We start from the raw sequence: 144179 nt of genomic DNA on the forward strand, positions 1-144179 counted from the left end.
TGTAGAAGTTTGCTAAGTGTCTTTGGTGACGTCCTCAAACTGCAAATGAAGTAGAGGCACTGGTGTGTTCTTGTGATTGCATTAATGTGATAGGCCCAAGGAGGCCTTGTACAGGAGGTTCATTCAAGAGTCTGACAACAGCGGGATGGAAGCTGTGCTTAAGCCTGGTGGTATGTGCCTCCAGGCTTTTGTATCTCCTGCCTGATGGGACAGAGTGTCTGGGGTGGGTGGGGTCGCCGATTGAATCCATAGAGGGGAAGGTGGTTCCTATAATGTGCTGAGGTGTATGTAAAACTACCCCCAATTTCTTGTGGTCACTGGTGCTAATCAGGCAGCCACTTGAAAAATCTGGCTTAATTTTAAACTGAGAGTTCAAGGAGCTTCAGGAAAGTTGCAACAGAACCAGAATCTGCTCTGCCTGCGTTGACGTTAGTGCATGATCTTCAAATGGGAGGCGAAAAGCTGCTTCTCAAAGACCAAAGCCCAGCTGGAGGAATGGAAGGCCAAAAAAAAAAGGAGTCAATGTGTGGTGAACTACATATACCTGTCTGGACTGCTCCTGTGGCTCCTTCCACAGACCCCTGCTGACTGCTCCTGTGGCTCCTCCCACAGACCCCTGTATAAAGGCGATTGAGGCCTGGGTCCAGCCTCATTTCTCCAGGATGTAGTGTTGTTCATTCTTCCAGTCAATAAAAGCCGATATCTCGCTTCTTACGTCTCAGAGTGAGTTATTGATGGTGCATCACAATGTACAAAACAGAGGATTCATCAGATGATGTTGTGGATGAGGAAACCAAGAGGAGAGACCCGATTGTAAAGGGAGCAGGAGGAGGATTAATAATAGAATGACCTAAATGCATCTTCCCAAGATCAAGATGCACAAACTAAAAGTCGGCAAAAGAAGAAGAAAGAGGCGACTGCTGTCAGAACCACTTCCTGCAGTCTCAGAGTCAACTCCTACAACCACCACGGAGGAGGCCCCAGAACCTGAGATTGTTCCACAGCCCCAAGTCTCACCTGCAGAGTGATTCCCCTGTCCGGAAAGATGTTGTCCCACAAAAGTAAGAAATCCTCCACAGATATTAAATCTTTAGGCCCCAGTGGACAATTTAAAATTTACTATGCTGTGCATATCTATATATAATAGTTGTACACTGTATTATATGGCATTCTGTGTATGTAATTGAAATGCATTCTCTCTTAAGTTGGAGTTTATAGCTGAGCAGAGAGGGGTGTTGTGTATTTAATATTTAATAATAATTGAATAATATTGTATATACAGTACATTGGCAGATTAAGCATTCTTATTTGTTTAAATAATTAATTACGAGTTAAATGTAAAAGAACGTAAATTGTGTACGTCATCATGCTCCCTTGCATTTTGGACTCCCACGTCGTTGTTTGAATGAGTTTAATGTTTTAAGATTACAAGCCATAACAGTCACATACAGAGCAATTGCCATGTCAAGCTGTTATGCATTCAGACTAAAGGCTTTCCTTGGTGCATCAATAAAAATAAGTAAGATTAACACTTAAAGATTAACTTCGGAACACAGGCTACAGATTCTTCTATGGTCCAATGATTTAATGTACCAGGCAAAAGAATTTAATTAAACACAGTGAGATGCTTCCAATTCTCTGATTAAAATGCATGTTTGGGTATCCTAGTGCAGGATTCCCTAAAGGTTAAATTGACAGTTGAGTCGGTGGTGAAGAAGGCAAATGCAATGTTAGCATTCATTTTGGGAGGATTAGAATATAAAAGCAAGGATTGAATGTTGAGGCTTTATAAGCCATTGGTCAGACCTCGCCTGAAGTATTGTCAGCAGTTCTGAGTCACTTATTTAAGAAAAGATGTGCTGAAATTGGAGAGAATCCAGAGATTTACGAGGACGATCCCGGGAATGAAAGGTTTGGCTTATGAGCTGAGTCTTATGGCTCTGGGCCTTTACTCACTTGAGTTTAGAAGAATGAGGGGGTTCTCATTGAAATCTATTGAATATTGAAAGGTCAAATAGAGTGGGGAGAGGATGTTTCCAGTAGTGTGGGAGTATTGGACTAGAGGGCACAGCCTCAGAAAAGAACAATGTCTCTTTAGAAGAGAGAGGAATTTCTAAAGTATTTATTGCCACAGACAGCTGTGAAGGCTAAGTCACTGGGTATAAATAGTTTATTGATTAGTAAGGGCTTCTGGGAAGAAGACAGGAGAATGGAATTGAGAGGGAAACAAATCAGTTGTGATGGAATGGTGGGGTGGATTCGATCGGCCAAATAGCCGAACTCTGCTCCGATGTCATATGGTCTTAAGGTTTACACAGAGGTAGCCAGGCATGTTAAATACGTTCTGCGTGGGTTTGGATGTCTGGTTAGTCAGTGCAACTGTGACCTGTGGGCTGTTGATCCAAGAGTGGAGCAGAGACCTGTTGTGGGGCATTGTGGAGGGACCTGCCTGATCAGCTCTGTGACCATGGAGAATGGAGCGTGAACTGTCTTGTCAGTTTTCTGACTCTCGTTGTGAATGGCTTCTCAAGAGACTGCAGATGCTGGAGTCTGGCGCAACAAACGGAAGCAATTGTTGACATTTTTGGTCAAAGCTCCGCCTCGGGCCTGAGTGTGGGGAGGGGAGATGGCCGGTATAAAGAGGAGGATCGGAGTGCTGAGAGAGGTCAGAGGAGAATGGAAGGACGGAGGGGAAGGTTGTGCCAGGTGGAGGAGCTGAATGTGAGTGTGACACAATGGCAGGTGGGTGGTAGACAGATGCAAGCGAGGAGAGAGAATAAATGAACTGAGAAGCAGATGGAGTGAGGAGGGGTGGTGAAGGTGAATATGGAGGGAGATAAGCAGGAACATGAGGAGTAACATCTTATATTCTATCTGGGTAGCCTCCAACCTGATTGATTTCTCCTTCCAGTTAAAAAAAGTTCCCTCCCCCTCCCCTCTTCTTCTATTCCCCACACTGGTCTCTTAACTCATTTCACTGGGCTATGACCTCCCCCTGAGTCCCCTCCTCCTACCCTTTCTCCTATCCCATCAGATTCCTTCCTCGCCAACCCTTTACCTTTCCCACCCACTGGGCTTCACCTGTCACCTTCTGACAAACGTTCTCAGTCTGATGAAGAGTCCACGACTGAAAGGTCAGCTGTTTATTCCTTTCCACAGATGCTGAGTTCCTCCAGAAGAGCAAGAGATGGGCCAACTTTTCCACTGCTGAAGCAGTGTGGGGTTGTCCAGGTCAGTTCAAGTTCCTGATGGTTGAAAGGAATTAGCTGTTCTCGAACCTGGTGGGTTGGGACTTCAGGCTTTTGTACCTCTTGCTCAACAGTAGCACAAGAAGAAGAGGACGTATGGGCGCCATCAGCGGGTTTGGAGTTGCAGACTTGGCATTCAGTGATCAGAGGGTCAGGTGGACGCTGAGGACTGAGGCAAGAGCATTGAATTGGAAGTCAAAGATCATTGTCCACAGCTCCAGGTCCGCAAATCTCTGCAAGCCCACTGGGATAGTCACAGGGTCAATGTCGGATGCCCACATCCAAATCCAGGTTCACTGGAGGCTGACGACTGTGGACTTCTTGGGGTTCAGAATCGGCGTATGTGCTGAGGCGGGAGGGAGGAACGGCCTGTGCCGCTGCTGTTGTTTTGTTGCCTGTGTTACTTTGCCGAACTCTGTGGGCCTGCCTACGCTGGTGCCAGATTGTTTGGCCACACTTGCAGGCTGCCCCCAGCACTCCCTTGGGCATGTTTCTGGTTAATGCAAATGATGCGTTTCATTGTATGCTCCAAGGTGCGCGTGATAAATCAACTTCAGTCTTGACCCAGATGGTGGGGAGCTGTGAAATTGGTAAAAGCCATCACTAACATCAATAAAGAATTACGGTAACTTCCACTCTACACCCAACACCTGAGCTCCTATCTGCAAAGAGAGAACAACTGACGATGTCGTTCAGATGATAATTTGCATTGCAAATTGAATGCATAATAACTGGTCACTAAGTTCCTGTAGCTTAATTGTCGATAAGGAAGTGACATCACCTACTTGTCAATGCGGGGTGCCAGTGTCTGGAATATAGGTGGAAACATTAAGGTCCAAGGGAAAATTTTCTGCTTTCTCCAGATATGACAGCCAAGAGCTCAGTGTTCATTCCAGCGTAGTTCCAGTGTTTTTTCTACCCTCCACTTCAATTGTACAGTCCCCACTACCAATGTGCTGGGTGCAGAACAGGGTGGGTCTCATCTGAGTGTGGCCTGCTCTCACACGATGACTTTGACGTCCGGTGAAGCCCTACCCGCAGGTTTCCCCAGCCCTCACAACTGTCACTGCGACCGAGCCCATTAACATCCGTAAGTACAAAGTTACAAACTATCACCATCATGGTGTCGCCTCCATTGAGGACATTTTCAGAAGGCAAAGCCTTAAAAGGCAGCATCCCCCATTAAGGACCCCCATCATGTGCTCTCTTCTCAGACCTACCGTTAGAGTGAAGGTACAGGAGCATGAAGACACACACTCGACAATTTAGGAACAACTCCTTCCCTTCTGCCATCAGAGTTCTGAACGATCAATTAAACCATGAACTCTCCCTCACTAGATTTGCTCTTCTTATTTAATTTAAATATACCATAACACACAATAAGTTTCTTACAGTAACCTATAATATCTTACGTATTGCAGTGTACTGCTGCTGCAAAACGGCAAATTTCATGACATACATCAGTGATAATAAACCTGATTCTGATTCTGTTCAAAGTAAAAACATTAATATTTAAATCATCCACACATTAAAAACTAACATGTTTATACACAAGTAAGTCTTCCCCCCAGGAGCCAGCACCTCTAGTTGTTTGACTGGACAGAGTGAAATTTCCCAGAGTTTGACCCAGGACAGGCTCAGGCAGAGCTGAGTAGGTGGAGATGTCCCCATTTTCCCATTAGATCTCACATGGAGGCCACCAGACCAGCTTAAGGTTCAGATTGAAAAATGCCACCCGAGCAATGGACTAATTCAAGGACAGGAAATGTATCGATAAGTCCCATCAATAGCTCCATAACTGGGGCAAAAGAAACAATTTGACAAAACTGTTGTTTTGTCAAAAAGTGGCAACTGGAAATTAACATAGACATAAGTGATCCCATAACTATGTAAAGAGTTTGGAAGAATGTGGGTGTGGGGGAGGGGGGAAATGGCATTGAAACCTATGGAGTACTGAAAGGCCTACATAGAGTGGAGATGGAGAGAATGCTTCCAATTGCAGGAGAGTTTAGGACAGTCTCAGAATAGAAAAATGTCCCTGTAGAAAAGAGATGAGGGTAAATTCTTTAGCCAGAGGATGGTGAATTTGTGGAATTTATTGCCATAGTCAGCTGGGAAGCCCAGGTCATTGGTTTATTTAAGGTGGGAGTTGATAAGTTCTTCATTAGAAAGGGCATTAAATGAAGACAGGAGAAGACAGGAGAATGGGCCTGAGAGGAAAATAAATCAGCCATGATTCAAAGGCAGAGAAAACTCGTTGGGCCAAACGCTTCATACTGCTCCTGGTCTAAGGCTCTCCAGAATGTTGCCTAGATTAGAGAGTATTAGTTAGAAGGAGATGATGGATAAACTTAGATTTTTTTCTCTGGACTATTGGAATTTGAGGGAGGAATATAAAATTATGAAGCATAGATATGGGTAGATAGTGAGGGTACTTTCCTCAGGGTGGAAATGTCGGAAGCTAGAGGGGATAGCTTTAAGATGAGAGGGGTAAATTTAAAAGGAGATTTACCGGTGCAATTTTATGCAGAGAGTGGTAGGTGCCGGGAATGAGCTGGCTGGGGAAGTGGTCGAAACAGACGCGATGACAACACTTAAGAGATTCTTAGACAGGTGTACGAATGTGGAGAGATACGGACCATATGCAGCCAGGTGGGCTTGGTTCAGATTAACATCTTGAGTCATCACAGACATCGTGGGCCGAAGGGTCTGTTCCTGTGCTGTACTGACCCACTTTCTATGTTCTATGTTCTAAATGCTGCAGAGATCCTGGAATCCTTGGGTCTCTTTTCCCAGAGAGAACAGATGGACATTTACAGACAGACGGTTATCAGGGAGTCAGGTGAAAAAGGGAACATGGGCAAGTGAAGAGTTGATACCAAGATCAGATTGGCCTTTGTCTGATTTAGTGGCAGAACTGGTATGGGTAATCCTGCCTTATTTCTTAATTAGGAGTTTGAGGAGATTTGGCATGTCACCAAGGACACTAACAAATTTCCAGATGTACCTCACTGGTTCCATCTCTGTCTGGTATGGAAGGGCTTCTGCACAGGATCAGGAAGAAGCTGCAGAGGCCTGCAAACCTCAGCCAGCTCCATCAGGGACCCTCCTCAGATTGAAGGCAGCCTCAAAACGCAATGTCTCAAAAAGGCAGCATTCATCATTAGACACCTCCATCACCCAAGATGCACTCTCTTCTCGTTACTACCATCAGAGTGGAGGTACAGGAGCCTGACGACATGCACTCTATGCTTTAAGAACTACTTCTTCCCCTCCACCATCAGATTTCTGAATGGAAAATGAATCAACCCATGAACACAACCTCACTATCTTTCTTCTCTTTTTGCACTACTTTAATATCTATCTTACTGCAACTTGTAGTTTTTTAATATATTGTACAGTACTGCTGCTGCAAAACAAATTTTCGGACATATGTGGAGTGATATTAGGCCGTAAGACCATGAGGTATAGGAGAAGACTTAGCCCATTTGGCCCATCAAGTCTGCTCCACCATTTCTACATGGCTGATCCATTTCCCTCACAGCCCCGGTCTCTTGCCTTCTCCCTGTATCCCTTCTTGCCCTGACCAATCAAGAATCTCATCGAACTCTGTCTTAAATATACCCAATAACCTGGCCTCCACAGCTGCCTATGGCAATAAATTCCACAGATTCACCACTTTCTGGCTAAAGAAATTCGTCCTCATCTCCATTCCACATGGATATCCCTCTATTCAGAGGCTGTGTCCTTAGACCTTCTCACCATAAGAAACATCCTCTCCACATCCTCTCCATTCAGGCCTTTCAACATTTGACTGGTTTCAATGAGATACTCAGCCTCATGCTTTTGAATTCCAGTGTATACAGGCACAGAGCCATCAAATGCCCCTCATATAATAAGCCTTTCAACCCCAGAACCATTTTTGTGAGCCTCCTTTGAGCCCTCTCAATATCAGCATGTCCATTCTTAGATTAGGGACTCAAAACTGCTCACAATATTCCAAGTGAGGCCTCACCAGTGCCTTATAAAGCCTCAACATTACATCTTTGCTTTTATATTCTAGTCCTCTCAAATGCCAACATTGCATTTGCCTTCCTCACCACAGGCTCAACCTGCAAATCAACCTTTAGGGAATCCTGCACAAATGGTTTTTGAAATTTCTCTCCATTTAGAAAAAAGTCTATGCTTTTATTTCTTCTACCAAAGTGCATGACCACACACTTCCCAACACAGTATTCCATCTGCCGCTTATTTGCCCATTCTCCTAATCCATCTAAGTCCTTCAGCAGCCTCTCTGCTTCCTCAACACTACCTGTCTCTCCACCTATCTTTGGATCGTCTGCAAACTTGGCCCCAAATCCATCAATTCCGCCATGTAGAGCACTGACAAATAATGTAACAAGAACCGGTTCCAACATACACCAGTCTGGAACACCACTAGCCATTGGCAGCCAGCCAAAAAAAGGCTCCCTTCATTCCCACTCTTTGCCTCCTGCCAGTCAGCCAATCCCCTCTCCAGACTGGTATCTTTCCCGTAATACCGTAATTCTGATTCTGCCTCTGAAAAAGAGTGGTTAAGGTGAATCTATTGTAGTTTCATGCACTTAGAGGGAGGTAAACACAGCAGTGAGGGAAATGAACCTGGGATAAGATGAATTCTTTATTATGAAACTGAAGAGGCTATTTGGTCCATCGTAGTATTGGGATAGAGGACCGAATTTCATGTTTCCCCTCTTACTGGAGTCTATCATTCCTCCTGCTACATGGGAAATGTGTAGGCAGTTGCTGTCTCAAGAAGGCAAGAGTCAAAGGAATCTCCCCCCCCCCCCCCCGCAAACCACGTTAAGCCCCCTTCTTGTTACTACCTTCAGGCTGGAGGTACAGGAGGCCAAAGTCCCAGGTTGGAGAACAGCTACTTCCCTTCAACCCTTCAGTTCATGAACCAGCTGGCAAACTCCTAATCACCACAGCTTAACAACACTGTGATCGCTTTGCACTAAATCGACTTTTTTTTTGTTCTAATCGTGTTCTTTCTTGTAAAAAGTTGTGTTTTTTTTTACAAGAGTAATCCCATCTGCCCGCACATGGTGAAACACTCCTTCTACAAGTTACGCTTTTCTTGTGAACGCTGCACACGTGCCAGTCGTGCTGTTGCAAGTTTTCCATTGCACATGGGCATGACCATGAACGGCTCCCCATGGGTTACCCCGGGGTGGTCCGGCTTCCTGCCACGTTGCAAAGGTGTACAACTTGTGGGCGTGCTATGTTGGCACTGAAGCATGGGGACACTTGCGGGCTGCCCCCAGCATCCTTGTATTGTGTTTGTTGTTGGAACAAAGTTATATTACTGTGTGTTTCAATGTTTTAATGTACCTGCGACAAATGAAGTGAACCATATTTTTTTTTAAACTTGACTCTGAAGTTGGCATTGATATTGGGTTATTATTGGCATGTGTTCCAAGACGCCAAGAAAAGCTTTATTTTGCATTTCTTCCAGACAGATCGGGCCATTGTAATTACACCGAGATAGTGAAGAGCAGAGAGAATGCAGAATATGGTCTGAAAGTGCAAGGGGGCAGACAAAATAAAATTTCTTGTCGTTCTGAGACAAGGGCCTTGATAGAGTCCATCCTTTTGCTAAGGTTCATCTGTCTGATAACAATGGGATAGAAGCTGTCCTGTCTGGAGGTTTGAATTCTCCGTCTTGTCTGACAGGAGAGGGGACGAGAGAGAATACCTGAGGTGGGAGGGCTTGATTATGTTGGCCGCTTTCCTGAGGCAGCGGGAGTCAATGGAGGGGAAACTGGTTTGTCTCGTTGACAGCTCTCTGGTCTGGTGCAGAGCAGCTGCCACACCAAGTGGGATGTGTTCTAGGATGCATCCTTTAAAATGGGGCAGTTTCAGCAAAATGTCAGGAAGCACAGGGAGTTACAGTGACATAGCTCACAGTGGCCTCCGGTGCTGTTTGTGTGGAGTTTTCACCTTCTCTTTGGAGTCCTGAGGTTTCCTCCTAAAGACGTGTATTTGTGTGGGGGGGGGGGGGGGCGGGAGGAGGGGGTTAATTCCTCCCCGGTGGCGGAATTATAGGGAACGTGTCTGAAGAATACACGGAAAATTAGTGGGAGTAGGGATGGCTCTGCGAGCCAGCATAGACTCGATGGGCCGAAATGGCGTCCTTCAATCGCCTAAGGCAATACGTAAAACCTCTGTTTTCATCGGAACTGTATCAAAACAATTGGCTTTAAGGAAGCTCTCGGGGAGTGGATTCCGGGAAGGTTGACAGGGGGCATTGTATTTGTTCTTGCGAGTCAGAGCGATCTCCCACGAGTGGAGCTGTTGTAATTTATTGACGAGACTGAAGGCGGCTGATGTGTGTGTCCGCGTGTATTGTGTGTTTGGTTGGATGAGCTGGGTGGTTGATTGCTGAGGACTGCTGTTCGGTCAGGAGGACACACCTTTAGCCAGTCCCCGTGTGCAGATCCGGGTGGGGACGGGAGTTACGTTTGCAGATCGCGGACGCCAGCTCCCAGCCGAAGAGGTAGGCGACCCATTTTGTCTAAAATATGCAATAATGACTGAAGTTCTGCACTCAGTTTTAATAATGGTTCGTTTTTGCGATACGGTGTAGCCTTTCTCAAGGAAAAATCGAGATAAATACCCCACAGAATTAGAGTTAATTTATGCACCTGAAGCTGGATACTTTGAAATAGTTCGGAAATATTTTATTTGAAACAACTTGCGTTGTAACTCGATGTAGTTACAATCTATCACTTGCCACTGATTTTCGAAGGCATTTTATGAATTAAATTGCGACAGGTTAAAAAAGGAAAACCTTTCCTCAACAAGACGGATTTAATGGAAGAAACAAGCCACTTGTGTTTAGAAGCATTTAATCACGTAGCCCACAATGTCAACACTGTTAACAGCTGTTACTCTGAGCTGGCGTGGCTTTTACTGTCAGACCAAAGTATTAATGGAAGAATCAAATCCCGAGAACCGGTTAAATGCAGATGTTTCGCCCGGGTTACCAGACCAGAGATAGTGTTCATCTGATCCGGTTATACCTGGTGATTTTTCTTTAATAGAGAAAGCGGAAATAAAAGCAGACTCTAGCTGGGAAACTGTCCTTAGGTAAGGCGGCTCGGGCGCCGGGAGTGGAGAGATCCTGTTAAATGGGGAACGGAGTGTAAGGATTAGGGCGGGGGCGGGGGTGGGGGTGCGAACGAAAGCAGAGACTTGACAGAAGCGTTAAAAAAAAAACGCACGGCAGGCTGAAAATCTGCCTCTCTCTCATCTATTTACCCTTTCTGTTGCCTCTGCACTCTTCTCGTGAAGTGCAATTCTCCCAGGGTTCTGGACGCCTGTAATAATTAGCCCGGGTCTTACTGTCTTCCATTAGGTGACCAGATCTCCAGACACCCCCTCCACCTTGGTTTCCGCGCCCTCTTAGAGTCATCGTGGGAATAGCGCCTTTGCCCGATCCACGCTGAACGAGTTGCCCAATCTGCCACTTTGACAGCTCGTTCCATACGCAGACCAGCACACTTTCTGTGGGGGGAAAGTTGCCCCTCGGCATCCCTTTAGATTCCACCCCCGCCCCACTTCAGTTTGCGCCTGTGTGCCCTCAGGCACCCGGTTCAACGCGGGCTCCCCGGGCCGACTGTGCGAAGCTAACCGCCCACTGGGTGAGCCCCAACTCCCGTGACTTTCTTTTCCAGTCAATGGATGAGCAAATCTTTAGGCCTCCAGTCACGGGTGTGGCTCCCGCCTGTGATTTGCTGCGTTGCCCCTCTGGCCTCCTCCAGGAGCCCTACTGCGTGACGCCCTGTTCTCTGATAAAATGTCCCCCTCCCGCAGCTCTGCTCCGCCATGCCCTGTCCCCCAACATATGGCCTTTCGGATCCGAGAAGCTTTCCATTATTACTTTAATATTATCGTTCCCCCATCGTGCTCCTGAACCAGTGTGGATTAGTTCGCCCACCTCAACTCTGAACACCGTCAATGGACTCATTTTCAAGGTCTCTACAAATCAGCATTACTTATTTATTATTTGCTTTATTTTGTATCTGCACCGTTTGTCTTCCTTTGCACATTAGTTGCTTGTCAGTCTTTGTGGTTTTTCCTGGATTCGAATGTATTATTTCTGTGCTCTACTGTGAATGCCTGCAAGAAAATGAATCTCTGGGTGACAGATACATATTCTGATATTCACTCTGCACTATGACTTCTGGAAGCTCTGGTGAAGTTGTCCCGGGAGATTATGGGGTAGTGGGACAGAAGGGGTAGGTGATCTGAGGTGCAAAGCACTCCCCAGACTTTGGTGTGGGGTGGGGTGTAAGGTGTCAGTCATGTATTGCAAGCTCCCACAAGCAGCAGTGCCCTAACACAGCTGGAGTTTAGAAGGGTGAAAGAGGGTGGTTAATCTCATTGAAACCTATCGCATATTGAAAGGTCTAGGTGGTGTGCAAGTGGAGAAGACATAGGGGATTTTAGGACCAGAGGGCACAAAAACGGCCCTTTAGAACAGATGAGGAGGGAATTTCTTTTGCCAGCGGGTGACAAATCTTCAGAATTTATTGCCACGGACAGCTGAGGAGGCCAAGCCATCGTCTATGTTTAAAGTGGAAGCCTATAGGTTCTCGATTAGTAAGGGCGTCAAAGGCGAGGGGGAGAAGGAGGGCTAATGGGTTGAGAGGGATAATAAATCAGCCAGGTTGGAATGGTGGAGTGGAATCAATGGGCCAAATAGAATAATTCTGATCCTATGGCTTCTGGTCTAAAGGCAGGCGTTCCCAGCCTGGTAGGGGTCCATGGCATAAGAGAGGATGGGAACCCCTGTCTCCTGGTCTAAACCATTGGCGCAGTGTACAGCCCTTCTTATACTGTCTCTCTCAAAAATCTTCAGAATTTGGGGAATAGTGGGGTGGACTTTGTCTCAGCATCTCATCCTCGGGGTGAGCTCTCCACAGGACAGTGCCACACTGGAGGGGGTCAGCTAGATTCAGTCCCCTTGAAGCAAGCCGCCCTGCCACTTTTCACAGGGGGGGGGGAATGACTGAGCTTATCTCGAGAGCGTACTGACAGGCTGGAAGGGGTAAAAAAGTTTGGCTCAAGTTTCATCTCATGATTCCCTGCCGCCTCGAGCTCCCACTTCCACCCGTCCTCCTCACCCCACAGCTAAAGCTTATTTCCTGTGACACAGAAGGTGGCTGTTCAGCCCTTTGAGTCTCTGCTAGCTCTCACACTATCCCACCTGTGCCAATCCCCTTATCAGAATCACGTTTATTATCACTGACATATGTCGTGAATTTTGTAGTTTTGCAGCACCAGTACTGAAAAATACTATGATTACAATAAGTAATATATACACAAAACTTAAGTACCGTAGTGCAGAAGAACAAAAATAGTGAAATCTGTTCATGGGTTCATTGTCTGTTCAAATCTGATGGCGGAGGGGAAGAAGCTGTTCCCTATAATCGACTCTGTCTCGTTCGTCTACCTACACAAGGATTATTTGTAGTCACTAATTGCTCATCGTTGGGATGTGGGAGGAAACCAGCGTGCCTGGGTGTGAAACCAGTGCACTCGTGGCGTGCAAGCCCTTCCTCATGTTCAACAGGAGGTCAGGATTGAACTTGTTTCACAGGAACATCCCTGAGTCGACTAGCAGAGGGTAAGGATGGGACCCACACCCACCTCTTGTCATGGGACATCACTAATGTCAAAACCTGCTTTACTTCCAACACCTGCAGTTACTGTAACGGGGGAGACATTAAGCTGAGGATCCCATCCCATCTCAATCAAAGATCCCCGTGCACTGTTTAAGAAGAGAGGATTTTCCTTGGTCCTGGCTGAAGTTGGTCACCGAGTCTCATCGCAGTTTCATGCCCTGCATTTTCCTCTTAATCCCTCTTTATTGCCCCATGGGTTGCAGCATTCTGGAGGTGGCAGGTGCTACAGAAATGCAGGTTTTAACATTTATTTGCCATCACTTTTAGAACATTGTGGGTGTGCTGCACACTGATGACACATTGCCACATCACAATGTCACAGTTAATTATAAAATAGTGCTTAATGTTTCTCCTCAAAGGTTCACTAACAATATATGCCTGTGTTTGAAAGGCACTAGCCAAGTTTTATTAACTAAAGAGGTAGCAGGTTTGGGACAGGGACTTAATTTACATCCACTCCTTAGCCTAAAGGCAGTGGAGCTAATTTGAGTGTTACAATGTTAACCAGAGCAGTTGTATCATGGGTGAGTATTGAGCACCATTCCAAAGCAGACCACTGGAGAGGTATTTTCCTGTCATCCTAATAGGTGCCATTTGATTGAAAGTCCTACCACCAAACACATCTTTACCCTCAGCAACCCCCTCCCCCAAATCTCCTCTTTCCGCAGGGGTAGCTCACTCCATGATTTCCTTGTCTATTCATCCCTCCCCACTAACCACTGTCCTGGCACTTATCCCTGCAAACGGCCAAAGTGTTACACCTGCCCATTCACCTCCATTCGGGACCCTAAGCAGTCCTTCCAGGTGAGACAACACCTCACCTGTGCATCTGCTGGGGTCGTCCATTCCGTCCGGTGCTCTCAGTGCAGCCTCCTCTACGTTGGTGAGTCCCATCGTAAGTTGTGAGACTGCTTTGTTGAGCACTTCTGCTCCGGCTGCCAAAAGTGGAACTTCCCGGTGGCCCAACTTTGTAATTCCCATTCCGACAGGTCAGTCCACGGCCTCCTCTTGTGCCACAATGAGGCCACCCTCAGAGTGGGGGAGCAACACCTTATATTCTGCTTGGGGAGCCTCCAACCTGATGGCATGGATATCGATGTCTCCTTCTGGTTAAGAAAAACTATTTGCTTCCCCTCCCCTCTTCTTTGATTCCCCACTGTGATCTCTTACCTTTTCTTGCCTGTCTACCACCTCCCCCTTCTCCTTTCCTTTCTCCTATGGTCCACTTTCCTCTCATCTTAGATTCCTTCATCTCCAGCCCTTTACCTTCCCCACCCAGCTGGCTTCACCTATCACGTTCTAGCTATCCTCCTTCCTCTCCCACCCCACACCTTTTCATTCCATCATCTTCCTTCTTCCTTTTCAGTCCTGAAGAAGGGTTTCGGCCTGAAATGTAGACTGTTTGTTCTTTTCCATAGATGCTGCCTGACCTGCCGAGTTCCTCCAGCATTTTGTGTGTGTTGCTCTGGATTTCCAGCATCGGCAGAATTTCTTGTGCTTATCTCTTTAGCAATGGTGCGAGACCTGCTCAGTCAAGATCAAGTTCAAGTTTATTGACATTCTACCATGCACATGTATACAGCTAACTGACACATCGTTCCTCTGGGGCCAAGGTGCAAAACACAGAAGATATGGTCACAAAATAATGTTCGTACAAGTTCCTGATTCGAATGTCCTGACGATTAATGCTGCATGGGATGATATCTGCAGGGGTTCCCAACCTGGGGTCCATGGACCCCTTGGTTAATGGTATTGGTCCATAGCATAAAAATAGGTAGGGATCCCCAGTCCTAGGGTCACATTTCTGTAGGAATAGTTCTGCAAAGAAAACTTCTTTCCATGAAGGAATTTTAACATGCTGTATCTTGGCTCTAAATGGCAGAACGCCTGTTCTGATTCCCAACTTCCAGCCTTCAAGGACCAGAAGACTCATTACTCTTCCTTTGTGATGACCATCTATAACGAAGAATGCAACAGCACAATAACAAGAATAGGATGATAGTGTTCAGCAGTGTCAACCTGGCCCTTTAAAAAAAAGTTTAATTAATCTGCTAGGTTTCTTTGGGATGTACTGTAACTGGCAGAGTAGATTCTCAGAACTTCCACAGATTAGGGAACCTTGTCAAATGATAGACAATTGATAAAGTCCTGCACAGGAGGTTTCTTGACACAGTTATACCTGCACATCTGCTGGTTAATGCAAATATCTAATCAGCCAATTATGTGGCAGCAAATTAATTCATAAAAGTATGCAGATGTCGTCAAGAGCTTCAGTTGGTGTTCAGAGCAGACATCAGATTCGGGGAAGAAATGCAATCCAAGTGACTTTGACTTGCCCAAGCGGTAGAATGATTGTTGGTGTCTGATACGGTGGTTTCAGTATCTCAGAAACTGCTGATCTCTTGGGATTTTCATGCACAATATTCTCTAGAGTTTGCAGAAAATGGGGTGCAAAACAAACAGAAAGAATCCTGTGAGTGGGAAAATGCCTTGTTAATGAGAGAGATCAGAGGAGGATGGTCAGACTGGTTCAAGCTGACAGGAAGGCGACGGGAACACGTGGCCATGTGTTACGACAGTGGTGTGCAGAAGAGCATCTCTGATGCACAATATGTCGAACTTTGAAGCGGATGACCTACAGCGGCACAAGGCCATAAACTTACACTCAGTGGCCACTTTATTACATGCAGGAGGTACCATTGAGTGTACTAATCCCTTGGCAGAGAAAACCAAACGTTATTTTTCCAAATTTGCTCTTTGATACCAAACTAGGTGGTATTGTAATTCGAGAGAAGCATATAAGGAGGCTTCAAAGGATATGTGTGAGTGGATGAGAATATGACAGATGGAATTATGTGGGAAAAATCCCACATTGGTACACAATACAGAAATGCAGAGTATCTATTAAATAGTGAGAGTGTGGGTAGTGTTGTAGTTGAAAGGTACCCAAGTATGTTTACTCACACGTTACTAAATGTAAATTGGTTTATATTTGTCCCATGTACCGTGAAAAATTAGTATGTGATTTGTACTTCTTTCCACCTTTTCTCAGCAACTTTTCCACAACCTATTACTTTGTAACATCAGAAAAGAGAGAAAATTGGTTTATTAATGCCATATGTATAATTATTATAGTGTGAAAACAGAGGAAGATAGTTTTGCATTCCATCAATGCAGATAATTTTGTTACATCAGTACAAGAGAAAACATAAGGATGCAGAAGAAAGTGTTACAGTTACAGAGAAAGTGCAGTGCAGGTGGCCGGTAAAGTGTAATACAGGTGTGCGCCGCTTAACGTCCATTTGGACAACGTCCAATCGCATATACTGTACATCCGTAGTCCCGAACGGAGAACGTGACGTAGCGGACGTATCCAATCTTGTGTACCGTGTGTCTTTTGGGTGTAGTAGCATTACCTCTCTGTTTAATTTTCTTTCAAAAATATTACTGTAAAGTGCATCACAGCTTCCAAACGCAGCAAGACCACTCCTAGTGATAGCAGCAGCAAGAGGCAAAGCATATAATATGGTGTTCACACAACTTCCAAATCACATAACGTCCGATTTCACAGAACGTATCGTGGACGTTAAGCGACGCATACCTGTAATGAGGTCGAGAGTCCACCCAGTTGGACTGGGGACCATTCTATAGTATTATAACAGTGGGATAGAAACTTTCCTTGAACCTTTTAAGGCTTTTAGATCTTCATGGCAACTGTCTGAAAATTTTAGTCTCATTAATTGTAAAACGTTCTCAGAAGCTTGACGGTGGATGTTGAGAAACTGTTTTCCCCAGTGGATCATTCAAGAACTATAAGCACACTGCTGTTTGTTTAGGACTGAAATTTGGAGAAATTGATGAACCAAGTGGGTTTGAATCCTTGGAATTCTGAACATCTCAAAGGACTGTTATTCAGTGCTGACCTTGACAGATTTTTGGGCATTAAGGGAATCAGGCATTAAAGGCAGGAAAACTAATAAGTGAGAGTCAAAACATCACCATTGAATGGTGGAGCAGATTTCCAAAACCAGATGGTCTCTCCGTGTTTCCTTCCAAGTGATTACCGTAGGCTGTACAAAAACCAGGACTTCCCTGGGCATGGCTCCGCAGCTGTACAGGAAAACTCTGATAATCCGCTGTCGGATGGCATGGTGTCTGGTTCTCTGTGTGCTGATTTCTGCACTTCCCTTCAATCTGCCCGGGCTGCAGTTCCTCTATTCCCCTTGAACTTGCTGGGTCCCCACTTCTAGCACTCTTTAGGCTTGCTAGCTTCACCATAAAAATATTATGCCGCCGCGTAATTCTGTTTAAAGCGAATTAGAATTTGTTGGGTATTAGTAAAAAGTAATATCACACTATTACAGTGCCAATAATCACCAGACAGGATTTAATTCCTGCCGCTGTCTGTAAGGAATTTGTTAGCTGTGTGGGATTCCTCCGGGTGTTCCGATTTCCTTCCACATTCCAAAGGTGTACAGTTAGGGTTAATGAGTTGTGGGCATGCTGTGTTGGCACTGGAAGCACGGCGACTCCTATAGGCAGCTGCCAGCGCATGTGGCTGCCAGGCTCAGTCCTCTCTGATCTGATGCAAACAGTGCATCTCACGGACAAGAGGAAATCTGCAGATGCTGGAAGTCCGAGCAACCCACGCAAAATGCGGGAGGAACTCAGCAGGCCAGGCAGCATCTAGGAAAAGAGTCCAGTCGACGTTTCGGGCCGAGGCCCTTCATCTTAACTGGAAAGGACGGGGCAGAAGCCAGAATGAGTTAGTGGGAAGAGGGGAAGCGAAGCTTTGAAGTGTGTTGCTCAGGAGTTCCAGCATCTAGAGAACCTCTTGTGCTTCTAAAGAACTGAAGGTGCTGTATTATTATCTCGGAAATGAGCTATGCATATTCATTAGGTGACTTAATTGCCTTTAGAGCAGTTGACTGAAGTTTTGATGTTAAAAATCGATCTTAGAGGTTCCCAACCTGGGGTCCACAGACCCCTTGCTTAATGGTATTGGTCCATGTCATAAAAAAGGTTGGGAACCCCTGGTGTGCCTGAAGCTCGTGACAATTGGTCCCTCAAGCTGGAAGGTTGGCCAATTCTTTATTCATTGCTCTGAAATTTAGTTCCACAGACTGACCCGTAGCAACCTTCCCCACCGCGTTTTTGACTGTTTCAATGCTGTTTGGCTTTGGAGCAGAGCTTTCTGAGTCCATTTCTCTTGAAAGGTTTTGAAAAATGAATGTTCTTAAGTGGTCAGCATGAATGAGTTGGGCCAAAGGGACGGCTTCTGTGTTGTATTATTCGATGGCTCGATAATTATAAAATGCTGGCGTGTAATTGTGGAAGGAGCCTGCATTAAAACACAAATTGATGTAATAACTGTGTAGTAACGAAGACTGGCGCAAGTGGACAGAGACAGCACACTGAGGCCCCAGCCACAACCTTTTGATTTGCTCCTCAAGAGGTAAAAATGAGGGCCACTGTTTGCACACATGAAGCCTGTGCACGTTGATGTTATTATGACACTATGGGAACATCGTCTGCTTTGGGGTGAATCCCAGATCACCCAATGCTCTTATAATTTTACTACACAGTGTTTACTTCAATGCGTGGTTTAATGTAGGCTCCTTCCTTAATTATAAGCCAGCACGTTCATCGAGTAATACAACATAGAAGCAGGCCCTTCTGCCCAACACATCATGCTGACCAAGGTGCCCACTTGGGCTAATCCATATCCTCCTAAACCTTCCCTATCAATATACCTTATAGTCATGGTGGCCATTTTGTGAAACGGGACTCAGTACGGAGACATGGCAGGGTCTGGATAACACGGTCTGGAGAACAGGCGACACCTCCATTGGGATGGTCACCATCATGTTGCAACTTGTTGAAGATGGAGTTACGTGCTTCAGTTCTGAGGTGTTCCTCTTTTACCAGGTTTCAGCCTGTCCTGATATCTTGGTTCAGTGTTAACTTCCATTTAATAATGTTGTGCCCTAGTTATTTTTACCTAATGAAGGACAAAATATTTATAAGGTTCACCTTGTCAATGCAAATATCTAATCAACCAATCATGTGACAGCAACCCAATGCATAAAAGCATGCAGACATGGTCAAGAGGCTCAGGTCAAACATCAGAATGGGGAAGAAATGTGATTGAAGTGACTTTGGCCATTGAATGATTGTTGTTGCCAGACAGAATGATTTGAGTTTCTGGGTATCTCGGAGACTGCTGATCTCCTGGGATTGTTGTGCACAAAACCTCAAGAGTTTATAGAGAAGCAATATCGAGTGAGCAGTAGCTCAGTGGGTGAAAACACCTTGTTAGAGAATGGCCAGACTGGCTCAAGCTGACAGTAACTCAAATAACCAGACATTACAACTGTGGTGTGCAGAGAGCATTTCAGAATATATAACATGTCACACCTTGAACTGGATGGACTAGAGCAACAGAAGGCTACAAACATACACTCAGTGGCCACTTTATTAGGTAAGGGAGGTGTATGCATGGTATGGGCTGGGAGGGAGGGAGGAAAATAAGATAGAGGCACATAAGAGGTTCTTAAATAGGTGCATGAATATGAAGAGAATAGAGGGATGTGGACATTGTGTAGTCAGAAGGGATTAGTTTAGATGGGTGTTTAATTGCTTATTTAGTTAGTTCAGCATGACATTATGGGCTGAAGGGCCTTTTCCTATGTTGTACACTCTATGCCCGTTCAGTTCTGAGGCATGGTGATTGTTGTTTTGTAGGAAACGTAGTGGCTACTTTACACAGCAAGGTCCCATGATAAATCGTGTCAGCAATGCTGCTTGATGGATGTCATTGCTGTTGCTGTTTGTGTTATTATGCCGTGTGTGGAGGGCATGCTATGCTCCTGCCAACTTGTGGGGTGACATTTGCGGGCTGCGCCCAGCACGTTCTTGGGTGTGTTGGTTGCTAACACAAATGAAGCTTTTCACCGTATGGTTTGATGAGCCTCCTGTACGTAATAACGTGGCCACTGAGTGTATGTTTGTGGTTTCCTGCTGCCTCACTTCAGGTCTGACGTGTTGTGCATTTAGAGGTGCTTTTTTGCACACCACTGTTGTAACGTAATTATTTGAGTTACCGTTGCTTGAAACCTGTCAGCTTGAAACAGTCTGGCCACCTCACTCATTGACAAGGTGTTTGCGCCCACAGAACTGCCGCACAGTAGATTTTTTTTTTGTTTTTTGCACATTCTCTATAAACTTTAGAGACCGTTGTGTGTGAAAATCCCAGAAGATCAGCAATTGCTGAGATACTCAAACCTCCCTGTCTGGCACCAACAATCACTCCACGGTCAAAGTCACTCAGATCATATTTCTTCGCCATCTGATGTTTGGTCTGAACAACAACTGAACCTCTGGACCATGCCTGCTTGCTTTTATGCATTGAGTTGCTGCAACGTGACTGGCTGATTGGAATAGTTGCGTTAACAAGCATGCGTATCTAGTAAAGTAGCCAGTGAGTGCACATAAGGTGTGCAGCTCTGAGTGACCACACCCCTCGCTGCTGCATGGGCCGAGCGTAGACTGCACCACCGCTCGCAGGATCTCAGCATTTCCTGAAAGCAACAGAGTGTTCTCACCTCTTTAGAATTAATCAGCAGTGCTAAGCAAGTGCGGATGGAGATGTTGGCTGTTGCTTCTGCCTGTGTTTTGTGTGGTGTATCTGCTGTTGCCAGCAAACTTCTGCCAGTGATCCTCCCTGTGAATTATGTCAGGAAGCAGACTCTCCCACATACATGGCAACATGTTCTCTCGGTGGAAGTTTGTGAACTCCATGGTGCACTGACACAAAATAAACCCAGAGTAACACACACAAAATGCTGGAGGAACTCAGCAGGCCAGGCAGCATCCATGGAGAGGACGCAACTTGGGCCAAGGCCTATCCTCGTGATGGGAAAGAAAGGAGAAGAAGCCAGAACAAGATGGTGGAGGAGGGGAAGGAGTTCATGGTGGCAGGTGATAGGTGAAACCAGGTGAGGGAGAAGGACATGGGGGGGAGGGGGAATGAATTGAGAAGCTGGGTGGTGATAGGTGGAAGAGGTCAAGAGCTGAAGAAGGAAGAATCTGATAGGAGAGGACAGAGGATCATGGGAGAATGGGAAGGAGCAGGGCACCAGAGGGAGGTGATAGGCAGGTAAGGAGAGATGGGGTAAGGGCAGAGTCAGAATGGGGAATGGAAAAAGAGGGAAAAATGACCAAAATTAGAGAAATTGATGTTCATGCTATCAGGTTGGAGGCCACACAGGCTGAATATGAGCTGTTCCTCACAAGAAGCAATGTAGGATAGTTTTTATTTTAATTCTGAACACTTCTTCTTTGTTCATTTTGTTGAACTGTGGGGTAGGGAGGCTGACTGGGTTGTGAATAATCCGGTCTGGAAGTGATGTGTCTGTCTGTGGTACAAAATATGCATGGGACAGAAGTGGTCACTGTAGCCCCTTGAGATCACTATCACGACTGGTAGGGTCAAGCCTGATTGTGCATCATCTGATTTGTCCAGGGTTCTGAAGATCATTCAGCCTCTCCCTTTGATATCGCTCTGAGGTAAAACAAAATTCTAAAGATTTACAATGCACGATCAAATTTCTCCTCATCCCAATTCTAAATGTTCGGCCCATTATCCTGAGAGCGAAAGCCTACAGATTCTTGACTGTCCACCTCTGAATCTTCTGTGCGAATGGAATCATTATTTTGCTAAACTTCCCGGTTAGAATATGCCACTTGATTTTCCCCACGTCCCGCAACACCACAGCACCAGTCCCTGAGAATCTGGGCGACACCACCTCTAAGTCTTCTGATTGGCTGGAGGCTAAGCTGCACAGAGGGAAGATGTGCTGCCAACTAGTGGTAGGAATGGGTAGCTGACACGGGTGTTGTTTGTCCCGTGAAGAAATCCCTAGGATGATGTAGGGTTGGATTGGGCAGGTGGTCTACCGGACTTCAGCACAGACAATATGCTGGCAGTACTCAGCACTGCCGAGTTCCTCCACTGTGTTCTGTTTCCCTCACCCAGCACGTTATGTGTGTTGCTCTGGATTTCCAGCATCTTGTGTTTATGATCCACACCAACATTTGATGTGGACCATCAGGATTAGGCTAGGGTTAAATTGGGGTCTGCTGGCTGGAGGGGCGAGAAGGGCCGATTCCGCACTGTATCTCAGGAAGTAATTGAGCATTCTCTCACTATTTTGCTCTTTTTGTTATGCATTGAACTATACCGCTGCTGCCACAAATCAACAAATTTATGACTGTGTCACTGATAATATATCTGATTCTGACTCTGAAATGTAAATCTTGGATTTTTTGGGGGGGGGGGGTGTGGTTGGGGTAGCAATGTGGAATACCAGCTAGACATCCACATAGGAAGTCGGGCAAATCCCCTTCAGTCAGTGTGTGTGCAAATCTTTTTGACAAAGTGTGCACAAATTGGTGACAATGTTTTTTTTAAAAAAAAACTCCTGCATGCCTTTGTAATTTTCAACAGAGATTATCATTGGTTAATTAATTAGTAACATGATGAAATGGCAGAGCAGAGTCGATGGGCCAAATGGCCTAATTCTACTCCTGCATCTTACGGTCTACTACAAAAATGGTGGGTGCATGTGGATACTAGGCTTGAAGGGACAGCAGGGACCCTGAGGGGTCTGGAGGGGACTTCAGGAATGGAATTGGGAAAAGAAAACAAGGTGGGGTATCAAACCAAAATGGGAAGAGGTCCTCCTCTTCAGTTAACTTATCCAGGCCTCTTCACATGGATGTTTGTGAGGTTGTGCCATTGACGTATCCCAGGATTCCTAGAGTCATGCCCTTGGCATCAGAAAAGAGGATGTCAAGCATCTTCTTCTTTTGCCTTGCGGTTTTCTTGGAGCCATCAGGTGATCTGATCATTAATTGAGGTGGCAGGAAGTGAAAGTAAATAAAATGTATTGTACAGTGCAAATATTGCGTCAGCACAGCAAACACAGCACTGCCTTAGAGAAACAATGCACTGAAATTGCATTTCCACAGCAGTCTGCTTTTTCAACTTTTGGGATTTGTCCAAGGACCATTCATCAAATTTAAAATGCTTTTTAAAGATAGAAGAAGCACGCTGAGCCGCAGTTGATGGGTCAGTGAGAAACATTCTTGTCTCTGAGAGACTGTGGCTGAAACACACTCGGCCTCCAAAGCAGTACTGGGAAGAGCTGCACACTGCTTTACGTGGGGTGTTCAGCTGAGGTCCCTGACCACTTGGAGGGACTTAATCCCCCTATAGGCCTTGCTCTTCCATTGCTGGTCTCGGGAGAGTTGGCTGTCTTGTTTCCCACTTTGCAATAGCACCTACACTTTAAAGAATATTAAATCATTGGCCACCAGGCATTGAATGGGATGTGAAAGGTGCCAGAGAGATGGCAAGAGTGAGACATGAGAGACTGCAGATGCAGGAATCTGGAACAACAAACAAAATACTGGAGGAACTCAGCAGCATCTGTGGGTGGGGGGAATGGAACACAGCACAGAATCAGGTTTAACATTGTTACGAACCCCGTAACTGGGTATCTTACCAGCAAAGATAGGAGTATCCGTTGAAGTCTGATGATACTATTTTTAACAGTATTTATTAGTAAAAATACACAAAAATAATATCAATGCAAATATACAGATAATATACTTCATCAATACTAAACCTAAAAGTACAGGTATAATAATAATCAATAAGAAATAAGCTCTATCGTTGTCTAGGGGATAATGAATTGTCCGATGGAAATATAAAGTTCAGTTCAGTTCACACAGGCTGCAGTGGTTGTTGATCACTGTGTTGCAATTGTTGGAGAGAGAGAGAGAGTAACTTGCCGACTTTCCTTTTACGATCTTGATCCGTATCCGTCCTTTAGCTAGACCGTTCCGTGGCGGACTCATCACCCAGGCAAGGGTGGACACACACACAAGCCCCCACCGGTCTCGTAGCGTCTCTCCTGGTGCGTCTGAGGGGTGTTCCCCAGACCCTACTTTTATCCCCACTCAGGGGGTCTCAGGTGTCAATCAGGTTGGGATGATGCAATCCCTCAACCAGACCACTCTGGTTGCCCCCTGAGGGGTTTCAATGAATAGAACAGTACTCAATACACGATTCCTTCTCCAAGAGACAATAGCAGTAATCTCTCTCTTTGTCAATAGGAGACATTCCAACCTGTGCTGTGCCCCTCTCTCATAAATTTGTATGAGCTGTTTATCTCTCTCATTTCCTTTGATAACAGCATCGGAATAGTAGCGATTTGCGATTCTCCGGGGGGGGGGGGCATTGGCGATTCTGTACCCTTCTGCCCATCAGAGTTGCTCCTCATTTGTAACAACATCACCGGCATGTATCGTGAAAGTTGTTAATTTAGCAGCAGCAGTACGAAGCAATAGATGATAATATAGAAAAAAAACCATGAATTACAGTGTGCAGGTAAAATAGTATGTAAAATATTTAAAATAATTAAATAACTAGTGCAAAAACAGAAATAAAAGAAGTAGTGAGGTCGTGTTCATGGGTTCAATGTCTGTTCAGAAATCGGATGGTAGAGGGGAAGAAGCTGTTCCTGAATCACTGAGTGTGTGCCTTCAGGCTTCTGTACCTCCTTCCTGAGGGTAACAATAAGAAGAGGATATGTTCTGGGTGGTGGGGGTCCTTAATGGTGGACACCCACCACCCAGGACATGCCCTCTGAGGCACCGCTCCTTGAAGATGTCTTGGATCCTTCATTCCATGATATTGTGATGACCTTTTAACTTACCCTACATTCAATCTAACCCTTCTCTCCCACATAGCCTTCCATTTTTCTTTCGTCCATGTGCCCCTGCGTCACACACCAGCCGTCATTGAGGGGGTTGGAAGCAGAAAGGGTGAGCAGCTTCAAGTTCCTTGGCATCAACAATTTAGAGGATCTGTCCTGGGCCCAGCACATTGATGCAGTCACGACAAGGACGTGCTAGCAATTCCTTTCCCACAACAGATGCTACTTGACCTCCTGAGCTCTAACAGGAGATTTTTTTTTTGATATAGAAATGCAAAAATTTTGTCTGATAGATATTGCCTGGTTTGCTAAATGGTATGGCTAGTTGTGAAGGTCAGGATGGATGGGTTGGGCAGAAGGGCCTGTTTTTGTGACTGTAATCTGACAAGCCTCGACTTGTAGGGTCCGGAAACAGATTATTAACCAAATCCATACCAAACTATTGCATCTATCTGTATTAATCCTATCTTCCACCATCTGGTCCACAGACTTCTACGTCTAGACAATTCAAGTATTTGTCTAGACATTTCTTAAAAGCCTGTCAATGGCTCTGCCTCTCTCTCAGGCAGTCTGTTCTCGGTACTCACCACTCTGGGTGATAGAGATTCCCCTCAGACCCCCTCTAAATCTCTCACCCCTTCCCCTAACTCCCTGCCTTCAAGTTTCATCTACTTTGATGAATGGTTGGTGCTGAATTGCCCATCCCAATAACGGATCAAGTTTTCTGCCAATCACAAACGTAGCATTCGAAAATAATTTCAAGTGCCGGTAATTGGAATGAAGCTTTTAGAAAGTTTACATCCTCAGTCGGCATGTTCCCTCTTGGGGGCATAGTTGAGGGGTCTGTGACAGAGTTGGCATCAGTGGCAGGAGGATGGACTTTACTTCTAGTGTTGGCCACTGTGACTGCGACTGCAGTGATGCAGTGTGGCTTTTGCCAAAAAAACTCTTGAATCAGGCTTTCTCTAGACTCTGCAGATGGTGAAGTGAGCCAGCTGGCTGGCAGCCTGTGCTACTGCAGGGTATCAAACCAGTTCTCTATCAGCAACTGCAGCCTACATGATCAATGGCCTCAGAGATCTCTCCAGGTAAAACCCATGCGTTATTCCAAGCGACTTAGTCCTGGGTGAGTGTCTGGGTCAGTAGTCGAAAGAGACTGCAGATGCCTGCAGTCTGGTGCGACACATAAAATGCTGGAGGAACTCAACAGGTCAGGAAGCAACTATGGAGAGAAGGGAACAAAGTTCAAAATAAATGTATTATCTAATTAAATATAGTTCACCACATAGTACCTTGAGATTTATTTTCTTGCAGTAGAAAAGAAAATTACAATGGAATCAAAGAAAATCTACACACCAAGACGGACAAAGAACCAATGTGCAAAAGATGACAAACTGTACAAATACAAAAAATAAAAAATACTGAGAAAATGAGTTGTATAGTCCTTGAAATCGGAATCCATAGGTTGTGGAATCAGTTCAGAGTTGAGGTGAGTGAAGTTATCCTCACTGTTTTAGGAGCCTGATTGAAGAGTGGTAACTGTTCCTGATCCTGGTGGTGTGCACTCCAAGGTTCCTGTTCCTCCTTCCCAATGGTCATAGTGAGAGAAGAGGGCATGTCCTGGATGGTGGGCATTCTTGATGGATGTTGGTTTCTTGTGGCAGCACTCGTTGTAGATTGCTCAAATGGTGGGGAGGGCATTTCCTGTGATGCACTGGGCTGTATCAAGTAAAGTACTTTTTGAAAGCTTTTCCATTCTTGGTGTTTCCGTACCAGAGAATGATGCAACCAGTCGGCATACTCTCCACTCTGCATCCATAGATTTGGATGACATGGCAAATCTGTGCAAACTTCTAAGAAAGTAGAGGTGCTTCTTTGTAACGTTACGTGTGCTGGTCCCAGGACAGATCCTCGGATATGATAAAGCCAAGGTATTTATAGTTACTGGCCCTCTCTGCCTCCAATACCCTAATGAGGACTGGCTCATGGACTTACAGTATCCTCCTTCAAAAGTTGATAATCAGCTTTTTGGTTTTGCTGACTTTGAGACAGGTGTAACAGGGTAGGTAGGAGGCTGGGGAAGGAGAAACGAATGAATCCAGGTAAGAGGGAAAGGTCTCCTACCTTCCCTCTCTCATCTGGATTCACCTATCCCCTGTCAGCTCATGCTTTTCCCCCTTCCCCTATCCTTTTGTTCTGGCTTATGCCCCCTTCTTTTCCAGTTCTGATGAAGAGTCTCGGATCAAAACATTGACTGTTCCTTTTCCCCCACTGGGACTGCTGAGTTCCTGTGGCTTTTTGGTGTTAGTTCAATATTCTAGTGGGCTGCTTGAATCAGGAATTCATTCCTCTTTTCTGAAAGCAGGAGAAAGTGAGGCTGCTTTTTCCTTCCTGGAGAGAGAGCAAATTTATACTTACAACAAAGGGTTTTCATGAGGTGTAGGGGTGTTGAGGCATTGATCAGACCACATTGAGTACTGTGAGCAGTTTAGGGCCACAGTACTCAGAAAGGATGTGGTGCTTATGGAGAGGGTCCAAGGAGGTTCACAAGAAGAATTCTAGGAATGAAAGGGTTAACAAATGAGTTAACTTCGTTGGCTCTGGGCCTGTATTCACTGGAGTTTAAATGAATGAGGGGGAATCTCATTGAAACCTGTTTGAATATTGAAAGACATGGATAGATTATACCTGGACAGGTTGTTTCCTATATGGCCAGAGGGCACCGCCTCAGATTACAAAGATATCCCTTTAGAAGAGAGAGGAGGAAGAATTTCTTTAGCTAGAGGGTGGTGAATCTGCAGAATTTATTGTCGCAGACGGCTGTGGGGACAAAATCATTGGGTAAGTTTAAAGTGGAGGTTGATGAGCTCTTGATTAGTAAGGGTGTCAAAGGTTATGGGGAGAAGGCAGGCAAACGGGGTTGAGAAGGATAATAAATCGGCCATGATGGAATGGCAGAGCAGACGTAATGGGTTGAATGGTCTAATCCTGCTCCTACGTCTTATGGTTTTATACGATAAAGGGACAATGTTTGGACATTCAGCTCGTCACGTCTGCTGTTCCATTCAGTCATGATAAAATTTTTCCCCAACCCCATTCTCCCCATAACCTTACCACCCTGAGGCTCTGTGTTTGTGAGTGGGATGTTAGAGTGCTGTGAGCTCAGAGTGGGAACAGTAATGGAGTCTTGGAACCAGGTGGCACAAGAGGCCACGTGGTACATTGTGTTCACGCTAGGTCTGTCATCCCAGAGCCTCTGGAAGTCTTCGCTCTTGTGTTATTCTTTCAGTTGGAGGTTCCTTCAGAAATGCAAGATAGGTAAACATCTGGGACTGCAGTTGCTGGAATCTGGAGTCCTGGAGGGGCTCAGGGAACCGAGCAGCATCTGTGAGAGGAATTTCAGTGAGAGATGTTTCAGCCTGAAACCCTGAATCAGAACCCCAGCAGAGCTGACACGGACATAAGTCTTTTTACTGTATTTGGTGCTCCCAGGGCAGCTTCCTCTACATCAGATCTGATGTAGACTGGGGGACAGCTTCATCAAGCACCTTCACCCTATCCATGGGCGGGACTTTGCTGAACCATCCATTTTAATTCTGCTTCTCATTCCCAGTCCAGTGTGTTGGTCCATAGCTTCTATGACGAGGCTACTCTCAGGCTGGAGGAGAAACACCTCATATCCTGTATAGGTAGACTCCAACTTAATGACACGAACAGTGATTTCTCTAACTTCTGGTAACTCCTCCCCTACTTTCTCTTTTTCCATTCCCCATTCTGGCTCCCCTCTTACCCCTTCTCTTCTTTGTTACCCACCACCTCCCTCTGGTGCCCCTCTTCCCTTTCTTCCTTGGCCAACTGTCCTCTCCTATCTGATTCATCTTCTTCAGCTTTTTACCTCTTCCACTATGTTGGCGCGTGGCCAAGTGGTTAAGACATTCGTCTAGTGATCTGAAGGTCGCTAGTTCAAGCCTTGGCTGAGGCAGCGTGTGTGTCCTTGAGCAATGCACTTAACCAAGCTGTATGGCTCCTAATGCCCTTCCCTTGGATTACATCGGTGGTGTGGAGGGGGGAGACTTGCAGCTTGGGCAACTGCCGGTCTTCCATAAAAAAAACCTTGCCCAGGCTTGCGCCCTGGAAACTTTCGAAGGCGCAAATCCATGGTCTATCGAGACTAATGGAGGCCAACACCTCTTCCACCTATCATCTCCCAGCTTCTCACTTCATCCACCCCCTCCCAACACCCACATACCTTCCCCCTCACCTGGTCTCGCCTATCACCTGCCAGCTTCTCACTTCATCCACCCCCTCCCAACACCCACATACCTTCCCCCTCACCTGGTCTCGCCTATCACCTGCCAGCTTCTCACTTCATCCACCCCCCCCACCTGGTCTCACCTATCACCTGCCAGCTTCTCACTTCATCCACCCCCTCCCAACACCCACATACCTTCCCCCTCACCTGGTCTCGCCTATCACCTGCCAGCTTCTCACTTCATCCACCCCCTCCCAACACCCACATACCTTCCCCCTCACCTGGTCTCGCCTATCACCTGCCAGCTTCTCACTTCATCCACCCCCCCCCACCTGGTCTCACCTATCACCTGCCAGCTTCTCACTTCATCCACCCCCTCCCAACACCCACATACCTTCCCCCTCACCTGGTCTCGCCTATCACCTGCCAGCTTCTCACTTCATCCACCCCCTCCCAACACCCACATACCTTCCCCCTCACCTGGTCTCGCCTATCACCTGCCAGCTTCTCACTTCATCCACCCCCTCCCAACACCCACATACCTTCCCCCTCACCTGGTCTCGCCTATCACCTGCCAGCTCGTACTCCTCCCCCCACCAACCCCCCACTTTCTTTCTATTCTGGCTTTTTACCCCTTCCTTTCCAATTCTAATGAAAGGTCTCAGCCCAAGACTGCAACAGTTTACAGACAGACAGACAGACATACTTTATTGATCCCGAGGGAAATTGGGTTTCATTGCAGCCGCACCAACCAAGAATAGTGTAGAAATATAGCAATATAAAACCATAAATAATTAAATAACAATAGGTAAATTAAACAATAGGTAAATTATGCCAAGTGGAAATAAGTCCAGGACCAGCCTATTGGCTCAGGGTGTCTGACACTCCGAGGGAGGAGTTGTAAAGTTTGACGGCCACAGACAAGAATGGCTTCCTATGACGCTCAGTGTTACATCTCGGTGGAATGAGTCTCTGGCTGAATGTACTCCTGTGCCTAACCAGTACATTATGGAGTGGATGGGAGTCATTGTCCAATATGGCATGCAACTTGGACAGCATCCTCTTTTCAGACACCACCGTCAGAGAGTCCAGTTCCACCCCCACAACATCACTGGCCTTACGAATGAGTTTGTTGATTCTGTTGGTGTTTGCTACCCTCAGCCTGCTGTCCCAGCACACAACAGCAAACATGATAGCGCTGGCCACCACAGACTCGTAGAACATCCTCAGCATCGTCCGGCAGATGTTAAAGGACCTCAGTCTCCTCAGGAAATAGAGATGGCTCTGACCCTTCTTGTAGACAGCCTCAGTGTTCTTTGACCAGTCCAGTTTATTGTCAATTCGTATCCCCAGGTATTTGTAATCCTCCACCATGTCCACACTGACCCCTTGGATGGAAACAGGGGTCACCAGTGCCTTACCCCTCCTCAGGTCCACCACCAGCTCCTTAGTCTTTTTCATATTAAGCTGCAGATGATTCTGCTCACACCAAGTGACAAAGTTTCCCACCGTAGCCCTGTACTCTGTCTCATCTCCCTTGCTGATATATCCAACTATGGCAGAGTCATCAGAAAACTTCTGAAGATAGCAAGACTCTGTGCTGTAGTTGAAGTCCGAGGTGTAGATGGTGAAGAGAAAGGGAGACAGGACAGTCCCCTGTGGAGCCCCTTCCATAGATGCTGCCTGATCTGCCGAGTTCCTCTAGCTTTTTGTGTGTATTGCTCTGGATTTCCAACATCTGCTAAATCGTTTGTGTTTTATGACATGTCCTTTTTTCTGGTAGATTTTGTCTGCTAGATGGTGCAGAGGGGTTGATGGCTAGCATGGAAAGGGTGGGCAGAATGGTCTGTTTCTCTGTCTTCTGTTCACCGTCTGTTCAACTGATAATTTGTCGGTTACAGTAGCCCACTGCTTTTTAATTATTCTCTAGGCCTGATAGTATTTCCTACAGTCACTCAAATCTGCATCCACGGGGTGACCGGTCTCTCCTGTTTCATGGCAAGGCTTTGAGCGCCTTCACTACATCTCCCCATAACCTTCTCAACTCCGAGACTCGAGGGCAGGGCTTCCCAACCTGATGTAGGGTAGGGGTCCTTTGCCTAATGATGGTTGGGAACCCCTGCCCTCAGGTGACACGGGGACATAGCTCCTCACCTGTCCGGTGACTGAGGTTCAATGCCGACTACCGTAGGGCACAGCTGCAAGAGACTGCCAGGTGCCTTTCCAACGGGGCAAAGATTTCCATCTCTTTACCCCTTCAGATGGTGAGTTCCAGTTTCCCATCACTCATTTAGTGAAATAACTCTTTCCTGAACTCTAATTCTTAAGTTTATCCCCCTGAATCACTGATCTTTCAATTAAGGTCAGTATCCCCTGTCTTATCCTTTGGTAATTTTATGCATCTCAGTTAAATCTCCTTTTAGCTACATTCTAATTTTGTTTAGAGATACAATAGAAGGCTCTTCTGATCCAACGAGCCCACACCATCGAATTACACCCATGTGACCAAATAATCTACTCACCCGTAGGCCTTTGGGATGTGGGAGGGAACTAGAGCACCCGGAGGTGGTCACGGGGAGAACGTACAAACTCCTTACAGGCAGCAGTGGAATTGAACCCAGGTCACTGGTGCTGTAATGGCGTCATGCTAACCGCTGTGCTAGTGTACTTTGTTCCAAAGAAAACTACCTGAGCCCAGAGTAGATCTGACCGTTTAAGAAACACACACAAAGTACCGGAGGAACTCAGCAGGCCAGGCAGCATCTATGGAAAAGAGTACAGTCGGCGTTTCGGGCCGACGCTCTTCAGCAGGAAGACAGGTGACAGGTGAAACCAGGAGGGGGAGGGATAAGTGAAGAGCTGGGAGGTTGATCGGTGAGAGAGACACAGGTCTGCAGAAGGGAGAGTCTAATTGTAGAGGGCTGAAGGTCATGGAAGAAAGAAAGGCGGGAGGGTGGTCTTGTGCCTGCTCTGGATCTTCAGCCCTCCTCCTCTTCCTGGACATCCCGCTCTGGTCTTCTGCCTGCTAACCTCCCATCGTCCCCTCCCCCAGCCCTGTATCTCTTCCACCAATCAACTTCTCAGCTCTTCACTTCACCCCTCCCCCTCCTGGTTTCACCTGTTACTTTGTGCTTCTCCCTCCCCTCCCCTCACCTTTTAAATCTACTCCTCATCTCTTTCTCCTCTAGTCCTGCTGAAGGGTCTCGGCCCGAAACGTTGACTGTACTCTCCAGAGGTGCTGCCTGGATCTGCTGAGTTCCTCCAGCATTTTGTGTGTGTTGCGTGGATTTCCAGCATCTGCAGATTTTCTTTTGTTTGTGAACATTTAAGAAGTCGGTTCAATAGTCTTCCAATGGCGGGAGGGAAGCTGTCCTTGAGCCCGGCAGCACGCGCTCCCTATCATATCTTCTGCCTGATTGGTGGAGGTTGGGGGATGGGGTGGGGGGGGGGAAGGAAGAGAGAATTTTGCTTTCATTGTACTGTCAAAGCCGTATGTTCTCTTGCAAAGTGTCAATGCCACTCACATTTCCTCTTTCAGCAATGCCCTCATGAAATCTTTGTAAAGTTATTATATAGGATTCAGACCCTTAGACCGCAGACCATCAGTCTCAAGGACAACATCCATCCCATTGTTATAATGCTATTGAATGGTTCCCTAGGGTGGGAAGATGGACTCCTGACCTCGCACCCTACCTTGTTATGAACTCGCACCTTATTGTCCATCTTCGCTGCACTTTCTCTGAAGTTTTTGCACTTTGCTCTGCATTTGTTAATTTTTTTAAAGTTGCTCTGCCTCAATGCACCGTGTAATGATTCGATCTGTATGAACAGTACGTAAGACAAGCTTGTCACTGTACCTCGGTACACCTGACTAACTCCAGTTGGGAACGGGGCAGCTCGGCAGTGTAACGCTATAACAGTGCCAGCGACTCGGGTTCAACTCTCCCCCACTGGCCATAGGAAGTTTGTATGTTCTTCCTGTGACCGCAAGGGTTTCCTCCGGGTGTTCCGGTTTCCTCCCACATTCCAAAGGTATCCAGGTTAGTAGGTTAATTGGTTACGTGGGTGCATTTGGGTGGTGCGGACTCTTTGAGCCTGTGCTCTATCTCTAAATAAAAATTCCAGTTCCTTTCCTCCCAAATCCCTCGTGGTAGTTTCACGACAACTCTCAGCTGGTTTTGGTGTCTTGCAGCCATATACTTTGAGTGATTACAGCTTGGCAGAGAGCGTGGCCCCTTTCGCAGTCCAGGCCTACTGCCTGATGGCGTGCTCTGAGCCGTTTCCTTTTCCCGTTGCAGATGGCCTCGGCGAACGACACCAGACAGGTGCAGAAGGATGCGGCAGACCAGAACTTCGACTACATGTTCAAGCTGCTGATCATCGGGAACAGCAGCGTGGGCAAGACCTCGTTTCTCTTCCGGTATGCGGACGACTCCTTCACGTCTGCCTTCGTCAGCACCGTCGGCATCGACTTCAAGGTGAAGACAGTGTACCGAAACGAGAAGAGGGTAAAACTTCAGATATGGGTACGTGCTCTTCACGCTCGATCCTTTTCGCCTTTTCTTTCTGTCTCTGAAAGGAGGAGTTGAGCATGAATTGGGAAGGGGCTGCCATTGTTCGGAGGTAGTGGCAGAGAGAGGACGGTAGGTGGGTGGGAGGCATAGGAGAGACGATGGCCATTTGAGAGGGAATGGAAGTAAGTAAATGGGGCCTCCTTTTAATTCTTCTCTGAAAGACATTACTTAGAGTGGCTCGGCAAATCTTCTGTGTTGCATGTGGAGGTCAGGATGGGGAGATCATTCTGATGTGTCTTAAAGTGCAGAGCTCTGGACCCTGGAGTGAGTGTGGAGGGGGAACTGGAGGAAAGAGTGTGAAAATAGGAGACGGTGGTTGCAGGATATATCTTGTGGTCAGGTGCTCATATTTCCTTACAACATGGAAAGGAGTTGTCTGGCCCCTCGGGGCAATGTTGACCCCTACACCATGCTCTCTCACAATGCCCTTCCATCCCTAATCCTCCTTTCTCAGCGATTCACAGCAGCTGATTAACCCAACATCCCGGGATGTGGGAGGAAACGAGTGCACTCGGGGTGGGAGAACTTACCTGATCACGGAGCGTCTGCGCTCTGTCAGGGTCAGGGTCGAGCCCAGGTCACTCCGCCACCACAAACATCCGAATAGCTTTCCAATTTTAGGTTTCTCGTCTATAGTGGACCTTGCCGACTAGAGTAAAAGTACCGTATTGTAGGCGCAGACGTTTCAGTAATCCTGTCACTCTACCCTGTGTTTCATTCTCCCCCAGGACGTCGTATTAACTGGTAGAGAGAGTGTCACCTGATCCCTGCAGCCTGGCCCCACCATTCTGCTGAAGTTCTTGGGTGGTGAATGCTGTGTTTAATGGTTGCTATGAGCCCAGAGCTTTCACTGCACACAGGCCACTATGAGAGGCATTTGAAATGTTTTGGATAATAATAATGTTGGTGCAATTCGGTAAAATCAATGGAGCCCCACAGATACACCCAGAAAGCAAACTGTTCACTGCCCGTATTGAATTATTGGCTGTGTGTGAATCTGGGGCTGAGTCACTTTTAGACACACAAAGGGAGGGTGGAGGCGTAGTGGAGGAACTTGCTTCCTGTACGGGGGAGGATTCCACTCCCGGGGAGGCACAGCAGTGCCGTGGGTAGAGCCGCAGCCTCGCAGCCCCAGAGGCCCCGCTTCCAGCCTGACGCCTGTGGAGTTTGCACGCTCTTCCTGTGACTGCGCTGGTTTCCGTCCTCCCTCCTCCCAAAGGTGTGCAGGCTGAGTAGATCAATTAGCCACTGTAAATTACTCATAGTTCAAGTGGGTAGGACAATTTAAATTTAATTATTTAGAGAAACAGCACCGTAACAGCTCACAAGCTCGCTCCGCCCAGTGACACCCCCGTGGCCAATAACCCACTCACACATACATCTCTGGAATGTGGGAGAGAACTGGAGCACCTGGAAGAAACCCACACGGTCAGGGGAGAATGTACAAACTCCTCCCAGACAGCGGCAGAACTGAACCCAGGTTTCTGGCACTGTAGCAGCATTACGCTAACTGCTGTGTTGAGCAGATTGGGGAGAGCAGGTTACTGGGAAAATTGGTGGGGAATAGGACTGAACCGGCATAAATTTGATGGATCAAATGGCCTCTTCTTTGTTGTAAGGAAGAAAATAGAAATAGATCAGGTGGCAAGAAGGTCAAAATTTAAATGAAGCCGTTCCATTTTCCCGATTCAGGACTTGCTGTGAAGCCAGTAGCGTTGGCACTGTGCCTGAGTTGGCAAGAGTGCTCTGCATTGAAGGGCTTGGTTCCAGCAAGATGTGGCTTGTACACTAATCACAGCGCTGATGCAGCAAAGGAACTGGGGTGGCGGTGCCTGAACAGGGCAGTCTGTTGGATCAGTGAGAAAGCTGGGAGTTGCCAATCCACCACCCAGGTGTCCCTGTTCAAATTCACATTCGAGTGTGTGTGTGTGTGTGTGTGTGTGTGTGTGTGTGTGTGTGTGTGTGTGTGTGTGTGTGTGTGTGTGTGTGTGTGTGTGTGTGTGTGTGTGTGTGTGTGTCTATATATATATATAGATAGAGGCCATGATCACCCAGCGTCAGCTGCAGTGGCTGGGGCACGTGATAAGGATGCCCCCTTGTCGGCTACCCCGCCGAGTGTTATACGGCCAGCTACATCATGGTCGACGCTCAGCTGGAGGGCTGAAGAAGCGCTATAAGGATCAGATGAAGAATGCTTTAAGGAAGTGCAAGATCAGACCCGAGGACCTGGAGGATGTTGCTGCTGACTGTAACACTTAGTGACAGCTGTGTAGGGATGGGGTTCGTATTCTGGAGATGGAAAGAACAACCAGAAGACAGCAGAAGAGAGCCAGGAGAAATGCAGCCGTGGTTGCCACCACTACCACATATACATGTCCCACCTGCAATAGAGCTTGTGGGTCCAGGATAGGACTGTATAGTCATCAAAGATCTCACCGTTAACGGAGTGGACATTGTCATCATCTGCTTTCGATGGGTAACTGAAGAAGAAGTGTGTATGTGTGTGTGTGTATAGAGCTGGAGATAGATATAGGTAAATAGGTACAGATATAACCAAATGAGACAATGTTTCTCTGGACCACAGTGCACCCACAATACATAGGTCACACACCATATATAAAATATTACCATAACGGAGTTAAATATAATTCAAAATAGGTGTGAAATGTGCAGCATTGGTAAACAGTATAGCAAGCTGTTCATTGTCCTAGTGACAAGACGTTGGTGCTGGCAGGGTATTTGTTAGTCTTGCAGCCTGAGGGAAGAGGCTCTTAGCCAGTCTGGCAGTCCTGATTCTGATGCTCCTGTCCCTCATCGTGAGTGGAAGAGATTGTGGGATGGGTGGTAAGGATCCTCAGTAATAGTTCAGGCCCTTTGTGTACAAACACCATTCCTGGTAAACGTCACACAAGGATGATCCTCTCGGAGGCTTTTACTATCCTTCGCTGGTGGTTGTTGCTGAGTCTCTGCAGGGCCCTGTACGTGCAGAAAGACACTCCTCTACATGTATCCTTATGTTAAAAAGGATAATATATCACCTTTCTTCCTGTTCACAGCAACAATTGTACATTGGCCTTCACCGACTGCGTGTATGCACGCACGTCAGTTGTTTGAGGTAGTGGAGGAGTTTGGCTATTGTAACCTCCCCTGTGCTATCTTTTCATGTTAGAAACCAGAAAATCAATAATAGGTTAGTTTTCATCCAAGAAAACTCGGACAGCAGCACTCTCTTGTTAATGGCATGAAATTTATCTGATCAGATTTTGAAAATGTAGCCACACAGAGTGAAGCCTACTTCCATTTCCCTTTCAATTTTTAATGCAGCAAGACCAAGGTATTTTCCTGGATGCAATTAGTCCACTGAGTTGCAGCTTAGATTTAGTTGTCTTTCAATTTTTTTTTTGTTTCTCAGTTGGTAAGAATGGGAGTTAGGAGTCAGATTAGGGTTTAGGAACAGTAATGTGGGGGAGTTAGAGGTCAGGCCGGGCTATAAAACTCCACTCCGCATTTGGAGGCCAGCGACATGAACATGGGGCATCGGTGGTTGGATGTTGGACCAGCAGAGAGTGGATGAGGGATTCCCCAGGTCAGTGAGTTGTCGATGGGGGGGGGGTTGGAGGAATGAGGTCCGAGGTCTGGGTTTGTGAATTGATGAGTCTGGAGTTTGAGGCCTAGTGTTCAGAGTCCTGTCATCAGCCAGTCTGGAGTTTGAGACCGAGTGATTACCGAGTCCTAGGATGTACACCTGGAAGGTCACAGCCCAGAGTCTGTAGGCCTGGGTCCACTGGAGGTCTGTCCTGGGGTTAAATGACTGCATCTGTGCGTGAGCGGGAGGACAGAATCGGGCTTGTTTTGCTGTTGTTTTGTCATTTCTTCTGTTCTGCTGAGCATTGTGGGCATCCAGTGTTGGCGCAGGAATGTGTGGTGACACAAGCTCCCCCAGCGCATCCTCAGGTGAGTCGGTTGTTAATGCAAAAGACGTACGTATTACTGTATGTTTCGATGTATAGGTGATAAACAAAATTAAATCATGAGTATTGGAAAATCTTAATCCAGTAATCCTCAGATCTTTATGCTGGCTGTCTCCCCTCCTACACTCCTCATGCAGGGTCTTGACCTGAAACGCCGACTGTCCCTTTGCCTCCTCAGATGCTGCCTGACATACTGAGTTCCTTCAGCAGTTACCTCACATTATCAATGCATTGGTTTGAGAATTTTTTAAATATAATCACCGCATGTCATTACCCAAACACTGATCGACAGTATTCCTGGCATTAACAATTGGATGTGATCCCGAATTGGAAAATACTGGAATAAATTGTTCTCACTAATCTTTTGATGTGTTGATAGCTTCTTTTTGCTCCAGATCCCAGCATCTGCAGATTCTTGTCGCCATGGCGATGTTCATGCTGCATGAAAGTGCTATTGCCAGTATTAGGACAGTAACTAGGACAATTATAATAACTCGAGTCTGATCTTAATCTGCCCAGGCTTTCCACTCTGGGCACGTTTTGAGTTTTTGTTGCGTAAACCTACCCCACTGGTCATTCCACCATTACCCATGTCCATGCTTCACAGCTCTGCCTTTCAAAGCCAATTGTTCAGTGATAACATTCTGTGATTATTGAAAAAGCCTTAATCCCTCACGTAATATTCTTGAAAACTAAAGCAATAACTTGCAAGGAAAATACCAAAAGAATTCTTTCAACGCCTTGTTTAACTTTTTGTGGCAGTTGGTAAAATTCCCGCTTGTACGGGTGCAATTCTGCACTGCCACCATCGAGAGCATCCTCACGTCAGCCATTACTGTCTGGTTTGGTGCAGTGTGTGGAAACGGCAGCGAACTGTCAGGTCTGCAGGAAAGGTCACCGTCTGCAGTCTACCACCACTGCAGGACTCGTATGAATCCAGGATGAGGAAGCAGTCTCATTACAGACTCTACCCAGCCAGCAAACTACCCCACCGGAAAGCACTACACCACTATTAAAACAAAATCTTCGCGCCATCCTAGAAGTTTCTTACCCGAGCAGTTAATCTGATCAACCATTCTAGGATGACCTCATACATGGAAATGTATTTGCTGAATATTTCCCCGAAGAAGGGTCTTGGCCCAAAAAGGCTGACTGTTTGCTCTTGTCCATAGGTGCTGCTTGACCTGCTGAATTCCTCCACCATTTTGTGTGTGTGCGTTGCTTTGGGTTTCCAGCATCTGCAGGTTTTTGCTTAATCCTGATACAGGTGCCCCCCGTTTTTCGAACCTTTGCTTTACGACGACTCGCTGTTACAAAAGACCTAAATTAGTACCTGTTTTCGCTAACCAAAGAGGATTTTCACTTCTACAAAAAAAGACGCCTGCTTTATACGTGTGTTTACCCCGAGAAGGACTACAATGACTGTGAAGCCTTGTGCGGGCAGTTGTTTGCGCATGTGTGTACGTGCGTAAGCATGTGTGTACGTATGCGTGTACGTGCACATGCGTGTACATGGCGATTTTTTTTTTCTCCGAATCGATTTTGGCTCGCTGTCTTTCCGATTTTGATAAGTTGAAACTCCACCGTACCTGCAATTTTTCTACTTTATATAGGGTGTATATTTATCATATAATTCCTGCTTTTACTATATGTTGGTGTTATTTTAGGTTTTATGTGTTATTTGGTATGATTTGGTAGGTTATTTTTTGGGTCTGGGAACACTCAAAAAATTTTTCCCATATAAATTGATGCTAATTGCTTCTTCGCTTTACGATATTTCAGTTTACAAACGGTTTCACAGGAACGCTCTACCTTCGGATTGTGGGGGAAACCTGTAGTTTCTTTTCCCTAAGGATTTAGTCCCAGCAGTATCTTGATGATACAGGGAACTGCAGATGCTGGAACCCGAGGTAGAAAACAAACTACTGGAGGAACACAGCAGGTTGAGGAGCATCTGTAGAGGGAAGTAGACAGTCAATGTTTCGGGCTGAGATGAAGAGTCTTGAAGGTTTATTTGTTCTTGGAGAGTGTTTATCAGTTGTTGAAGTTCCAGGGAGAGTTCAAAGTCAAAGTAAATACATTATTATCAAAGTGTGTCTATGCCTATGTCACCGTATGCCACAGAACCCTGAGATTCGTTTTCTTGCAGACATTTACAGGAAAATAAAGAAGTATAATAAATTTATGGAAAAACTACACATAACAAAGACTGATGAACATCCAATGTGCAAAAACTGACACATTGTTTGAGTAATAGATTTTAAAAAGTAAGTAAAACTGAGAGCATCAGTTGTAAGTAAGCTAAAGGTTGTGGAGTCGGTCCTGCGTCGAGGTGGGGGACGCTATCCACGCCGGTTCTAGAGCCTGAAGTGAAAGTAAGTTCATTTGAAGCTTGGCATGGCTGAGGACAACGAGATTGCGGTGATGTCCACTCTGTGCAAAACAACACACTGGCAGTTCAATTACTAAAAACACAATGGCTGCATTTGAAATAACCGGACTTATTTAGAGTGACATGTAAGTCAGAGCTGAATTATAAACAGCTCTAAAATTAAAAGAAACAGTACCTGCCCCATTCAAGTGCTGCACATGCCCATTTATAAAATACAATGATTCATATTGAATAGCATCAAGAATTATGCCCATGTGTTTTACTTGGAGATTGTCCATATTCCCTATGGTCTATGGGTGGGGGGCATATTTCAGTTGCATGCAGCCTTGGGGAGAAAGCTGTTTCTCAGTCTGGATGTCCGTACAGAGATGTTTCTGTATCTCCTGCTGGATGCTAGGAGGTCGAATAGGTGATTACTGGGGTGGGACGAGTTCTTCATGAATTTGTGAGCCTGCCATAGACTTTGTGAGTTGTGGATGGTTTCCATATCTGGTAGTTTGTCTCAGTGATGTTCTGTGCAGTCCTGATCCCTCGTTGAGGTGCTTTTTGGTCGATTTCTCGCCACTAGTGTACCACACTGTCATGTAGATGGTTAGTATGGCCCCATATCCTTAATGATGGGTTAATTTTGAAGTGACATTTGGCACCCATCTTACTTACACCTTTAATTATTTTGCACACTACAATCATATTTCCTCTCATTCTAGGTACACTCAGGCTAAAAATATTTATTTCTTTTTCAATCTTTCTTCATAGCTCATACCTTGCAGACCTGGAATGAGTCTAGTCGCCCTTCTCTGAACTCTCTCCAATGTCTTCATATCCGTCACACAATATGGGGACCTGTATTGTACAGAGTACACAAGGTGTGGCCTCACAAGAGCATTATAGAACTTAAGGAGAACGTCTCTAGACTTGAACTCCACTGAACACATTATATAGCCCAACATTCTGTTAGCCTCCCTAAATGCTTCTGTGCATTATCTAGATGTTGACAGTGAGAAGTCTACCAGGATGCCCAAATTCCACTTTCTCACTCAAGACTCCCATTGTACATTTATATCTAATATTTCTCCTTCCTATATGTAATATTTTACATTTACGTACATTAAATTTCACCTGCCATTTATCTGCCCACATCTGGACTTTGATTAGATGTAATTGAATTGATTCTGCTACCTGAATGCTATCAGCCCTTCCCCATGATTTTCTGTCATTGGCAAACTTTACAAGTTCATTTGTTACGTGCTTATCCAAGTCATTAATGTAAATTAAAAACAGCAACAGGCATAAAACTGATCCCTGCGGAACCCCACTTTGATCATCTTCTACCCGTGACAATGATCCACTCACCGTAACTCACTGAGATTCTGTTTCTGTGACAATTCTGCACTCATTCGAGCACCTTATGCTGAAACTTCCTCCTGTAATTTGATTGTTAACCTCTCGTGGGGTTTCTTGTCAAAAGCCTTCCACATCTGACAGAGATCTTTCCTTTAGAGTCAGTGGTGGACCTAACGTTTTTCCACACACGTTGGGGGGTTGGTGGCTTTTTTTAAAGTGGGTCTCTATCTGCCGTTTGTATCTGTACTTGGCACTTTTAATTCTTCTTTTAAGAATTAAACCTGGCTTCGCTTTGTGCTGCAGTGTCACCGGATCTGGAAGCAGCATCCTGAGCCCTGAATAGGTCCTGGACTCTGCTCTTCATCCATGGCTTCCGATTCGGGAGTACCTGGATGTTTTATTGTTGGTGACACAGTACTTGACATAGTGCACGACTGTGGTGGTGTATTCCTCCAGGTCAGTTCCCAAATCATACATTGCTTGGCGTGCCAACAGATTCCAGTCTGTTTAATCGAAGCAGTCCTGCAGCTGTGAGAAAGCTCCCTGAGGCCATCCTATCACTGATTGGTAAGTAGATACGAGCTGGGCGGAGTGAGACACCTTTACAAAGAACACGAGAATATCTGCGGATGTTGGAAATCCAAAGCAACACACACAAAATGCCGGAGGAACTCAGCAGGCCAGGCAGCATCTATGGAAAAAAGTACAGTCGACGTTTCGGGCCGAGACTCTTCAGCACTGCAAAACCAGACAGAGAACGCATCAGAATAAAAATGTGGCGGGAAGGGAAGGAGGATAGCTAGCAGGTGATTGGTGAAGCCAGGTGGGTTGGAAAGATGAAGGGCCGGAGATTCTTGCTGTCAGGTTGGAGGCTCCCCAGATGGAATATTTGGTGTTGCTCCTCCACCCTCAGGGTGGCCTCATTGTGGCACAAGCTTTACGCTCCACTCCCTTCGTCTTGTGCCAATGGGGTAGGACAGATTTTAGGTTCACTGTGTGCTTGCTAACTTGGAAGACTTTGCTGCAGTTAAATAAAATCCAGGTGTGAGCGGAGTAATTTGGATAACTTTGCTTAGTGGTCTGGTGAAAGGACACTGTGACAATCGTATCTCTTTCCAAAGCTATTTGGATAGTGAACAAACTCAAGAGAAATTTACATAGATCCAATGTAGAAAGAGGTCATTCAAACCATCAGATCTGTGCTGGCTCATAGAGCAATCCCATTATGCCAGTTATATCCCATGTAATCTGTCCTCCCCACGTTCTGATCTTCCCCACCCCCCCCCCCCCCAACACACACACGCACTTACCACTCATCTGCACACCAGGGACAATACACAGTGGCCATTTCTTCTACCAGTGTTGGGATGTGGGTCTCTTTCGGATATGGAAAGAGGCTAGTACTTGGGAAGAGAAGCAAAGTTAGCATTTAGGCCATTGGCCCACCAGAATCTCGTTCCACGGATGTTGCCCAACCTGCTAAATATTTCCATCTCAGAAGTTTAAAATAAACCAAACTGCAGATGTTTGAAAGCTGAAGTCATTTTGGAAGGTCAAATTTGAAGCCAGAATACAGGGTTAGTGGCAGGATTCTCAGCAGTGTGGAGGAACAGAGGGATTTTGGGGTCCAGGTCCAAGTTGTGCAAGTTGATAGAGTTTTAAATTGGCCTTCAGTAGTTGGGGGATTGAGTTCAAGAGCAGTGAGGTATAATGTTGCAGCTCTGGTTAGACCACACTTGGAATGTTGTGTCATTGCTGGTCGCCTCATTATAGGAAGGCTGTGGAGGGTTTAGAGATGGTAAAGGGATTTACCAGGATGCTGTCTGGATCAGAGAGCATGTCTTATGAGGATAGGGTGAGTGAGCTTCACTTTGGAGTGAAGAAACATGAGGGGTGACTTGATAGAGGTGTACAAGATGATAGGAGATATAGAATGAGTGGATAACCAGATACTTTTGCCCAGGGTGGAAATGGTTAATACAAGGAGGCTTAATTTTAAGGTGATTGGAGGAAAGTAGAGGGGGATGTTAGAGGTAAGTTTTTTTTGCACAGAGAGTGGTAGGTGCATGGAATGCACTGCCAGGGGTGGTGGTAGAGGCAGATACATAAGGGGCATTTCAGAAACTCTTAGATAGTCACATAGATGATAGAAAAATGGAGAACTGTGTGGGAGGGAAGGGTTAGATTGATCTTAGAGTAAGTTATAAGGTTGGCACAACATTGTGGGCTGAAGGACCTGTACCGGACTGTAATGTTCCATGAAATAATAACAGAATTCTCCGCAGGTCATCCAGCATCTGTGGTAAAAGAAGCAGTGTTAATAGTTAGGATTGAATATCTATTATCATTTAATTGCTGCTCTTTCCACAGAGGCTGCCTGATCCACCATCGGAATTCCTTTAATTTAGCAAACCCATCTGCCTAAGGGACAGTCAGGATGCAGAATAAATTCCAGAAATAAAACCACAAAATGCTGGAAAATCTCAGCAGGTCAGAGCTTTTATGGAAAGGAAAGCACTTCTTAGTGATTCGAAGATTGAAAGTCTATTTATTATCAAAGAATGTGTAAATTATACAACCTTCAGATTCGTTTGCTTACTGGCAGTCACAAAGCAAGGCACCAAAAAGAACATAATTAAGAAAAATACGACCAACTCCCAGTGCCACCAGAAAAAGAAAAGAAAAACACAAAACAAGACATGCAAACAATCGAAGCGAGCAACAACAACAGCATTTCGAACCAAATTGAGTCTGTAGATCCAAACGGAGTAGGCCCAAAGCCTCGTTATTCAGTTCATCATATTAGTGATGCAAATCTCTGGAAAGTTTGCAGACATGAAACACAGCAGCCGGGGACAGTCTCACAGCCTGAACATCACAGAGAGAGGTGCCCCCAGACTATCTAGGCCGGTGTTTAAATTGTCTGAACCTCACACTAGGATCCTGTCCCACTACGGCAAATTGCTCCGGGCGTAGATTTTGCTGCTGGAGAAGTTGTTCTTAACCTCTCCAAACTGGCTCAACACCCAGAGCGATCCAACCTCGTCTTACACTTTGACTTCCAGTCTACCTTGGCCGGCCCTTCGATTGTCCAAACGGCATATTGTACCTCTCATCAGGGCCCAGGCCTCGCTGCAGTGAATCTCTCTGGGCCTAGAAAACGCTGCCCAGCAATTCGCTTTGGAACTAGATTTTGCTGTCGAAGGAGCTGTTCCTGACTTCTCCAAATCAGCTTGGCACTTAGAACGATCCACCCTCACACCTGGGCCGGCCGTACGGGCATCAGAATGCCTCTGTCCCGTCTTCTCCCCTCTGAGTTGTCCACTCCAACCAGGATGGCTCCAACTCCAAGTGGGTCGATTTTGCAGTGCTCCAGCAGGGCTCATCTTGCGCATTTGCTTTGTGTTCACTGGCATCTTCATTGTTTGTGGTGATAGTTTACCATAATTTACTTGTTAAAGAGGTGTCATTAATAATGTTTTTAATTGAATTCCTTTGCTTTTGAACTACCAGTAAGCTGTCACATGTCTTTGGTAGCACCATCTTGAACTGGAACCGGAAATTCCTACTTTGATTTCCGATTTCTCAGCTTTTTTTCTGATGAAATACCACCCTTGCCAGAGATTCCCACCACCCCTGAACAAATATTAGGTATGAAATCATACTGTATGAAAAAAGGCCCTTTCCATATCTCTGCTGACCATTTAGATTGATCTTGCATTAATTTAATTCACTTTATTCTTACAAAATTAATGTCTTTAAGTATTGAATAAGAGACTGACCGTGTGCTGGGTTAATGTGACTTTATTCCAATGGTGGAAGCTGTCAGCAGTTGTGATTTCTCCCCCAGGAATGTAAGTGATCACCTCTTTAAGAATGCTGACACACACACATATGCTCACACACCGATGAGGGGGAAGGTTTTGCCCAAAACAGGTATGCATCAGCTCTGAATGGAGATAAACTGGTTTGGTTGCTAGGCGAGATTCAGTTTGGGATTTGCCTTGTTTCAGCAGTCTGAAGCACTCTGTTATGCCTCAGTGCAGACCGTCGGCCTTTACGAAGCAGGAAGAAGGTAAAGGTAGCAGAGTGGGATCTTGCACTCTTCCTCGGAACACTTATCCGTCAGTTCTCCTGGAATAAGAACAGTTTTTTGTCATGACAAGGACAGAAGATGCAGACAAACTCTGAGGGAAGAGAAGAAGTTTAACTTTTCAGTTCCAAGATCCTTCATTAGAACTATTCCTGTATTTTCAGTTTTTATTTCAGATTTCCAGTACCTGTAGTTTTCTGATTTTCTTTTCACATGACTTGTATGCCTTAGCATAGGCTGGCAGGACTCATGGTAGTATCTATCATGAAGGACTCCTATCATTATGCCCTCTTTCCATAACTACCGCCAGGGTTGAGGTACAGGAGCCTGCAAACCACACTCAGTGTTTTGGGACAGCGCCTTCACATCCGCCATCATTTTTCTGAACCAACCCATGAAGATTACCTCATTATTTTTGCTCACTTTTTGCACTACAGTCGACCTTCACTAATCCGACCACCTGTAATCCAGTTCCTTCGATAATTCGGCACTGATTTCAAATTTTCCGCGCAACTGTAATTTCAAATTCCCCGTGCCACCGTACCAATCTGCTGCGCATTGTTTTGGTTGCGCTAGATCTGTTCACGTGTTGGCGTGCTCGTGTAAGCACAAACAGGTGATTCCGGCTTGTTTTCCTGCATTTATTAATATCATTTGCATGAAACACGGCCACCCGGCACTCACCCGCCAGCAGCAGGGTCGGTCTGCCTTTTTGCCCGCCAGCAGGCAGTCGTGCACTGCCCTCCGGCGCTGCCCGGCCGGCGCTCCATTCTCTTCTGCCTACGACCTCAGATCAGATGTGGCCACCTGCTGAATTTAAGCATATTGCTAAGTGGAGGAAAAGAAACTAATGAAGATTCCCTCAGTAACCGCGAGTGAAGAAGGAAGAGCCCAGCACCGAATCCTCGGCCGCTTGGTGGTCACGTGAAATGTGATATATGGAAGACCTCCTTTCTCCGATTTCTGCTTCTGCTCACCCAGATGTGCTGCCACCAACATCAACAGTTTTTGAAGAAACTGTTGTGCCAGTTTCAGCACCAGTTCCTGATGCTTCACTCATTTTTCAAGATGAAGATGTTGATGATCCTGACAACCCCACACTTGCAGACGTGTAACTTTGTCTGAAGGTATATTTAACGTCTCACTTTAGAAGCGGAAGTGCTCAGCTGTTCTGTATAACTTCATTCCTGTATGTTTACCTGTACCCTTTATTTTATCTGTGCCTGTACAGTGTGTTACTTTATTAAAATTTCACTTGGTACTCATTTAATATTTCTGTTTCATTATCATCTAACTTGTACTGATTTACATGATATTTTAAAGGTATGATGAGGCAGTTAGCCATTGCTTAATGTGATCCTTCTGTAATCCGGCATTTTCACTAATCCGGCACTCCACAGGTCCCAATGATCCAGGATTAGTGAAGGTTGACCTGGTACTTACTTAATTTAATATTTTATGTATTTCTTAGTTTTAGTTTTCTTTATGTATTACATTGTACAGCTGCCGCAAAACAACGAATTTCCCAATGTACACTCCGTGGCTGCTTTGTTAGGTACCCCTGCGTGTTAATGTAAATATCTAATCAGCCAATCATATGGCAGGAACTTAATGCAGAAAAGCATGCAGACATGGCCAAGAGGTTCAGTTGTTGTTCAGACCAAACATCAGAATGGGGAAGAAATGTGATCTAAGTGACTTTGACTGTGGAATGATTGTTGGTGCCAGATGGGGTGGTTTGAGTAAAACCTGGGATTTTCATGTGCAACAGTCTCTGGAGTTTACAGAGAATAGTGTGAAAAGCAAAAAAAAAACAATCCAAAGAGTAGCGGTTCTGTGGGGTGAAAATGCCTTGTTAATGAGAGGGGTCAGAGTGGTTCTACCTATTAAAGTGACCACTGAAGGCATGTCAGTGAAATTAAACTGGACTTTGCCAAGAAGACAGGATGACTGACGACCTCACTTCCTGTGTGACTTGTACGCAGCTGCTGCTGTGCTGTACGTTTGTACAACAAGCACTTCCATTAAAGGAGGGGATATTCAGGGAATGATTGGATTGCAAATCACTAACTCTGAGATTTGGTCAAGACTTTTGTGGGGTTTGCACCAGAGGAAGAGGGTGATACTAGTTAAATGGTGGATGTAGAGCTTTAAACATATCCTCCATCCCATTGTCACTCACACTCCACCTGCATATTATCTCCTGCACTAATACACTCAGTGACCACTTCATTCGGGTCCTCCTGTACCTAATAAAGTGGCCACTGTCTACGTTCATGGTCTTTTGCTGGTGTAGTCCATCCACTTCAAGGTTCAATGTGTTGTGTGTTCAGAGACGCTGTTCTGCACACCTGGTTATTTGAGTTACCGTTGCCTTCCTGTCAGCTTGAACCAGTCTGGCCGTTCTCCTCTGAGCTCCCTCATTAACAAGGTGCTTTCACTCACAGAGCTGCCACTCACTGGATATTTTTTGTTTCCTGCACCATTCTCTGTAAGTTCTAGAGACTGTTGTGTGTGGAAATTCCAGGGAGTCAGCAGTTTCTGAGGTACTCAAACCGCCCTCTCTGGCACCAACAATCATTCTACGGTCAAAGTGACTTAGATCACATTTCTTCCCCATTCTGATGTTTGGTCTCAATAATAACTGAGCCTCTAGACCATATCTGCATGCTTTTATGCATTTTCTTTGCTGTCACATGATTGGCTGTTTAGATATTTACATTAATATCTAATCTAATGTGCTGGAAATCTGAAATAAAAACCTGCAGGTGCTGGAGATTTGAAATAAAAACCTGCAGCTGCTAGAAATCTGAAATAAAAACCTGCAGGCGCTGGAGATCCGAAATGAAAACCTGCAGGGGCTGGAAATCTGAAATAAAAACCTAGACTAATGAACATAGAGCATAGAACAGTACAACACAGGAACATGCCCTTCTCTCTGCAGTGAACATGATTCCAGATTAAACTGTCTTATTTGGCTTGCACATGTAAAATATCCTGCCATTCTATCTATCGGAAAATCTCTTAAATGTACCACCAGTCTTCCATTACCACCCCTAGTAGCCCTTTCCAGATACCTACTACTCACTGTGTTTGTAGAGAAAAAATAATCTTACCTCACATCAAACTTGCCCCCTTTCACAGTAAATGTATGTTATCTGGTATTGGCATTTCTACTGTGAGGGAGGGGAATATTCTGTCTAACCTATCTGTGCCTCTCATAATTTTATAAACTTCTATCAGGGCTCCTCTCCGCTCTGACACTCCGGAGAGAAAAAAAGTAAGTTTGTTCAATGTCTCCTTCTGCCCTCTCTGCCCCTTTTGCCTCATTTCCACAGTTTCTGCCTGGCCTGTGCTTGCCAGCAATTTTTCTTTTCATGCCACATTAGCAGCTTGTCCTCTCCGCGACCCTGGCCCTGATCCATCACAGACATTCCCCTTGGCCATATCTATCCTTCTTCTCTTCTCATTGCAACTGAAAACTTCTCTCTTTCCCGTTTCCGATCAAAAGTTACGTCTCTGATTCGAAACATTAAGTCTATCTTTCTTCTCGCCTATGCTGCCTGACCTGCCAAATACTTCCATCACTTCGTTTTTGCCTCTTTCCGAATTCCATTATCTGCAGTTCTCCTAAGCCTTCCCTTTCTGCTGTAGGCAAACAAGAAGATTCCGAACTAGGTGCCCCCTTTACTGCGAGTTTCACTAACTAGGATTTGATAATAGTTTCCAGTAAGACGTTTTATCTTGCTGTGATTGTATTAATATTTTCCCGCATTGTCTCAGCAATCTCATAAATGAGTTCACTTATCTGAATTTAGCCCATTTGTAAACGTAGGCAAGGTAAAAGTGACTGTACATTGGAACACTTAAGTGGCCACTAAGCTCTCTGTGATATCTGGGGGATAAAATGTGCAGAAGAACGTCCATGGAGCATGTGGGGATCTTCCGATATCATATATAACCATATAACAATCACAGCATGGAAACAGGCCATCTCGGCCCTCCTAGTCCGTGCCAAACTCTTAATCTCACCTAGTCCCACCTACCCGCACTCAGCCCATAACCCTCCACTCCTTTCCTGTCCATATACCTATCCAATTTTACCTTAAATGACACAACTGAACTGGCCTCTACTACTTCTACAGGAAGCTCATTCCACACAGCTATCACGCTCTGAGTAAAGAAATACCCCCTCGTGTTTCCCTTAAACTTTTGCCCCCTAACTCTCAAATCATGTCCTCTCGTTTGAATCTCCCCTACTCTCAATGGAAACAGCCTATTCACGTCAACTCTATCTATCCCTCTCAAAATTTTAAATACCTCGATCAAATCCCCCCTCAACCTTCTACGCTCCAATGAATAGAGACCTAACTTGTTCAACCTTTCTCTGTAACTTAAGTGCTGAAACCCAGGTAACATCCTAGTAAATTGTCTCTGCACTCTCTCTAATTTATTGATATCTTTCCTATAATTCGGTGACCAGAACTGTACACAATATTCCAAATTTGGCCTTACCAATGCCTTGTACAATTTTAACATTACATCCCAACTTCTGGCACTCCAGGCACACTTTCTTTTTTCTTTCTTTCTTTCTTTCTTTTTTCTATAGGGGTGTTAGGGGGGAGGGGTTAAGGGGAGGGGGGAAGGGTATATATTTTTTTTTCATATATTTTCTTTTATTTCTGTAATTATTTGAAAACTCAATAAAAAAAGTTTATTAAAAAAAAGAATGCAAATTTTAATTTCACTTATCTTTATAATCCTTAAACAGAAACATATAAGTGCTACTTAACTTCAGCCTTGGGGCTGTTGTGGATTCTATGGAAGTGTTTTGGCTGGGGCCACTAGTGTAGATGGTTACCCTGAGTGACTGGCCCAAGTGTGAGGGGGAGTAGAGTATTGTCACTTCTATCCACCTCCTGTCCACCTGTACTGTACTGTAATCGTTGATGATGTCCTGGGGCCTCTGTAGTATCCAGGACATGTTCAAGGAGCTGTGCTTCTAAAAGGTGGCGTAAATCACTGAAGGACCCCCATCACCCAGGACATGCCCTCTTCTACCGTCAGGAAGGAGGTACAGAGTGTTAAGGCACATGCTCAGTGATTCAGGAACAGCTTCTTCCCTTTGCCATCCAATGTCTGAATGGACATTGAACCCATGAACACAATCTCACTACTTTTTTTATTATTTCTTTTTTTTGCACTATTTATTTAACTGTTCGATATACTTACTGTAATTCAGTTTTGTTTTCTCCATTATTATGTATGGCATTGTACTGCAGCAACAAAGTAAACAAATTTCACAACAGATGGCAGTGACATTAAATCTGATTCTGATTCTGATTTGTGCTGTATTCTGCTCACATTGAAGAATGAGGAACTGCAACCGGTCCTTAATAAGATAACACCACCATTAGCAACTGCTGACGTGGTTTATTTCCGCTATCCTAGCCAACATTATTCCATTAACACTGATTCACACTCTTATTGATTATCGTCAAATTGCTGAGAGTGAATATTCATCTATCTTTCTGACTATGCCTCAAAAGAGTACTTTAATTGACTTTGGTGCATTGTGAGGCTTTAAGAAATGGTATATAAAAGCACGTCTTTCTTTTACTGGAGCATTGTTATGCTTTATCAGTATTGATAAGAAATGTCTGTACTACCTCCAAGCAAACATCTGCAATACAGTGATAATTAATAAAGTAAAGGGACAGCTATGAACTTTTGAGGGTTTATACTGCGTAGTAATCAGAATCAGGTTTATTAGCACTGACATATGTCGTGAAATTAGTTGTTGAATCTAGTTTATTGGACCTTGCTCTGTGCATTTTGGCTATTGCATTATACTGCCACATTTCAAAAACAGTTTTTGCTCTGAAAGCTTTTTCGTCCTGAGGTTGCACAAAACGCTGGGGATATTCCTGCTCTCCAACGTCCGAAGTAAATCCCTTTAAAGTGTACGCAGTCATTTTCTTGCAGGCATTCACGGTAGAACAAAGAAATACAATGGAATCAGTTGGAAACTATAATACAAATATTGACAAACAACCAGTGTATATGAGAAGACAAAATGCACAAAGATAAAAAAACTAATAATAACTGATAATGATACTGAGAACATGAGCTGTAAAGCCCTTAAAAGTGTGTCCATAGGTTGCGGAATCGAGGTGAGTGAAGTTAGCCACTCTGGTTCAGGAACCTGATGGTTGAAGGGTTACAACTTTTCCTGAACTTTTTGATTTGGGATCTAAGGGTCTGGACCTCCTTCCTGGTGGCTGTGGAGAGGAGAGAACACGGCCTGGGTGGTGACGGTCCTTGATGATGGAGCTGCGTTCTTGTGGCGGTACTCCTTGTAATTAATGAAGTAAAGGGACAGCTATGATTTTTTGAGGGTTTATACTGCATAGTAATCATAACATGTTTATGTCTTGTGAGAACAATTCGGGAATCTGAAATAACACACAAATGCTGGAGGAACTCAGCAGATCTACGGAGAGGATTGAGCATTTGCTGATTTGGGCTGAGACCCATCCTCAGGACTGCAATGTTGCTGTTTATTCTCCTCCATAGATGCTGCCTGACCTGCTGAGTTCCTCCAGCATTTTGTGTGTGTTACTCTGGATTTTGAGCACCTGCAGAATCCCTTGTGCTTGTAATAATAGCTTAAGCTGGAAACACTCAAATGGTCAGGTGGTGACTGTGGAGAAAGAGTTAACACTTCGCTGTGAACTTTCATCTGAATACGTAGCATTGACATGCAAGGATTTAGTAAATGCAAGATGTCGTATAAAGGTGCTCAAGAATGACTACGTTCCCCCTCCCCCTTCCCAGTGCTTGTAGTCCTGGTGATTCAGTTTCCTTTTATAAATTCTGTTCTAAAGCACGTGGCGTTTCCAACAGGAAGGCTGATTCAGTTGACTGCGCACAGAGTGGACATCTTTGCGTCAATCCACCTCGATAAATCCTATAGCAACTGAACATTTTTCAATGGGCCTGACGCCGGTGTGCTATTTTCTGCACCTAGTCCAGAGATTGTTGCTAGGATATCAGGCACAGCTCGGCTGCAGAGCAGTGAAGGCTGCTCCCACCGTACAGTGTGAGGGGCTTGCTTCCATAGCTGGATGTCGTAGCCTTTCCAGGATGCTTCTGGAAAAGCAAATACACCTGGAATAGAGCTAAAAATAACTAAAAACGCAAATGCTAAGATTTAAAAAAAACAGAAAAAGCTGGAAACACTTAGCAGGTCAATATCTGTGAAGAGAGAAACAGAACTAATTCTCCAAAGTTGATGAAGGGTCAGAACTCTCCATTCATTAACTAGTCTCCCTTTCCATGGGCCTGCTGAGTGTTTCCAGCACTTTATGCTGTTCTATCCATTTTTTACATCATGCTGGACAGTTTAACCAGGGAACTGTATGTTTTATTCAAGACTTTAACCAAATTTGGCAGGTCATTTTACCATTTGAAGCCCTTTGCTGGATAGTCGCTGTCTACGGAGCGTGAAATTGTAGATTCAAGATTCAGATTTCTTTATCTCATGTACATCAAAACATAGAGTGAAATGTGTCATTTGTGTTAACAACCAACACACCCAAAGGTGTTCCGGGGGCAGTCCGCAAGAGTTGCTGCGCATTCCAGCGCCAACATAGCACGCTCAGCAGAGCAACACAGAACACAACAGCAAGCAACACCATAAACAAGCCCCGTTCCTCCCTCCCGCCCAGGCACAAACGCAGTCCTCTAACCCCAGGACAGGACTCCAACCCCGGCCACCAGCAGACACCAGACTTTGACCTCTGCAGCAGACTCTCAGATATTCGCCTTGCCTTTTGGACCTCCAGTTCTTCCTCGGGCCTCGATCTTCGGCATCCATCCCAGGACACGCCAACCACTGGACACCAGACCTCAAAATCTGGAATCGCCGCTGGCAGGACCTTGAACACTGGGCCCTGAACTCTGATCTCACCGATTTGTGAACCCAAGGAAATGGTGAAAATTTTGATTGTGAATCATTTGCAATTCCAGTGATTAAGTCTGCAACTGGTCTCTGAACTATTGATGTCCTCGCAGATGGGTTTACTGAATTTTCCAGCATCTATGGGATCTTCAGCTTACCTTATGTGATACACAGGAACAGGACAGTGGCACAGCTAGTTGCTGGAGATCCAGGTTTGGTCCTGGGTTCAGATGTTGTCTTCATTTCTCCCTGTTACTGTGTGAGATTCCTCAAGGTGTCCTGGTTTCCTCTCATAACTATTGTGCCTGAAGGCGGGAGTGAGCTGACACCCCGTAACCTCTGTAATATTTTCATTGTGCTGTTGGGTAGTGAGTTCCCTGATACTGTATGCCCTAATAGTGTTGATGCGTGGCCAAGTGGTTAAGGCATCCATCTAGTGATCTGAAGGTTGCTAGTTCGAGTGTTGGCTGAGGCTACATGTGTGTCCTTGAACAAGGCACTCAACCACACATTGCCCTGCGATGACACTGGTGCCGAGCTGTATGGGTCCTAATGCCCTTCCCTTGGACAACATTGGTGGTGTGGGGAGGGGAGACTTGCAGCTTGGGCAACTGTCAGTCTTCCATAAAGAAAACCCTGCCCAGGCTTGCGCCCTGGAAACTTTCCAAGGCACAAATCCATGGTCTATCGAGACTAACAGAGGCCTACACTACTACATTCCCTAATAATGAAGGAGTGGAATTGTTGTGAGTCAAAGTTGTGATAATGTTGGACTTGAGCAGATGTTTCCCTCCTGCTGCTTCGACCCTTGACCTTCCAGATAATACAATGATGGATTTAGCAGGTACTGGTAAATAACTGTGTGTGTGTGTGTGAGTGTGTTGGGTAGCTGGAGTGGTGAGTGGAAGTGAGGAAGGAAGGATTTGCAGGTAGTGTCTAAGGTGAAGCCGGAATGTGGAAGCTGTGAAGACCATTCTGATATTGGAGAGGTTTTCACGAAGAATACAGAAGTTCCAGGTGTCAGGATATGGCAGTGCTGGAGGAACCAGGGGGCTTAAGGTGAACAAGTCACTGGTTCCGAATGAACTGCACAATGAGGTTTTAACGGAAGTTAAGTGGAAGTTGAAAATTTTCATAGAAACATATAGACATTGAAATCTACAGCACACTACAGGCCCTTCAGCCCACAATGTTGTGCCAACTATGTAACCTACTCTAGAAACTGTCTAGAATTTTCTTACTGCATAGCCCTCTAATTATCTAAGTTCCATGTACCTATCTAAGAATCTCTCAAAACATTGCTTGAATTTCCAGCATCTGCAGATTTCCTCATGTTTCCTGTCTTAGAAAACCCTATTATATCCAACTCAACCAACTCAGTGATCATTAATGGAGAATGTGTGGAGCAGGTTAAGACCTACAAGTATCTGGGAGTACAGTTAGACGAGAAGCTAGACTGGACTGCCAACACAGATGCCTTGTGCAGGAAGGCACAGAGTCGACTGTACTTCCTTAGAAGGTTGGCGTCATTCAATGTCTGTAGTGAGATGCTGAAGATGTTCTATAGGTCAGTTGTGGAGAGCGCCCTCTTCTTTGTGGTGGCGTGTTGGGGAGGAAGCATTAAGAAGAGGGACGCCTCACGTCTTAATAAGCTGGTACGGAAGGCGGGCTCTGTCGTGGGCAAAGTACTGGAGAGTTTAACATCGGTAGCTGAGCGAAGGGCGCTGAGTAGGCTACGGTCAATTATGGATAACTCTGAACATCCTCTACATAGCACCATCCTGAGACAGAGAAGCAGTTTCAGCGACAGGTTACTATCGATGCAATGCTCCTCAGACAGGATGAAGAGGTCAATACTCCCCAATGCCATTAGGCTTTACAATTCTACCGCCAGGACTTAAGAACTTTTTAAAAGCTATTATTAATGCTTTTTGAGAGAGTGATTTAGGTGCATATCATATTTTTTACTGAGTTAAGCATTGTATGTAATTAGTTTTGCTACAACAAGTGTATGGGACATTGGAAAAAAGTTGAATTTCCCCATGGGGATGAATAAAGTATCTATCTATCTATCTTTGCTGGCAGTGCATTTCACACACCCACCACCCTCTGTGTGAAAAAAATTCATTAAATTCCTGCAGGGTGTGAGACTGGAAAACAACCAAATTTCGAAAAGAGAGGAAGACCGAAGGTGGGGAACTACAGGCCAGTTTGTTTAACAGCTATTACTGGCAAGCTCTTGAGTCAATAATCAAAGAGGGAATTGCTAACCATTTTGGAAAGCAGAGAGTAATCAAAACTACGTAATCAGCATGATTTGTGAAAGGTAAATCATTAAATTTGCTCAAATTTGAGAATGAATTGGGAGTATTGACAGAGGGGATCCTGCAGTGGTGAATTGAGAAATTCTTTGAGGTAATAACAGGGAGCTTTGATAGAGGGGATCCTGCAGATGTTGTATATTTAGAAATACTTTGAGGATGAAACAAAGAGTGTTAATAGAGGAGAAACTGGAGATATAATATATTTAGAAATTCCTTGAGAGTACAACAATGAATGTAGATAGAGGGGAGTCTGCTGATGTAGTGTATTTAGATTTCCAAAATGTGTTTGAACAGGTCCCTCATGAGAGGCTGGTACATAAATCACAAGGCTTTTGTATCAGTGGAAATATGTTAGAATAGGGTAAAAACAACTAGCGGCTGCAGAGAAAATAGGAATAAAAGGGTCTTTTTCATGCTTGGAGAAGGTGACTAATGGAGTGCCACGGGGATTAGTTCTGGGCCCACATGGTTCATCATTTACCCTACTGACCTGGAGGAACAAGCAGAATGCAGGTTTCCAAATTGGTCAATAATACCATGTTAAATGGAAAGGCGTGTCGTGATAAGGATATTATGATTCTGCAACAGTTTATAGATTAACTGTCTGAAGTCTGGCAAATAGAGTCTTGTGAGATCATCCACTTCAATAAGAGAAATCAAAAAGGTGGATTATTGTTTAAATGGAGGGAGAGCGGGGGAGAGAGACATCTATTGCAAAAGGGATTTCAGTGTTCTAGTGCATGAATCCCAAAATGTTGGCTGGCAGGTCCAACAAGAATTGAAGAAGGGAAGTACCATTTTTAACTTTATTGCAGACTGTTGGAGCATAAAAACAGGGAGATTTTGTTGGAATTGAATGGGGTTATTCTGAGGACACACCTGGAGTATTGTATACACTTAAGATGCCTCACCTAAAAAAATCATGATAACATTCGAGGCAGTGCTGTGGAACTTCTCCAAGATAATTCTGGGATTGAGAGGGTTTTCCCACCTAGAAAACTAAACAGTTAAGGCATATATTCCTCTTGGAATAAGGGATACAGCTCCCAGATGTGGAAATGTGGAAGATACATGAAAGTTTCCTCTCACATAAGAAGAACTGCTCTGAGTCCTTAATAATCACTATTACTGTTCTCCTTAATAATCACTATTACTGCTCTCCTTTATAATCAATGAGTATTACTGCTCTCCTTTATAATCAGTATTACTGCTCTCCTTAATAATCAGTGACTATTACTGCTCTCCTTTATAATCAGTGACTATTACTGCTCTCCTTAATAATCACTATTACTGCTCTCCTTTATAATCAGTATTACTGCTCTCCTTTATAATCTGTGACTATTACTGCTCTCCTTTATAATCTGTGACTATTACTGCTCTCCTTAATAATCAGTGACTATTACTGCTCTCCTTAATAATCAATGAGTATTACTGTTCTCCTTTATAATCAGTATTACTGCTCTCCTTAATAATCAGTGACTATTACTGCTCTCCTTAATAATCAATGAGTATTACTGCTCTCCTTAATAATCACTATTACTGCTCTCCTTAATAATCACTATTACTGTTCTCCTTTATAATCAGTATTACTGCTCTCCTTTATAATCTGTGAGTATTACTGCTCTCCTTAATAATCAGTGACTATTACTGCTCTCCTTTATAATCTGTGACTATTACTGCTCTCCTTAATAATCAGTGAGTATTACTGCTCTCCTTTATAATCTGTGACTATTACTGCTCTCCTTTATAATCTGTGACTATTACTGCTCTCCTTAATAATCACTGACTATTACTGCTCTCCTTAATAATCAGTGACTATTACTGCTCTCCTTAATAATCACTATTACTGCTCTCCTTTATAATCTGTGACTATTACTGCTCTCCTTAATAATCAGTGACTATTACTACTCCGATGTTACTCTGCGACGACACCGGTGCCAAGCTGTATGGGTCCTAATGCCCTTCCCTTGGACAACATCGGTGGTGTGGAGAGGGGAGACTTGCAGCTTGGGCGACTGTCAGTCTTCCATAAAGAAAACCCTGCCCAGGCTTGCGCCCTGGAAACTTTCCAAGGCTCAAATCCATGGTCTAGCGAGACTAACGGAGGCCAACCTACTGCTGTCCTTTATAATCAGTGACTGTTACTGCTCCGAGTCCTTTATAAGCAGTAAATATTACTGCCCTCCTTTATAGTCAGTAACTATTTCTGCTCTGAGTCCTTTATAATCAGTGATTATTACTGCTCTGTCATTTATAATCAGTGACTATTCTGCTCTCCTTTACAATGACTATTATTGCTTTGTCCTTTATAATCAGCGACTTTTACTGCTCTAAGTTCTTTATAATCAGTGAATTTTACTGCTCTGGGTGTTTTATAATCAGCGACTGTTACTGCTCGAGCAAGATACAGAAAGAAAATGCGATGGCCCATTGGATGTGGAGCCAAATTGTAGCTTCTCCTAATTGCCTCAGAACCATTAAATCTACCCAACGTGATGGATTGCAGAAGGCGGAGGACTGAAGCCTAATGATTTAATCTGGTTTATTGCATTCCGTGGTGAGTGTACTTGTGTTTCGCTTCCTGTATGAATCTTCAAGCTAAGATGCTGAAGAGTGCGCAGATTCCAGAGTATGGGACGAGGTGACTGCCAGTAAAATCGTAGATATGACCTTACTTAATTAGTGTCAATGACCTGTGGAAGAGCAAGGTATCATCGGAGTTCCAACCAGCTGAGGCAACACAGAGGACTGGCAAGGTTTCCTGCATACACAGGGTGGGAATATCTCTATGTGTGTGTTAAATCCATTGCCATCCAGAGCATAAAATGAAGTTGAGATATCATGAAGAATTATAAAATGGAGTGACTGCAATGGAAATTTGACTAGTTTATCTCCAGTAAGAGTGACAAAGTCAGCATTCAGGGGGCGGGGTGTGTGTGTGTGTGTGTGTGTGTGTGTGTGTGTGTGTGTGTGTGTGTGTGTGTGTGTGTGTGTGTGTGTGTGTGTGTGTGAGTGTGTGTGTGTGTGTGTGTGTGTGTGTGAGTGTGAGTGTGTGTGTGTGTGTGTGTGTGTGTGTGTGAGTGTGTGTGTGTGTGTGTGTGTGAGTGTGTGTGTGTGTGTGTGTGTGAGTGTGTGTGTGTGTGTGTGTGTGTGTGTGTGTGTGTGTGTGTGTGTGTGTGTGTGTTTTGTTTGCGTGCATGCACCTGGCACGGTCCTGGGTGTGTTTCTGGCATTGCTCTGTACTCGCCAGCTTGCACGTGTGGGTCTCCTATGGTTCTGTGTGTTCCTGTTTGTCGGCGTGTGTCTGGCACGACTCTGTGCATGTGCGTGCGCATTTGAGTGAGAGTGTCTGGCATGGCTCTGTGTGCGCGTGCGTGTGCGTTTGTGAGTGTGTGTGTCTGGTGTGGTTCTGTGAGTGTGAATGTTTGTTTGGCTGCACACACAAATATGTACACTTTCCTACAAGCGATGTGCTACGCGTATGTAAATTACTGCTGTACAATTGATTTAATTCCTCCTCCCGGTCAGAAATCCTCGGAGCCGGCCCTTCATGCTGGACTAATTGACCGTGAGACTCATTTTCCAGCTGATTACTGGGTGGGTGAACTCACTCACTCAGTGTTGTGCAACCAAACAGTTTGTATCAGAGGAATGAACAGGGTTGGTGAGAATGGGTGGGTGGGGGAGTGGGAAAGGGAGACTCTTGGTTGTTTCGGGCTCTGATTGGTTCTAATGGAATACCTGAACTTATTTTCCTCACAGGACACAGCAGGCCAGGAACGGTACCGCACCATCACCACGGCCTATTACAGGGGCGCCATGGGATTCCTGCTAATGTACGACATCACCAACCAGGACTCCTTTGGGGCGGTACATGACTGGTAAGTGTACTGTGCCTGTAAAACGTGGGTCAAGCCCACATATAAACAGCACATCATGGAACAGGCCCTTTGGCACGCACACAAAGCCAAATTACAAGGCGGTATGGTGGTGTGGCGCTATTGCAGAATCAGCTGTGAGATCGGAATTCGGTTCCCGCCGCTGTCTGTAAGGAGTTTGCACACCCTTCCCGTGACTGCAGGGGTTTCCTCCCACATTCTGAAGATGTACTGTCCGGTTAATGTTAGTGAGCTCTGGGCACGCTACGCTGGTCCCAGAAGCGTGTCGACACTTGCTGATCAGCCTGATTGTGATTTGACGTAAGCAACGCATTTTCAGTCCACCGTGGGTAAAGCCCTTCCTGCCGCTGAGCACATTCACATGAAGCATTGCAGGAAAGTAGGGTCCCTCATCGGAGACCCCTACCGCCCAGGACATGCTCTCTTCCCTCTGCTGCCACCAGGAAGAAGGCGCAGGATCCGCAGGGCCCACATCACCAGGTTCAGGAACAGTTGTTACCCCTCAGCCATCAGGCTCTTGAACCAACTTCACTCAACTGCACTTGCCCCATCACTGAGAAGTTCCCACGACCTATGAACTCACTTTCAAGGACTCTTCATCTCATGTTTTTGATATTTTTATTGCTTATTTATTTCTTATTACTTATTGACCACAAGAAAATGTATTCTCGGGGTTGTCTATGGTGATACATATGTACTTTGATAATAAATTTGCTTTGAACTTTGAACATTTCATAATATGGTTCGTGGTGTGTGTGATAAATAAAGCAGATCTTTCTAAGATAAATTCACCTCTTTCTGCCTGCACACAATCCATATCCCTCCCTCATGTGCTTGTCTATAAGCCTCTTGGGTACTACTACCTTATCCACTTCCACCACTACGCCAGTACATCCCAGGCACTTCCCACCCTCCGTATAAAACATAAACTTATCCCACGCACCTCCCTTAAACCTTCCCCTCTCACCTTAAACCCAGTGTAATCCATCCAGTTCAGGTTGTCCGTATATTTATTACCTCCAGCTCCTTTGCAGAACCCCCTCTCTTCTCTCTACCTGGCCACTCTCATCTCCACCCAGTCTCGATGCAGGGTTTTAACCCATCAGATTCAGAAACAGTTATAACCCCCTCAAACATCGGGCTTCTGAACCAGGGTGCACCACGTGACTCACACTGAGCTGTTTCCACAACTGATGAACTCACTTTCAAGGACTCTACACATCGTATTCTCTCTATCGTCTGTCTGTCTGTGCACAGTTTGTTTTTTGCACCTTGGTTGTTTGTCTTTGTGTGTAGTTCTTCATTGATTCTGTTGTAGTTCTTTGTATTTACTGTGAATGACCACAAGAAAACGTGCACACATATATGCACATATTTGTTTATTAATTTGATAATAAGTATACTTTGAAGTTTGAACTTTGAACTCCCCCTGCCAGCAGTGCTGTTCGACTCGCTGAGCTCATTGGATCCGCGTAGGATTCCAGGCTGTGAAATCTGGAGCGACACACAGGGTGCTGGAGGAATTCAACACGTTCGGCAGCAACTGTGGAGGGAAGTGGAAGGTCGACATTCAGAGTCTAGATGTCGGGTCTCAGCCGGGATTGTTGACTGGCCCCTTTCACTCCACGGCTGCTGCCTAACTCGAAGTGTTCCTCCAGCATCTTGTCTTTTCTTCCAGTAGATTGTGTGTTGCTCTGGATGCCGGCATCTTGGGTCTCCCGTGTCCCCGGTTTCAAAGTTCGAAATATTACAAAGTACATATATGTCACCATATGTTACCCCGAGATTCACTTTCTTGTAGAACAAAGACTTTCAATAGAGTCACTGGAAAAACTACACATAAAGACTGGCAAACAGCCAGAGAGGCAAAGTTATTTCCCCTGGTAGGGGAGTCTAGGACAAGAGGGCACGACTTCAGTATTAAAGGACGTTCATTTAGAACAGAGATGCTGAGAATTTACTTTAGTCAGAGGATGGTAAATCTGTGGAATTTGTTGCCACAAGCGGCTGTGGAGACCAAGTCACTGGGTGCATTTAAGGCAGAGATAGATAGATAGGTTTTGATTAGCCAGGGCATCAAAAGGTATGGGGTGAAGGCAGGGGAGTGGGGATGACTGGAAGAATTGGATCAGCCCATGATTGAATGGCGGAGAAGACTTGATGGGCCGAATGGCCTACTTCTGCTCCTATATCTTATGGTCTTATGGAGAAAAACAAGACAAATTGTGCAAATACAAATAAATAATAAATGATAAGTAAGTAATACCGAGAACATGAGTTTTAAAGTGAGTCCAGAGGTTGTGTTCAGTGATCTGGTCAGTGTCAAGTTATCCACGCTGGCTCAGGAGGCTGATGGTTGTAGGGTTATAACCGTTCCTGAACCTGGTGGTGTGGGACCTAAGGCTCCTGTACCTCCTGCCTGATGGCAGCAGTGAGAAGAGAGCATGGACAGGATGATGGATGCTACTTTCCTGTGGCAGCTCTCCCTGTAGACCTGCTCAGTGGCTCACGCACCAATCATACCCCTCTTCCTCATGTCGCAGATTCCATAGTGAGGGCCCCTTCATTCCTCGTTCAGTGGTAGGGACTGGTGATGGCTTCACGAGTGCCATACATGTGTGGGATACATGGGCCTGTAGCTTTCTTGGAGACTGCAGCATAGAGTAGCAGATTCCATCGGTCCAGGAAGGAGCAGACATGAGGACAAGATGTAACAGGCATTATTGAGCAAGCTCTGTGAACTCAGACTGTCACACAGGTTACCCTCAGGTATACCTCCTGTACCTAATAAAGTGAACAGAGAGTCTACGTTCACGGTGGTCTGCTGTTGTAGCCCTTCCACTTCAAGGTTTGACGTGTTATGCATTTAGGGGTACTCTTCTGCACGTCACTGTTGTAACGCGTGCTTATTTGAATTAATGTCGCCTTCCTGTCAGCTTGAACCAGTCTGGCCATTCTCCTCTGACCTCTCTCATTAACGAGACATTTTCGCCCACAGAACTGCCACTACCTGGATTTTTTGTTGTTTCGTTCCGTTCTCTGTAAACTCTAGAGACTGCTGTGTGTGAAAATCTCAGGAGATTAGCTGTTTCTGAGACACTGAAACCACCCCATCTGGCACCAACAAATTCCACTGTCAAAGTCACTTAGATCACATTCCTTCTCCATTCTGATGTTTGGTCTGAACAACAACTGAATCATTAGACCGAATCTACATGCTTTTATGCACTAGATTGCTGCCACATGATTGGCTGATTAGACATTTGCAGGTGTACCAAGTTAGTTGTCATCGAGGTTGTGCCTGATCTTGCTGTTGTCACTGTGCTCTATTCCTATTCATAAGCTTGCTGTTACACCTTCAGGGTTAAGAAATATCTGGCCACAACCAGGCACACCTACTCATGACTCCAGATACGTTAAAGTTTACGTTAAAGTCTACGTTTTCTACGTTAAAGGCCTGCAGATGGTCAGTAAATGCTACTGACATCCGTGTAGCTGTGAGAGAAAAGGGAAACAAGTGGCCTTTGCATCATAATCCTTCAAGCCTTTGTTCCAGTTGACTCGTTTTGCAGATTTCTCTGTTGTGTGAACATGGGAGGAGTGAATCACTGGAATATGGCATGGAACTGTGCAGTTTCAGAATTAAGATGATGTAGTCATACAGCGAGGAAACAGGCCTTTTGGCCCATCAAGTCTGTGTTGACCATCAGGCACCCATTTACACTAATCCTACACTAATCCCATTGTCCCTAATCCTCTTAGGTCCTACCACTTGCACACACAAGGGATGATTTATAGTGACTGATTAATTAGGCCAGACGTCGTTGGAGTGTGGGAACCCACGGTGTGCAGCACCCACGGTCAGGATTAGGATTCTCGACCTCTATCCACAGTTCCACTATGAATCCCACTAACTCATCCGGCTGAGGGTTCATGCCATCGACCAGATCTAATGGTGAACAGGAAAAAATGCAACTTGGATCTGCTCTCCCCTTTAATTCACTGAGGCCGGCCCTGATCGGTACTTGGGTGGGATATGATGGTATGAGCTCGATCCTTATACAACTAGCTTGGCCTCAGCTGACCCTCATGTCCAATTTTGGGCACTATGTTTGAGGAGGAATGGGAAGTGCTGTGGGGATTTACTTGAATAAAGGAATGGGAGAAATTTGTGTTGTACAGGCATTCAGTGATCAGGGACATTGGTTAACTACAGAAAGAGCAAATAATCCATTTCCTGTACTGAAACATCACCAGAGGATGCCATAACTAGTGGGGAAATAACCTGTTGGCAACACAACTTAAAAAAGGATGGTGAACTGATTCAAACAGATCTGCCACAAAGGTCAAAACTCTGGTGCTTAGAGACGTCTTGGGGAGGGGAATCAGGCATGGGCAGGGTCAGCTGTGTAGTCTTCTCTTATGTTTTAAGAATTCAAATTTCAAAGAAAATTTATTATCAAAGTACATATATGCTCATTAGCACTTCCTGGACCTAATAAAGTGGTTGGTGAGTTCATGTTCATGGTCTTCTGCTGCTTCCCCTGATTTCTGATTGGGCATTGAACCCACTATTTCTTTGCTTTCTTTTTGTACCATTAATTTAATTAAATATTTTTAATATAGACTCGCTGTAATTTATAGGTTAATTATTATGTATTGCGATATACTGCTGTCGCAAAGCAACAAATTTCACAACATATGCCAGTGATATTAAACCTGGTTCTGAAGCCCATCCACTTCAAGGTCCAACATCTTGTGTAAAGTTGCTCTTCTGCACACCATTATTGCAACGTGTCATTATTTGACCTACTGTCTCCTCCTCCTTCAGCCTGAACCACTTCTGGCCATTTCTATCCGACCTCTCTCATCAGCAAGGCATTTTTTGCCCACAGAACTGTCGCTCACTAATTTTGCTCCATTCTCTGAAAACTCTAGAGATTGTTGTGCATGAAAATTCTCGGAGATCAGCAGTCTCAAACCACCCCATCTGGTACCAACAATCTTCCACGGTCAAAGCCACTTAGATCACATTTCTTCCCCATTCTGATTTTTGGGCTGAACAACAACTGAACCTCTTAACCATGTCTGTATGCTTTAATGCATTAACTTGCTGACTGGCTGATTAGATGTATTAACGAGCAGGTGTACAGCTGACACCTGAGTCTATGTTAATGCTTACTCTCTGGAAATTCATTTTATTGCGGGCATTTACAGGAAAAAAAGAAATACAATGGAAAAAAAACTCGACATAAACAGACAGTAAACTAACCGATGTTCAAAAGAAAGCAAGTTGTGCAAGGATAAATAATACTGAAAACTTTGTTGTAAATAGTCTTTGTAAGTGAGTCTATAGATTGTGGAATCAGTTTGGAATTTGTGGTGAACGGAGTTATCCAGGCCAGTTCAGCAGCCTGATGGTTGTAGGGTAGTAACTGTTTCTGAACCCGAGCCTGGTGGCGTTCTGAGCCTCCTGTTCAATAGCAGTGGGGATCTTTGATGATGGATGTTCCTTTTCGCGGCAGCGCTCCACGTAAATATACTCAGCCGTGACGAGGGTGCTGCCTGCGATGGACTGAGCTGTCTGTATATAAGCACGTATGTATTAAATAAAAGCACGCACGCAGGAGGTGGCCTTAACTGGTACATTCACATGCAGAGAGAGAGAACCACGTGCACAGGTAGACAACAGATCAAAACGCACGCGTCGACGACAGATCAATACTTAGTGCTAAGGGGAGTCATTGCTCTAAAAGCAACAGATCCATCCGTTACAGTACCCACCACTCTTGGGCATTGGCTGTCCACGTCGGGCTGTGATGCAGCCGCTCAGGATACTCTGCACTGTGCATCCTTAAAAGTTTGCCAAACTTTTTGGTCCTCCGAATCTCTACAATCTTCTAAGAAACTAGAAACACTCTCCTGTCCTCCTTGTGATGACACTTACAGTACAAACTAGTTCCAGAACAGATCCTCTGATAGGTTAATGCCAAGGAATTTAAAGCTACTGACCCTGTACACCTCTGTCACCCTATTGAAGTCTGCATCATGGACTCTGGCTTCTTCCTCTCATTGTTGATAATCAGCTCTTCGGTTTTGCTGACATTGAGCGAGAGGTTGTTGTGCCACCACTCAGTCGGATTTTCTTTCTGCTTCCATATGTTGAAAGGCCTAGACATGGTGGATGAGGAAAGGATGTTTCCCATGGTGGTGGAGTCTAGGACAAGAGGGTACAGCCTCAGGATAGAAGGGCGCCCACTTAAAACAGAGATGTGGAGAAATTTCTTTAGCCGGAGGGTGGTGAGCTTGTGGAATTTATTACCAGAGGTGGCTGTGGAGACCAGGTCATTGGGTATGTTTAAGGCAGAGTTCCTTGACTGGACATGGCATCAAAGGTTATAGGGAGAAGGCTGGGCAGGGAATAAAAAGGATCAGTCATGATTGAATGGCGGAGCAGATTCAATGGGCCAAATGGCCTAATTCTGCTCTTATGTCTTATGGTCACGTGCTGAGTAATCACCGTCTTTTGATTTGGCCAACAACAGTGGTGTCATCAAACTCAGAATTGGAGCCAACCTACTCTTAGCCTGCATCAGGGCCAAGTAATGTTGCTTAATGGGCTCTTTGCTGCTCTCTCTACAGGGCCACACAGATCAAAACCTACTCCTGGGACAACGCTCAAGTGATCCTGGTTGGCAATAAATCTGATCTGGAAGACGACCGCGTTGTACCGACGGAAGAAGGAAAGCGATTGGCTGATGAGTTAGGTATGCAAAACAGTCTCAACCATTCACTATTTTACGTGTTCTTTGTTAGATTGTGAGATGTTTGGCAGATGCACTCACTCCAAACTCCCCCCCCTCACAGACAAAAATACCGGAGTCCGTTCATGTTTTGTCTCCCATTGGTGAACCCTAGGCAAGCTGCTCGAGACAGCTCCTCAGTAGGGAGAGATTTGGTCTGGCTGAGCCTCTGGGGAGCTATTTCTGCTGTGGGATGTGATTCAGAAGTGGTATTTCCATCCCTGAGTCAGAAGTTATCAGTTCATTTACACCACATAAAGTATGTGACTGCAAGTACCATTCTTGTGATCTTTCTTGAAATACTTTAAGACATTGAAGACGCTATATAAGTGCAAATTATTCTTTGTCTATTGCATAATGAAGCCACTTCCATTGGAGTCAAACAGCCCTTTGGCCCAACATCTATGCTGCCCATTAAGTATCTGTCCACACTAATCCCATTTCCCAGCACTTGTTCTGTAGTCTTCTATGTTGTGGCAGATCGAGTGCGTGTCTTGGCTCTTCATTCTCTGGCTCCATCCCCCACTCATGCGGTGTGTTCCAAACTCCAAGCTGTATCCAGGGTCAAAGTCGAAGTATGTATATATCACCATATACTAGCTTGAGAGTGATTTTTTTTGTAGGCATTGTCAAGAAAATAAAGAAATACAATAGAATTTATGAGGAACTATGCATAAAGACTGACAAACAACCAACCAACATGCAAAACAAGACAAATAGTGCAAATAAAAGGAAAATAAACAATACAGGGAACATGAATTATGGAATCCTTGAAAGTGATCCATAGATTGTGGAATCGGTTCAGACTTGAGATGAGTAAGGTTACCAGTGCTGGTTCAAGAGCTAAATGGTTGTAGGGATTACAATTGTTCCTGAACCTGCTGGTACAGAACCTAAAGCTCAACCTCCTGCCTGACAGAAGAGAACGTGGCCTTAAGCACACCCTCTAAACCTGTGGTATTCATTATATTCTCTCACTCTCACTCATTTGACCAAATAACCTTGCTTTCATGTTATGCCCATGGCCACTCTGATTTTACAATTATCAGAAACATTCCCCAGCCCCCACCTTCCCTGAGGCTTAACGGATGCAGGATCTCCAATCTGAAGTATCAACTTTGTTTCTCTTCCCACGGATGTGGTCTGACCTGCTGTGTATTTCGGGTTCGTTGCTCTGGTCTTGCATCATCTGCGGAACCTCAAGTGTTTCTGGCTATTTTGGCACGGTGTTTTAACTTGCACTTGCAATTGTTCCTTGATCCGCAGATAGTTAATTTCGGAATTTTCACTCTAATAAGGCCATTGTCCTTCTTTCTGAGATACATCTCCCCATTTCTCAAAGCTTTTTTTTCTAGTTAGCCCTCAGGAAACAGAGTATGAAAATAGTTAAAAATCCGTATTGTGCACCCAGAGCAACAAGCACAAACTGATGGGAACACTGACCCCAGGTCAGGCAGCTTCTATGGAGAGGAATAGACATTTGAGACGTACAAAGAACCTGGATGAACTCAGCAGGTCGGGCAGCATCGGTTGAAAGAAGCAGTCAACGTTTCGGGTCGAGACCCTTCATCTTGATTCGACCACAGCATCTGCAGTGTACTTTGTGATAGACATTCGAGACCCTTTATCAGGACTGGAAAGGAAAGAGGGAAAAAGCCAGAATAAGAAGGTGGTGTGGGGAGGGGAAGGAACGCAGGCTGGCATGTGATAGGTGAGTGAGAAGGTGGGGGGGGGGTGTTTGAGGGGAGGGGGGAAGTGAGAAGCGAGGAGGTGATAGGTGGAAGAGGTAAAGGGCTGGAAAAGAAGTTATAGGAGAGGAAGGTGGACCATGGGAGAAAAGGAAGGAGGAGGGGCACCAGAGGGAGGTAAACACAAAGTACACTGCAGATGCTGTGGTCAAATCAACACGTACAAACAAGCTGGATGAACAATTAGTCCTGACGAAGGGTCTCGGCCTGAAACGTTGACTGCTCATTTCAACGGATGCTACCCGACCTGCTGAGTTCAACCAGAGGGAGGTGATAGGCAGGAGTGAAATGGTTCTATATATAAAGAAGTACACAGCTCAATGCATTTCAATGGAATTATTTTCAAATTGAGAGAGGCCATGTATTATAAATAGTGACCATAAACTTACTCAAAGGAGCTTTTATGGGGATATTGGGTGGGGGGGGGGTGAGATGGAAATTTAGGGTCTCAGTAACAAGGTAAAGTTGCCAATGACAGAGCAAAAGAAAAGTGAGTTTGAGGAAATGCTAAAGTAGAGGATCTACCTCTCATAATGGCACCACTCACTTTAGGCAAGCATCGAGTGACAAGACTCACCTGTCCTCTTTGCAAAGCCATTTTATCTTTCATCCATCCACTAGAAGGAGTTGAATAGAATCACACCAATTGTAAGTCTTGTAAGCACTGGAGATTCTGCAAATGTTGAAAAACTTAAAGCAACACAGACAAAGTGCTGGAGGAACTCAGCATCTATGGAGGAGAATAGACAGTTGATGTTTTGGGCTGAGAGCCTTCAACGGGACTGGAGAAGAAGGGGAGATAGCTGGTAAGACATGTGGGGGCGGGGGGAGCAAGAGCTGGCAGGTGATAGGAGGATCCAAGGTGAAGAGAGGAAGGTAATCAGATGAGAGAGGGGAAGTTTGGCTGTCCACTTCCCTCTACCAGTGCTGCCTGACTCACTACGTTTCTCCAGTTGTCCACCATGGGTAGTCCTCTTTGTGTCTTCACTGCCCTCTGGTGGCTGGATGAAAAGCACAAAAATTAAACAGCTTTGTAGTGATGGGATTTAGTGTGAAATAGGAAATGGGAAATAAGGTCTTGGCTGATCTCATGAGGTCATTGGAATAAGTTCTCTGCAGAGAGGTGAACTACTCTAAACTCTTGATGAGACACTAGCTCTGTGTCCGGACTGGGGAGCATATATCAATCAGTTGGTAGGAGATTGGAGGGGTGAGGTTGACACTCTCAGTTTAATCTCTGATTTTTTTAATGCAGGATTTGAGTTTTTCGAGGCAAGTGCAAAAGAAAACATTAACGTGAAGCAGGCTTTTGAACGCCTTGTCGACATAATCTGTGTGAAGATGTCTGAAAGCCTTGAAGCTGATCCCACGATGCTCAGCAACAAGAACTCCTCTCTTGCTGAGAACCCGCGGCCACAGGAAGGCGGCTGTGCATGCTAGGATCCCTGACCTCTGACCTGAATCACCCACCACAGATGCCACAAAGTTAAGAATGGATTTAGGGAGGGGATGAAATTTGACTTCGAAATATGTTTAAGGTTCAGGATTAAAACTTGGCTTTCATTTTTATTAATTACTTGGCCAATCATTTTTATGTAATGGTGAGGTGCTAAACTCCATTGACCAAACCAGTTAAGAAATACCTTCCAACGCTCACCTATTCAAGTCTGAAGCACCCATTGTAAAGTCACCAAGTGAACACTAGGAAGAACCAATTGACTTGACAAAATTCTGGTCTACAGTAGTGAGTGATTGATATCTGTACCAATCACGTACTGCCTTCCCTTCTTGGAAGGGATATCACCAAATTTGAAATTGAGAACTTGGTTTTGAATTAGGACTGAAAACCTAAAAATCAGATGGGCCACGTGTTTGGAACTTTATCGTTGTTCTGTTGGAGGGATGAATCAGTGCAGGATTTAAGTACCACGGTTGTCTATAACCTGGAAGGAGACCTGTGCTCCTTACTGGCTGGGGAGAGCTGAGACGTATAATCAGGGATTGGAGATGGAAGTAACATCTGCTGGGGCCTCATAAACTGTATCCCCCGCCCACCCCCAACACCCCCGCCCATCCTCGGCCATGACTGCAGACGCGAATTTGCAGCGTTGATCCCAAATCCGGAGCAATGTTATGATTCCACGGTAATGCTGCAATGGAGCTGAGAAATTGTGCTTGGACTTGCTGAATCAGTGTTTTATGTGTCCGTGCTTCTGATTTCCGTCCAGGAATTTTACTCCTTGTGCCATGGCGCCCACTCTGCACGTGCGCTATTAATGTGACTCTCTGCTGTTACGGGCGCGTGCCTTTCTCTCACTGGTTTTCACTGCTGTTCCTCCACCGAGGTGTGCAGCTTGCTGACAGGCCCTTCGGCCTGACTCATCCGTGCTGACCAACATGACCGCGTATGCTAATCCGATTTGCCGCCGTTAGGCTCATATCCTTATAAACCTTCCCAATCCAAATATCTTCTGCATGTCGTAATTGTACCTCATCCCATATACCTATCACCGTCTGTCTGGAACAGCTTGCCCTGGGATCCTCTTTAAAATGTTCTCTCTCACCTTAAACCTATCCCTTCTAGTTTTAGACTCCCCTACCCTGGGGAGTAATGGTGATTATTTGCCTCCTTTGTGCTCCTCATAATGAACCTCAACAATATCATCCCTCAGGCAAATCAGTCCCAGATAATTCATTTGTATCTCAAGCCCGGCAGTCCATGCCCGTGTTGATGAGGTAGGACAGTCCGCAGGTGCTGGAAGTCTTGAGCAACATGCACAAATGCGGACTATTTATTTCTCTCCATAGACGCTGACTGACCTGCCGAGTTCCTCCAGCATTTTGTGTGTGTTGCTGATGCTCGTGTTTTAAGTTGTCCTGGCAGTTATAACGAATCAGTGCAGTTTTTGGGTGGGGTGCGTCACCTTGTATAAGAGCAACACATCCTTCTGTGTCACTTTGTGGATGTCAGACCTGTAACACCGAATCAGAATCAGGTTTAATATCCCCGACGGCACAGGCCATTCAGCCTAACTGCCTGGCTCTAGACCCTACCTGATCTATCTGAATGTTCCATACCTGATCTATCTGAATGTTCCATACCTGATCTATCTGTATGTTCCATACCTGATCTATCTGTATGTTCCATACCTGATCTATCTGAATGTTCCATACCTGATCTATCTGAATGTTCCATACCTGATCTATCTGTATGTTCCATACCTGATCTATCTGTATGTTCCATACCTGATCTATCTGAATGTTCCATACCTGATCTATCTGTATGTTCCATACCTGATCTATCTGTATGTTCCATACCTGATCTATCTGAATGTTCCATACCTGATCTATCTGTATGTTCCATACCTGATCTATCTGAATGTTCCATACCTGATCTATCTGTATGTTCCATACCTGATCTATCTGAATGTTCCATACCTGATCTATCTGTATATTCCATACCTGATCTATCTGAATGTTCCATACCTGATCTATCTGTATGTTCCATACCTGATCTATCTGAATGTTCCATACCTGATCTATCTGAATGTTCCATACCTGATCTATCTGTATGTTCCATACCTGATCTATCTGAATGTTCCATACCTGATCTATCTGTATGTTCCATACCTGATCTATCTGAATGTTCCATACCTGATCTATCTGTATGTTCCATACCTGATCTATCTGAATGTTCCATACCTGATCTATCTGAATGTTCCATACCTGATCTATCTGTATGTTCCATACCTGATCTATCTGAATGTTCCATACCTGATCTATCTGTATGTTCCATACCTGATCTATCTGTATGTTCCATACCTGATCTATCTGAATGTTCCATACCTGATCTATCTGTATGTTCCATACCTGATCTATCTGAATGTTCCATACCTGATCTATCTGAATGTTCCATACCTGATCTATCTGTATGTTCCATACCTGATCTATCTGAATGTTCCATACCTGATCTATCTGAATGTTCCATACCTGATCTATCTGTATGTTCCATACCTGATCTATCTGAATGTTCCATACCTGATCTATCTGTATGTTCCATACCTGATCTATCTGAATGTTCCATACCTGATCTATCTGTATGTTCCATACCTGATCTATCTGAATGTTCCATACCTGATCTATCTGAATGTTCCATACCTGATCTATCTGTATGTCTTCTATTCCTCCCTCTTGCTTCTCCTTCAAGGTATCTCTGCTTTTCTCTTTGACCACTCCCAGAGGGAGTGTCACACTTCCTAGGATTGGGAGGTTTTCCTGAGTTTCCCCCGGAGCCGTAAGTGCTCATATCTCAATAGTACCAAGTGGAAAGGTACTTATCTGCATCTACCCTAACACTTTCTACCATCTCAATCACCTGATCCTAGCTTAGCCTTCTCTTCTAGAGGTATAAGCCTTGCCAGACCCTTCTCCTCATCTAGTCCATCTTCTTGGTCTTGAGAACATCCTTGCCTTTTGCACGGAACCAAAGGAAAGTCACCAGTTGTAAACCTCTATTTTTCCCTCTCCTCCCCAGTGTTGTTGTACGGACAGAGGCCAGACCTGCACACGTTGCTCTGAATAATCAAACAAAGCAGTGTGGGAGTGTGGCTTCCTCAGCCTTAAAGGACATAAGCATGCAGAGGAAGTGGGTGCAATTTCACGCAAAGTTTCAGGCCGGCCCTATGACTAAGGTGCTATCTCTCCTTCTCGAGGGAACCTCTCTGTGCAAGGTTGTGATCCCTGTGGTTCAGTGTGAAGAGTAACAGTATTCAGCTGTCATCAACTATTGAGTGGCTATCTCTGCTGCTAACAGCTACTTGTACATAACCATAGATAATCCATTTTGTCCAGGGACCAACCAGTGCCAGTATTATGACATTCAGTTCAGCCGCTGTGGCCTTGAGGGTTGACTGATGCTGAAAGAAAGACATGCATTTTCGTTGCACCCTTCATACCCTCTTGTCAAGCCAAAGGACTTTACAGCTGTTTTCCATTGGCCATGCTGTTGAATGGCAGATGAGTAGGGGCCTGTGATGGGTGCCCTTTCTCCAGCCTTGTGCCAAGTATCATTCCGGCTTCAAACTGGGTGATAATCACACTGGCTTAGAAGAAAAGCCATTGGTCTGGGGTGTCACACTCAACCGATTAGCATGTAGTGATCTGTTTGGGATGGTTGGGTTTGATGATGTCCATGACAGATGAACTTACTAATTATCTCATGACACAGACCATTCGGCCCATCAGGTCCATTCCCATTTCAAGGGATATTCCCGTTTGTCTTATTTCCTCATGCCCTCCAACTTATTCTCTCCCACACACACACACACACATGTCCATCAACTTCCTTTTCAGTCTTCTTGCCTTTAACCTACACTGGTGTCTAACGTACAGGAGATAAATAAGCTAACAGCACATTTTTGGGATGCAGGAGGAACCCGGAGCAACTGGGGTTAACCCAATGCGGAGACGGGAAAGTTCATACTGGGCACAGACAGTATCAGAGGTCAGGATCCAACAGGGACACCAACAGTGAGGGAATGGCTCTAACTAGGCAAAGGGGAGGGGAGGAGGGAAGCGTGGGGAAGAGAGAGGCAGAGGAGGAGAGGAAGGGGACAAGGGGAGGGAAGAGAATGATGCGGAGAAGATGGGAAGGGACAGGGGACACGGAAGGCAGCTGAGATTCCAACGGTCTTATGCAAAGTAAAACTGATATTTGGGGCAGCTGTTTCCCAATTTCCCTCGGGATCAATAAAGTATGTCTGTCTGTCTGTTAGAGTGGAGGACGTGCTGCCTTGCAAGAGAGCAGAAACTCATTCGGAAATAACTTGCAAAGAGAAACAAATAAGAATGCTTAAAATCTTCAGGGCGAAAGGGAAGGAGTAGATGGAATTGGTTAGTTTCTTCGAATGGCCAGTATTGGAGGACGAATGGTCCTTTGGTGTGCCAGTGAGCAGGAAGAACATTCACAAATGATTGGCTCTCTCCCTGCTCATAGCTTTGACTGTCATCAGTGGAAGGTGCAAGGAGTTGGGGAGCACAGCAAGAGGGTGGACAGGCAGAATGGAATTAAATGTGAATCCATTTATTCCAGACAGAGTTTTGGGTGCCGGAAACGGACTCACGCACAGCAGCCTTCCAACGGCAGCAGAGGCAATTACAGACCTGCAGGCCGCAGTATCTCTTAAGGAAGACAAGAGCTTAGTTTTCGAGCCAACACTGTGCTGTCTGTGGAGGTGGTAAATCAGTTGTTCTTGAACAGTAGGGAGGTCTAGACCCCTATGCAGTGCATCTGTCTTCCTCTCGATGGGATTGTACGACTCCGATTACTGGAAGGCCCCCACCTATTCTGCACTTTCCTTGTGTATTTCCTTTCTTCACCAGATCTTTCAGGTGGAGAATTCAAGTTCCCCATTTCTCTCTCACTGTCCACTTACTCCAGCCTGCTACTGTCTGTCCAGCATGGGCTCCAACTGCCTTTAATTTGTGCTGCATTGCTTATTTTCCCCATTGAGTAATGGCTCTCGCTTCTGGTTTCCTTCCATACTCTGTACCAAGTGCTGATCCGCTGTGAATGTATCTGTACTGTATGTATAGAGTTTTAAATTATTCCACAAGGAATGTTTTCCTGTGTTGCCTGTGACCAGTTTTGTTAATTTAATGCCAGATTTGGGAGAAGGAAGTCTGTAAAGGGAAGAGGGAAAATACGTAGTGAATTTGGACCATTGTATCTTGTAAATGAATATTTCGTTGAGACCTTGGCTTGCGTCTGACCGATTTCTGTGTGTTTAACTTCCAGGGCAAAAAAAAACTCTGAAAGAAATAAAAGCTGATATTCAAAAAACAACACTGTTTCTCTGTTATACTTACATTCAGAGGCCACTTTACTATGTACACCTAGGTAATGCAAATATCTAATCAGCCAATCATGTGGCAGCAACTCAATGCACAAAAGCATGCAGACATGGTCAAGAGGCTCAGTTCTTGTTCAAACCAAACTCAGAATGGGGATGAAATGTGATCTGAGTTGCCCGTTTGCGACCCATTTGTGACTTTCATTTACTTCTGTGCCCCCACCCTCCAATCTTTGTTCATTGCTGAAGTTTTTATTTGGTCAACTGTACTAACTATTCTAATGTACAGTCAATATTTATATTTTAACAGGTTATAGGTATTATATGCTAAATACAATGTTACAAGTGTATGTGAAAAATAAAACTATTTCAAAGCTCTGAATAGGATACTTTATTTTTAATATATATATAATCTTCCAACCAGCAACGAAAAAGCGCTTAATATTGTTAAATTGGGTATTTAGTGAGATCCTTGTGGCTGAAGCAAATTAGCAGGTTTTTTGAATATCTGGTTGCATAAACAAGTATTACTATTGAATATACATGTAAAATAAAACTTGCTTTTTAGGCAGTTTAAAAATAATTTTAGTCCACTTTTAAAACTATTATGTATGGAAATTGTACGTGGCAATAAAGTGTGTGTACTCGCCAAGGAAAATGAATTGAACTTCCTTTCAAAGTATGATGCCTATTTGGGATTTATCGCAAGCTGTAGTGGTAGATGGTGCTGCAGTAGTAGACTTCATGCGTTCTCACCTTTCTGCAGCTTAGCCCAATGTATTAACTGCAGCCTCCATGCCACGTTTTTTAAATACTACAACACACACGGGACAGTGGGACCAGGCTCCTGCTGCATACTCACTGAATGGCCTTGTTGCAGACAGTCCACAGTCTGTGATTCGAGGGTGGACGTGGAGCGGGGCTCAGCAGGATGTGCGTGGTGAAACAGGAGCAGTCCTCCAGGAGGACCACGACCGTGTCGTGGGGTTTGGGGGCTTGCGTGCCTCAACGACCCGGAGAGCTATGCGGGCTGGAGTCAGGGCCTTGTGCTTTTCCTCTTGGTCGGGTCACCCATGCCAATCAAGTCAAAGGGTAGAGGCCGGACGAAGAGTGGCCCGCTGGTCCTCCAGGCTCAGGGATTGAGCTCGGGGTAAACAACCCTGACTGATCAAAAAGAAAATAATCGTCATGGAAACGGCAATGAAGGTAGAGGAGCTTCATTGCTGCCCAAGCACCAGTGGCATAATGGGCAGTAAGTAGGCAGGAGGAGAGATAATGATTGACATGCTGCACCCCCTCCACCCCCCCACCCTCACCACAAACACCAGCTAAGCCATTTTACTGCTCCATTTGCATCATCTAGCGTATTTCCCATTCCTTTCATTCAGGGTTCCAATTAAATTACATACCTTCATTTACTTCTCATTTCAGTAATATTTCATTAAAACAGTAAACTTATCATAGTAGATTCAGAAAATCCTATGGCCCCAGTTTCTTGATTTTTTTACTTGTGGCCTATAAAATCCAGCACGGCTCCCTGGGGAGGATGTGTAATATAATAATAATAACAACAATAATAATAACAATAATAATAACTTTATTGATACAGAGTTGGAAATTCTTTTATTCCAGCAGCAACTTTTATAAACACACTTAGCAGTGTGCAGACTTACCTAATAAGGTACAGAATAATAATATACATAATAATAGTGTGCAAAAATAATGTATGAAATAATAAATTGTACTATGATGTGTGTTTTCCTGTCTCACAGAGATGAACTTTTGTACATGTTTATTGCGTTTGGAGCTGAATGAGCCTGTTTGAAGGGTGCTCTGCTGTTTATTCAGTAGGTCACGGAGAGGATGTGCCAGATTGTCCAGATTGTTTAGTGACCTCCTCTCCACCACAAACCCAGAAGAGACCAGGTTGTGGCCAAGGACGGATCCAGCCATCTTGATGAGTTTATTTAGTCTTTTTGCGTCACCAGCTCCGATGCTGCTCCCCCAACATAAAGCCACAAAGGAGGCTGCACTCGCTACAACAGGCTGGTAAAAGATCTCCAACATCCTGCTGCACACATTAAAGGATTTCAGATTCCTTAGAAAATAGAGTCCACCCATCCCTTTCTTGTAAACAGCCCTGGTATTGATTTTCCAGTCGAGTCTGTTGTCGGGTTGAACACCCAAGTATTTGTACTGCTCCACTTCCGCAACCTCTTTCCCCAGAATGTATACAGGACTCGTCACAGTCCTCTTCCTCTTAAAATCAGTCACCATCTCCCTGGGCTTGGCAACATTCAGGAGCAGGTGACCCTCCTGCACCACTCCACAAACTTGTCCACCAGTCCTCTGCACTCCGACGCCTGCCCATCTCTGATATGCCCGACCACCGCAGAGTCATCAGAGAACCTCTGCAAGTGACAAGACTCAGATTTGTACTGAAAGTCTGAAATGTATGGTGAGAACAGAAACGGAGACGGGACAGTCCCTTGTGGCATTCCAGTGCCACCCAGCTCCACCTCGGACAGAGAACTAGCCAGCCATACAAACGGGGGTCTATGTATCAGGTAGTCAGTAATCCAGGAGAAAGTGGATTTGTTTATGCCCATCCTTTGCAGCTTCTCGCTCAGAAGAAGTGGCTGGATTGTACTGAAGACACCAGAGAAATCAAAATGTGTGATTCTCACAACGCGGCCAGCATCATCCCGGTGGGTAACAGGTAGATGACAGCATCATCCACTCCCACATGAGGCTGGTAGGCAAACTGTGGAGGGTCCAATGAAGATCTCACCTATGGTTCAAGGTAAGTCAGGACCAGCCTCTCCAGCAGCTTCGTCTCATGAGATGGGAGGGCAATTTGGCCAACGATGAAAACCACTGATTTAATTGACCTTAGAAATAGGCCGTTCGGCCATCGAGCCTGCGCCGAACCATTTAAATTGCCTAGGTCCATCGACCTGCACCTGGAGGAGACCTCCATACCTTCCCCATCCAAACTTCTGTTGAACATTGAAATCAAAATGGCATCCACCACTTGTGCTGGCAGCTCGTTCCACACTCTCACCTCCCTCTGAGTGAAGAGGTTTCCCCTCATGTCCCCTTAAACATTTCACCTTTACCCTTAACCCATGACCTCTATTTGTAGTCTCAGTGGAAAAAGCCTGCTTTGCATTTACCCTGTCTATACCCCTCATAATTTTGTATACCTCTATCAATCTTCAACATTCTAGGGAATAAAGTCCTAACCCATTTAATCTTTCCTTATAACTCAGGTCCCCAAATCCTGGCAACATCCTTGTAAATTTTCTCTGTCTTATTTACATCTTTCTTGTAGGTAGATGGCCAAAACTGCACACAATACTCCAAATTAGGCTTCACTAATATCTAGAACAATTTCAACATAACATCTCAGCTTCAGTATATTCAATATTTGATTTATTAAGGCCAATGTGCTGAAAGCTTTTTCTTTACAACCCTATCTACCTGTGACATCACTTTCAATGAATTAAGAACTTGTATTTCCAGATCTCATTGCTCTACCCCGCTCCTCAATGCCCTACCACTCACTGTGTAAGACCTAACCTGCTTTATCCTCCCAAAGTGCAACACTTCACCTCACTCTTGCCTGCATTAAATTCCACCTGCCATTTTTAGCCCATTTTTCCACCTGGTCTAGATCTCGCTGCAAGCTTTGAAAATCTTCCTCGCTGTTCACTGCACCCCCAGTCTGGGTGTCATCTGCAGATTTGCTGATCCAGTCAATCACATCATCATCCAGATTGTTGATATAGATGGCAAACAACAACGGAACCAGTACCGATCCCTGTGGCACTCCACTAGTCACAGTTCTCCAGTCAGAGAAGCAACTCTCTCCTACCACTGTCTGGCCAATGTCCAATCCAATTTGCTACCTCATCTTGAATGTCAATCGACTGAACCTTCTTGACCAACCTCCTAATGCAGGACCTTGTCAAAAGCTTTGCTGAAGTCCATTTTGACAACAACCACTGCCTTGCCTTCACCAACTTTCCTGGCAACTTCCTCGAAACTCTCTGTAAGATTGGTTAGACACAACCTACCACGCACAAAGCTATGATGACAATCACGAATCAGTCCCTGTCTATCCACATACTCAGGTATCCAGTTTCTTACAGTACCTTCCAATAACTTTCCTACTTCTGATGTCAGGCTCACTGGCCTATAATTCCCTGGTTTATTTTTAGAGCTTAAACAGCAGAACAACATTAGCTATTCTCCAATCCTCCGATACCTCACCTGTCACTAAGGATGGTTTAAATATCTCTGCTAGGGCCCTACAATGTTTGCACTAGCCTCCCACAGGGTCTGAGGGAACGCTTTGTCAAGCCCTGGAGATCTGTCCACCCTAACTTGCCTCAAGACAGCAAAATCCTCCTCCTCTATAATCTGTACACTGTTGCTTTGCCTCACTTCTGTAGACTCTGTGTCCATCTCCCGAGTAAGTACAGATGCAAAAAACTCCATTTAAGATTTCCCGCACATGGATTACAGTTCCAATCTTCCAGAGGACCAGTTTTGTCCCTCACAATCATCTTAACATATCTGTAGAAGCCAGTAGGATTACAGACAGATGATTGTATTGTTCAAACCTGTAAGCGAGTATAAAATGTTAAATTACAAGAAAAATGACAATTAATAGCAATTTGGAACATAATCCAGCAGCTCGTTGATGTACTGGGGTGGGACAGTTGACACACTGTAAATCAGAGAGTACTGAATGATTCAGCACAGGAACGGTGTCACAGTAGGTTCTTTAACATTGCCACTTTACTTACCCTTGGTGGGGGAGGCAGGGATCTGGCAGCAGCGACCTGAAACAGACCAGGACAACTGATCAACAGCTGTGTTTCCAACAGTGCTGACGGATCCTCGTGAGTTTCATGAGGCTTGGGTGGAGCGGATCCACCTAGGAGGAATGGCATGTGTGCGTTTTCTTGACTCTGCACTGGCAGTCCACAGCTTGGGAGGAGGTTTCATTCTGAGAACTGTTCCGGTACTAGCATCAATACGGTAGAGTAGTGGTTAGTTAACACTATTGCAGCACCAGTGACCCAGCTTCAGTTCTGCCGTTGTTTGCAGGTTCTCCCCGTTAACCTGCGTGCGTTTTCTCCCAGTGCTCCGGTTTACGGGCCTGCCAGTTTAGTTGGTCACGTGGATCTAACATGCTCATTGGGGTGGAAGTGCCTGTTACTCTGCTGTACCTCTAAATCTTCTCTGAGGATCATCACCTTGTCGTGGAGGAGAAGCTTCTGAGTTTCTGAGATCATAGAACGTAGAAACTTACAGCACGTTACGGGCCCTTACGTTGTGCCGACCACGTAGCCTACTCTGGAGACTGCCTAGAAGTACCCGAGCACACAGCTCTCTGTTTTCCTGAGGATCCCCGGAGAGACGCGGCTGGAGTTTAGCTCCTGTGAGGGTCGCCCTTGGCAGTCAGATCGAAGGGGAGAATGCAGACAAAGAGCGATCCAGCCACAGTCTCAGTGGTGGAGACGGAGGAAGATGATGACACATCACAATGGCCGTGGAGACGGAGGAAGATGATGACACATCACAATGGCCGTGGAGACGGAGGAAGATGATGACACATCACAATGGCCGTGGAGATGGAGGAAGATGATGACACATCACAATGGCCGTGGAGACGGTGATGACACATCACAATGGCCGTGGAGACGGAGGAAGATGATGACACATCACAATGGCCGTGGAGACGGAGGAAGATGATGACACATCACAATGGCCGTGGAGATGGAGGAAGATGATGACACATCACAATGGCCGTGGAGACGGTGATGACACATCACAATGGCCGTGGAGACGGAGGAAGATGATGACACATCACAATGGCCGTGGAGACGGTGATGACACATCACAATGGCCGTGGAGACGGAGGAAGATGATGACACATCACAATGGCCGTGGAGACGGTGATGACACATCACAATGGCCGTGGAGACGGAGGAAGATGATGACACATCACAATGGCCGTAGAGACAGAGGAAGATGATGACACATCACAATGGCCGTGGAGACGGTGATGACACATCACAATGGCCGTGGAGACGGAGGAAGATGATGACACATCACAATGGCCGTGGAGACGGAGGAAGATGATGACACATCACAATGGCCGTGGAGACGGTGATGACACATCACAATGGCCGTGGAGACGGAGGAAGATGATGACACATCACAATGGCCGTGGAGACGGTGATAACACATCACAATGGCCGTGGAGACGGAGGAAGATGATGACACATCACAATGGCCGTGGAGACGGTGGAAGGCGATGACACATCACAATGGCCGTGGAGACGGTGATGACTCATCACAATGGCCGTGGAGACAGAGGAAGATGATGACACATCACAATGGCCGTGGAGACGGTGGAAGGCGATGACACATCACAATGGCCATGGAGACAGAGGAAGATGATGACACATCACAATGGCCGTGGAGACGAAGGAAGATGATGACACATCACAATGGCCGTGGAGACGGAGGAAGATGATGACACATCACAATGGCCGTGGAGACGGTGATGACACATCACAATGGCCATGGAGACGGAGGAAGATGATGACACATCACAATGGCCGTGGAGACGGTGGAAGGCGATGACACATCACAATGGCCGTGGAGACGGTGATGACACATCACAATGGCCGTGGAGATGGTGGAAGGTGACCGCAGTGAAGAGACCCCAGTTGTCCTGCATTCTCTGCCACGGGACCCGGAGCCTGATCTTCCGAGGGCCATGGAGTGGGCGCTGGTGCATCAGCCTCGCCCAGGCATCCTCCACTAAGTGAATCCACACTAATATCGCTTAGTTAAATAAATAATGTGGGAGTGGATTGGAGATAGAGGAGTGAGCAGGTGAGGGAACTGTGGCCGACAGCCGACCTCGCTGACTCCATGTCTGCTTCGCGCTCCCAGCCTCTGATTGCTCATTTGTACAGAGTGTCCGTAAGTCAGGCACTCCAGGCGCGGGAAAGACCTGCACTACAGAAACGTGCATTGCCTGAAGTTGTCCATTGATCATATCCGCCCTGCGGTTCAGGAGTTCAAACCCTTCAAACAATCTGGTCGTGCCCCATTTAGCCGGGGGGAAATGATAAAGGTGAGACTTAAGCTGATTGTCACCTTCAGAAGTTTGGGAACTCTAAAGTCATGAGTTGGTGTCGATGTAGGAAAAGATGGGGGGGAGGTGGGGAAGCCAATTGCACACAGCAAGATCCCACAAGCAGCACAGAGGTGAATGCTCACGTGATCCGTTCCAGTGACACCGCTTGAGGGGATCTCTCAGAAATCTGCCAGGAAAACAGGGCCACATCTGCCTAGTCACGCAGCACAGAAACAGACCTGTTGCCACATCGAGTCCGTGCTAACCATTAAAGACACATTTACTGCACATTTCTAACAACTCTCCCTGCCTCACCCCACAGGGGTCTAGTAACGCACACGCGTCTGGAATGCGTGGGGAAACCACCGCGCATACAGCGGGGTTGAACTTGAGTCGCTGGAGCTGTGAGACCGTGACTCTCCGTGACCCGCTGCACCATGGACTCGTTCTTCTTCTATTTCCGGCAGTTTAGACGCATTACTGCCCTCCGCAAGATGTACAATTACAGAATCTCAAGAAACTCAAATATAAACTAGTCGCACATAGAAACAGAATAATAAACTTTTCAATCATATGGTGGTTCTCTTGGCGGCCAAATATATTTAAGTCAGACAGCCTCTTGAACAACATTCTTCTTTCAAATTTATATCGATTACAACTCAGCAAAACTTGCTGAACTGTCTCTGGACTACCACAGTCACATAACCCAGTTGGATGTCTTCCTATTATCTTCATGTATTTTTTTTAAACAAAGTATACTTTATTCAAAAATAAAATTATATACAATAACCATTCAAAGACTTTCAATTCTTTACAGTTGGTACCATTACTGTCTTTACATTTTCAAAGTAATAGTTTAGCCCACAATGCCCCAACCTAAGTCTTGTTAATTTCTCCATATCTCTATGATTTAAAGAGTAACAGTCTGAGACCTTTTTAACTAGAGGGTGACTAGAAAAGAAATGCCTTCCCTTTAATTCATTTTTTCAATCCTCCTGCTATTTCTTCTCTATGCCTTTTTTTAATCCTACTTCTCAATTCTGCTCTGCCTAGGGGTATTCTAATTCCTAGATGCCCGCTCTGTAGGGAAGGCTTTGCAATGCCATCCACAATTTCATTTCCCTCCACCCCAGCATGCCCAGGTATCCATGTAAATCTGACTTCACAACCCATCTTCCCTACTCTAAACAAAGCTAAGAGAATCTCCATAACTATGTCAGGATGAGCTTTTGGTTTATTAACCTTTTATATCCTCTAAGGCAGCAGCAGAATCCGAACAGACACTGACTCTTTCAGAAGGCACCGTCTCCGTTAGGACGGTCTGCGGAGGACGTTGTGCGCGTGCGTCCCGAGCCCATTCACTTCACGTTACGAGATTTACAAAGAGGTTTCAAGGACTGTAGAATTGTCACCCTGGGGAGGATCCGGCTGGCTTGGGTTTTAACTGTGCTGCGGGGGTTAATTGGGGTGTGTACAGCTGAGAAGCCAAGTTAAGATAAACAGTGAAGAACTCTTCCCTCCGCAGGGAGGTATTCAGGTGACATAGATTAAAGTTAATTGGTAGAAGGATAAGAGAAGAGTTGAAGCAATGAGTTGTGGGTATTTGGAACTTACTGGCCAAAAATAGATGGGCCGAATGCTCCCGGTCTTTTCCCTAGTTGTGTTGGGGAATCAGGAACTAGAGGGAAGGTGAGAGGAGGGAAACTAAACTGGAACTTGAGGGAAGCTTTATTTACAGAAAGGGTGGAATGAGCTGCCAGAGGAAGTAGTTGAGGCAGGTGCATCAGCAACTGTTAAAGACAGTTGGACAGGTGGACAGGTACCTGGATGGGAAAGGTTTAGAAGCTTATGGGCCAATAGCTGACAAGTGAATCTTGGTTAGCATAGATCATCTGGGCTGAATGGTCTCTTTCTGTGTGGTATTACTATAAAAGACCAGTGGAAGCAGACATCATCCTCACATTTGAAGGGTGTGTATGGAGCTGCAACCTGCAGGGATGGAGGAATTGGGAATTAACCTGGTTAGCATCTGGCTAGCATGGAGACGATGGGTGGAATGGTCTCCTACTGTGCTGCAAACTGCAGTGATTCTGAGTACTACAGTCTCAGTCACACCCAGTACGAGTGTTTGCTGAGTAGAATCTTGCTGGGTGATGGAGGTCCGGTCATCGCTCGGCCATTACAGTTGGCGAACCTGGACTTCAAACACACTGTATCGAAGGCAGGAATTCGAGTCTCATCCAGTAAGAGGTGGTGGGTCACTGTGTGTCAGATGAACTCCTGCAGCAAGGCCTGGTCAAGGACAGTCCTGCATTCCATCGGGAAGCTGCCTCTCCAAACCTTTGGAGGCACAAGAGGCCGCAGATACTGAAATCTTGAGCAACAACTACATGCAGCTACAGGAATCAGCTGGTCAGGCAGCATCCGTGGAGAGAAGTGTACAGTCGATGTTTCAGGTCAAAACCCTTTATCCCCAAATCCTCGCCTGGACTAGGAGGCAAAAAGGAAGGAAATTTTATTAAGTAATTTATTTTAATATTTTATTTATTTCTCTGATCAAAGCTCCACCTTCTGTGAAAGAACTCCCAGTGTTGGGGTCTCCACACCAGGACCCCTGCAGCCCAGTTGCCACTGAGACCTCAGCGCTGTGCCTGAGGAGGTGGGAACAGCCCTCTGCGTCTGAGCTAGGCTGCATTCAGACCCGCAGGCAGCGGGATGGTCATGTTGTAAAATTTGCCCCGGTATCTTCACTGGTCAGAACTTTGCTCAGGTTTCCTCCGCTCTTCTTCACTACAGAGCCAATTAATGCTTCACCGTCTGGTGATGTGACACTCCCTCGTGAGTAACCATGTGGGAGCTGTGGTTTGGAACTGCCGTCCTGTTTCAGTAGCTGGTGAGGTTAGGGATAAGGTACTGTCAGCAGGGCTGAGAGAGGACAGAGACCGTGGAATACTCCGTCAATGCCGCTGCTGGAGGCAGGTGACAACATACTGGCGGCTCTCAGAGCAGGAAATACAACTGAATATTAATAACACTTGTTCTGTAAAAAAATATTATGGTAAATGATCACCGCAAACAATAAAGAGACGAGCAAAGGCGAGGCTGACTCAAAGGTTGAGGCATGTTTGAGGAAAGGTGGTCAGAGCGAGGCGAGGCATGTTGGAAATGGAGTCGGGACGCGCGAAGCAGATAGAAGTCTGAGCAGAGGAGTTTTCAGCCCGTCCAGCTAAACCGAGAGTGAGGTGTCTGATTGGTCTAAGCGCTGGGCCGATTTGGAAAGATTGGCTACGGGTCAGAACGTGGTGGCGGTGTCCAGGCCCAGAATGTATCGATGGGATGGAGCCCAGGTTTTAGAGTGAGGAACGACCCGTTGTCTGGCCTATTTAAATGCCGAGGGTCGGGCTGCTTCACTCTCCACTGCGCTGAGGCTGTGGGCCTGCTCCAGGCTTCGTGTCTGTGGTCTTATTTTAATTCTGAATGCTGGTCGCTTGTTTTGATTGATTGCACAATTTGTTTTTTTTCCGCTCTCTCTGCACATTGGGTGCTTGTTGAATTTTTAAAAATAGGTTCACTTTGGATTTCTTGCTTTGTGACTGCCCGTGAGGACACAAATCTTAAGGTTGTATATTGTATACATACTTTGATAATGAATATACTTCAAATACTCTGTTAATCTGGAGCGCTCGGGTCTCTGATCGGGCCAGATTCGTAGGTTTTCCAGAATATTGGATATTACGACATAACTTTTTTTTCCGAAGTTACACTGTAGAATAAAACATCTTCCAAGGAGCCCGGTGAGTTTCAAATGGAATCTAACAAATATAATGGGAGCCCAGAAACTGTGGCCCTGGTGAGTGAATGAGGTCATGGGAACCGGGACACGGTGAGTGAATGGGAGAGTGTGGCGAAGGAGATCTGAACCGTCAGGATTTCCAAATTGTCAGGTCGCAGGTTATTGAATTGCCCAGGTGATCCTCAGCTTTAGCGCCACCAGGTGGTCATACCATGTAACATCGAGATCAGGCAACTCAGTCACGTCACATCCTCTGCTGTACTGTGAGGTGTGACTATAGCAAGTGGATGCAGATATACAGAATATTTCTTAAATGATGAGCATCAGTTTAAGATAAACAACAGCTCTCAACTCTTGGATCAGACTAAATATTCTCATGCCAATTTATTCAGAGCATTTTTGTTTGGACAAGTCAACAGGGTTTCATTTTATTTTGCCTACAACCTGAGGGTTGATTTAAACATGCTTTGAATGTCTACAAATCTGCCCACTAAGGTAGGGGACAGCAGTGTGGCGGTGATGCACCATCAATAACTCACTCTGAGACGTAAAAGCGCGGTATCGGCTTTTATTGGCTGGAAGAAGGAACAAGCAGTGAGTGACCACCATACTACATCCTGGAGACTGAGAGGCTGGGTTCAGACCTCCATCACCTTTATACAGGGGTCTGTGGGAGGAGACACAGGAGCAGTCATCAGGGGGCATGTCCAGACAGGCATATGTAGTTCACCACAGGGGGGTGTCACCATCAGAAGGGGTTCAGCAGTTTGAGGAAGTGTCTCGACACCACCTTCTCAAGAGTGATTCAGCTCGGCTGATAAACACTCGTTTCCCCAGCAATTTCCACGTCACATTAAAAAAATGGGAACAAAAATCCTTTTACGACAGATGGTGCAATCTGCAATTCTTCTACTGTTGCCTATATACACTGACATCTATGGTTTATTTTGTATGAGTTTTTTAAGCTGGTTTTGAATAAAGGGGTTCTTAATGCTGTTTTAGTGTTTTAAGCTACATAAAAATTGCTTTTAATGTTGTTGACTCATGGAGTCCTAGAGCCAGTGTTTACCACCTACCCCTAATCACTCAAGAGGAGTGGTGGTGTGTCACTGAGCCCCTTCCAGCGATATCACTCCCACACTGCAGATCTCTAATGCATAGTGGTCAATTGTGCATCGAAAAATACAGCACTGGAATCGGATTATTGCTATCACATGTGTCGTGGTACACTGAAAAGCTGGTCTTGCATATGGTTTATACAGATTAAATCATTACACCGTGTATGGAGCTGGAATGTGCTTGTCAGTGCCTGTCAGAAGGTAAAGATATCAGGTTTAGGGAACCTTGGTCTTCAAGTGATATTGAGGCCCAGGTAAATAAACAGAAAGAGGTGCATAGCAGGTACAGGCAGGTAAGAACAAATGAGGTACTTAAAGAGATTAAGAAATGCAAAAGAACATTTAAAAAATAAATCAGGAGGGCTAAAAGAAGGTATTGAGTTGCCATAGCAGACAAGGTGAAAAAGAATACTAAGGGATTCTGCAGATACGTTATAGTCATAGAAAATTATAGCACAGTAACAGGCCCTTCAGCCCATCTAGTTCATGCCAAATAGCTTGAACTGCCTATTCCCATCAACCTACACTGAGACCATAGCCCTCCATATCCTTACCACTCATGTGCCCAACCAAACTTCTCTTCAATATTGAAATCAAACTCGCGTGCAATACTTGTGCTGGCAGCTCATCCCTCACTCTCATGTCCCTCTGAGTGAAGAAGTTTCCCCTCATGTTCCCCTTAGACATTTCACCTTTCATCCTTAACCTACGACCTCTACCTGTAGCCCCACCCAACCTCAGTGGAAAAAGCCTGTCCTCCAGTTCTCTGAAAAGTGGCAGATGCCATTTAATGCCAACAAGTGTGAGGTGCTGCACTTCAGTGGGACCAACCAGTGTAGGACTTGATGGTAGGGCACTGGGGAGTGCTGGAGAACAAAGGGATCGGGGAATACAGGCCTATAATTCATTGAAAGTGACTTCGCAGGTAGATGGGGTCATAAAGAAAGCTTTTGGCACATTGGCCTTCATAAATCAATGCACTGAGTACAGGAGATGGCATGTGTCCTGTGGGGGCGTGGCTTGTTCTGATTGTCAAAAGTAACTTCGGTTGTGATTGGTTAGTTTAGAAGCAGCAGCTGCTTTTCCCATTGGATATTGCCTGGTGTCCAGTTTCAGATATCCTGGGTGTATAAAGCTGCATGTGAAAGGGACTTTCTCTCTTCTTCCTTTGTTTTAGGCAAAGGTGCACATGATGATTAAGAAGGTATCTTCTACGTGAACATTGAGTTAAGTATGTTTGTTGATTATTCAGCTTTGTACTATCTGTAACTTAGGGAACATGAATGTTTCTTTGAATTTTTACCGTTTAATGATTAATAAACCTGTTTGAGGTCAGTGCATTTCGTGTCTCACTTGCTGGACCCACAAACATGATTCAACGTTACAGGATGTTGTGTTGAAGCTGTGTAAGACATTGGTGAGGCCTAATTAAGAGTACTGTGTGTAGTTCTGGCCACTTACCTACAGGAAAGATGTAAATAAGATTGAAAAATGTATGAAGAAAATTTATAAGGATGTTGCAGGGACTCGAGGACCTGAGTTGTAAGGACAGATTGAATAGGTTCGGACTTTATTCCCTGGAACAGAGAAAATTGAGGGGAGATTTGATCGAGGTATGCAAAATTATGAGGGGTATAGATAGGCTGTCCTCCAATCCTCTGGCACCTCACCTGTCACTAAGGATGAGTTAAATATCTCTGCTACGGCCCCAGCCGTTTCTGCACTTGCCTCCTGCAGGGTCCAAGGGAGTGCCTTGTCAGGCCCTGGGGATTCATTTACCCTAGTTTGCCTCAAGACAGCAAACAGCAACTCCTCTGTAATCTGTATAGGGTCTGCTTGTGGACGCTGCTTTGCCTTACTCTAAAGACTTTGTGTCCATCGCCCGAGGAAATACAGATGCTAAAGAATATCTCCCCCATCCCTTTTGGCTCTGTTAATGGATTACCATTCCGATCTTTCAGAAGGCCAATTTAGTCCCTTGCAAACTTTTTGCTAACATATCTTTAGAATCACTTGGGATTCTCCTTCGCCTTGTCTGCTAGGGCAACCCCATGCCTTCTTTTATCGCTTCTGATTTCTTTCTTAAGCTTTCTCTTGCATCTGTTATACTCTACAAGCACCTCATTTGTTCCTACCTGCCTATACCTACTATGAACCTCCTCCTTTTTCTTAATCAGGCCTCAATGTAACATCTATTGAAAAACAAGCTTCCCTACATCTGTTATCTTTACCTTTTATTGTAGCAGGCATATACACACTTTGTACTCTCAAAATTTCACTTTTGAAGGCCTCACAATTACCGACACACCTTTGCCAGAAAACAGCCTGTCCCAATCCACACTTGCCTGATCCTTTCTGGTCCCATTAAAATTGGCCTTTCTTCAATCTAGTATCTCAACCCACAGACCAGACATGTTTTTGAATATTTCCTTTGAAACTAATGGAATTGTGATCACCAGATGCAAAGTATTTCCCGACACAAACTTTTGTCACCTGCCCTGACTCATTCCCTAACAGCAGGTCAAGTCTTGCACCCTCTCTCATTGGGATCTCTATGTACTGAAAACATTTGACAAAGTCTTTGGCATCCAGTCTTTTTACAGTATGTGAGTCCCAGTCAATATGAGGAAAATTAAAATCACTACTGTAACAACCTGATGTTTCTTGCAAGTCACTGATCTCTCTACAAATTTGTTCCTCTAAATCAGAATCAGGTTTATTATCACCGGCATGTGTCATGAAATTTGTTAACTTAGCAGCAGCAGTTCAATGCAATACATAATCTAGCAGAGAGAGAAAAATAATAATAAATAAATTACAGTATGTGTATATTGACTAGATTAAAATCATGTAAAAACAGAAATACTATATATTAAAAAAAACAAGGTAGTGTCCAAGGGTTCAATGTCCATTTAGGAATCGGATGGCAGAGGGGAAGAAGCTGTTCCTGAATCACTGAGTATGTGCCTTCAGGCTTCTGTACCTCCTACCTGATGATAACAGTGAGAAAAGGGCATGCCCTGGGTGCTGGAGGTCCTTAATAATGGATGCTGCCTTTCTGAGACTCTGTTCCTTGAAGATGTCCTGGGTACTTTGTAGGTTAGTACCTAAGATGGAGCTGACTAAATTTATAACCCTCTGCAGCTTATTTTGGTCCTGTGCAGTAGCCCCTCCATACCAGACAGTGATGGAGCCTGTCAGAATGCTCTCCACGGTACAACTATAGAAGCTTTTCAGCGTATTTGTTGACATGCCAAATCTCTCAAACTCCTAGTATAGTCGCTGTCTTGTCCTCTTTATAACTACATCGATGTGTTATATCCCTCAGACTGCTGGGTGTACTATAATATAGTACTTTAACGTAGTCATACCTTTCTTATTACTCAGTCCACCTGTAACGCCTCACTAAACGAGTTCTCCAGTCTGTCCTGACTGAGCACTAGCATGATATTTTCCTTGATTAGTAAGGCCAACCCTTCTCCTTTAATCCCTCCCGCTCAGTCACATCTAAAACAACAGAACCCTGGAATACTGAGCTGCCAGTCCTGTCCCTCCTGCACCCACGTCTCACTGATTGCTACAATATCATAATTCCAGGTGCTGATCCAAGCCCTGAGCTCATCCGCCTTTCCTACAATACTTCTTGCGTTGAAGTATAGACAGCTCAGGATACAATTTGCACCCTGCTCAAACTTCTGCTGTCTGGGGTCTGTCTCCACAACCACTGTTCTGGCACCCTGGTTGTCATCCTCCTGCAACCCTAGTTTAACCTCCCTCTCCCAGCAGCACCAGCTGGAATACCAGGGGCAAAATTGGTCCTTTGGAAGATCAGAATGGTAGCCTATGCCTGGAGCCGGAGATGGATGGGTCCATAGAAGTGAAGCAAAGCAGCACTGAGGTCATAGATCCCATACAGATTGCAGAGGAGGGGGTGTTTACTGTCTTGAGGCAAATTAGGGTGGATAAATCTCCAGGACCTGACAAAGTGTTCACTCAGACCCTACGGGAGGCAAGGGCAGAAATTGCAGGGGCCCTAGCAGAGATATTTAACCCATCCTTTGTGGCAGTTGAGGTGTCAGAGTACTGATGGTTTGCTGATGTTGTTCTGCTGTTTAAGAAAGACTCTAAAAATAAACCAGGAAATTATAGGTCACAGTGCCTGACATCGGTAGTGAGAAGGTTATTCTAAGGGACCAGTATTGACAGAGAATGGACTGATTAGGGATAGTCACCATGGCTTCATGAATGAAAGGTCAAACCTAACCAATCTGATCGAGGAAGTTACCAGGAAAGTTGATGAAGGCAAGGCATGGACATTTGGTAAGGCTTTTGACAAGGTCCTGCATAGCGGGTTGGTCAAGAAGGTTCAATCGCTCTGCATCCAAGATGAGGTATTATATTCAATTAGACATTGGCTTTGTGAAGCCAGGGAGTGGCAGTAGGTGGTTGCAGCTCTGACAGGAGGCCTGTGACTAGTGGTGCACCATAGGGATTAGTGCTGGGTCTATTGTCATCTATATTATTGATCTGGATGATAATGCGGTCAACTGGATCAGCAAATTTGCAGATTTTACCAAGACTGGGGATGCAATGGATAGTGAGGAAGCCTATCAAGCTTGCAGTGGGATCTGAACCAGCTGGAAAAACGGGGAGAAAACTGTCAGATGGGATTTAATGCAGACGAGTGTGAGGGTAGGTCATCCAGGGTGGGTCCTACACAGTGAACACCAGGGCACGGAGGAGTGTGGTGGAACAAAGGGATCCGGGAATACAGGTACACAATTTGTGGAAAGTGATGTCACAGGCAGAGAAGCATGCATAGAAAGCTTTTGGCACATTGGTCTTCATAAATCATAGTGTTGAGTACAGGAGATGGGATGTTATGTTGAAATTGTATAAGATGTTGATGAGGCCTAATGCGGAGTATTGTGTGCAGTTTTGGTTACCTACCTTAAGGAAAGATGTAAATAAGATAAATATGATGGCAGAATATAGTATTAATGGTAAGACTCTTGGCAGTGTGGAGGATCAAAGGGACCTTGGGGTCCGAGTCCATAGGATGCTCAAAGCAGCAGCGCAGATTTACTCTGTGGTTAAGAAGACATACGATGTATTGGCCTTCATCAACCATGGAATTGAATTTAGGAGCCGAGAGGTAATGTTGCAGCTATATAGGACCCTAGTCAGACCCCACTTGGAGTACTGTACCCAGTTCTGGTCACCTTACTACAGAAAGGATGTGGAAGCCATTGAAAGGGTGCAGAGGAGATTTACAAGGATGTTACCTGGATTGGGGAGCGTGCCTTATGAGAATAGGTCGAGTGAACTTGGCCTTTTCTCCTTGGAGCGACGGCAGATGAGAGGTGACCTGATAGAGATGTATAAGATGAAGAGAGGCATTGATCATGTGGATAATCAAAGGCTTTTTCCCAGTGTTACATACCCCATGGGTATCTTGTGACTGTCTTATGACCCTGATGTAATTGAATATCTGGTGAGCATGATGATGGTGATGGTGATGGCCTTGTGATGGTGGGGTGATGTAATTTCCCGCCAGTGTGAGGTCACATGATGTAATTTTCCCGCCAGTGAGAGGTCATGTGATGGCCTGTTCTAACAGGTATAAAACGGGAAGGGTTAGTTCTTTGTTTAATTCATCAGTTACTCCGTTATGCTGCATATTCTTTTCATGATGCAGTTTTGTTTTAAAATGGAGTTTTAATTTCTATCTTAAGTCTCAAAGGTTATTGCTGGCAGTTTCGCCACAACGCTGCCAGTTTTAGTCCAGTTGGAGAGTGAAGAATTTACTGAAGTACGGAAAACTGGAAGGATCGAGAAAAGTTGGTGTAGTCGGCAGTTTACTACAGGATAGACATTATTGAATCCTCATTCAGAAGGTCATAACCTGCATTCGAGATAGCCCCTGCATTGTGAAAGCAGAAAGGGTTGGATGCAGCGTTATTCACCAAGGAAAAGGTCAGTTCCTTTAAGCCATTTTTATTTCCTTCATCGTAAATCCTTCCAGCAAGGCATATTCCGGCTGGGATCAGCAGTAGCATCACGTCATCAGGGAATTTGTTACTTCAGGAAAGTCTCTCCTAATTGACTGTGTAAATCATTTGGACTTTCGCATTTACCACTTTTAAGAACTGTGTTCGCATTTATTGCTTTAAGAACTGTGTTTGCATTTATCGCTTTAAGAACTGTTTGAGTTGCCATATAGCAGTTAACTTCCGGTTAAGTTAGTCATTTGTTGACAGTGTTTCTCCTTATAGATGCTGCCTGGCCTGCTGTGTTCCACCAGCATTTTGTGTGTGTTATTTGTTTACTTTTAATTTGTTGTTGAGCTGAGTTTAAATAAATATTTCTTTGGTTATAAAAAACCAGTCCCAGTTCTATATTCATTGTTGCCGTACCATAACAATTGGGGGCTCATCCGAGATATGTTTTGTTGCGCTTAAGTGCTTGTTTAATTATCAGTCTGATTTGAAAGGGAAATACCCAATTCTTTTGTTTGATTGGTTTGTGGGTGGTATTCGGCAACAATGAATATTGACGACTTTCTGGCATCACCAGACGTGGAGTTATTAGCGAAGGCAAAGAAGAGTGATGTATCTGAGATTGCTAGCAGGTTGGAATTTAAAGGTATTCTGAAGGCTACAACAAAGCCTGCAATTCAGAGGAAAATTGTGGAACATTATATAGATTCTGGTGTTTTTGATGAAGCAGTGTTAGATAGGTTCCCTGTAAGTAAAGCAGTGATCCAGTTACACCTGGAACAGGTACCGTTAGAAAAGCTTAGAATAGAAACTGAGTTAAAACAGAAACAATTGGAAGCTAATTTGGAACTAAGTTGGTTAGAAGCTGAAAATAAAAAAAGGGAATTGGAACTTGCGACGGCAAAATTAAGGTCTGGTAATCAGTCCTTTGGTTCTAGAAAAATGTTTGTTGTTAGTCAGGAAATTAAATTGGTTCCTCCATTTAATGAAACTGAAGTAGAGAAATTTTTTCAACATTTTGAAACTGTTGCTCTGATTTCAGGGTGGCCAAAAGAGAAATGATCAGTGATGTTACAGAGTGTAATTAAAGACAAGGCACAACAAGTTTATACAGCTTTAACTGCTGAGCAAGCACTTGATTATGATATTGTGAAGCTGCATATACTGAAAGCGTATGAACTGGTTCCGGAAGCATACAGAGATAGATTCAGAAATTTGAAGTGTTATGATCCGGCAGCAATGAATATAGAATTGAGACAGGTTTTTTATAAGCAAATAAAACATTTATTAAACACTGCTCAATAAAAATGATAAGTAAACAAACAACTAACTTAACCGGAAGTTTACTGCTATATGGCAACTCAAACTGTCCTTAAAGTGATAAATGTGAACACAGTTCTTAAAGTGGTAAATATAAAAGTCCAAAATAATTTATACAGTCAATTAGGAGAGACTTTCCTGAAGTAACACATTTCTCAATGACGTGACGTTACTGCTGATCCCAGCCGAAATGCCTTGCCCGAAGGACTTACAACGAAGGAAATAAAATGGCTTAAAGGCACTGACCTTTCCTTGGCCAAATATTGCGTCCAGCTCTTTCTGCTTTCACAATGCAGGAGCTATCTCAGATGCAGGCCACTGCCCTCTGAATGAGGATTCAATAAGGTCGATCCTGTATTACTGATGACGACACCAACTTTACTTGTTCCTTTGGGTTTTCCATACTTTAGTAAATTCTTCACTCTCTGACTGTACTGCAAAGGTAGGAACCAATAATGGCAGCATTTGGCGAGACTGCCGGCAATAACCTTTGAGACTTAAGACAGAAAGCAAAACTCCACTTAACAACAAAACTGCGTCGTGAGACGAATACGCAGCAAAAAGGAGTCACTGACAAATTAAGCCATGGACTGATCTGCACCACCACAGGGCTTTCCCGTTATATACCTGTTGAAACAGGCCATCACATGACCTCCCCCTGATGGGAAAATTACATCATGTGACCTCACACTGGTGGGAAATTACATCACCCCACCATCACAACAGCATTACATCATGCTCACCAGATACTCAATTACATCATGGTCATGTGACAGTCACAAGATACCCACGGAGTACGTAACAGAAGAAATCCATGGAAAAAACTTACATGGAATTTGCCTACGATAAAGCTGTGTGTTTTGAGAGATGGGTTTCCTCTAAAAATGTGAATGGGGAGTATAATAAATTGAAAGAGTTGATTTTAATGAAGAATTAAAAGGAGCATCCCTGTTGAAGTAAGGATGTACTTTAAATGAGAGGGACACTGATACATTGCAGGAGTCTGCTCAATTAGCTGATGAGTAGGCTTTAATCCACAAGAATAAATTTTCTCAGGGTAGAACTTTTAAAAGGAAAAATAGCACAGAGAGTCAAGGTAAACCAGAAATTAAATCAGAAGTTAGTGAGAAAGGTAAGAATGAAGGAAAACATGTGAAGGAAAGACGGTTTGGTCTCATTTGTAATTATTGTAAGAAACCTGGTCACGTAATAGCTGACTGTTTCTGATTGAAGAAGAAGGAGAAGGAAGCAGTCCCAGATGCTTGTGTGCAACATACTGAAACACCTGTAAATCCACAGGGTTCGATAAATACAAATGAAGTTTTGTTAGAGTCTGACCAAGTGAAGAGAGGATATGATCATTTTATAACTGAAGGATTTGTATCCTTGAAAGAGGGATACACTCCGGTGCCAATAAAAATCCTTAGGGATACTGGAGCTTCTCAATCACTGATGTTAGACAGTGTGTTAAAGTTTAATGATGAGCCTGACACTGGTGAGGTAAACTATATACGAGTTGTTGGGAGTGCCCTTATGCCTGAACATTTGCATAGAGTAAATTTGAGGTCAGGGTTAGTTACAGGACTTGTTAAAGTAGGACGACAACCCAGCTTACCTGTGAATGGCGTTTCTCTATTGTTAGGCAATGACTTGGCAGACGGAGCATTTGACAATAAAGTCAGAGGAACCACGGATGGATTCCAACACAGATTCCTCCTGTGTTGTAACTCGAGCTATGGCTATAAAGCTTGATGTGCAGAATGAGGTTGTTACCCATGACTGTTCAACTCAGGATTCGAGTTTTGAGGATGTGTCAGAAACTTTCTTACCTTCATTGTTTGAACAAGATTCTTGGACTAAGTCTGACCATGAAGATTTGTCTCTGTCTTGGAAGGAGATGATAGCAGAGTAGAGACCCTCAGATTATCAAATTAAAAGAACAAGCTCTTCCAGATAGTGAAATTGATAAGGTGCCAGTAGGATATTATTTTGAGACAGGAGTATTGATGAGAAAGTGGAGATTACCTACAATTCCTGCAAGTGATGAATGGAAGGTTGTTCACCAGGTAGTTGTTCCTAAAGTTTATCAAAATGAGATTTTAACTTTAGCTCATAGTGTGCCCTTGGGTGGACATCAAGGGGTGAAGAAAACCGTGGACAAAGTTTTTAAATATTCTTACTGGCCTGGTTTGATAAAAGACGTGGCGACGTTGAAGATGTGGCATTCAGTGAACCATTTTCCAAAATTATTATAGATTGTGTAGGCCCATTACCAAAAACAAAAACTGGCCATCAGTACTTGCTGACCATAACGTGCACTGCATGTAGGTCTCCAGAGGCAGTATCATTTAGGAATATAATGACTAAAACTGTAACAGAGGCTCTTATAAAATTCTTTACTTATTTTGGGTTGCCTATGGAAATACAATCTGATCAAGGTAGTAATTTTTATGTCTGGATTGTTTCAACAGATAGTTTATAAACTGGGAGCTAAGCAGATTACCTTGACTGCATATCATCCAGAATCGCAAGGAGCCTTGGAGAGGTTTCATATGAAGTCTATGATCAGGACATTTTGTGTAGAAAATGAAAATGATTGGGATGAGGGTATATGCTTACTTTTATTTGCAGTATGGGAGTCATTAGGTTTCAGTCCATTTGAACTTGTATTTGGGCATAGAATTAGAGGACCTTTGGCCTTATTAAAAGAACAATGGATTAATAAAGAGGTACACACTAATTTGCTGGATTATGTTTGAAAATTTAAGGACAGATTACATAAAGCTTGTAGCTTAGCCAGGGAAAATTTCAAATCGGCTCAGGAGAAAATGAAGACCTGGTATGATGGAGAACCTAGGATGAGGACATGTCTAGGTTAATCCAGCAATCCAGCAGGAGGGCGATGTTCACCTCCACAAAAAAGTAACTCGCGGTGTCGTGGTGATGCAGACCGCAACAACTCTGATTGGTCTGCTTGGTAGCATTGCATTTCCTCCTACGCATTTCCGGTTGCTTCTTCTCTGCCATGTCTGTACACCGACGCAAAATAGATGAACCAAAATTGTCTAATCTACCTGCCGACATGCGAAAATGTCTGAAATGCATTTCCTCGTCTGTGTCTCTCATGAAGAAACTCAGCACAGTGGCATAGAAACCCCACCGCCAACTAGTGTTTTGGCGCACACCGACACATGCTCGCTACGGCGTAGGCTGTGGCGTAGCCCGTACATACGCACAAGTATAAATCAGCCTTAAAGTGGTGAGCAGGCTCTCACCTTGCTCCACGGTCTACTACAGCTACTCAGGGAAGCGGCCACTGGAAGTGGTGCACTCGGATGCAGAAGCACAGTAAGCACGCCAGTATTAAAGCCAGACTTAAAGTGGATCCCTGCAGGCCCGCGCTCCTGTCAAACAAAGTGGATTACCTGCGCCTGTGTCTAAACCAACGGGAGATGGTCTGGACAGAAGCGTGGTTTCAAGGCAACGTTCCAGACTCGGCCATCCAGCTGGAAGGCTCTCCCTTTGGGTGGACAGAAATGCTGCGACCTCCTGCAAACCAGCGGGGAAGGTCTGTGTGTCTACGTCAATAAGAACTGATGTGTGAATGCCTCGGTAGTAACGTCCCACCGCTCACTGCAGATAGTTCTTAATGGTGAAGTGCAGGCCCTTCTACTTAGCGAGTAAGTTCACTGCCATTGTGATTATTGTTACTTAACAACCCCCTCCCCCCCACATCCCGGTGCTAGTGCTACGGGAGCTCTATGGTGCCATCTGCAATTCAAAACCACTCACACCGATGGTGTCTTCATTGTTGCTGGCAACTTCATCATGCCAACTTAAAAACAGTCCTGCAGCTTAAAAGCAACATGTCAACTTCACCACCAGTGGAGAGAATATATCAGACCTGGTTTCTACAAGGTTTATGGAGCCTAACAAATCTATACTCCCATTCGCCCCCACAGATGACATATCCATTTTGCTAATCCCTGCATACAGACCACTGGTTAAACGAGTCAAAGCAGTTCACAGGGAGATCAGGACCAGGCCAGAAGGAACCAGCTCAGCACTCCAGGACTGCTACCAAAGCACGGACTGGAGCATATTCAGGGAGGCCGCTGCCTGCGATCATCATGTCGACATTGATAAATACACAGGATCAGAGTCTGGCTACGTAGGAAAGCGCTTTGAGGGCGTTACTGTGCTTAAACACTACACTGCTGGGGCAAACCAGAAACCATGGCTGACTGCAAAGGTTTAGGGTTCAGACGCTGCCTACAGATCAAGGGACAGGACAACTCTAAGGTCAGCCAGAAGTACGCTCTGCCGTGCTATCAGGGAGGCAGAGTGTGAGCACGCACAGAAAATCCATGTGCACCTTTGTGATACCCAGGACACGCGGTGCATGTGGCAAGATACACAAGTCCATCCTGAGCTTAACGACAGCAACGCCTCCCTTCCTGATAGGCCGAATGCTTTCTATGCACGCTTTGACCAATTGAATGATGTGACATCAGGGAAAGCCCCCAGGCCTCCTGCTTCCTGAGGTCTTGCAGCCCAGGTGATGAAGCTCCTAGCCTGTAACCTGCAGGGCCGGACAATATACCTGGTCAGGTGCTGAGGGGCTGTGACGCCCAGCTAACAATCGACATCTTTCCTATCTCTCTGAAATGGCCCACTGTCCCTGCAGCCACCATCATTTTGGTGTCCACGATAACCTCCCAGTGGCACTGGCTCTGGTTTACTCACCACTAAAACTGGTCCACCAATGATGTCATAGCCTTGGCCCTCCACTTCACCTTGTCCCACCTGGAAAACGATTCTTTGTTTCCCAGGATGTTGTTCATCGACTTCAACTCGGCGTCTGATGTGGTCATCCTTCGGAGGCTGGGGTAAACGGAGCTGGTTGGTACTCAGCACCCCTCTCTGTAACTGATCTTGGACTTCTTGTTGGAAAGACCCCAGTCAGTCTGAATTAGCGGCAACACCTCAAGCTCCATCACTCTGAGCCCTGTGCCCCAGGGCTGTGTGCTCAGCCCACTGCTGTTCACACTACTGAAGCTGCACTGCGCTGCCAGACCCAGCTCAAACCGCACCATCGACTTCGCTGATGATACAACGGTGGTCAGCCTCATCGGCAATAGTGATGAGTCAGCATACAGAGAGACCGTAGAGAGGCTTGTCAAATGGTGAACAACAACAACCTGACTCTCAACGTGGACAAGACAAAATGACTGTGGATTTCAGGAAGGCACAGGTTGACTCTTCACCATTGCACATCAATGGCTCTGCCATGGAGAGAGCAAAAAGCACAAGTTTCCTTGGTGTGCACGTAACGGACGATCTAACCTCGACCCACACCACCACCTCACTAGTCAAGAAGGCACAGCAGCATCTGCACATTTCCGAAAAGACTGGGGGATGCCAGGCTGCTGCCTCCATTCTCACAACTTTCTGCATCGAGAGTGTTCTGTCTGGCTGCATCACTGTGTGGTATGGAACCTGCGTGACGTTGGACCACAAGATCCTATAGAGGATCATCAGGGTCTCCCTCCCACCCTATGTGTGACATTCACCAGGAACATTGTGGACGAAGAGCCCAAAGCATTGTTGAGGATCCCTTCCACCCATCTCACAATCTCTTTGACCCACCGCTTTACCCATAGCCCTCTATTTTTCTAAGCTCCACGTAGCCATCCGGGAGTCCATTCCACGCACTCATCACTCTCTGCATAAAAAAACTTACCCCTGACATCTCCTCTGTACCTGCTTCCAAGCACCTTAAAACTATGCCCCCTCGTGCTAGCCATTTCAGCCCTGGGAAAAAGCCTCTGACTATCCACATGATCAATGCCTCTCATTATCTTGTACACCTCTATCAGGTCACCTCTCATCCTTCGTTGCTCCGAGGAAAAAAGGCCAAGTTCACTCAACCTATTCCCATAAGGCATGCTCCCCAATCCAGGCAACATCCTTGTAAATCTCCTCTGCACCCTTTCTATGGTTTCCATGTCCTTCCTGTAGTGAGGCGACCAGAACTGAGCACAGTACTCTAAGTGGGGTCTGACCAGGGTCCTCTATAGCTGCAACAGTACCTCTTGGCTCTTAAACTCAATCCCACATCCCATTTTGAGAAAGAGTTTCCTTTGCTAAGATTCTGGCATAAGACTCATTGGAATCCCTAAAAGACAGTGTTAAACTTTAAGGTTTTTATCTCCTGGTTTCCACAACTTCCTCCAAGGAGCTGAATCCTTCAAGAAATTTATGTTCTCCAGTATCATGCTGGTGAAGAAAGATGCACGGTAGTACTGTCACTGACTCCAAACGTCATCATTTCGAGTGCAACTCCAGAGATGCAAGCACAAAGTTCTTTGCTGGCACTTTAGTGCTGCATGATTCGAGGGAGGTATCAGTCTCAGAACAGTGATAAACTCAAACTGTCTGTTCTCTCATACAATAGGGAAGTACTCCCTTGTTCCTGACAAATGTTCACTCAGTGGCCTCTTTATTATGTACAGGAATGAAACCTGGTGTGATCTTCTGCTGCTGTAGCCCATCCACTTCAGGGTTCAATGTGTTGTGCGTTCAGAGATGCTCTTCCACACCAGTTGTGACGTGGTTACTTCAGTGACTGTTGCCTTCCTGTCAGCTTGAACCAGTCTGGCCATTCTCCATTGGCCTCTCTCATTAACAAGGTGTTTCCACCCCCAGGATTGCCACTCACTGGATGCTTTTTGTTTATCTGTAAACTCTAGAGACTGTCGTGCATGAAAATTCCAAGAGTTTCTGAGATACTCAAACCACCCCATCTGGCACCATTGTCAGAGTCACTTAGATCTCATTTCTTCCCAATCTGATGTTTAATCTGAACAACAACTGAAACTCATGACCATGTCTGCATGCTTTTATGCATTGAGTTACTGCCATAAAATGATATTTGCATTAATGAGCAGGTGTACAGGTACACCGAATAAAGTGGCACTGGTTCCTCAGTCAACATCCAAAACAGATTACGGGTCAACCCTGGGTAACAAACAAGTTCTGTTTTTACAGATATCCATGTCAATATTACCCATAAGATGGAAAATAGTCAAAAGTTACTCAATATGGTAACTACACCTCCACAGTATTGTAATGAATGGCCTAATTCTGTTCCTATATCCTATAATCTTATAAGACTGATAAAGAAAGAGGAACAACTAAAAGTGGAGAGGGCTCTGTAGTTCAAGATTCAAGATTGTTGAACGTCTTTGTTCAGTACACAAGTGTAAAGGAGAATGAAATAATTGTTACTCCAGATCCAATGTAGCATAAAAACCCTAATAAACATGAAGTACACAATAAATAAAAATATAAAAGCAATCCTATAAAATGCAATGTGCAAGAAACTTATATACTACACTAATTAGTGTGCATTGACTTTTGAACTTCATAATATTGTGGGGGCTTGTTTATACATAGGGGTATGCACATGTCAGTGTTCTTAGCCCAAAGGTGGCCTGACCTGATCAATACTTGTACTGCTGCTCCTGGGAGCTTGTTGTGCACAGGATTGTTGTCTTGCTGTATTTACAGTCGCGACTGTATTTGGAAAGTGCTTTGGGACATCCTGAGCTTCGGAGAAAATGCTGATCTTTTCAGCTGTAAATAATCAGAGCAGATGATGTAGTCTCTGATTATGTCAGTAGGGGGCAGCAGGAGTCTGTTGGCTGAGTTCACAAGCAGCGTGTAATATGAACAGCTTTAAGTCTGGACTTTTTTATTGCCTATATTACTCTCCAAGGTATGCAGTGAACGTGGCATTTACAGGGAAAAAAACAAAAATTGGCTCAGATCTGCGAATGAAAGAGAGTGGAAGACCATTATTAGGACTTAAGGACTTAAGAACTTTTTTAAAGCTATTATTAATAGATAGATAGATAGATAGATAGATACTTTATTCATCCCCATGGGGAAATTCAACTTTTTTTCCAATGTCCCATACACTTGTTGTAGCAAAAACTCATTACATACAATACTTAACTCAGTAATAATATGATATGCATCTAAATCACTAACTCAAAAAGCATTAATAATAGCTTTAAAAAAAGTTCTTAAGTCCTGGCAGTTGAATTGTAAAGCCTAATGGCATTGGGGAGTATTGACCTCTTCATCCTGTCTGAGGAGCATTTCATCGACAGTAACCTGTCGCTGAAACTGCTTCTCTGTCTCTGGATGGTGCTATGTAGAGGATGTTCAGGGTTTTCCATAATTGACCGTAGCCTACTCAGCGCCCTTCGCTCAGCTACCGATGTTAAACTCTCCAGTACTTTGCCCACGACAGAGCCCGCCTTCCTTATCAGCTTATTAAGACATGAGGCGTCCTTCTTCTTAATGCTTCCTCCCCAACACGCCACCACAAAGAAGAGGGCGCTCTCAACAACTGACCTATAGAACATCTTCAGCATCTCACTGCTTTTTGAGTTAGTGATTTAGATGCATATCATATTATTACTGAGTTAAGTATTGTATGTAATGAGTTTTTGCTACAACAAGTGTATGGGACATTGGAAAAAATGTTGAATTTCCCCATGGGGATGAATAAAGTATCTATCTATCTATCTATCCATCTATCTATTATCATGCAGGGGATAAAGATAAAGAACCTGCTGGAGGAACTCAGGGGATCGAGTAGCATCTGTGGGGGTAATTTGACAGTTGGAGGGGCTCAAGCTGGAAAAAAAAGTCTATTCCCCTCTACTGATACAGCTCAACTTGCTGAGTTCCTCCAGCAGTTTGTATTTGCTCCAGATTCCAGCATTTGTAGTCCCTTGCATCTTCAGGGAATAGAGAGGTGCAGGGAGAGAGGATTGGTTTGGTTTGGCGTCGATCAGTGCAGAATTGTTGGGATGAAGGTTCCGTTCCAAGTGCCCTGTGTTCTATGTCCTGTATCACTTTGCACAAAGTGCAGAGCCCAAAATCCATGGGTGAAAGGTACAGCCACAGCAATTAAAGATAGTTCATTCTTAGTGTCCTTTGTCTTGTTTTAAGATAACAAAACCTTTTCAAAATTGTGGTCCAAGGCATTAGTTGTTGTAAAAAGTACTTGCTGTAGCTGGAAGAGTCATGCAAGTTACAAAGTAATACAGGCATACATTTATTAAAAACTTTTAATAAATATAAAATACTGGAATATATTGTATTTTATTAATAGGTGCTTTCTGCTTAAATTAAAATTATGAAAAAACTGGATATCCAGTATTACTAGAGCTTAGGAGAATGAGGGGAGATGTGGGAGAGCTATATAAAGTTAGGAGTGGTAAATGTAGGGGAAATGGAAGTGGGTTTTTCCAACTGAACTCCAGTGAGATTAGAACTACTCATCATCGGTTAATGGTGGAATGTTTAGGGGGAGCTTCACTGAGCATGGAACGATCTGCCAGCGGAAGTGGTGAGTGCAGGTTTGATTTCAACATTGAAGAGAAGTTTGGATAAGTACGTGGATGGAAGCGGTATGGAAAGCTATGGTCTGCTTGCAAGTCAATGAGACTCAGGGAAAAGGAGGCCGGAATGGCCTGTTTCCGTGCTGTGATTGAAAATAATAGTTTGGCACAGACTAGGAGGGCCAAAAGGCCTATTCCTGTGTTGTTGTGCTCTATAACTCTAATAACAGATGGTAGAAAATTATAATTTCATTTGTACTTGGGATGACAAAAGAATTGATCCAACTTCAATGTGATTTGTGACATTGAAATCTTCTCATCATATTATAACGTTTAACCTCAAGCCATTCATAATTCCACATTTATCCGTAGTATTACCAACAGTACAAAAGCATGTTTCACTCAGCAATATTCATAAACAACCCAATGTGACATCGACATTAATTTTAATGACATTCAGAAGGTAAGTGACAACAGCAATCAGAAAGAAGTGAAGCTGCAGAGACCCGGTCGGAAGCTTCCTGAGTTCACACTCCATCTGTAGTGCTCTGTACATTCTGACCAAGTTTAGTGAGAGCATAACCATTCTCCAACTGAGCAATCGTAACTTTCTGCATTTGGACTACAAATTCTATTTATTCTTCTTGCTTAGCTTATATCTGGTGCAAATTTTGAAGTGGGCATTTGGTAGAGAAGCAGAAAACTAAATAGGTGTTCAGTGATGCTTCAGTGCTGATCCCTGGATTGGCAGTATTTTAGTGAAATATCTAATGCCTAATATAGAACTGTTCTATTATATACACACTGCAGTCTGATTTCCTCGAACCATTCAGTAATGAGATGATAAATTACTTCCTTAATAACATCATGAATAACATATAAATATCACAAGGACTGTTATTGATGTTATAAAAAGTAAGAAAAGACGGAGATGGAATGAAAACAAGTTGTATTAGGCATTTAGCCTGAAGCTGCAGTAGTTTTTAATAGCATTAAAATCTTTTGCAGAGGTTTTATTATGACTCTCTCTTTCCATTCACCTATATTATCAACCCTTTATTTACAACCATATTTAGCATATCAAGGGAATACAATAGGAAACTAACATTCCTAAATCTCTATACATTGCGGAACAGTTTGATGAAAAATGTCAACGAAATTGCCATGGCCATCATCTAGACAAAGGAAATACAAGACAAAGTTCATGATTTTGCATTAGGTCATTCTCACTGTCAAAGAAACAAATGCTGTACGTTTTGAGGACATTGTCAAAAGGCGATGCCTCAAAAAGGTGGCATCCATCATTAAGCACCACCATCTCCAGGACATGCTCTTTTCTCATTGCTACCATCACACGGGGGTACAGGAGCTCAAAGGCACAGCCTCAACATTTTAGGAACATTTTCTTCCCCTTTGCTGGACATTGAACCAACCCATGAGCACGTCTTCAGTACTTTTTGACTCGCTTTTTGCTGTACTTATATCAAAAATTACATAAAATTAATCAACTTATTGTAATTTATAGATCTTCGATGTATTGAACTGTACAGCTGCCACAAAACTACAAGTTTCCCAGGATATACCAGTGATATTAAACCTGATTCTGATTCTAAAGCATCAATATAAACAGTGGACCTGATATTTATCGCCATCGTTCACAGCATATGGAAGAGAAATAGCGGGTTAATATTTTGGGGGCAGAACCTTTGTCATATTTCATATTTCTGTTTCAGGATCATCTATTGATTATCAGTCAAATTACATCAGTTGTAAAAGAAAAATGATTTCGAATTGAAATTGCTTTAAAATTTTTACACTTTTCCTTTTGATTCTCCATCAAATCAGCAGCAGGATTTGGTAAAAAGTCAAGTGGCTTTACTCAGACTGTTTGAGGGCAACCGATTCTAGAGAACGTAGAACAATCTGCGGTGTCACAGCAGGACAGGCACTGGTGGGGGAGGTTTACCTTGGTGATGAGGTGCCCTCCACAGAAGGATCTCAGCACATTAATTTCCAGCTCTTAAAGTGAGAAAACAATGAACCAAAGACACCTGAGCTTCGGATACTGACAGGTGTTCAGATATTTCTCAACTCCAAATACAACATGTTCTCACCAGGGAAAATGAACACTATTGCAAGTTGTTCCCCAAATCATTCTGAAGTAGGAAGTGGAGAGCGTTCTGACTATCTGGTACGGAGGATTGGGAAAAGCTGCAGGACGTTCATGGGCACCAGCATCAAAAACATCTTCAGCAGGCAATGCCTCAAAAAGGTGGCGTTCATCATTAAGGACCCCTTCATACAGGACAGGCCAGCTTTTCATTTCAGAGAGGAGGTACAGAAGCCTGAAGACACACACTCAACGTTTCAGGAACAGCTTCCTCCCCTCTGTCATCACATTTCTGAATGAAAAACGATCCCATGTACACTCCCTCACGATTTCTGGCTCGCTTTTTGCACTACATATTTAATTCAATTTATTTATATAAATCCCTGCAATGTCACTTTTCCTTTTAAAATGCTAATAATTATCATCCTTTGCCATTGCCAGAGCTGCCTAATGCTGGAGGTTCAGAAAGAAGAGCTGAAAATATTCAATACATAAGCTATTGAAATCAAAGTCTAATTTTGTAATTTGAATTCCCTGTTGGCATGGTCTGGTAATGTTTCTTAACAACTAGGATCATTGACTAATTGCCTCTGGTGCTCCTCTTCCTTCCCTTTCTCCCATGGTTCATCCCCTCGCCAGTCAGATTCTTCCACCAATCACTTCATCCTCCCTTCCTCACCCCCTCACCTGACTTCACCTATCACTGCACTCCTTCCCCTCACCCACCTTATTATTCTGGCTTCTTCCCCCTTCTGTTCCAGTCCTGATGAAGGGTCTTAGCCTGAAACATCCACTGTTTATTTCCATCCGTAGATGCTGCCCGACTAAGAGGGTCTTAATTGCCTTTCAAAGAAAGTGGAATGGAGAGGGCAAATTTTTACCCCGTGATTCTGCATAGATTCTCACTTGCATTGTGAACAGTTTGGTTCAGTATTGTAAAGAACGTCATTTTCTTTGTGTTTTGCTGCACGTGGAGCCCACCCAATTTATGCTGGCTCTCAGACCAATGAGAAGCAACATAACCCATAAGGGAGAGAAGTGATTAGATTTATTTTTCACATGTACATCGAAGCATACAGAGAGACGTGGTTAAATCAAATCAGCAAGAATTGAGCTGGGCAACCTGCAAGTGTCACCAAGCTTCTAGAGCCAAACATAGCATGCCCATAACTCACTAACCCTAACATGTATGTCTTTGGAATATGGGAGGAAATCCACGTGGTCACGGGGAGAATAGACAGTGACAGGAATCGAACCCTGATCAGTAATCGCTGGCACTGTACTAGGTAAGGGATGTCTGCTGACTTTGGCCCAGGATAGTTCAGCGATGCTTCATGCAAACACATCACAGAATGTGTCTTGGGCAGCCTGGTGAGGTCAGTAAAAAGGTCGTGGCACTGGATAATTGATTGCCCATGTTCCCTGCCTACAAAGCTGAAGCATATTTGTTTTATGCAGCAGAACAATCCCAATGGTCATGAGTCTCCTGGACCTTGTCCCTGCCAGTGTCAGGTGTTCCACATTGAGAGTTGTGGGGCCAGAATCTGGGAACCTCTCAGATGTGTTCCTGCTTAATCTCCCTCTGCACAGAAATCTGGTCAGCTGCCAGCAAGATAACATGGAAGGGTGGCACTTTAACCCTCACATTTTCACCAATACTGTCAGCAATCACAGCCCTTTAATGTGTCGAATGCTGTTATCACATCTTACCTGTATCAGACTGATTCCTATAGTAACACCACCAATGATAGAACTGTTCCTTTTGATCATTGAGGTTACAAAAGATAAACAGCCCTTAAAACAAATATAAAGAGTAAAATTAGCATCTTTGTCATGCAATTTAACAATAAAAAATCTGACTGTCAATTCCACCTTTGCTGACAGTTCACACTGACCCTGTACCTTTGTATAAATGACATTTGCTGATGTGGACAACCCATCACATTCTGCAGAAAATGGATTTCGGCAGCAACTTTTAGGATACAGACGGCCCTTTTGTATTTGATAGTTTGATCCTTCAAAATCTGTGTAATTGTTTAACCCACAGCAATGCAACTGAAATGACAAAGAGAACGTTATTTTTGTTTAGTAAAATCTTCACCCCTGTTGTAGACAGCATCTAAAACCAGCTCCATCCCAAAAACTCAAGAGTTCATTTATCTGTAAGCAAGTCCAAGTTTGTGGGAAAGGGAAGGTCTCTCGAATGTCACTGATTACATTCATAGAGCCATAGAATAATAGTTGTCCAGTGCAGAAAGAGGCCCTTCAGCTCAACACATCCATGTGGACCTTTCTGCCCATCTACACTAATTCTATTTGCTCTTACTAGGTCCATAAACAAACAACAAAACAAATGATCTGCCCCAGCCTCATTGCCACCTGATAAGGAGGTGGAATATATCCAAACAACTGGGAGCTCCTGAATTTATAAAGATTAACAAAGTGGAAGTTAATGTGCAAATTTACAGCTTCAGCTCCCACAGTGAGAGGAGGAAGATGTGCTGTTGTGGTCCTGTAGATCTGCTGTAGGTGGACAAAGGAGGTAAAGGTGATTAGGGTAACTACAGAGCGTTTGTCAGCAATGATGAAAGTCACTGCCTGGGCTCCTCCTCACCACTTCCTCCCAGAGGCTGAAGAACTGCACCCGAAGTCTCCCACTGGTTTCTATTCACAGGGAGGCACAATTGGTAATTAGTTAATTGTCAATTAGTTCATTATTGTCACGAGTACAGAGGAAAACCTTGTCGTGTGTGCCATCCTCAATCATTCCAAGCATTACTGTCACATGTACTGAGAAATAATGGAAACCTTGTCTTGCATGCCATCCTCAATCATTCCAACATAAGTACCTCTCAGCAGTTGAAAGGGAAATGCAGTAACAGAATTAGAGGAATGTTAGACTGTAGTTATGGAGAAAGTGCATTGCCTGTGGGAAGGGGATTTGGAAGGAATCTCATTGAGACTTTGAAACAAATGTCCTTGATTCCATTCACAGGCTCACAGTTGACCATGTGCAGCATAGAAAGAGGCCTTTTGGCCCAGCACGTCCATGCAAACGGTGAGATAGGTTATGAAATCAAGAGTTTATCTTCATCAATCAAGAGGTCCATTCAAGAGTCTTATATTGGTGGGCTAGAAGCTGTCCTTGAGCTTGGTGGTGTGTGTTTTCTAGATTTGTACCCACTGCCCAATGGGAGGGGTTAGAAGAGAGTGCTGGATGGGGTGGGAGGGTTTATTTTTGATTATACTGACTGCTTTCCTGAGGCAGGGAAAGTGTAGACAGAGTCACGTACGGGGAGGTTGGTTTATGTTACGGACTGGGCTGCACACACAACTCTCATTCTATCAGAGGTGAAGCCCTGGTTTCAGTGAGGGAGCTGTGGCTGCAGTGCCCTGACCTTACACCGTGTAAACAGTGAGTTTGCCCCTGACCACACCCCATCGTCATTAGGAAGAACTGCACAAAAGAGCTTAGTTGGAACCTGCAGTTGTACAGGGTCCTCATTCCCCACAATTCCCACGCACATTTTCCAATTGGATCTCTTCCCCTTTCCTGCGGCATCAGAAACTGACTGTAGTTACTCGATTTTCCAAAATAACCTCATTACAGAATTAATCAATGGGTCTTTGTAACTTACTGTTTTCATAAGAGCATCCCATCCAGTACTTGCTAAGTTTTTGTCACCAAATCCAGTGTAGTTGTTTTTTAATAATTTAAGGGCCTCATCTTGAAATAGTAACACAATCTAAAGGAAATACAGACACAGACGGTTGGCAATTACATCTTCCTGAATATTGTTACATCACAAGGTCAATATTTATTGTCCAACCTTACTTACTGAATTGACTTGCCCGGCTACTTCAGAGGCAATTTAACTGTTCACCACATTGATAAGGGATTGGAGGCAGATAGAGAGCCAGATTGGGTAGGGAAAACAGAAATACACTGCACTAATATTTTTTCTACAGCTATTTTATTTTAACAGTATTAAAAATTAATAATTGGAATAGGCCTCTGGAATATTATGTAGTTCAGTAACAACCACAGCTATAGCTCCTTTGATGAACTGTGCAGGAAGTGACAATCAATTTTATAAAAGTCTAGGCCTTTGACAGTATATTGAAGAATTATTGTAATATGCAGGATGCGGAAAGGTAGATCATAAAAAGTAACCAAAACTCGTGAGTTTTATTTAAAAAAGTGATTTCTTTCTGCATGATAGTGACAATAATTTGCATTTCTTCAGGACTTTTTCTGACGGAAGATGCCACACAAAAATGGACAATATTAAAGAAGTGGAGTGAAAGGGGCAAGTAGAGAGAACAGATACTGTCACTTGTGTAGACAGGAAAGTTGGGCCCTGAGGTAACAGATCTACAGACTAAGATTTAAAAGCTGTGGAGATGGAGACAGAGGCAAACAGTTCTATGCACATAGAAGAAATCTGTACTAATGAACACAGGCATGAAGCATAAGGTCGAGGAGATTAAGAATAGATTTGCTCACAGGCAGTGTGTATAAATTACATATGAGAGAAAAGAAAATAACATAAATGATTCTGCTGATACTAGAAATCCAGACCAACATTCAGAAAATGCAAAAAGAGCGATACTGAAAGGCCCGGCTAAAAAGGATGTTTCATTAATAGGAGAGTCCTGGATCCAAAGGAACACCCGCAGAAGGGCAACCGTTGAGAACTGAGATGAGGAGGAATTTCTTCAGCCAGTGAGCGGTGAATCTGTGGAATTTGTTGCTGCAGAGAACTGGTGAAGACAAATCATTGGGTGTACTTAAGGCAGAGATTGATAGATTCTTGATTGTTAAGGGGAGAAGGGAAAAGGCAGGAGAATGGGGTTGAAAAAAAAACAGCCATGATTAAGTGGCTGAGAAGTTCTGAGGGGTCAACTGGCCTGATTCTTCTCCTATATCTTATGGTCTAATAAACACAAGAGATTCTGCAGACTAGCAGATACAAAATTCTGGTGGAACTCAGCAGGTCAGGCAGCATCTATGGAGATGGCAGTCAACGTTCTGGGCTGAGACCCTTCATTAGGATTTAGCAGTGTGGTGAACTACATATACCTGTCTGGACACCCCCCCCCCCCGCTGACTGCTCCTGTGGCTCCTCCCACAGACCCCTGTATAAAGGAGATGGAGGTCTGAGCCCGGCCTCTCAGTCTCCAGGATGTAGTATGGTGGTCAACCACTGCTTGTTCCTTCTTCCAGTCAATAAAAGCCGATATCTCGCTTTTACGCCTCAGAGTGAGTTATTGATGGTGCATCAAGCAGTAATAATAATGGCCTGTTGAGTTCCTCCAGCTTTTTGTGTGTGTAGTGATGTGATTGAAAGTGTAAGCTGACTCAGGTTTTGCCTTTAGAAGAGGACTGAAACCACTGAGTTGTTCAGAGATGACAGACTAAACAATGGTATCAATAGCAATAGAGGGAGCAAGAAAGGGGAAAGTCCATAGGGTGGATAAAACAGCTGAGGTCTGTGACAGTCTATTGCTGACAATCATTTCAGAGGAGTGAAAGCCAAATTGAGAAAGGAGGGAGTCTTGAATAACAAAAATAAAAATCTGTGCATAGATAAAAATGTGTTCCAAATCTTTATAGGCTGAAAAAAAACTGGGAAGTAAGCAATGTTATATGGAAGGAAGGGGAGATTCAAAACCTTTCTACACTCTGCTTGTAAGCATTTAGCTTAGCTTGTGAATTATCACACCACTTTGTCATGTGTCTTTTATCTAATGAAAATCAACATTTCTATAAGTTGGATGGTAATATTTATTGCAGAGGAATTAGTAATGAAATTATCTTCATTGCAAATCAAATTAGATTGTGAAATGCGATGTACTGTAGGTTGTGAGAATGATGCCAGAGCTTGTATGTTCTGTATTTGGAAATGAATGGGTTGGCTCTGCCTTTAACAATTCAGTTATGTGTGACATTGAAAGAGTTTTCTTACAATATTACTGTGCTACTACTGATTCCAGAGTTAGAGTCATACAATACAGAAAGAGGCCCTTCAGCCCAGTTCATCCATGCTAACTAAGAAGTCTATCTGACCTAGTCCCATTAGTTGCATTTGGTTCACATCCCTCCAGGCCTTTTCTATCCATGCCTAAATGTCCTCTAAAAATTGTAATTGTACCCACTTCTACAGCTTCCTCTAGCAGCTTGTTATATATACTCGCTACCCTCTACATGAAAAAGTCAACCACAGGTTCCTCGTAAATCTTAGCCCTCTCACCTTAAATCTATGCCCTAGGACCATAAGACCTAGGAGAAAAAAGACCCATTGAGTCTGCTACACCACTCGGCCATGACAAATTTATTTAATTATCTCTCTCAGTCCAATTCACCTGGCTTCTCCCCATAGACTTTGCAGAACCTATCAATCTCCACTTTAAATATACCCACTGACTGGTCCTCCCCCAGCCATCTGTGGCAATGAATTCCACCTGCTCCTCATCTCTGCTCTAAAGCAATGTCCTCATAATCTGAGGCTGTACTTTCTGGTCCCTCATTTTAGGAAACACCCTCTCCATGGTCACTCTTTCTAGGCCTTTCAATATTCGATAGATTTCAATGAGATTCTCCACCCCCCCCCCCAACCTCATTCTTCTAAACTCCAGTGAGTACAACCCCAGAGGAACTTGCATTAACCCTTTCATTCCCGGGATCTTTCTTGTGAACCTTCTCTAGATGGCAGCACATCTTACCTTAGATTGTTACTGCCTGCTATGCCACTACCATTTAGGGTAGCAATGAAGGTCTTTCATCTCTGTCTGTCCTTGGCCATCTTCTCTACTGTGCCCCACGTATGGTTCAGGGTCCTCATTTCTGCCTCTACGGTACAGTGCCAAGTTGCCTTTGGTGTCCTGCATTCCCTCCGTCCTTCAGGATTCCAGTGAAATGCTGTCTCGATGATGCCCCAGAACTGCTCACAATACTCTCAGTGTGGTCTCATCAATGCCTCAGCATTACATCCTTATACTAGTCCTTTCAAAATTAATCCTAACATTGCGTTTGGCTTCCTGACCATCGATTCAACCCACAAGTTAACCTTCAGAGAATCTTGCACTCGGGTCTCCCAAGTCCCATTGCACCTGCAATTTCTGAGTTTGCTCCCCACTTAGAAATTAGTCTAGGCTTGCCATCCTGGGAAAAAGATTGTCATCATCCACTTTATCTATGCCTCTCAAGGATTTATGTACTTTTACAAGGTTACCCTTCAACCTGATACGGTCCAGGAATAATATCCTAGTCAGACTCACTGGGGAGTGTACAGGAGACAGAGTGACATAGGTAGTAGTTTCAAGGAGGTTGTTGCAACAAAGTTTCAGTCAGGTTCATGGATGACTTAAAAAGAAATAATATAGGTGACTAGTTGGAGAAGCATTATTTTATCCATTGGATCAGATTGATGTGAATCCGGTGCAGATCCCTCTCATTCTAAAAGAGGACTGGGATTGTGAAAATGACATTTTAAAGGTCTGCAATCAAACAGCATATAGTTTCAGAGGAAATTGGTATTCTCCATTTAATATTGTAAATAACTGGACTTGTAAAAAGTCTGTTAAAAATGTAGAGAATTGACCCGGGAACTTTGTGTGAGCTCACTGGCCATCGTGGGTTTACTTTGGATGCTCCATTGGATCAGCGTGGTCTCCGAGGAACTGCATCGGACACACTCCCTGCAAACTTAGACACCGGGGTACCTGACTGCTCCCTGATCTCCAGCATCCGCCAATTGCAGCAACTCGTACTTTACTCCCATAGCATGAAATCTCAAGGATCAACACTTACATCGATTAGGAATTTGCTGTGGTGTGTTGGCGCGACATGCAACGTAAAACAACATTCAGCAATGGTAAGAAATAAAGAATTATATAAAGTTAGAGGTTAAAGTATGGATATGGAATAAAATGTACATAAATACACAAATACCAGCATGTATTTAAAATATAACCAACATTATAATATGTGCTTTAAAGTGTTTACCGTGCAGTGTTTCTTAGGGAACTATGTATGTCAAAGGCCTTATTAAAATCTAATTACACCACATCTACTCCACTATTTTACCTTTTGCCACATGGTCAAGAGGAAATAAAACATTGAAAAGCTCTTTCATTTCAACTCTTTGACCCTATATTTATGAACGTTTTTCATAGGTAAATCACAATGGATATAGTTCCTGGGTCAATTCTGTCAATCTTTTTAATGGATTCTTTGCAAGTCCAGTTATTTATTTTAACCCCTTTGAATAAAAAAAAATGATTCCCACTGAAATTAAGTGCAGCAACCTTGTTGTTTGGCTGTAGACTTTTAGAAATTGTATTGAAATGATCCGAGTCATATTTTACAGAGAATGTTTAGAATGAAAGGGACCCGAACTGGATTCAGATCAATCCGATCCAATTAATTGAATTCAAGGGATGTGAGATAGTGTTGCAGCTCTATAAAACCCTGGTTAGATCACAGTAGGAATATCATGTTCAGTTCAGGGTAGCCTTGTTATAGGAAGGATTTCAAGATGGTGCAGAGGAGATTAACCAGGATGCTGCCTGGATTAGAGAGAATGTGTTATGAGGACACACTGAAAGGGCTAGGGCTTTTCTCTTTGGAGCAAAGGAGTATGGGAGGTGACATGATAGAGATGTACAAGTTGATAGGAGTGGACAGCCAGAGACAGTTTCCCAGGGCAGAAACTACTAGTATGATGGGGTATAATTTTAAGGTGAGTGGAGGAATGTAATTGGGAATATCCAGAGAGTGGTGAGTGGGAGAGGCAGATACATTAGGGATATTTAAAAAACCATTAGAAAAGCACATGGATGATAGAAAATGGAGGACTATGTAGGAGGGAAGGGTTAGATTGAGTGGGTTAAAAGGGTGGGCACGACATCTTGGGCCAAAGGACCCATACTGTGCTGTACTGTTCTATGAATGAAATACCACTGTTCTAAACTAGTTACTTATTTATTTTTAAGTGAGGAAAATTGTGTGTGTGTGTGTGTGTGTGTGTGTGTGTGTGTGTGTGTGTGTGTGTGTGTGTGTGTGTGTGTGTGTGTGTGTGTGTGTGTGTGTGTGTGTGTGTGTGTGTGTGTGTGTGTGTGTGTGGTTTACTGGACAAAAGTTAGATTCAGTTAACTTTTCACAGGATTTGTTTCCATTAGTTGAGGAACAATGAATGCTGGAGGAGAATCTGTTGTGAAATCAGTCCATCAAATACAGTTGCAGAAGAGACATGAATTTGTTTCACATTTGCTTTTTATAAGACCATAAAGTATAGGAGCAGAATTAGTTGGCCCATTGGGTCTGCTCCGCCGTTTTATCATGGCTGATCCAATTTTTCCCTTAGCCTCAATCTCCTGCCTTCTCCCTGGATCCCTTCTTGCCTGACCAATCAAGAATCTATCAATCTCTGCCTTAAGTATCCATAAAGACTTGGCTTCCACAGCTGCCTGTGGCAACAAATTCCACAGATTCACCACTCTCTGGCTCAAGAAATTCCTCATCGTCTCTGTTCTAAAAGGTTACCCCTCTATTTGGAGGCTGCGTACTCTGGTCTTAGACACATCCACCATAGAAAACATCCTCTCCACATCCACCTTGATAGGTTTCAATGAGGTCACACCTAATTCTCCTGAATTCGAGTGAATACAAGCCCAGAGCCATCAAACGCTCTTCATATGAAGCCATTCAATCCTGGAATCATTTTGTGAATCTCCATTAAACCCACTTCAGTTTCAGCACATCCTTTTTAAGATAAGGGACACAAAACTGCTCACACTACTCCAAGTCAGGCCTCACCAGTGTTTCAACATTACATCTTTGCTCTTATATTCTGGTCCTCTTGAAATGAATGCTAATGTTGCATTTTCCTTCCAAACCACAGCCTCAACCTACAAATTAACCTTCAAGGAATCCTGCACAAGGACTCCCATGTCCCTTTGCACATCAAGTTTTAGTATTTTCTCTCCATTTAAAAATAGTCAATCGTTTCATTTTGTTTACCAAAGTGCATGACCATACACTTACCAACACTGTATTCCATCTGCCATTTCTTTGCCCATTCTCCTAATATGTCTAAGTCCTTCTGTAACCTCTCCCTCAAAACTACCTGCCCCTCCACCTATCTTCATATCATCTGCAAACTTTGCAATAAAACAATCAATTCCATCATCCAAATCATTGACATATAACGAAAAAGAATTGGTTCTGACACAGACCCCCGTGGAATACCATTAGTCATTGGTAGCCAGCCCGAAAAGGCTCCCTTTATTCCCATTCTTTGCCTCTTGCCAATCAGCCACTGCTTTATCAATGCTAGAATTTTTCCTGTAATACCATGAGCTCATAGCTCATTTAAGATGCCTCATGTGTGGCACCTTGTCGAAGGCCTTCTGAAAATCTAGGTATAAGACATCAATCGATCCTTCTTTGTCAATTCTGCTTGGTATTTCTTCAAATAATCCAACAAATTTGTCAGGCAAGATTTTCCCTTGAGAAAATCATGTGCCTTCAAGTTCCCTAAGACCTCATCCTTAATAATCGACTCCAACATCTTTCCACCAATCAGAATAACTGGCCTAAAATTTCCTTTCTTCTGCCCCTCTCCCATCTTGAAGAGTGGAGTGACATTTGACATTTTCCCATCTTCCATAACCGTTTCAGAATCGATTCTTGAAAAATCATTACTACTGCCTCCACGATCTCTTCAGCCACCTCTGCTAGTGTTTTCCACAGTGAAGCAAAATAGTTATTCAGTTCATCCATCATTTCATTGTCTCCCTTTCCTACCTCTCCAGCATCATTTCCAGCAGTCCAATATGCACTCTCACCTCTCTTTTACACTTTATGCATCTGATGAACCCCTGGCATCCTCTTTAATATTATTGGCTAGCTTACTTTTGTATTTCATCTTTACCTTCTTAATGACTTTTTTAGTTGCCTTCTTTCAGTTTTTAAAAGCTTCCCAATCCTCTAACTTCCCACTATTTTTTGCTCTATTATATGCCCTCTCTTTGGCTTTTATGTTGGTTTTGACTTCTCTTGTTAGCCACAGTTGTGTCATCTTTCCTTGAAAATACTTCTTCCTCTTTGGGACATATATATCCTGTGCCTTCCAGAATTGATTCCAGAAATTCCAGCCATTGGTGCTCTGCCATCATGCCTGCCAGTGTTCTTTCCCAATCAATTCTGGCCACCTCCTCTCTCATGTCTCTGTAATTCCCTTTACTCCTCGGTAATACTGATACATCTGACTTTAGCTTCTCCTTCTCAAACTTCATGGTGAATTTGATCATGTTATGATCACTTTCCCCTAAGGATTCTTTAACCTTCAGCTCTCCAATCAATTCTGGTTCATTGCACAATACACAATCCAGAATAGCTGATCCTCTTGTGGGATCAAACATGATTTGCTCTAAAAAGCCATCTCATAGGCACTCTAGAAATTCCCCCTCCTGTAATCCAGCACCAACCTGATTTTCCCAGTCTACTTGCATATTGATATCCCCCATGACTATTGTAACATTGCCCTTTTAGCATGCATTTTCTATCTTCCGTTGTAATTTGTAGGCCATATCTTTACTACTGTTTGGTAGTAAAGGTCTTTTTACCCTTGCAGTTCCTTAGCTCTATCCACAATGATTCAACACCTTCCACTCTGTCACCTCATTCTAATGATTAGATTTCATTTTTTATCAACAGAGCCATGCCAGCCCCTCAGGCTTCCTGCCTATCCTTGTGATACAATATGTATTCTTGGACATTAACCTCTCGGCTATAATCTTTCAGCCATGATTCTGTGATGCCTACATCATACCTGCCAATCTGCAACTGTGAAGTGTTGAGATGTTTTGTTCAGATATTAGTGCAAAACAACTTCATGTTTTACTGATTATAATCATAATTTGACCTTGGTGACATCATGGAAGGGCACCAAAGATTTGAAACATATAGATTATATTTAAGGCAAAACTGGGCAGGAAAGGGAGAAGCAGATCACTTTTAGGACATGGACATTATTATAGACATTCCACCAGTAAGCATCACTATTATTATTAACTGAAACAAAGGGATTGATACTTACAATTGATTTAAAGATCAAAATAACAATTGCACATATTATTTCTCCAATGAAAATCATTGATACAGCTATGAAGTACTGCAAGTTAAAAAGAGAAAAATGTTAATTTTACATAATTTTATTGCTCTTTAACAGTTTACTATTTTATAAATAACTTTCTTACAAGCCATTATGCCAACACAAAATAGTGATGCAGATTCATTTCTTGTACTGCTGAGCTGGAAGAAATATGGTAGATGAGCACCATATTTGGATGGATAAAAGAGCACTAAGGAAGTTCATTGCAGATGAAGGGTCTCAAATGGAAACTCTGAAAGTCCATTTCCCCCCACAGATGCTGCTCAACCCACTAAGGTTGCTCTTTGCTTAGATTCCAGTATCTGCAGACTCTTGTGTCATCACAATAATGGGCAGTATGGCAGTTTAGAGGTTAGTGTAACATTACAGCACCAGTGAGCTGTGTTCAATTCCCACTGCTATTGTAACATTGAATCTGTATCTGTAAGGAATCTGTACGTTCTCCCCATGACCATGTGGGTTTCCTCCGGGTGCTCTGGTTTCCTCCCACATTCCAAAGGCGTACGGGTAGATGGTTATTTGGTCACGTGAGTGTAATTGGGCAGTGCCAGGCCTGTTGGGCCAGAAGGGTCTGTTACCGTTCTGTATCTCTGAAAACAATAAAAAATAAGGAAGGAAGTGAAAGCATTTTGCAACATTTGCGACAAGAGATATTTTTCATAACAGCTACTTAGTAAAGTGATACTCAAGGTGTTCAGGTTGAATATATTTCTATAACATCTGAGAGGCTCTTGGCTTGTGAGAGGAGAGATTATACACTCAATGGCCACTTTATTAAGTACAGGAGTGGAACCTGGTGTGGCCTTCTGCTGCTGTAGTCCATCCACATCAAGATTTACCATGTTGTATGTTCAGAGATGCTCTTCTGCACACCGCTGTTGTAATGTGCAGTCATTTGAGTTATTGCTGCCTTCCTGTCAGCTTGAACCAGTCTGGCCATTCTCCTCTGGTCTTCCTCATTAACAAGACGTTTTCACCCACAGAATTATCACTCACTGTTTCTTGTTTTTCACAGCATTCTCTGTAAACTCTAGAGGCTGTTGTGCACGACAGTCCCAGGAGATCATCAGTTTCTGAGATACGCAAACCACACCTCTGGCACCAACAATTGTTCCTCAGTCAAAGTGACTTAGACCTCTTGACCATGTCTGAATGCTTTTATGCATTGAGTTGCTGCCACATGATTGATTGATTAGAGATTTGCATTGACAACCAGGAGTACAGTTGTAACTAATAAAATGTATTTCAAAGGAAATTTATGATCAAAGTATGTATGTGCTACCATTTATTACCTTTAGATTCATTTCCTTGCAGGCATTTGAAAGGAAAAAGTAATATAATAGAATTTATGAAAAACTATATGTGAACAGACATAGACTGATAAACAACCAACGTGGAGAAGAAGACAAACTGTGCAAATATAAAACATGACTGGCAAACCTTGAAAGTGACCTCCAGATCATAGAATCAGATTCGTAGTGATTGATGTTATCCATGCTGGTTCAGGAGCCTGATGGTTGTGGGGTAATAACTGTTCCTGGACCTTATGATGTGGGCCCTAAGGCTTCTGTACCTCCTGCCTAATTTTTTAATATTTCTGGTAACAAACACGGTCCAGGGAGAGGGCACAGGAGGGATTTATGCCTGTATACAAAGAGGAAGGTGACATTACTGCTGGTAATTGGACCAGAAATATATGACATACTAGTGAGTCACAACCTACGGATGAAATTTCTTCTTTTAAACCTTGTCCAAAGCTTGCACACAAGGATAAGAGATGACTTGATACAGAAGTATAAGATTAAAAGAGACATCAATAAAATGGACAGGCCGTGACCTTTGCCCAAGGCAGCAAGGCTAATTCCAGAGGAGATGTAAGAAGTAAGTTTTTTTTACACTAAGATCGGTAAGTGCCTGTAATGCTTTGCTGGGTGTGGTGATAGAGATTAATACAGTAGGGACATTTAAGAGACTCTTAGGTAGGCATATGGATGTAAGAAAAATGTAGGATTATGGGCTGCGTGGGAGGGAGGGTTGGATTGATCAGGGAGTAGGTTCAAAGGCTGGTAGAATATGGTGGGCTGAAGGGCCTGTACTGTGCCGTACTCTTCTCATTACTGTGTTGTAACCTACAATCCAGTGTCTTCTGAGATTTGAAAGCCACAGATCTGTCATGTCCAACCATGGATCAGCGGAAGTGGTCGGTCGGTAGGCCATCAGGTTAATGGTTCTGGCAGAGCAGAGCAATTCCCAAACCTGTTGGGGGTTAGGAGCTGGGATACCATGCTGGCTGAAGGAAGCATTCAGGGGAAATGATCCAGTGTAGGGCAGTTGGAATGCCGTGCAGTGCTTGCTTGACTATCATTCTGAAGTTCAGGGGTCAGACAAGCTTGACACATCACCCTTGAAGCACAGTGAAAAACCCTTGGGTTATGAAGGCAGGACAGGTGGGAACTGCTCTTATGGCCATGACAGAGGGTTGCTTCACAGACTGCTGCAAGCACTGAGCATCCATAAAATGTAAAGGGATATTTATTAGTGTGGACACAGACCTCCAGCACTTTGGTGTTTACAGGGCACAGCCTCAGAATACAAGGACATTCTGATAAAACACATAGAAGGTGGGATATCCTTAGCCGGGGGATGGGAATCTGTGGAATTCATTGCCATAGATGGATGCAGAGGCTAAATCATCAGTAAAAGGTTAAAATGTTCTTACTTTTGTTAAAATAGTGGTGTGCTTGATGCAGCAGCCTCTCCGTGTCCAATAAGTGGAGCAAATGCTTTTCTTAAGCATTTTTCTTATTAGCTATTGGACATTAGTAGTACAAAAACCACAAATCCACTTCATTGGTAAGACCAATGGCGGGGGAAGCCGTGTGGCCTCAATTCTTGCGTGGACAATATGCTCACGTGTGGCGTCAACTGTTACAGCTACCCAGGGAGGAGGTGAGGAGAACAGAGACATGGTGGGTATATTGATTGGGAGTTGGCCCCTGCAGGCTGGCTTCCCCATCAGTACTCTCTCCAGTGTTCACCCTGGAAGATACCCTGTGTTGCCTTCATCTGTGGTTGACCCAGCTCGAAATGAGGAACTGCTGTGTACTTGTTCTTGCAGAAACATGGCTCTAGGACAACACCCATGTACCATCAATCTTCAGGCCATCACTCAGGGACTAGTAATAATGTTATTCTGTGACTGTATGTGCTGTCATAACCTCATGTACTGCTTTTCACCTTGGCCCCAGAGGAACTGTTTCACTTAGCTGTATACATGTGTATGATTGAATGACAATAAACTTGATCTCCAAATTGGACTTCATTAGTAAGGGTATCAAAAGTTACGGGAAGAAGGCAGCAGATTGGGGTAGAGAGGAATGATATATCAGTCATGATGAAATGGGGAAGACTTGATGGGCTGAATGGCCTATTTCTACTATGTCTTATGGGTCATAGCAGTTGTACAGTGTGACTCCATTGAAAAGTTGGTAGTACTCTCTTACGGCTGAAACCTGACAAGTTGCAACATCTTGGGGAAGTACTGTGCAGAGGGCAGAGTGTGAACATGCTGATATCTGTTAGAGATGGGGAATTACTGTTCACAGACTCTGCACTAAAGATGGATGGTCATGCCTGGCGTTGGTACAACACCCGAGGTTCAGTAGAGGTTTTTTGGGTTGTACAAGAACCTGTTCACCAGTTTGAACTATGGCATCGTTGGGTATGTGGCGTACACGCACACCTATCCGGGAGTCAAAGCCATTTATTGTTGACGGAGTTTAATTTATGTCTAAGCTGCAAAGGAATGGGGAGTTGCAAAAGTTATAAATGAATGGGATACTGTTGGAGATCTAGCTCAGTGATTGGACAACCCCTCTGGTTGTGGTTACCAAGGTCACCTGAACCCTGCAATTGGGTAAGGACTACAAAGCTACCCTGAGAGAATTGTGAATAAAAAGCATTACCCTCTCTTCATCTCAAAAGGTTTATTCATGAGATGCAGGAGCCCCAGACCGGGTACATGGACTGATTCACTAAGTTGTGGTTATCTGTAGAGGACACCTGTGGAATGACAGAGTCATCTTTATGGTAAAAGAAGATCTGGAGATTGACTGAATCTATAAATGATTGAGTTGATAACTGTGTATATACAGTGTACTTCTGTAAATAATCCCTAAAAATATAGTAGTAGTGGTTGTGTGATCGCCCGAGTCGAGTATGACGCTCTCCTAAGGATTTGTCTATTGGTGGCTGTGGAAGCTGATACAGGAAGCACACATTTTGGGGCAGTGTTGGAAAGAGGAACTGGTGGCTGTGGTTAGTGGCTGAGTCTCTCCTTTTGCAGCTGCTGCTTGTTCTCGGAGGCACAGCGGAGATTTCAATAGTTTCAACTGGTACATTTAATGTCAGAGAAAAGTATACAATATACATCCCGAAATTCTTTTTCTTCACAAACATCCACGAAAACAGAGGAAAGAATGATTGACAGTTAAATGGTAGAACCCCAAAGGCCCCCAGCTTCGCCCTCCATGCACAGGCAGATATAGAAATAGAGCTGTTTCCGAAGATGCAAGAAGAGTTGTCGTTAGGTGACATCGTCCTAAGCTCCGCCCTCCGATCACTGTAGCACTGTTCCCTCTCGGACATATTTCATCCAGTTGTATCTATTGAGTGAAATATCTTCCCAGTTGTTAGATGTCATGCAGAATTTCCTTAGGCTGGTTTTGATGTTATCTTTGAAGCGATTCCTTGCCCATCAGGAGTTTTCTGACCTTCCTTCAACTGGGAGAAAAGGATCTGTTTGGGGAGTTAGGCATCCAGATAACGTGACCTATCCATCGGAATTGGTGTTGCTTTATCGCGGTGGAAATGCTGCTCATGTTGGTCTCCTCCAGAACGCATGTGCTCGTGTGACTGACCTTCTAGCTGGTGCTCAAAATCTTTTGGCAAAACAGTACAACCGTGGCTGAGAAGAGAAGTTAAAGCTAATACAAAAGCAAAAGAGAGGGCGTACAACAAAGCAAAAATTAGTGGGAAGACAGAGGATTGGGAAACCTACAGAGAGCAACTAAAAGAATCATTAGGAGGGAAACGATAAAATATGAAAGCAAGCCAGCAAACAATATCAAAGTGGATAGTAAAAGCTTTTTGAAGTATGTAAAAAATAAAAGAGAGATGAGAGTAGATATAGTACCTCTAGAAAATGAGGCGGAGAAATAATTACAGGGGCAAAGGAGGTGGCAGATGAACTAATTGAGTATTTTGCATCAGTCCTCACTGTGGAAGACACTAGCAGTGTGCCAGATGTTGAAGGCTGTGAGGGAAGAGAAGTGGGCACAGTTACTGTTACAAGGGCAAAGGTGCTCAAAAAACTGAAAAACCTAAGGGTACATAAGTCACTCTGACCACATGAACTGCACCCTAGGGTTCTGAGAGAGGTATCAGTAGAGTTGGTGGAGGCATTAGTAATGGTCTTTCAAAAGTCATTGGACTGGCATGATGCTAGAGGACTGGAAAATTGCAAATGTCATTCCACTCTTTAAGAAAGGAGGAAGGCAGTAGAAAGGAAATTATAGACCAGTTAGCCTGACCTCAGTGGTTGGGAAGATGTTGGAATCAATTGTAAAAGATGAGGTTATGGAGTACTTGATGACACAGGACAAGATAGGACAAAGTCAACATGGTTGTTGGAATTCTTTGAGGAGATTACAAGTAGGATGGATAAAGGGAATGCAGTGGATGTTGTATATTTGGCCTTTCAGAAGGTCTTTGACAAGGTGTCACACACAAGGCTGCTTACCAAGTTAAGAGCCCATGGTATTACATGAAAGTTACATGGTTATAGCATTGGCTGATTGGTAGGAGACAGTGAGTGGGAATAAAAGGATTCTTTTCTGGCTAGCTGCCAGTGACTGGTGGTGTTCCGCAGGGATTGGTGTTGGGACACTTCTTTTTATGTATATCAATGATTTAGATGATGGAATAGGTGGCTTTGTTACCAGGTTTGCAGATGACACGAAGATTGGTGGAGGGACAGGTAGTGTTGAGGAAACAGGTAGGCTGCAGAAGGACTTAGACAGATTAGGACAGGGGTGTCAAACTCATTTTAGGTCACGGGCCGGATTGAGCAAAATGCAGCTTCATGCAGGCCGGATCAGTCGGACGCGTGCGAACGCAGCTTTCGTTGCCTCCGTTTTTTCAGCCTGCTCTCATGTGTCTCAGTCTCTGCTATAACTACAAAGTGTTTAACTTTACAAATTCCGTTTCTTATGAAGAAGACTGCCGAATAAACACTAAAAACCCTGAAAACCTGGTACCTGAATAAACTCAGCATTAGCCATATCATACGCCATAGGCGCTTCGATTACTGGGACCAGCTTTAATAGTAATTAGATATTATCTCATGGGCCAAAGATAATTCCACCGCGGGCCGGATTTGGCCCGCGGGCCTTAAGTTTGACATATATGGATTAGGAGAATGAGCAAGGAAGTGGCAAATGAGATACAATGTTGGAAAATGCCTGGTCATGCACCTTGGTAGTAAAAAAAAAGTGTAGATTATTTTCTAAACAGGGAGAAAATCCAAAAATCTGAGATGGAAAGGGACTTGGGAGTCCTTGTGCAGAACACCCTAAAGGTTACCTTGCAGGTTGAGTTGGTGGTGAGGAAGGCAAATGCAATGTTAGCATTCATTTCAAGAGGTCTAGAATATAAGAGCAGGGATGTGATGCTGAGGCTTTATAAACCACTCGTGAAGCCTCATCTTGAGTATTGTGAGCAGTTTTGGGTTCCTCATTTTGAGAAAAGATGTGCTGGCATTGGAAAGGGCTCACAGGGGGTTCACAAGGATGATTCCGGGAATGAAAGGGTTAACGTATGAGGAGTGTTTGATGGCTCTGGGTCTGTACTCGCTGGAATTCAGAAAGATGAGGGGGATCTCATTGAAACCTATCGAATGCTGAAAAGCCTAGACAGTAGATGTGGAAAGGATGTTTCCCATAGTGGATGAGTCTAGGACAAGAGAGCACAGCCTCAGGACAGAAGGGAATTCATTTAAAACAGAGATGCAGAGAAATTTCTTTAGCCAGAAGGTGGTGAATTTGTGGAACTTATTACCACAGGCAGTTGTGGAGGCCAGGTCGTTGGATGAGATTGCGGAGATTGAAAGGTTCTTGATTAGATATGACATCAAAGGTTACGGGGAGAAGGCAGGGGAGTGGGGCTGAGGAGGTGAAATAAGGATTGGCCATGATCGAATGGTGGGGCAGACTCGATGTGCCAAATGGCCAATTTCTGTTCCTATGTCTTATGGTATTGTTCCAGGGCTTTCAGGTGCCTGCTGTAGGTGGTCCAAGATTTTGCTCCATACAGTAATGTATGAAGGATGACTGCTCTATAAACCAGAAGTTTTGTTTGGACCTATAGGTTGTGATCTTTAAAACCGCTTTTTCTAAAACTGAATATGTATAAGTTATCATTATAATTGGTAGCTTGAATGGCAGTCCAGAAATAAAATCTGTTATCTAATGTGGCTAAGAGGACACCTGAGCAAACTTCAGGATACAAGTTTAAACACAAGGAGGCTTTCCATGGCCCTATAGTAAACCAGCCCGAGCATATTTATTTACAACTTGACGTTTCAGTTAAAGGAGTATTGGATGAGTCTTTATAAAATAACATATTAGCAGAAATAGGAGAACAAGCTGGAAATATTTAATAGGTCAGGCTGCATCTGTGGAGAGGAGAAACAGAATGAAAATTTCAGATCAATGACCTTTCATCAGAACAAGGAATTTGTTTTTCTCTCCATAACTGAGATCTAACCACTTTTTATTAATTCCATTTTTATTTCAGATTTCCATCAATGGGAGCTTTTGTCCTTTATGAATTTAAAGAATCCACCCTTTTCATGATTAGTTTGGTTATATCTAATCAAAACTTAGCAATATTGTCTTTCACTGGCTCACACGCACAGTTTCACAGATCTGGCGTGCAATTCCCTGCGTCAAGTTAAGAAGCTTATCATCTCTGAAAGACTAGACTGCTTGGGATCCAAGGACTTCATTGCAGGCCAGACATGGTAAAACTACTTCAGTTTCAAAATCTCTCCTTGCAGCAATATCATCAGCCTTGGCTCAGAACGTTGAGTCTTTATGTGTGTGGCATCGTCTCCGAAGGTCAATCCTGGGCTCAACCTATTGATGCAATTGCAAAGAAGGCACGCCGGCATCTATATTTCGTTAGGAGTTTGCGATTTGGTATTTTCATCAAAGACTAGCAAACTTCTACAGAGAGCATTCTAACTGGTTGAATCATCATTTGGTATGGAGGGGCCACTGCACAGGATCAGAAAAAGTTACAAACAGTTACAAACTCAGCCAGCTCCAATATGGGCACTAGCCTCCCCAGCATCGAGGACAATGCATATATGTTGTGGTGAACTACATATACCTGTCTGGACACGCCCCCCTCCCCACTGACTGCTCCTGTGGCTCCTCCCACAGACCCCGGTATAAAGGCGATTGGGGCCTGAGCCCTGCCTCTCAGTCTCCAGGATGTAGTTTGGTGGTCAATTGCTGCTTGTTCTTTCTTCCAGTCAATAAAAGCCGATATCTCACCTCACATCTCAGAGAGTTATTGATGGTGCATCATATGTATAATATAAAAGCAACAAATTTCACGACATATGCTAATGATATTTAAAATAATTCTGATTCTGGATTTCTAGCTTCTGCAGAATGTCTCATGAATATGATTAACTTACCATCATCAAAAGTACTTTGCTCTCCTTGATGGTACCACAGCAGCCAAAGAAGCCAAACAGTGTGAGGAAGCACCCTCCTACAATACAGAAGTAGCTGACGTTCAGCATATGTCCTGCACGTGATCCCAGAATTTGTAAGATAGCATCACCGTGCACTTTCATCCAGACACCAAATCCAAGAAGTACTAAACCAGCCACCTAGAAAGAAAAATTTCAATATCACAGCCTTATCCATCACGATAGCTTCTGTGCGTAGTCTTTTTGCATCAGTTCATTTTGCTGTATGTTTATAGAGACTAGAGTGCCCTCTGATTTAATACGTCAGTTTTTGATGTTGCACCACCAAGCATACAGAGGCTTTAAAAACACATAGAACATAGAAGCTTGTTCTATGTGCACAGTAAGACCCTTTGGCCCATAACGTTGTGCCAAAATTTAAACCTGCGCTATTGTTAATCTCAACCTTCTCCCCCTAAATAGCCCTTCATTTTCTATCATCATATGCCTATCTAAGAGTTTCTTAACTGCCCCTAATGAATCTGCTTCTATCTCCACCCCGACAGGGCTCTCCATGCACTCGACACTCTCTGCGTAAAGAATTTACCTCTGATGTCCACCCCCTACTCTTTCCTCCAATCACCTTAAAATTATGCCTGCTGCTTATGTTTGAGACTGGAGCTTATTAGCTGAAGATAACTGAGAGAAATTCTGTTCCTAGATTCCGTTGTTTCAGTTCACTTTTCTAAACAACATCGGAACTCACTGACAAACCAACGATAGGTTTAGAACATGTGCCCGTGCCCGTGCCCTCAAAGAAATGGGATTAGATCACCCCTTCATTATGCAAGCAGGTCAAAGACTAGTCTTGACTGGCCTCAGAGCTGTAGTTACCACTCAGACAGCGAATGCCTCTCACCATACTCTACTCTTGGCTTCACAAATTTAATTTCATCGCACATTTGGAGAAGTCTTCTTTGATTTAAAAATAAGCTAGTAAAATTTAATATGCAAATATCATGTTAAAATCAATAAAAAACAAGTTATAATTAAAATATGCCTACAAAATTATATGGGATGTACATACACAGATGTAAAAACTAATCCGATGTAAACATTAATATAAATTAATTAATTTACATTCACAGATGTAAAAATCAATCCAAATTAGTTTTAATTATCATTAGCTGCACGTCATTTGAGTATGTAAAGTTTTTCCATCAGCTCTGTAATAAATTAAAAGGTGTCTAAGATATTCTACCTGACAGACTTATTAGGTTTTTCTTACATTAAGGACCAACTCTAATAAACTTCAGTACTTGGAAAACAGGTCTGGAATGTTAACAATTAGATTGTAATTCAGATGATAGCTGATGTATGAATACTATTGAGAATATTGTGATAAATAAAAGAATGCCTTTTTTTAACCCATTCACTCAAATCACTCAAAACTTCCCTTTATAAGATTGTAATCATTGTGAGCAGCAGCAGGTCAGATGATTGTTGAGCCTTTCATTAGGATCCTGACTGTTCTCACTGTCCATTTTCCAGCACCCTTATTGTAAACCCTTGTTCTGTTAATCTATGCTGTGACTGAATATACTGACTGAGCTTCCACTGCTGTCCAGGATAGAGAACACCAAAGGTTGCCACCCTCTGAGTGAAAGAAAAATCTGATCTCATCTTAATCCTAAATACCCTACTCTTATTGTCAAACTACAACCCCTTTATTCTAGACTTCATAGGCTAAGAAAAATTCACCTCTGCATTTAGCACATCAAGGTCTTTAAAATTCTATAAGTTTTGATAAGATCTCCCCTCATACTTCCAAACACAAAAGAACTTGATCCTGGTCTACACAATTGTCCGATTTATGGCAAACTCATTTTCCCTGGAATCAGTCTGAGATCATCACTGAACGTCCTCTATAGGCCATATATAATTTTGCAGGTATAGAGACTAACAATGTACATGATACTTTGGGTCCAGTCTCACTATGGTCCCTTGTAAGCACAGTTAATACTTGGGTAATCAACCAAAAGCTAACATTTCACCTGCACTTTGACCTTCAGTATTCTGTTCTGTTCACCAAAGTGGATCATCTCACGTTTTGCCATCTTTTATATAAATGTGCAATGGCCAGTCTCCTCTCCTTTACCATTCGTCCCTGAAGTCTTCCTGTCTACCCACCTAAAGTAGAGACAAGTGCAAACTTGGAAATATGCCATTTTCTCCTCTTGGCCAAATCATTGACATTGGTTATGATCATCTGGAACTGATGATATACTGACATCTGCGATACTCATTGGTCACATCCTGACAGCCTGGGGATACGTTTATTACCACTTTTTGCTTTCCCTCCAATAATTACTTCTCATGCCTGTGCTCCTATATTTTCCTCAATTCTCTCTGCACTGAAAGGACATGCGGTTAGCACAGGCCCTGTGGGCTGAAGGGACTCTTCCTTTGCTGTACTGTATTCGAGATAGCTACTATTTTCTTCTCCTTGTTATATTTCTGTAAAATCCTTTACATACTAATAGGATGGAAGAGAACGTCAGGTTAGGTAGCAGAGACACAATTGATGGGTCCACGTCCATCGATCCCTCAAAGTTGCCCCGCATGTTGATAGAGTGATAAAAATGGCATATGGAGTGTTGACCTTCATTTCTTTCTGGGACTTTGTTCACTGGATGATTCAGAAGTTGTATAGGCTCCGTGAGAACCATATAGTGTTGTCTTATAGGTGGAAGACATGACCTGAAAAACCTCTGAGATAGATAGATTTAGCCATGAATTGATTTAGGAGACACTGTCATTATGTTACAAAGCCAGGCACAGGATGAAACGACACAGTAGAGCTTGTCTCTCAACAGGCATCATCTTATGCAAAACTAATTAACAATATGCTAGCATAGTTATCCTGAACTACTTACAGAAATAATCGTATTGACCACAATCATAAATATTTTTATACAAATGAAACTATTGATGGCATGTGACTCAGCATTTTCAGTTTTCAAGGTCTAGTTAAAAAAATGAAAACAAAATTAGTAAAATATATTGTATTAATGGACAGAGCACACTTTGAAACATTGCTTACTTTAGAGATACCATGCAGAACAAGTCCTTTTGGCCCAACAAGCTACCTTGCCCAGCAACCCACCTATTAACCCTAGCCTAATCACGGGGCGACTTACAATGACCAATTAACCTACTAACCGGTATGTCTTGGACTGTGAAAGGAAACTGGAGCACGCAGAAACCCACACAGTCACTGGGAGAACATACAGACTCCTTACAGATGTCATTGGAATTGAACGAAAAGGACTGTAACAGTACACTACCGTCCTTCAATTGCTGAATCTAATAAATCAATTTACAAATACGTTGTCGGTAGAGATCATGCTTGTATCCATGAGCGTGTCAATCAAAACAATATTTGAAATGGGAGTACAGCCATTAAAAGACAGAGGAGGCAATAGACCATAGATAATAACAAGGAAAGAAATATTAAATTGAGATTTTTCTATAGTAGATTGAACAGGTGGACGTTATATTGAATGACGAGGTACATTAGGAGACAGATGGATTGGGATGCACAGTGTAATGGTTCAGTAACTGGATCAGCAAGCATTGATTTGGAAACATGAGCGTGAATCCCATGAGAGGAAGTGGGAATTTAAATTGAAGTGAAAACTGGGGAAGATTGTGAATACCGAGGAGTCCTCTTGAATATTAACAATTTTCTCTTCTGAAATTAGAAACATAGAAAACCTACAGCACAATACAGGCCCTTTGGCCCACAAAGTTGTGCTGAACACGTTACTACCATAGAAATTACTAGGCTTACCTGTTGCCCTCTATCTTACCAAGCTCCATGTACCTATCTAAAAGCCTCTTAAAAGACCCTATCGTATCTGCCTCCACCACCGTTGCCGGCAGCTCATTCCAAGCACTCACCAGTCTCTGAGTAAAAAACTTACCCCTGACATCTCCTCTGTACCTACTCCCCAGCAACTTAAACCTGTATCCTCTTGTGGCAACCACTTCAGCCCAGGGAGAAAGCCTCTGACTATCCACACTATCAATGCCTCTCATCATCTTGTACACCTCTATCAGGTCACCTCTCATCCTCCTCCATGCTATTTTCATTATTATACCTTTCCTTTTTATAGACCTTTTCTTCATTGGCCATCAACTGATTCGTTGCCAATTCCCTGATCTCTCATGATTGCCTGTATTACAATTTGCAAATGGACAAGTAACTAGTAAATTAAGTTCTACTTTTGATCGGGAAAGTTGTAGAGGCTCAAACAGGAAATGTAAGTGTGAGGATGGAATGGTGGAGCTGAACTATGATGTATATCTTATTAGTCCTATGCTATTTATTATAAAGATCTGTGATGGGTGCACATGGTACACGGAGCTTAGTAGAATAGAGGGCTAGAGCCTAGTAATTTGTAAGGTAGGAATGTGTTCGGCATTTGTACTTGTTACTGTTCCAACTTCCCTACTTTCAGGTGTGAGTTTATGTCTGACAAAATAGTTGCAGCCAACTTTTATATTGAGCTGGACCCATCAGAATACAATCTTCAATCAGATTTCTGTAAATGGGATGAGGTTGGAAGGAGCTGTTATCACTGGGAAGGACTAAGTAAATTGTGTTAGATTTTAAACTGGGTAACCGATTTTAAAATAAGCACTTAGTGATCTATACTTTTTAATAGTACCCACTTCAAGTGGAAAACTTGGAAAAAAACTATAACATTCTGCTTAAATTGAGGCGTTAAGGTATACATTTCCCATAGTTTTACGATCTAGTACTGTTTCTTGTTTTAAATCTATAAAAAGGGTCATTTCTAAATTAGTACAATTAACCTATTTCCAAAGTTACCTTATCTTCCATTGTGACGAATTGGAGGAAAATATTAAGGATGTAGATTTCTTTTTTACAAGTAAATAGGTTTAAGAGCTGAATTAGTAGTCCTGCGTTGTTAACATCAGATACAACTACACTGGTGGCGAATGGGTAAAGGAACAGGGTAATCCAGAGCAGAAAGAACTGAATGCTAATGGTGCTGTAGGTTTGTCCGAAGGAGGGATTAACACGTTGGTGCTGAACCCTCGTTGCCGTTACTGGAACAGAACCCCCACACCGTTTCAAACGGGGCGAGCGCGAACGCCGGCCCCGCCCACCGAGCCAGACCGGGCCCCGCCCACCGAATCCGGCCCCGCCCACCGAGCCAGACCCGGCCCCGCCTCTCGGCTCCAGTCCCACCCCCAACACGATGTCGGGCCCGCACGTCTGTAATGGACTGCGGGGAGCCAGCGTTGAAACGTACAGCACCATACCTCCGGCTCACAATAGTCGGGGAAAAGGGAAGCAGGAGTGGTGGGAGGCAGGCGGGGGGGGGGGGGGGAATGGGCGAAGGGGCGGAAGGAGGTGGAGGAGGAGGATAATGAGGAACTTGAAAGAGGAGGAAAGGAAAGAGGATGACGAAGGAATGAGGAGGAGGAAGAGAGATCGAGGACAGGGGAGGAAAATGATAATTGAATGAGAAGAGCGTGAAAATGCAGGAGAGAGGACAAAGAGGGAGGACAGTACTGAAATAAGAATCAGGCGCAGACGCAGGCTCCTCGGCCTCTCAAAGTGTTCTGCCATTCAATAAAATCACCACGTAACCTCTGCAGTCTGGTCTAGAATCTACTCTCTGCTTTAAACAACTTATTGAAACACTCTTTGATTCCTGCCCCAGGGCGAAGAGAATTCCAAACACCACTGATCCTGGGAAATAACTTCACTTCATCTGTTTTAACTAGGTGAGCTATTGTTTTAAACAGCGATTTCTAGGTCTAGATTTTCCTACAAAAGGAAATGTCCCCTGGACTTCCGCTCTTTCCAGATCCCCTGAGATCTTGTACGTTTCAAACTAGCCATCTATTATACTAATTGATTGGAGTACAGAGGAATTCATTGTAAATGAACACAATCAGTGGAGACACCTAGTGCAGATAATGGACTGCTTTCATTGCCTTCCTACATGAAATAGTGTCATAATGCAATAATAAATTACGGGCATCCTGTGTAGTCACTTGTTCAAGTTCAGATGTGTCATCTTCATCGCTTACCCGCCTTCAGATCAGAATCAGAATCAGGTTTATTATCACCAGCATGTGTCGTGAAATTTGTAACTTAGTAGTAGCAGTACAATGCAATATATGATAATATTAGAGTATATTAAATAGACAATATATCTGTACCTCCTTCCTGATGGCACTGCCTGCATGGAACTGACACAACTGTTCGGCAAGCCTTCTGTTCCAATTCAGCGGCACAGTTTCCCAAATAAACAAAGGGAATGCCGGCTATTTTCTCGATGAGTTTTTAATTCTTTGTCCCAAATAAGGGGCTGCCCCAATTAACCGATGGCCCAATGAACAGGAATTGTTTAAGTTCCCTGACAGCCTGAGCAGTTGAACCCCAGCTGAGGGGAGAGCTAAAGCTGTTAAATATAAAATAAAGGGAGAGAGTTAACTTTCTGAAGCGTAACTCCCACAGGGACATAAAATGGACATTGATGATCAGAAAATAAGCTGGTCCATAATGGTAAAAAAAAAACCTCCTCAAATTAGGTCATCTTGACCTATGTTCCCTCTAAACTGTGCGCGTGCACACGTTTTTCAACCAGCGCACAAAAGAAATGAATGTGCGCACAAAATAATGTAATTAATAATTATACTTATTGTTAGTCTAGACAGAGTTTACAAAGTATGGGTAAATGCCAAAGACAGGAGAGAGAAAAAATAACTGAGTGACTTAAATATGCATGTTATTTTGTTGTTATTCTGTGCAGTTTTATGTCAAATACTTTGTAAACCTACATAAACTGTGCCGTGTGTGCATTCAGTGCGCACATACTTCTGTCACAGGGAAAAAAAATTGCACAACATGAGATTTTTGCACACACTACTAAAAATTAGAGGGAACATTGATCTTGACCAATGATAATTAACTCTTTCCAGTGGCTAGCATCCATATGTAGTGGCAGAAAATCCTGTCCATGGTAGGTAACCCTGTCCAGTGGTCTGTGTCCTTGTCCAGTGTTAGATAGCCTGTCTTGTGGCAAATAGCCCTGCCCATGGTAAATGGCCTTGTCCAGTGGCAGATAATGCTGTCTGTGATAGGTAACCCTACCCAGTGGCAGATAGCACTCCAGATAGACAGATAGCCTGTCCAGTGGTAGATTGCCTGTCCAGTGGTAGATAGCCTGTCCAGTGGTAGATAGCCTATCCAGTGGTGGATCACACTCAGCAATTTTGAGACCAGAACATAATTACATTTGGATGAAGCTAAATGCCTGGAACCAGACACTGGCCACTCAGTCACAGTGATTTAATATGTTAGTCAGTTTAGCAGTGAATGATCTCTCTGCCCTTATAAATTAGGCATCTGGTCTTTCTGCAGAACAGATTTGTATATGGAAGTTATTTGCAACCACACTCAAACGTGAAAGGGCAATAATTTGAATCCGTAGGATTCAGACTCTCTAATAGGCAGAGTTAGGAGCTGACGCTGGAAGAATCGATACGACTTACAGTACCGTGTGAGGGAGAAGCACATCCGCGCCAGATGCACTGAGCTGCAGCTCAGAAAAGAAAGTTTCTTGAACCCAAGAGGGTCCAATATCCTTGCGGGCCGTTTGGCTAAAGTTGCTCGGGTGGGTTTAAGCTCATTTGGTAGGGGGAGCGGGAACTGGACTGATAGTGCTGAGGATGAGGTAGTTGGGTTACAGACAGAAGCAGTGTGTATGGAGAATCCTAGTAATAAGAGGCTGAAGACAGGGCAAAATTGCAGCCAGCAGGATGAGTTTCAATATAATAGGCAGACAAAATCAAAAAAGGTGAATACAGAACTGAAGGTGCTATATTTGAATGGACGCAGTTTATGAAATAAGGTAGATAAACTTGTTGCACAGTTACAGAAAGGCAAGTATTCTGTTATGGGCATCACTGAATCATGGCTCAAAGAAGATTATAACTGGGAGCTTAATGTCCAAGGATACACATTGTATCGAAAAGACTGGCAGGAAGTCAGAGGGCGTGGCATGGCTCGGTTGATAAAAAATGAAATTAAATCATTAGAAGGAGATAACATAGGGTGGGAAGGTGTTGAATTGTTGTGAATAGACCTAAGGAACTGCAAGAGTAAAAAGACCATGATGGGAGTTATACACAGACTCCCAAACGGTAGTATGGATATGGCTTACAAGTTACATTGGGAGATAGAAAATGCATGCTAAAAGGGAAATGTTCCAAGAGGCATGGGGGATTTCAATATGCAGGTAGGTTGGGAAGATCAAGTTGGTGCTGATCCAAAAGGGATCATTTCTAGAATGCCTCCGAGATTGCTTTTTAGAGCAGCTCGTGGTTGAACCCACCGGGGGATCAGCTTTTCTGGATTGGGTGGCGTGCATTGAACTGGAATTGGTTAGGGAGTTTAAGGTAAAAGAATCCTTAACAGCAATTTTGATCATAGTATGATTTCACCATAAAATTTGAGGAGCAGCTAAAGTCAGATGTATCAGCGTTACAGTGGAGTAAAGGAAATTACAGGGGCACAAGAGGGCATTGGCCAGATTTGATCGGAAAAGAACACTGGCAGGGATGGCAGCAGAGCAGCAATGGCTGGAATTTCCGGAAGCAATCCGGAAGGCACAGGATATCTACATTCCAAAGAGGAAGAAGTATGCCAAAGGCAAGGCGATGCAATTACGACTAATAAGGGAAGAGAGGGCATATAATAGAGCAAAAATTAGTGGGAAGTTGGGAAGACCAACAGAAGGCAATTAAAAAGGTCATTAAGAAGGTAAAGATGGAATATGAAAGTAAGCTAACTAATAATATTGAAGAGGATATCAAAGCTTTTTTCAGATACATAAGGCGTAAAAGAGAGGTGAGAGTGGATATTGGACTGCTGGAAAACAATGCTAGAGAGCTAGTAACAGGGACAACCAAATGGCAGACAAACTGACTAAGTATTTTGCATCAGTCTTCATTATGGAAGTCACTAGCAGTAAGATGGACATTCCAGGTGTCAGGGGTCACGAAGTGTGTGAAGTTACCATAACTAGAGAGAAGTTTCTTGGGAAACTGAAAGGTCTGAAGGTAGACAAGTCAGCTGGACCAGATAATGCACACCGCAGGGTTCTGAAAGGGATGGCTGAAGAGATTGTGAAGGCCTAAACAATGATCTTTCAAGAATCACTAGACACTGGAATGGTTCCAGAAGATTGGAAAATTGAAAATGTCACTCCACTCTTCAAGAAGGGAGAGGGGCAGAAGAAGGGAAATTATAGACCAGTTAGTCTGACCTCAGTGGTTGGGAGTCGATTATTAAGGATGAGGTCTCTGTGTATTTGGAGGCGTCTGATAAAATAGGCCGTAGTCAGTATAGCTTCCTCAAGGGAAAATCTTGCCGACAAATTTATTGGAATTCTCTTAAGAAATACTAGCCAAAGGAGAATTGGTTGTGTATTTGGATTTTCAGAAGGCCTTTGGCAAGGTGCTGCACACGAGGGTGCTTTGACCCCATGGTATTTCATAGAAACATAGAAAATCTACAGCACAATACAGGCCCTTCGGCCCGCAAAACTGTGCCAAACATGTCCTTACCTTAGGACTACCTAGGCTTAACCATAGCCCCCTATTTTTCTAAGATCCATGTATCCATCCAGGAGTCCCTTAAAAGACCCTATCATTTCCGCCTCCACTGCTGCCGCCAGAAAGATTACAGGAAAGGTTCTCACATGGATTCTCTCATGGCTGATTGGCAGGAGGCAAAGAGTGGGAATGGCTGCCGGTGACTAGTGGTGTTCCACAGGGATCTGTGATGGGACTGATTCTTTCTACTTTATATATCAATAATTTGAATGATGGAATTGATGGCTCTGTTGCAAAGTTTGCAGACAATATGGAGATAGGTGAAGGGGCAGATAGTTTTGAGGAAATAGGGAGGCTACAGAAGGCCTTAGACAGATTAGGAGAATGGGCAAAGAAGCAGCAGATGGAATACAGTGTTGGGAAGTGTATGGTCATGGCCTTTGGTAGAAGAAAAGATAGGGTTGACTATTTGTTAAATGGAGAGAAAATTTAAAAATCTGAGGTGTAAACATATGTGGGAGTACTTGTGCAGGATTCCCTAAAGGTTAATTTGCATGATGAGTCTGGTGAGGGAGGCAAATGCTGTATTAGCATTCATTTCAAGAGGATTAGAATATAAAAGCAAGGATGTAATGTTGAGACTTTATAAAATACTGGTGAGGCCTGACTTGGAGTACTGTGAGCAGTTTTGGGCCCCTTATCTTAGAAAGGATGTGCTGAAACTGGAGAGAGTTCAAAGGAGATTCACAGAAATGATTCCAGGATTGAATGGGTTGTCATATAAAGTGTTTAATGGCTCTTGGTCTCTATTCAGTAGAATTCAGAAGAATGGGGTGACCTAATTGCAATGTATTGAGTGGCGAAAGGTCTTGATGGAGTGGATGTGGAAAGGATGTTTCCTACGGTGGGAGAGTCTGAGACCGGGGACACAGCCTCAAAATAAAGGGTGTCTTTTTAGAATGGAGATGAAGAGGAATCTCCTGTTGAATCTGTGGAATTCTTTGCCACAGGCAGCTATGGAGACCAAGTCTTTATGTATATTTAAGGCCAAGATGGATAGATTCTTGATTGGTCAGGGGATGAAGGGATACAGGGGGGAAGGCAGGAGACTGGGGTTCAGAGAAAAATGGATCAGGTGTGATGAAATGGCAGAGCAGGCACGATGGGCCAAATGGCTTCGTTCTGCTCTTATATCTTGTGGTCTTATGGATTAGAATTGCATCGTAAGGGAATAATAGGCCAGAGTTATAGTAGAAATTAGTACTTCCTTTCACTCAGGGAGATGTAAATCTTCTGAATTCTCAGTCCTTTGTGCATTTTCAAGGTTGCAATCATTAGATTTCTAAATGTGAAGGGAGTTTGAGGATGAGACAGGAAGGCTATGCAACCCTGATCTCACTCATTAGCACAGCAAGCAGTACAGGGAATGGTGTCGTGGTTGTTTAGACAAGCACTCATAGAGCAGGTGTGAGATGCTGTGTTTTACTTTGCAAAATGCTCTTGGACTTTGTATGCTGGTTTTGAGTTATTATTGCCACATCGTGCAGAGCAGACTTTGTATGCTGGTTTTGAGTTATTATTGCCACATCGTGCAGAGCAGACTTTGTATGCTGGTTTTGAGTTATTATTGCCACATCGTGCAGAGCACGATGTCAAGGCTTTCAGTCAGCTTCATGCAGATGATGCTGATCAGGCGTTCAAAAGCCCTGCTTCAAGTTAATGTTTTCCTTTGCACTTGCCTCAAAAAAATGTCCAATCCTGCTTTAAAAAAATCAGAGAAGAAATTGAGAGCATCAGCCTGCCTCCCACCAACTCACTGACATATGTCCTGTGGCTCAGACAAAGAGCTGGAATCTTATCAAAGAGTTTGGAGCAATTGACTTCTCTGTTGAGAACTTATTCCAATGTCCTTTATAAACATGAGCTCATCCAAAACCCTGCTTCTCATTCCCTACTAAATCCCATCACTCCTCATCAACCTTCCAGAGCAGTGTTCTACTGTAATAATTCTGTTGGTGACTAAGAATTGGGATTCTATTCTTCAATTCCCTCTCAAGCAACACACAAAAGTGCTGGAGGAACTTGATGGAGCATCTATGGAGGGAAATGGACAGTTGATGTTTCGGGTCGAGACCTTTCATCTGCATAGGAAAGAAAGAGTGATGGCCAGTATAAAAATAGGCAGGGAAGGGATGGAACGAGAGCAAGCTGCTGATAGGTGGATCCAAAGTGAGGGGGGGGGGTTATAGGCAGATGGGTAGGGGATGTTGGCCACCAATTGTTGGGTCTCCACAGATGCTGCCTGATCGGCTAAGTTCTTCCAGTGCCTTTGCACGTTGCTCCTGTTTTCCACCATCTACAGTCCTGGTTGCGTCTTCACCCACCCTCTGATGGCTGGATGAAAGAGACTGGTAGGCGGCTGAATTGTGGGTCTTAATTATTTTATTTAGAGATACAGCTTGGATCAGGCCCTGCTGGCGCAACAACCTGCACTGCCCAGCAACCCACCTATTTAACCAGTCTAATCGTAGGACAATTTACAATGACCAATTAACCTACAGTATTAACCGGTACGTTTTTACACTGTGGGAGGAAATCGGAGCTCCATGAGGAAACCCACATGGTTCACAGAGAGAACATACAAACTCCTCACAGACGGTGCCACAATTGAACTCTGAACTCTAATACTCTGAGCCGTTACAGCATCATGTTAACCGCTGTGCTACCGTGGCACCAACGATAGGCATACCTTCTTCACTCCACTGGACAGAATGGTGCTATTATGGTAGATATACTTCAATCTCACTTTTCTCTGTTCCATCACAGGCAACTCAAATTAAGCTGCCAAAACCCTAAGCTCTAGCATTCCCTTGTATTATCCCTTAAAAGGAATATTAAGTATTGTTTTAAATAGCAAAACTCTCTAACATACCTGGTTGTATTTTGAGTTTGTGTATTTTTATCTCTGCAGGAGGAGGAGTCTCATCTTAAAGCGGTTTTCCAGGGTCCAGTGCCCCAAATTCTTCAGTTGCAATTCCCACCATATTTGACCAGATAAATGAAGAATTCAAACAGCTGTTAAGTTATTGAGCATATAGATTCTTGCTTACTAAGGACATCAAAGGGTTTGGGGAGAATGCAGGAGAATGGGGTCAGAGAAAAAAATAAATCCCTACCATTTGAGTTAATTGATAGATTTCCTCCACGATCTAATTGTAAATTTTGGTATAATTTTTTTTGCTGGCTGTTTGATGTTTATCTCTGCCTGTTCTCCATCTCCCTCTGGTGCTCCCTCCCCCTTTCTTTCTCCCTAGGCCTCCCGTCCCATGATCCTTTCCCTTCTCCAGCTCTGTATCCCTTTTGCCAATCACCTTTCCGGCTCTCGGCTTCACCCCACCCCCTCCGGTCTTCTCCTATCATTTCGCATTTCCCCCTCCCCCTCCTACTTTCAAATCTCTTACTATCTTTCCTTTCAGTTAGTCCTGACGAAGGGTCTCAGCCTGAAACGTCGACAGTGCTTCTCCTTATAGTTGCTGCCTGGCCTGCTGTGTTCCACCAGCATTTTGTGTGTGTTGCTTGAATTTCCAGCATCTGCAGCTTTCCTCGTGTTTGATGTTTATCTTTAGAAGCTTTTTGTATGACGCATGGCTCCTGGGTCGAACACCTAATGGGGTCTTTTTTTCTTCCTCACTTTTTTCTTGCTTTAGTAGGGTTTTTTTTTTCTTTTCTCCTTTTTTTTGTGTCACCATATTTTTCAATCTTTAATATTTTTTTCTCTTTTGAGACATTGTAAGTGTTACTTACTTTGATGCACTCTTGTATTTTGGATAATAATAATAATAATAATAATAATAATAATAATAATAATAATAATAATAATAATAAAAAGATTTGAAAAGAAAGAAAAAATAAATCCGCCATGATAGAATCGTGGAGCAGTCACGATGGGCTGAATGGCCTGGTTCTGCTCCAATGGCTTATGGACCCAGCAGCCTCTACAGGCTGACCCTGAAGCTGCAATGTCAGTGCAAGTCATAGACTCATAAAGCACTACAGCACAGAATAAATGTACTTCAGCCTGTCCAGTCTGTGCTGAAGTTATTCAGCCTAGTCCCATCAACTCGCACCTGGACGATAGTCCTCCAGAACCCTCCCATCCATGTACGTATCCAAACTCAAAAGTTGCAAGTCAACCCATAACCACCACTTCCAGTGGCAGCTTGTTCCACACTCTCGCAACCCTCTGAGTGAATAAGTTTTCCATCAGTTTACCTTTCACCCTTAACCTACAACCTTATACTCAACTTACACTTTTGAGTATACTTATACTCAACCCCAGAGCAAAAGGCCTGCTTGCATTTACCCTATCTACACGCCTCATTATTTTATGTACCTCTATCAAATTTCTCCTCAGTCTCTTATGCTCCAGGGAATAAAGTCCTAACCAATTCAACCTTTCCCTTGAACTCAGTCCTGGCAACATCCTTGTAAATTTTCTTTGTAGCCTTTCAATCTTATTGATACCTTTCCTGTAGGTAGGTGATCAGAACTCCTGATTTGGCTTCACCAATGTTCTAGACGACATCACCATAACGTACTGCTCCGATACTCAGTTCTCTGATTTATGGAAACCAATGTGCATGGAGAAGATTATGAAGTTAAACGTTGCTTCTTGTGGACACGTTACGTGGAGAGTTGTCGGACTTGCCAGATGGAAAGGTGGAGGGAAAGAAAGGAAGAGGAAGGCAAAGAACAACTAGCTAGATAACATCAAGGATTGGACCAAGCTGGACAAGTGTCGGAACAGAATGGCGTGGAGGGAAATCGTCTGCCAACTGGAAATTCCAGTTGCGATCTAACGACGACGACGAATGTGCCAAGATCAGCACACTGCCGCCTGATGGGAACATCTCACTGTCCTCTCTGGCTCACGCTCTGTCACCCACACACCCCAGCTCCCCCTTTCCCCTACCCTCCACCCTCCACTCAATGGACAGCTCCAACACCTCCCAGACCTTTCACGTCAAGCTCCACTCGTAGACTCCGGTAGTCCGCGTTGCAATAATGCTTCTCACTGCTGAGGAGGGTGTAGTCTGCTGAAAAGCTCTCCATGCCCCTCGCTTTCATGGTGGCGATATGCAAGCATGGGTTCCCACTTGGACTCATGGAGGAAGCAGCTGCCCACCGACATCGGTCTCAGGCCCTGGTCGGGTCAGAGAGGGAGGTTCTGGTGTTGAGAGCCAATGGCCGTGAACTTGGAGCCTTCAGGCCGTGAGGAAGCTGGGGAGACGGGAGTCTCCAATAATCAATCGAGATATATTCTCCAGCATCGGGCAATAGAGGGGAGAAGGACTTGGCCCTGAAAGAGAGCTGGAAGTTAAGAACAACGATCATGAGGAAGGGGTCAAAGTTGACTGAGAAGAAGCAAAGAGGTCCTGGTCTACAGTGCTCTAGGTCTATAGTGGGACCAAGGATGTTGCAAAAGGCAGGGATGAAAACCCAGGAAGGGATTGTACAGTCTCTCCCTGTGCCTCATTCTGCCTGTACTTGCAGGCTCGGTATCTCCTAGATCATAAGACCAGAAAAGACAGGAGCAGAATTAGACCATTCGGCCCATCGTGTCTGCTCTGCCATTCGATCATGACGGACTTATTATCCCTCTTAACCCCAGTCCCCTGCCTTCGCCTCGGAACATTTGACACTCTTACCGCGGGGCGTTATGGTTTGTAACATCAAAACATTAAACTAATCAAAATAAAAACAAGAGTTTGGAATAACGTATTTAAATTCGCGTTTACTTTAAACAGAATGGCGTGGAGGGAAATCGTCCGCCAACTGGAAATTCCAGTTGCGACCTAACGACAACGACGTATCACGTATTAGCGTCATGACGTATGCAATTTATTTATTATTACATCTAACCCGTAATGACTAATTTAAACAAACAAGAATACTTAATCAAACAATATATTTACAATTTTATTCAAATACTACCTAAGTACTAAATACACAACGCACCTCCCTGCTCAGCTATAAACTCCAATCAATACAGAATGCATCTCAACTTAAACACGGTATTCTATATAATACAACTAGAATACACACATCCACAGCATAGTAAATTTTAAATTGTCCCATTCAGACTTAAAGATTTAATCGCCGTGGAGGTTTTCTTAATCTTGTGGGATAACGTCTTTCCTGACAAAGGGATCACTGTTTGGCCGGTGAGAACTGTGGCTGTAAACAATCTCAGGTCCTGAGGTCTCTGAGGTTGTAGGAGTTGACTCTGGGGCTGCAGGAAGCGGCCTGACCGCTCTGGAAACAATTGCCTTCGCGCTCCTCAGCTGGTTAATGTGCCGTCTCCAAATGACATCACTGTGTGGGAGAGTGGCCCGGTTCTGTGCTTGATCTATGCAAATCCCCAGTCTTGATCAGCTCTCTAGTCCAGTTGTTCCCAACGTGGGGCGTACGCCCCACAGGGGGGTAATTTGATTTTTAAGGGGGGCAATTCGAGAATGAGTTAACAGTGAATTTTTTCTAGTAAGTCTGTGTGAGTATGAGTGTGTGAGCGAGTTAATACATATGTGTATATACAGTATGCATACATAAAAATACTTGTGTGTATGTACATGTGTAATTGCGTATGTACTGTATATATAGTGTATCACCATCATTACAACCATCAAATGGCTTTCATAATTAAATTAATGAATTGACTGACGTAGGAAGGAACGAATGAACAAGTCCAAATGCGTAAGAAACTCGTACGAGGTCGCGCCAATGCTGCATTTTGCAGTAGCTTTCGGTTCTTGGTGGTGTGAAGGTGTGTACATTGCGTCATCTCTTTTAAACGGTGTATCTGACTTTGTATGCTGTAGAAACGAATCGGCATTGTTTTATTTATTTATTATTATTATTATTTTAATATCACTTAATGTTCTTTTTTTACAATTTCTTAGTAATTTCTTCCTCAGAACTTTAACAGTCCTTTGGTTCTTTTATTTTTCTCTTTCATGAATGCCGTGTTCTTTGGAAGCTTGTTTAAACCAAGTTAATGGTCTTTTAGGCTTCCTCCAGGTGAATAGGAGTTCACTTTTTGAATAATAAGAATTATAAATCACCACAGGGGGCATCAGGATTTTAGAGGTGATTAGGTGGGGCATGGCCAAAAAAAGGTTGGGAACCACTGCTCTAGTCCCTCATCAGAACTGCTTGTCCCAAGAGTGAAGTATCGAACCTCCTTGTTTGAGGAGCCCTCAGCCTGTCTCAGCTGTGTGTCCCGCATAATTCGAGTGTGAATAACGGCCAGGCAGTTGTTGGTTACAGAGTGTGTGATATACAAGGAGGAAATTGGTGAGCTTCTGGTTCAGTGAATTGAATTAACTTTTATTTCTTACCTCCTTCACATACGTAAGGATTACGTTACTTGTGTTAAGTGTGTGTTCTGACATTTCTTGCAGTCCGGTTTTAGTGAAATTTAAGAGACTACTAGACAGGTATATGGAGGAATTTAAGGTGGAGGGTTATATGGGAGGCAGGGTTTAACGGTCGGCACAACATTGTGGGCCGAATGGCCTGTACTGTGCTGTATTGTTCTTTGTTCTTTACACTCAGGGCAAACCTTTCCCTCAAACCATTTGTAGCTGGGTGGTACGGTGCAGATGTAGTAAATCTTA

At 44.1% G+C, this 144179-nt stretch overlaps 2 protein-coding genes across 3 annotated transcripts; one reads left to right on the forward strand and one right to left on the reverse strand.

The window, feature by feature from the left end:
- The first annotated feature begins 9606 nt into the window (after window positions 1-9606).
- Window positions 9607-74969, forward strand: rab3da (RAB3D, member RAS oncogene family, a). Of its 2 annotated transcripts, none has more exons than XM_073069133.1 (5): window positions 9607-9786; window positions 33313-33540; window positions 59438-59556; window positions 66217-66341; window positions 69381-74969. In XM_073069133.1, exons 2-5 carry the CDS (start codon window positions 33313-33315, stop codon window positions 69563-69565), a joined length of 657 nt encoding a protein of 218 aa, XP_072925234.1. In that variant the 5' UTR covers window positions 9607-9786; the 3' UTR covers window positions 69566-74969. The 2 variants fall into 2 exon arrangements, with proteins under 2 accessions (XP_072925234.1, XP_072925233.1); XM_073069132.1 differs by lacking the exon at window positions 9607-9786 and adding an exon at window positions 26108-26251.
- Window positions 74970-104908: 29939 nt separating this feature from the next.
- LOC140739664 (tetraspanin-16-like) lies at window positions 104909-132193 on the reverse strand. The gene is made up of 8 exons (XM_073068038.1): window positions 131738-132193; window positions 129777-129866; window positions 126844-127041; window positions 118005-118079; window positions 109539-109646; window positions 107803-107955; window positions 107611-107694; window positions 104909-104965 (listed from the first exon to the last, which is right to left on the reverse strand). The coding sequence occupies exons 1-8, from the start codon at window positions 132191-132193 to the stop codon at window positions 104909-104911; spliced, it is 1221 nt and encodes a 406-aa protein (XP_072924139.1).
- Between the last annotated feature and the right edge of the window lie 11986 nt (window positions 132194-144179).

The sequence above is a fragment of the Hemitrygon akajei genome, chromosome 16 (assembly GCF_048418815.1).
Source record: "Hemitrygon akajei chromosome 16, sHemAka1.3, whole genome shotgun sequence".
NCBI lineage: Eukaryota > Metazoa > Chordata > Chondrichthyes > Myliobatiformes > Dasyatidae > Hemitrygon > Hemitrygon akajei.

Bases quoted from the DNA above. Each gene is read 5' to 3' on its own strand.
- rab3da (XM_073069132.1), top strand. From the start codon at position 26,192: ATGAGTTGTATAGTCCTTGAAATCGGAATCCATAGGTTGTGGAATCAG. The intron at 59,557-66,216 runs GTAAGTGTACTG...CTCTCTCTACAG, and splicing joins TTTGGGGCGGTACATGACTG to GGCCACACAGATCAAAACCT. The intron at 66,342-69,380 runs GTATGCAAAACA...TTTTTAATGCAG, and splicing joins GCGATTGGCTGATGAGTTAG to GATTTGAGTTTTTCGAGGCA.
- LOC140739664 (XM_073068038.1), bottom strand. From the start codon at position 132,193: ATGGTGCTGTACGTTTCAACGCTGGCTCCCCGCAGTCCATTACAGACG. The intron at 109,647-118,004 runs GTAAGTATCAAT...TATTTCCTTTAG, and splicing joins TTTTGATCTTTAAATCAATT to ATTGTGTTACTATTTCAAGA. The intron at 107,956-109,538 runs GTAAGTTACAAA...TTGTCATTTCAG, and splicing joins GGGATGCTCTTATGAAAACA to TTGCATTGCTGTGGGTTAAA.